The 103,643-nt window shown below is 33.6% G+C and overlaps 8 protein-coding genes, 2 long non-coding RNA genes and 1 pseudogene across 15 annotated transcripts; 8 read left to right on the forward strand and 3 right to left on the reverse strand.

Moving 5' to 3' along the window:
* Nucleotides 1-16,258: 16,258 nt before the first annotated feature.
* LOC110692694 (LMBR1 domain-containing protein 2 homolog A-like) lies at nt 16,259-28,879 on the reverse strand. The gene is made up of 14 exons (XM_021869731.1): nt 28,379-28,879; nt 26,326-26,402; nt 26,016-26,174; nt 25,684-25,897; nt 22,068-22,154; nt 21,840-21,979; nt 21,461-21,541; nt 20,345-20,409; nt 19,900-20,072; nt 19,176-19,306; nt 18,948-19,035; nt 17,848-18,061; nt 17,352-17,458; nt 16,259-17,183 (listed from the first exon to the last, which is right to left on the reverse strand). The coding sequence occupies exons 1-14, from the start codon at nt 28,544-28,546 to the stop codon at nt 16,671-16,673; spliced, it is 2,217 nt and encodes a 738-aa protein (XP_021725423.1). The 5' UTR covers nt 28,547-28,879; the 3' UTR covers nt 16,259-16,670.
* A 10,673-nt stretch (nt 28,880-39,552) lies between these two features.
* On the forward strand, nt 39,553-44,979 carry LOC110692695 (protein SCAI homolog). The gene is made up of 9 exons (XM_021869732.1): nt 39,553-40,383; nt 41,252-41,458; nt 41,598-41,840; nt 42,155-42,224; nt 42,309-42,482; nt 42,588-42,679; nt 43,043-43,225; nt 43,332-43,468; nt 44,201-44,979. The coding sequence occupies exons 1-9, from the start codon at nt 39,859-39,861 to the stop codon at nt 44,379-44,381; spliced, it is 1,812 nt and encodes a 603-aa protein (XP_021725424.1). The 5' UTR covers nt 39,553-39,858; the 3' UTR covers nt 44,382-44,979.
* A 1,248-nt stretch (nt 44,980-46,227) lies between these two features.
* On the reverse strand, nt 46,228-49,599 carry LOC110692842 (annotated as a pseudogene).
* A 1,337-nt stretch (nt 49,600-50,936) lies between these two features.
* Nucleotides 50,937-53,438, forward strand: LOC110692696. Its single transcript, XR_002505512.1, has 4 exons — nt 50,937-51,304; nt 51,451-51,592; nt 51,998-52,087; nt 53,237-53,438. It is a non-coding gene; the product is annotated as an uncharacterized LOC110692696 (long non-coding RNA).
* A 1,944-nt stretch (nt 53,439-55,382) lies between these two features.
* On the forward strand, nt 55,383-59,255 carry LOC110692697. 2 transcript variants are annotated; one of them, XM_021869735.1, is made up of 4 exons: nt 55,383-55,541; nt 55,646-55,929; nt 57,251-57,486; nt 58,395-59,255. In XM_021869735.1, the coding sequence occupies exons 2-4, from the start codon at nt 55,681-55,683 to the stop codon at nt 58,585-58,587; spliced, it is 678 nt and encodes a 225-aa protein (XP_021725427.1). In that variant the 5' UTR covers nt 55,383-55,541; nt 55,646-55,680; the 3' UTR covers nt 58,588-59,255. The 2 variants fall into 2 exon arrangements, with proteins under 2 accessions (XP_021725427.1, XP_021725426.1); XM_021869734.1 differs by having other exon boundaries at nt 55,384-55,541; nt 55,636-55,929.
* Nucleotides 59,256-60,512: 1,257 nt separating this feature from the next.
* LOC110692700 (DNA ligase 1-like) lies at nt 60,513-65,958 on the forward strand. Of its 2 annotated transcripts, none has more exons than XM_021869738.1 (10): nt 60,513-60,949; nt 61,716-61,774; nt 61,898-62,133; nt 62,248-62,365; nt 63,284-63,355; nt 63,444-63,567; nt 63,656-64,209; nt 64,330-64,529; nt 64,909-64,998; nt 65,372-65,958. In XM_021869738.1, the coding sequence occupies exons 2-10, from the start codon at nt 61,754-61,756 to the stop codon at nt 65,484-65,486; spliced, it is 1,530 nt and encodes a 509-aa protein (XP_021725430.1). In that variant the 5' UTR covers nt 60,513-60,949; nt 61,716-61,753; the 3' UTR covers nt 65,487-65,958. The 2 variants fall into 2 exon arrangements, with proteins under 2 accessions (XP_021725430.1, XP_021725431.1); XM_021869739.1 differs by having other exon boundaries at nt 60,516-60,949; nt 63,671-64,209.
* Nucleotides 65,959-67,176: 1,218 nt separating this feature from the next.
* On the forward strand, nt 67,177-73,525 carry LOC110692704. Of its 4 annotated transcripts, none has more exons than XR_002505514.1 (9): nt 67,177-67,364; nt 67,562-67,626; nt 67,722-67,853; nt 67,989-68,074; nt 68,247-68,310; nt 69,626-69,679; nt 69,967-70,047; nt 71,493-71,576; nt 72,278-73,525. It is a non-coding gene; the product is annotated as an uncharacterized LOC110692704 (long non-coding RNA). The 4 variants fall into 4 exon arrangements; XR_002505515.1 differs by having other exon boundaries at nt 67,179-67,364; nt 67,722-67,813; XR_002505516.1 differs by having other exon boundaries at nt 67,179-67,364; nt 67,585-67,626; nt 67,722-67,831.
* A 4,261-nt stretch (nt 73,526-77,786) lies between these two features.
* Nucleotides 77,787-79,484, forward strand: LOC110692703 (histone H3.3). Its single transcript, XM_021869742.1, has 3 exons — nt 77,787-77,900; nt 78,641-78,714; nt 78,834-79,484. Exons 2-3 carry the CDS (start codon nt 78,643-78,645, stop codon nt 79,170-79,172), a joined length of 411 nt encoding a protein of 136 aa, XP_021725434.1. The 5' UTR covers nt 77,787-77,900; nt 78,641-78,642; the 3' UTR covers nt 79,173-79,484.
* A 5,198-nt stretch (nt 79,485-84,682) lies between these two features.
* Nucleotides 84,683-89,444, forward strand: LOC110692699 (pentatricopeptide repeat-containing protein At4g02750-like). The gene is made up of 2 exons (XM_021869737.1): nt 84,683-86,029; nt 86,219-89,444. The coding sequence occupies exons 1-2, from the start codon at nt 85,231-85,233 to the stop codon at nt 87,181-87,183; spliced, it is 1,764 nt and encodes a 587-aa protein (XP_021725429.1). The 5' UTR covers nt 84,683-85,230; the 3' UTR covers nt 87,184-89,444.
* Nucleotides 89,445-89,540: 96 nt separating this feature from the next.
* LOC110692698 (putative WEB family protein At1g65010, chloroplastic) lies at nt 89,541-92,564 on the forward strand. Its single transcript, XM_021869736.1, has 2 exons — nt 89,541-89,723; nt 89,837-92,564. Exon 2 carries the CDS (start codon nt 89,861-89,863, stop codon nt 91,742-91,744), a length of 1,884 nt encoding a protein of 627 aa, XP_021725428.1. The 5' UTR covers nt 89,541-89,723; nt 89,837-89,860; the 3' UTR covers nt 91,745-92,564.
* Nucleotides 92,565-93,965: 1,401 nt separating this feature from the next.
* LOC110692701 (14-3-3-like protein) lies at nt 93,966-96,698 on the reverse strand. Its single transcript, XM_021869741.1, has 4 exons — nt 96,028-96,698; nt 94,931-95,053; nt 94,293-94,409; nt 93,966-94,200 (listed from the first exon to the last, which is right to left on the reverse strand). Exons 1-4 carry the CDS (start codon nt 96,511-96,513, stop codon nt 94,144-94,146), a joined length of 783 nt encoding a protein of 260 aa, XP_021725433.1. The 5' UTR covers nt 96,514-96,698; the 3' UTR covers nt 93,966-94,143.
* Between the last annotated feature and the right edge of the window lie 6,945 nt (nt 96,699-103,643).

A 103,643-nucleotide genomic window follows, 5' to 3' on the forward strand; every position in this document is an offset into this window, starting at 1 on the left:
TGTAGGTGTATGCATATTTCCTAATAACATATATCTGTATGTTTAAACCCCTGATTCATGCACTCACGTAGTAGACCTTAAGCTAGCCTAAGTAGCAAAATATTTTAACATAACAATAGCTAGTAACTACTTATTATTGATTAAGCTAAGTGGTACTCTGTATCAAATATCAATACTGATAGAGTTATGAGAAAGAAAATGTTGAAAAGCTTAAATTATATTGATGTGATTCCATTAGTATATATAGTACATGAGTAAACAATATAATACAACTAGATGTAATAGAGTACTTGTTTAGGTATATTAGCTAAGAATAAGACATATCTTTGACTATCAATCTAAATGTGTAAATCAAGGGATAATGATATTGCTAATATCATTATCCTTTACACACCCCTGCAAGACAGACATTCAGAACGAGAGACCGATCTTGGATATAATAACGGAAATCGATCTTGGTCAATGTACGAATTGAAGTGTAGTTGGTGAGAAGGGTTGCATTGCATTGTCATTCTCCGAGAGGGTTTGGAGAGAGTTTAGTTTTTTTTTTTTTTTTTTTTTCAAATGTATAGAGATCAAGGAGTTGCTTAATGGGTGTTTTTACGATTGTTGTGACACGCGAACCATTAACTGCAAAATTAAAATAAAGAATTTTTACTAGCATGTTCTTGCAACGTATGGGAGAAGAATAAAAATATAGAGAATAAGTATATAATGCCTGGTTATGATGTTGCTACTTTTTGGACGCCGGATAGTACATTAGCTATATTTTTAAGATAATTGAGGAACCATTTATTTCTTTTATAATAATACGTATATAGCTTATTGTTAAGACATAGGAGTAATTAATTTCCTACTCACAAAGTAACAGCCACTCAACAACCTCATAGAATATTGTTTTGTAGTTTTACTTTTATTTTATTAACTTATCTTATTGTACTATTGTAGATTTGTAGGCATTGATGTTGTCACTAGGTTAGTAGGTTTATTGTATATGAAGTATATTATTATATTTATGTATTAATATATACTAAGCATTCTAAGATATGCTCTAAAATAGCTTAGCTTTAATTAAAGCTAATCTTATCGTGCATTGGGATGTAATAAGTTTAGATGCATGACCTTCTAGATGTAATGAACACTCTTAAATTATTCTACGTGTCTTAAAAAATGATCACATAAATTATTAAATCATCACATAAATTATACGCACTCTTGTCAAAAGAGGGACTAAAGTGAAATACATATCTAGGGTGAATTTGAAATCCATATCATCTGATAGTAACGTTATACTTTTCTGTTTAAAATTCAAATATGAAAAAATATGTTTTAATTCAGTGAAAAATAGGTGACACGCACAATACATGAAAAATAAAACAAAATATTTTGATCAATATCTATCATTCACCCTTTAAACTTTTTATTTTTAATATTGTATGTGAGATTTTTTTTTTAAACAAGTGTAAAACAGGTAAACAAAACAATGTTTAAGTATATCGTCTACTTGAGTTTTGGAGATGTTAATATTCTTTACATTATTGTACATGAAAATTTTACATTAGTCGTTTGAAATATGATTACCATAATGTTTTAATGATTATATAGTTCATAATTGACATATTTTTTCAAAGTAATTAATTATATTACTTTATTAATGGTATTAAATATTATTATCAATATTTTTTGGAATTATCAAACTTTAAGTATCATTTATGTAATTTTTATTCTTATTTTATAGTTTCTCAAAAAAATATTTATTTTATGTAGGATTAAAATTTTCAAAATTATATTTACATTGTAGGCATTATAAGACTAATTTTGGCCATTTTATAACGTGAAAAATGAACCGATCATATTATATATCAGTAAAATAATGTGGTAGTCATTTTTCAAATGACCACTGTAAAATCATCCATTTGTACATGATTATTTTAATACTACTATACCCACCGTATCATGTAAGGTATCGTACTATTGTCCGTTTGTCCGTATTGATGCATATGGCAATATGGAATTAGGACCGTTATATTGTGGAATTATGGAAATGATTTTTATTAATTGCCTAAATCTTAGTGCTAATCTAATTAAGCAAAATTTTCGTAACGTAGAGCTAGCAACATGCATAGAATGCATTACTCAATCCTTCTGTCTGTTAAGGTTGGAGTTGCTACAATTGATCTATATTAAGTAAACTAGTCAAAGAAACAGTACAACATATAAAAGTTCAAACACTATACAAAAGGAAAGTGTTATTTCACGTCACTAACAACTTGTCACAATAATCAAGTCATAGACTCATAGAGATGAAAGTATGAAACTAGTGGGTGATAAATCATTATGTAATAGTATTAGCTCTCGGTTGATATTTTAAACTTCAATAATAGTTGTTCTTATTTCGTACTACGTATATGGGTAAAAAAAAGAAGAAAAAAAAAAGGAAAACAAAAAGATATTAGTCAGATATAATTTCTCCTAAATCCCTGTAATTTATCGAGGAACATCTAAGATAAACGCAAATTAAATTATGTCTACTAATCTAGAATTCACTTGATCAAGCTCTCTTTGATGATGTTTAACATATGGAGTACGAGTAATAGTTTGATTAATTATCCTATGTTTTTGTTTCACGAGTATAATACAACTTTCATGTAATTATTGTGTAATGCCAAATCTATTTTGACCATACAGAGTACTTCATATATCTTATTTCAGGTTAAGAGTCAGATTAAGAGAACAAAGCCTTACTTTATTTTAGGTTAAGAGAACAAAGCCTTACAAAAGTCGTCGTGATGACAAATCCACAGTAAATTTGGTTGCACTACGAGTCCAAAGGCCTTATGAGTTGTGGGCCAAAATATGAAACAAGGGAAGTGAACAAGAAATGTAGTGGATTGGACAATGTGGGGTTCCCATTGGTAGTTGAGTTGTCGCTAGCTTCCTTTTTTTCAACTTTCCATTTTTATCACTGTCATGTTTTATTCTTTTTGGGGGGTGTATCGTCAAGTATATTACTTCCTTGGGCCATCACGTCGTCAACGGCTCTCCTTGACGTCCACTGATTCTTTACTTCAATTTTTGTTTAATTTGTTTTCAATACTTGATTTAACCTTTTGGTGGATGCATGAATTATATAGTTGTACGTAAAAATATACTAAAACCGACATTTATTTCTAATAGTATATTACATGGGGCAATATAAGTGAAACGAAAAGAGTGATGAAATAAGATATATTGTCGATACAAAAAAGCTACAAAATGGATGTCGGGCTAGGATTTAGATCAATGACCTATTACACACTGATATACAAATTCTCTCTTTAAGTCTTGACTATAGGCCAAAATCTCATTAATATAAAGAGTCATACGTACTCGAAAATAAAAAAGTTGTTTTCAAGGAGAATTGGGGGGGAGGGCCAGTATGTGCGGCGTGTAAGGAGAAGCAAAATTGGGTTGGACACATTGACACTTGACAATGACTATTGAAGTCTACGGCACCAACTCGAATATAAAAGATGAATACGACGTCGCCGTTTAAGACAAACCTCACCTGAATGTTATACTTACCCTTTTCTTTTCCTTTCTACTTGCCCAAGGTTAGATAACACGGTTCAATCACATTAGTAATGTAAAAACTAAAAACTTTACTATTGATCTCAAATCTTATTCTCTTAAAGCAAAATTGTTTTTTTTTGTGTAGTGTTAGGACTACATCGTGATCAAACTTGATATATTTGTCAATATACTATTTTAATTTGACCATTTATACATTGGCTATATATACTACAAAGGGGATAAGTCTATTAATTTAACTGTATAAAAATTATACATAGAGATCAAAGATTGTCTTAAACGGTAATCCAGTCAATAGAAAAATCATTAATTTATTAAAAATATGCCGTGTTATTAATCTAATTAACTGTATAAAAATTGTACATAGAGATCAAAGATTGTCTCAAACGGTAACTAAGTCAACATAAAAATCATTAATTTATTAAAAATATACCGTGTTATTAATGAACAACAGAATTTTGGCTAGTGGAGTAATATTAATGAATTACAAAGAATTTATGTACGGAATTTATGATACAATTGTCTTTGCTACTTACAACGAGCTAAAATCTGAATTAACAAATTTTCCAGTGGTTCCATATTATGTCTTTATTGGTTCTTCAAATGGACCACATCAAACTGAGTGTGATCAATGATCATTATATAAGGTCGGTTGGAGAAGTATTTTTTTTTAAAATTGAATACAATAAATAAGGAGTTTAGGAAGGGAAGCTATATGCAATATTAGCAAAGTTTAGTTTTATATTTTGTTTAATGGAAAATAAGAGGAAAAATATAAGATACATACATGCTATTAAATTTCATGCATGCATTATTGCGTCTAGGTAAGTTATGCTACTAAATTTCATGCATGCATCGCGTGTATAGTTTTAATGACATAATGTAGGTAAGTTTCATGGATATAATTTCCTAGCAAAAGAATATACAAATTCATCTTCATTTTCGCAATATATGACCGGTAACTAATGTGCCGTAATTAGTATAGATTGTAATAGCTAAGGAGTCCTACAGACTTGTATATTCCACATTCCTTCTTTTTTTCTTTTTTTTTTTTTTTTTTCTTTCATGTGGGATTACTCGGGTATATATTTTCCTACTATAATTAAGAGTGTCGTACATTTGTACCCTAATGAGTAACGACAAGTTAAGGCTTGGAATTTTTTCATTACATACACTCACAAGGGATTAAGGGAATAAGGGAATGGGGGAAAGAGCTGACTTTTTAGGCAGAATAAAGCATAAATTTCAATAGTACAGTACACAATCAACCCGACAAAAGCCCAATCAATATATAACAGGACAAGACTAGGCCCAAAGATTTAATCTTCTGATCTGTAAAAGCCCAAAAAAAGTCAGATTAGAAAGCCCAAGCAATACATAATAATTTTTGAAGGAACCTTACTAATTAAGTGCTTATAGCTCCTAAGAACACATTTTTATGTGTAACTTTTGAGGCTAAAGTCCAGTTCACTTTTGTTACATGTTCTACTGTTCTTAGTATGGAATTGGCGTATCTTTGGAGATATTAGGGTCTTGGATCTAGGTGGTAAGATCCACTCGTAATGTGAATTGAGTCTCGAGGAGTCCGATGGGATCCTAAAATTGTGCCTTTGACGTCTAATTTAGTATGTAAGTGAAATGTAGAAAAGGGAGAGTATGGTAAATTGTGTCTAATTTAGTATGCGATATTACAATGTGTATGTTAGTTAAATGTAGAAAAGGGAGAGTATGGAAAATTGTCATTAGAAATTTAGAACCTAATCATGTTTTTGGCTTTAAATTCGGTCACTTCTATCATGACTTTCATGATTAGATAAAGTCTCTAAGCAAATGCTGTCTATATGTCTTCTTAAGGAACCTAGACACCCACACATGCAACAATAACAAAGTTTTCAATCACCAAAACTCTCCAAACATTAGAACCATGTGACAAATGTCGATTCTTGTTTACTACGGAGTACCACTTTTTTGCTTGAAAATTTTGCAACGGATTTTGGTCCCCCTTTCCTCACACTTCCTCAATTTCACTAAAATTATTACAATTTACTACTGTATGTACTATTTTATGTCAAAATTTGAATGAATATTCTTAATTGCATACTCATCAAAATATTATTAGGTGGGGGTCATGTTTGGTTCATTTCAAAGAATATTGTAAGAAAATCAATTTTCTAATAATTTTTACTATCAATATTATATAATTTAATATATTAATGCATGATAAAAGGTATGCTTTAAAAGCTATGAATGAAAATCCAAATGTAACAATTTAGTAAATGATTCAATAATTATCTTGAATTTACAACCCATTTCAAAGTAATGATTGACAATATTGGAGAAATATGTGAACCAATGAAATGACACTATGTTAATCTGTTATAGGATTAAAAAGAAAAAAAAAAAAAAAAAAAAAAAAACCTTGGCAACTCTTAGGCAAACTAATTAAAGAACAAATACTGCAAACGTTATTATATGAAGTATAAAGTATATTACAAAGTGCATTGTAGTTTATGTTTGGGAAGATATCTATATGCTCAAAACATTTAATTAAAATGAGTAAACATTAGCCCAAAAAAATACCTCCTTTGCCTTTTTTTTTAGTTACTCTAGCATTTTTGAATGATTTTCAATGCACATTTTTTTTTTTTGAAACAATTCAATGCACATATTGAATCATCAATATCTTTAAATATGTATTAAAAATAAACTTTGTATAAAACGACACTTATATTACAAATCTAACAAAATCAAATGAATATGTTTTTTCTTATACACAATTATATTATTATTCTTCATAGTTAAAGTTTTTCTCTCAATATGAAATATTCCAACTAATATGGACTTAATTGAGGCAAGAAAGGGTAATATTGCTCAAAAACAGTGCTACCATGCTCGAACATGGAAGCACACTTGAGAATTACATTACAGGTAATCCTCTATCTTATTTTGTTATTTGCTAAGAAAAGGTTTCCACAAAATAATATCATAAAATCTTAAAATAGCATGGATTTTATTTCAAATACTATACTAATAACAATAAGGTCATTGATTACAACTGGTCTGATTAGATTATTACATATGAAAGCTACGCTTTGAGGTAGAACCATCATAATTAAGATATCATATTCTAGCTAGATTATCTTAATAATTTATTATTTTTTTATTGAAAGACTTTTTTGTTCAACATTCAAAGAGCTAGTCTAACATAATTGATTAATTGTCCCTTAACTGAGGGAAAAAACTGATAATAGTAATTATTTGTTTGGGCTTTAGTTTCTTAAGACTTTAGTTGTTTAGATATTGTGGACTTTAGCCTTTAGGGCCTATGGGCTGAATGATATATGTCAAACCACTATAAAATGAGGATGGTATTATTGCAAATGTAGGTTTGAGAATAACACTCGGGTGTTCACGTTCAACACGAGTACATATTACAGATTTCAACTTTTGGGAATTGAAGTGTCAAAGTGTTTATATCACTGTTACATTGTCTAAAAACCGACATAATAATTGAAATGAAATAAAGAGTTTGAGTACCATAAATTTATAGTATAGAGTATTCACTTATAACCCTAATTTTATAAATCCAACAAATGGAAAACTATTTTCCACTTTACTTACTCTCTCTCTCTGATCCTTTTCGTTCTCACACTTTGATGCTCTGTCTTACAAAATTTTTTTTTATAAAAAAAACAGGATCGGAGGAAGTATTTTTCTTTGTAATGGGTTAAGGACAATGGGTTAATTCTTAATTTGACTTAAAAAGTTTAAAGTAGAAACGCAAAGTAATCTGAATGGCCCATATATCTTGTTGTAGGAATTACTTTATGCTAAGTCGATGTGGAAATTAGAAAGGGACAATTACCGAAATTGATTTATAGTGTTTTAATTTTTTTAAGCAGGTCAATTGAATTAATTTTCTTAATTTCCATTCAACATTGGATTATCTATTTTTTCAATCAATCTCATTAAAGTAGGGAATCACAGCTGCTGCCAGCTCAGTAAAGTTGAGATTGAGACTTATGTCACTGTCTATTTTGGAGGGCCTTAATTTATTTTTCTTCGGTACCAATAATATTTTCTTTTGTGCAAAATATTTATCCATTATTTATAAGCATATACATAATCATAAGGTTATTATTTTTTTTTTTATGATTCATCTGGGTAATATATACTATACCGATCATAATATGATTTTATCATAAATATTTATTTTAATATTTTATCGAGTCAAATAGCTTTTTTAGGTTACTGAACCAAGATACTCCAGATTTTTCTTTGTTTTCTACAATCTCTAGTCTATAATCTATATATAATTTCTGGTGCTTGACCTATATATTTTTTGGTGTTTGACCTTCATAGAGAGCCTAGAATTCTAGTCAATAAAAGGTGAGAATTGAAATGATTTTTAAATTAGTGCATTTGATCTTTTCTAAGGAAAAATTGAATAAATAGAAACAAATCCATATTATTTTGCAAACTTATCAGTCTTTAAGTCAAGACTGAAGACAATCTTTAGAATAAAATGAAAATATTGTGTAGGTCAAAAATCGTGACACCAGTATCAGCAATGCCAAGCATGTCAATTAAGTTGATCAATTACAAACTTTGTGATGTGCCATACACTTTATTATTATAAGTATCTTTTTATCTTTTTTTTTTTTTTTTTTTTTTTTTTTTTTTTTTTTTTTTAACAGCTATTATAAGTATCTTTAACTATAAGTGAATAAGTCCATATTGTTATGATTGGGAGAGGTCGAAACTTAATTCTAAATTATAATTCTTGCAAGTCGGCATCCAAATGATCCAAAGCAATGAAAATTTTAGAATTTAGACATTACAACATTTGCAGAAATAATTTGGGAATATTCCTTGTTTGATATTTAAGTGTGTGTTCATCCTGTAACAAAAGGTGATCATTTTGTAATTTTGAACAAGTTTTAGATAGATCATTTAACCAATTCGATATAAGTTATTGTATGATCCAAAGTACATCAATTTTAATAGATACACACATTCAGACTACCACAACTATTTAATATACCACCACAATTATTTAAATAACCCAACGCATAACAGATCTAATGTCACAAATTTTACAACCGTCTAATTGCCCCAAAACATATGTTATACCAACCTACCAGGTATCGAATTATTTGACAAACCCTAAGCTAGAATTGTGTAACATTCCTCATATATACCTACCATCAAAACCATTTTGTACTATTAAACAACAATGGCATTACATTCTTCATTTTTGTTTGCTCCGCCACATTCATCTTCTACCCAATGCCTGTCTAAACAACGAAACGTTATAATTCCAAACAAGAATTATGAGTTACAGTATATTATAGACATTGATTTTTTTTGTATTTTACAAAGGCACTTATTACATATATGTACTCATACATAAGTTACCTTATTACATGTAAGAGAATGCTATATATACCATATGAACATTTTTATCCGATGACACAAAAATTCTCATAGAATAAACAAAAATGTTTAATCTTTCTCTTATGTTTGCCAGTTTGATGAAGGAAAATCAAACTCAAGAAGTAGAAGTTGAACCATCAATTTCTTTTCCAAATATTTCGTTTGCAAAGTTGGGACCTTTTGGTCTTTGTACTATGTTTTTAGAGGTTATGATAACTATTTTATGCTGGAGATAGTGTCGAGCTAGGTCTTTAGCAAACCGGGCTATATGAATCACAATTTCAAGCATTGTAAAATTATAATAAACAAGATAGTAATTTTTGTAATTCTAGGCAAAAATAATAAGCAGTAGTACTCCACCAATTAAGTCATTTGTCTATTGTTGTAGTTTATTCACTGAGTTTACTTGGAACTAGGGTTGGGGTAATTTGAGTCTAGAGTGTAATTTTAGTGTACGCTTTATATCCGTTATTAAAATTATTTTGTAGCGTCGATATATTTCATTTAAAAGGATGATTTAGATAATTCACTTAAGTTTCTTTCCTCGTTATAATAGTTTTTGAAAGGATGATTTTGAGCAAGAGCTAGCACCATATCTTGTTTGTGGATAATTGTAATATCGTACTCTCCATTTTAATGCAATAATTATGTTTGTCTAATGGAAGTATACTCCATAATATGCAACCTAACACCAATCGATAAGTCTTTGACCGCCCACAAGTTAACAAGGAGCTATCATGGTTTTTAATTAATATTGAAACCATCCTCTCAAAAATCTAAATTAGGTTTTTTTTTTTTAAAAAAAAAATAAGTCTACTATTAGGGTGGTTCCAACTTCCATATTTAAATTCAAGCAATTGTCTTCCTCTAATTTTCCTTCTAAGCCAAATTAAGTTCTCAACAACTTCAATTACGACGTTGGCAAGTGACATAATTCAAGTTGTTACCTACTATTATATATTAAAGATAGGCATGTCAGTCATTCACAATTTTATACGTACACACTATTATTATTCAATTTTACACCATAAACATGCATTCATATCTAGTTATTATTTTACGTTAACTACTTCCCCGAGTGTTCAAAAGTGCACATCTACTTGCGTATTTATCTATATATAATCATCAAATAAAAGTCAATGACAGTACAAATTATCCTACCACGTACATGTTAGCATTATTTGACAAATGATGTAGTATCAATATTATTACCTTATTTTTGTCAAAAATATTAGTACTTTATTATAAATAAAGATTATATTACTCAAGTTCGAATTACAATTGAAATAAGTTTATATAAATGAAATTCGGATAATATAACATTCTCCAAATGCATACTACAATGTGTGGCATTATTCAGACCAATAACTATATTAGAGACTATGATAACAATGGATGATTTAAAAAGAAACCGACTAGTACATCAATAACATATCAAACAAATTTTTGCATCTGATCATAAGATTCATAACTAGCCAATTTGATATACAAAGTATATTCCCACCATTTTACCTTCTTTGTAATCCTCCATCAAGACATTCATACAACACTAATATGTACTCTATTGATGATTCAATTCACACCATTAAGGCCAACTAACTAACCGACCAACAACACTCTCTAATCTCTATCTTATATACTTGTAGATTTGATAGGCATGTTAAAAGAGGCAAATGCAAAAGTGTATTAATTCTTTTTCAGAATAATTTCCAACTGTCTTAAAATTTTTAACGAATGAAAGGTCCAAACAAAACCGCACATTGTTCGCTTTTTGATAATTAGTCACGATTGATTTATGAATTGACAGTCAACAGTGACAAAAAAATCTCGGTCGTTAGTTGGGCAGACATTCACAGGTGTGATAAGCTTCTGCGGTGCACCGAAATGTATAGAAGCTCACCTCTGTATAAACATTCATTTTGTTGACACTAGTTATGTATGATCCGTGAAAGGCACGATGATTGGTACTCCGTACTTGTAGATAATTAGCTAGCTGTCATCACTCCCAATTTCAAAAGATTATATTGTTACATACTTATTTTTTTTATTGGTAAGGAGAAGAATTCTATCAGCCGGACTCTCTCTCATAGATTCTCTCAGTTCAGATTTAGCAGGTTAGGCACTTTGGAAGAAAGGGGAAAGGTAAGGGAATCTCCACCCCAAACTGCCTCTAGTGGGGTTTGATCCCACAATATCAAGGTTGGGAGATGCAAATCTTACCACTTGAACAAGTTTTACATGGTATTACACGTACTTGCAACCCATCTTTTTAATACATTATTTTAGAAAAATATTAGTGATTGTAAAAGACAAGTTACTTAAAAAAAAAAATTTAAGCATAACTTAATGCTTTTTTCTTAATCGATGTTATAATATATTAACTATGTCTATTACTTAAACAAAACGTTGCTGACGTCATCACTATCCACATGTCACTCTCATAATAAAAATTTTCCCACATTGATGATGTCATCTTTATTTTTTTATTTTTTTTTTTTGGGAGCTATCATATTTAATAATTTTGAAATTTGAATATTGGAAGCTTCTACATTACAACTACAACCTATCAATTTATCCTTAAAAAATGAAATAATTTTAAGTAGCACACTAATAAATAGACTCCTACATTAAAGTATGTATTACATGACGTTAAACAGGTATTATATCATAATTTTGATGAAAATAAAATTTTAAAAGTACAATATTTTTGTACAAGGTTCATAATTCTTATTTATATTTATCCATTTTTTTAAAAAATGTACAAATTATATATAAAAAAAAGATTTTATATAAACCGTGCATCGCACAGGTTATAACCTAGTTAATTAAACTAATCTATCCGTTTACTTGATGACTTAACCTAATGGCTTTTTAAAACTGCGAATTTATCCATCATAAACCTATCCCAAATTCGACTCGGCACAACTTGAACTAAAATTAAATTATACCTGATTTTGACTTAATGAAACCAACATGAATTCAAGTATAAACGTTCCGACATAACACAGATCGATCTTGACTCAAATCCAAACCTAATTCGGTGTCTAAATTGACCCAACATGCACGAACTAAATATAATTTTAAGATCTGACATGATCTAAACTGAACACTTAGCTTAAATACCCAAATTAATAGCTCTACAATACATAAAAGGGCAAAATATCAATCAAAATCCTTCCAAAATTCTCTCAAAAATATCAATACAGTTGTCTAATTCAATAGGTTTACAAAAAAAATACTCATTTATAAATAACCTTTACATGAATTACATCTAATATCAAACAATTTTGCTGAAATAAAAAAACTCCTATGATCATAGAAGCTCACCTCTCAATTAACATTAAACAGTGAATTACGGAATTTTATGTTACATGCCCATTTTAATTGGAATTTTGAAGAATTTCAGGAACTTCTGTTGCTGCACGTGCGCCGACCCTCTCTTTTTAACCGTGTGAAGCTTCTTCCAAAATCTGTCCTTAGGTGCACGTGTGCATCAACATCAAATGTGGGGCCCACCTTCATGAGCCACAACATTAATTAGTTCCCGTCAACTAAGTTGGACCGTTCAATCTTATGTTATTAGCTTAACAACTCACACACTATATAATCGTACCAATAAATCAATAATGTTTATATTTATGCATCCACCTTTTTACTTTACTTTTAATTTGACCATATTTATCACGTTCCAAATGAAAGACGTAACTTTGCATTATTTCTCATGCAAAAAGCAAAATTAATCCAATTAAGTAAAAGTATTCCAATCTCTTATCTTTTTCTCCCTCCAATTGTGGCTAATTAGGTGTTAAGATAGGTAATGATGATTGAATTTAACTTTGTAGTTTGACTCAATGTATCATGATCACCTTGAATTTGTTGAATTAATTTCCCAATAATTATTGTTAGGCGAGCTCTCCCGATCTTCTAATGTATTGTGTGCCGTGAGAGTTTAACATTCATAATTAATTTTATTATCTTGGTAAAAATATTTATCTTGAACCTTACTACAATGATGTAGCATAAATTACAAATAATAACCAAATATAATTCAAAGTCACACCTTTAAATGTTGACTTATATATGTAATTTAAGGTGACTAAACCATATCAGTGGTACATACGTACCCAACAAATTCTCTGATACAAACATCATAATTCTATTTATATCGGTCAAAAACTATTTACAAGACATAATTTATGGCGTTCTCTCCGCCATCAAAAGATTTATCTTTTACATCTAACTAATTCAATAATCTTAATTAATTTGCATCAAAAAAATAATCTTAATTAATTTGGCTTATTCCAAGAATCAAACTTCCAAACAAAAACATTTTGATTGTTTTACTAGTTAAGAGTTCGTGGGGGTACTCAACTTGTAAGTCAGAGTCATAGACTCGTTAAAGAAACTTCGTGGAAACACGTTATTTCATCTAACCCTTAGTTTATATACTATATAAATCCAATCCATCAAAAATCCTTTCTTTGGTATATTCAAACACATACAATTTCCTCATCAAAATTCTCCAATTATTTTCAAACAGCATAAACCAAGAAAAACATAAAAAAATTTACATATTAATATTTGTTAAATCATGGGTTTTTCAGAATTAGATTCATCAAAGTGTAGAAGACATCCAAATCCAAAGCAAGTTCCAGGAGTTTGTGCATCATGTTTAAGAGAAAAACTATTAAAAGTTAGCTCATCCCCTTCATTCAACCGTAAAAGCACAACTTTTATCTCTTATACATCCTCAGCCACCTCGTCGCCGCCGTATTCAACCGCATCTTCTTCATCTGCCACCACTGCTACAAGAAAATCTCCGGGGAGCCGCCACCGGAGAAACGGGTCCAAAGCGTACGTATCGGTTGGGATGGTATTGAATAATGGGTTAAAGAAGAGCAGGTCAGTTAGTTGTGCTCCTCTATCAAAACACAAGATTGATTGTGTTAATAGTGAGAAAAATAATATTATTGGTGGGAAAAATAATAATAATTTTGTAGTAGATGGTATTTTAGAAGAAGGGAATTTGAAGAAGAAAAATGGGTTTTTGAAGAAATTGATTAATTCTACAAGTAAGAAGACAAAAGGGGTTTTGACACACTCAAAAACTATGAAAGAAAGGTCTCATAATTCTTCTATTGTTAATGCAATTACAAAGAATTATAAGAATTAGGTTTTTTTTAATTAATTGTTACAATCCACTTTTTTCTTTTCTTTCTTTTTATGTAATTTTGTTTATTTTTGATGTTTTTATGTATGTATATCCAAGAAGGGGTAATAATTTTAAGGATAACCCTTTTTTTTTTTTTTTTCTTGTTTGGTACATATAAAAATATATATTCTATATGCTTCAACCTTTAATTTAGGGGAAGATGAATATATGTATGGTGTTCTTGAAGTTTGTATAGATTTTTTCTACCATGTTGATGTACCATGACAAAGAATTTGGGCTTTTTCTCTTGGAAAGGAGTGTTCGACTTTTACTTTTCTTCCTATTGCGGTTTCTCTTACTTTCCCTGCCTAATTAAGTCTGCAAAATGTTAAAATATTGATTTTAGATAAGTTTTGTTTTGATTGTATTTTTATTCTAAAAAATATTACTCACTTCTGTTGAAAAATCAACTAATAGATGGAAGTAAAATTTCACGTAAATATGTTTTACCTATATACAATGTTATTTGAATTAGGGATATTCAAGTATTGCATAATCTCAGCTCAATTATTGATCATCAAAATTGAGTTTGACAAAAACTTGGAAAAAAGAGGCCAGGACTCAATAAGATAGAATGCCAAAGCAAACTTGAAGGATTATTCTTACCATCCCACATAAAAGAGTTATATATAGATCACAAAATCAACATTAGGGGGCATTGTGCGCAGTGTGCTATCATAGATTTTGGCATGTCTTTCTTTTCATGAAAATCATGGAAGACAAATAATACATTGAAACAAATTTAACAAAATCTCACATGATGATTTTATATAATGGGAAATAAATACTTTTATTGGTTGAACCTTAAATATGAGTATTGTTGCCCAAGGAGTAGAAAAACCCTTAATATTGAATAACAAAAGGCACAAGCTAAAAAAAAAGAAGGGAATTTAACTTTAACATGAATATTGACACGAGTGATTCTCCGATTAGTATTGACTCGAGTGAAAATATAATTATATAAGGCAAATTATGTTAAAGAATTCAAATGTGCGGCTAAAAGAAATAATAATAATAACAACAAATAAATATATTGTCATTGTATATATCGATATATAAGATCTCTTTTGCATTAAAAGTTCCTTTCAAATAAAGTCTTTAGATTCTGCACTTTGCCTCGTTAATTGAAAATATAAACAATACTTCATAATAGTTATTCTCCCATGGATCTTCCTAACTTTTGACGAGATCCTCCTCTTTTTTATACAATAATAGTTTAATGAGGATCTTGCTAACGAGCGCCCCGGGGCATTAGATAAGAAACAATTATATTTGTTAAAATAGTATTAAATTAGGAATGCATGACAAAATCACGCGTCGTTCGGTATAATTAATGTTAGTTTTACTCTAATATTTCCACTTTTAATTCTCTTATCTAACGCCCGGGGATGCCACTCATTAGCTTTTGCCTTTTAATATTTAATATGTGCATATTTATAGATGTGATCAGGCGGCTTTTAATTTAACTCTGGCAATAACCCATGTAAGGAGCAGAAAAGTTTGAGCAAGGCAAAATCAATTTAGCAAGGTCATACTTTCTTCGACTACCGTCTTTTTTCATACTTTCTATGGAACTTTTTTGCCTCGAAAAAACATATCATATAGATTTGTAAGAACAAAAAAATACGGAGGGAGTAACTCGTAAACTTGGTTGTCGACAACCGTCCAAGTGCTTTCCTTGATCAATGACCATCACATCAAGTTGTTTGCGCTAGTAATAGTCGGCAAATTTATTAGCTAAGTTTCCATACATTTAAAGTACACGCTCGACTTACTTGTGTACACTGTACCGCACATATATTGTTGCATCTTATTTCACAAATCAATACAGAGTACTTTAATATGGAATCATTAGAGAGCAGTGCTGCTAATCTACATCAAATTATGTCATTAATCCCAATATACAAGAGGTGATCATCGATCATGGCCTCGACAAAAAAGATAAATGCATATTAAGCAATGAAGTTGATGAGTCGATGAAGATACTAATAAGGTTTTAGAAGAGCTACCGTAATAATCTGATGTACATCACAACATCAATTAGGGATGTGGGGCGAAGAAGCCCCAGTTGAAAACAAATTTCACTAGTATATATCGATTTCCAGATACACATACAAAATTGGCTATTATAGGAAAAGTACCAAACCTAATATGCTTTCATATAAGTATACAAAAATATTTTCTCGTGTATTGGGTTTCTTCAGGGTATGAATCATCTTTCACAATGTATACATAATTCATTGTTACCCTATGAGTCAGTTCTAGTTAATCAGCTGCAATATGGCAACAGCAAATAATCCCACAACAGCAGAATCACAGGGTGCAGCAAAAATTTGTGAGCTCATGCGCGGGCATTTGACCTTTTCACTAAGACCTATACAATGATCTCAAGCACTCTGCCTGCGACACAGTTCCTATACATATAGGGAGTAGCTCTTAATTACACAGAATGTCATCTTTTTGAACCTGACTTCCTAATCTCAGTATCATTATCATCATCGTAATCATCATCGTAAACATATGTTGTGCTATCTACAGTAGGACGTTTCAATCTCTGGAATATTTCATCCAGAGACTCAGAAGAAGAATTATGGGAGAGAAGTTTTGGTTCCTGGGATTGTTTTAGAGGAAGAAATTTCTTTGCCTCAAGGTTTGTCTTGAAATTGTTAAAACCCATTTTCATTGACTGCCATGTGGAAGACATGCCAGAAGATGTGCGTCTTAGGTCATTTGCTGAACTGGAAGTCTCAGAATTCAACAACGAGACCTTTGCGGCAGCTATAGTATTCTCTGCAGGTTTTGAGCTGGATGTTTGCTTGTTCTGCTCTCTCATTACAGCATACTTGTGGCCAATCACCTCCCTGTTCCCAATAGATTGCCAAGCTTCAGATTTTGATGTTTTCCCCATACTGCCTTTAATATCATTCATGGATGAAGATCCTTTCATCTCAACAGCAGGATCGCCCTAAAATAAGTTTGCATTAAGTTAATAAGTTATTGGCAACATAATCACATTCCCAAATGCATAGAAAGACTTGATAACCAAAAGATTATTCATGGTATGATCCCATAAAAATCAATACATAACAGGTATTCCTTCAAAATTTCTTTAAAAAAAAAATAATAATAATACCTTCGACTTTATGCCAGTCTCAACATCCACGCTGAGACCATTAAAGTTTCTTGCCAATGGTATAACCTGCTCACCAACTTTGTGTCCTTGTTCAAGCCAAGAACGTTCTGCACATCAGCAAGAAAGTTATAGCATTGATGGATGAACGGAAGGGGAGGAATTAAGAAGGAAGAAAAAGAGAGGAGAGGAGAGGTGTGGTTTTCATTTTTCTTCCAAATCTTTTCAGTAGTGGGATCTAATTAATTAGTGGAAGGAAAATGGACCCCCCCCCCTCCCCCTTTCCGGTAGCATATTCAAAGAAGGGGAAATAAATCCCTCACAACCTACCCTTCCTTCCAAATTCCCTCATCCAAATACACTATTATTGTAAGATAATGAAAGTATCACTAATCTAGTTGGCTAATAGGCTTTGAACAATTAGCTCTTGAACCATTGGATATGAGTAGCCACTAGAGGACAAACAAGATCGAAGGCATGGAGTTGTGCTATATTTTACCTTTCTGCAAGATGATCATTCCTGATGGATCAAAACCATCCAAGTCTTCAGCTTCACTTTGAAACCTGAGTCTTTTCCAACTTCCAAAAAAATTCATCACCCGATCAAAAAAGTTACTAGCAACCAGAATTGTGTAGACAACCATAATGAGAGGGTAAATTTTGTTAAATCTCCTCCCAAAAAAGGGGACAGCATCATCAATGTTGCCCATTCGCTGTTATAAAAGTTTGAAAGGAGTAGAATGGTTAGTCAATTGGATACTGCCAAAAAGCAACACTGATGAGCAAAGCACACCATACAAGGGTTGTACATTGGCTAACAACTCAGGCTTGACAATCAACACACAACTAGCAGGTCAGAAAATGGCTTCATGTGCAAAAATATCCAGTATGATTAGTGATTAATAATCCATTGATCCATTCTAATATTTCATGAGGAAATAATACTGGCATAACTATGAATGCAAGATTGGAGATGAGAAGCACCATCTTTAAAAACCATCAGAAAATATAAGTAAAAATAAATAAAGATGCAGTAATACGACAATACCCCATAACGTACTTGTGTGGGGGTATGGCTGCCAATTGAAGTACCCGTGTTTCATACTTTTGTAACTATTATAACATCAATTTCATCACAGGTGTTTGGCAACTCTTTACACACCTAAACCTTTTTTAAACATCATATCATAACATCACAGGAAAAAGACAGAAACCCAATTTTCTTAGTCTGCCAACTTCAAAGGTGTGCCCAATGTACATGTGCATTCCCACATTTGATCAATTGTAGCTGGCCCAAAGGTTTCCAGAATCCTATTGCAATGCTCCGAAAGGTAAATGGGACTCCACCATCCCCCTACCTACCCAACAAGGCAATAACCCTATTAAGGTCGAAAAATGTGCACTCACACATTGGACCAATTGTAGCCGGCCCAAAATTTCCAGAATCCTATTGCAATAGTCCAAAAGGTAAATGGGACTCCACCCCCAATGTATGTCCAGTTGTCCACTATATCAACTTTTCCATGCAGCCACATTTAACTCACTGATAATAAATGTCAGAAGTCAGAACCTAATGCTTTTTTATTGATTGAGAGTTACCTTTTCAAAGATAGTTTTAGCATTCCCATCAAGGCGGATAAGATTCAGAAAATTGTAAGAGACTGGTGGGGCATAACGAGCAACCATCCTGTGAAAAGAAAATACAGAATTACTAGCTTTTACTTGATAGTGGATTTTTTAATTTTTATGTAGATAATTCAAACTATTGCAACCACATCTCAAATTTTGAAGCCTATTCTCATACTAGAGAAATATCAAATGACTTACGAGCAAATCATAAGCAGGTTGACAGAGCTTGTTTGTCTTGGCGTTAGTGAGTAAAACATCAGCATTCCAATTTTGAGCAATGAATAATATGTACATATGCACATGTACATCAGAGGAATAAATGCAAAGACCTGCCAGCAAGCAAAAGGGGTACAATCAAATGCACATAATAGATAATCTCACATTAAATCCCCCACCCCACTATAGCTCATCGATTGTTTATGATTTCATCATGTATCAACAGATGAATTATAAAGAACTTCTAAACAATCAAACAATAACAAAAATTTTAATAGAAACATCCTGTAACTTGTATGTCCACCCCTTTTCTCCACAAGTTAGCACATAATGAAGAAAATGCAAGTCAAAATAAGCACACGGCATTAGTTATACAGCAAGATAATCAAGAAACAAATATTGGTTGTATGGAATAGCATTCCTACTTCAGAATTATGAAAGCCCACCAGCCTAAATATGGCCCCAACAACAGAATTTCGACCATTAATTTTTTTGCCACAAAAAGGGTGCAACTATGTAGCTGAATGATCGATGCTAAAAGCATCTCAAAGAAAGTTTTCCTAAAACGACGAATCTCCTTTGCAATTACACTCGTCAATCAGAATTTTCTAGGCATGAAATGACACGTGACACAACAAAGATAATGATGAAGAAAGAAAGAATAACAAGTATTGAAATAATTCTGCAGTACAATCATTCTGAGTACCTGCACAAATAACTCCCGTCTTCCCACAGATTTGATGAGGATTGAGAAAAGAGACAGATCAACATTGGGAAGTAGCGTCGCTTCAGCCAAAAGAATTGCCACTGACATGCAACCAAGTACGATAGCCAAAAGTTTCTGTAATTGCTTCCTCAAGATACAGCGCCATAATAGCTCTGGAAAGAACAACCATCTCTGTTAGCCTGATATTGCTTTTACCACAACCCGCTAGGAGAAAAAAAAATATAATATCTCTGTTGCTCCACTACAAACCAACATCATAAACGAGATCTTAAGGAAATGCATTTTTTTTACAAAAAATATGCTTACATCTGAAGCAATAGAAAAACATTTGACTATCAACCAAGCTTCTCACAAGAAATTTCATTTCACATTTTGCAATATACAGCTATTCAAATGTGAAAAGCTTTGGAAGTTCTAGTATTACCAATAGTATCTAAGAAGGAGCCAATTCTGCCAGGACGACTGCCTCTCAGGCTTGAAATAAATTTCCTGCAAGTACAATTCAAGTTACAATGATAAGGAAGATTTGTGTGGATGACTATACGGAATAATCACTTTTGATCCATGTAGCCGACCCCACTTACGGGATTAAGGCCTTGATTGATTGATTGACAATTCAAGTTACAGTGACTATAAAAAAACTACCTTTACCAAAAATATAAAAACAAATGCATGTGAAAACTTTAACATATGAAATGAATTTCAAGAATATCAATAACAAATTGATGCATGACTATTTAGCGTGGCAAACCAATATAAGCAATTAACAAATACCACTTTGGAGAGGAGAGTAGCATTCTTTTAACTTCTGACCTTTACATTAGGTACAGTTCCAACATTCTGTCCCAGAAAATATATGGAAAAGAAAAGGAAAAGAGCCATGAAAAAATGAGATATATCCAACAGATATGAGCTAAACATTTGGCAGTAGGCATACATGCAACCCAGCCTAGTTTTAGAATAACTCACAAGAACAAATTGGTCTTTCACCTCCCCACTAGCTTTTTCCTCAACCACATCATCAGCTTATATATAAGCCACAACTCTCAACTTTGAGGTCCAACAAGTGGTATCTTTTCCATCACCTCCCAACAAAACTAACACAGTCATACAGATGATATTCTGGCAATGAGCACCCCTGGGAAAAGTTCCTCATATCCTTTCCTTAAAAAATTCACATCTTCATCTAAAGAATGCCTACACTGATTTCCTCTTTATGACTTCAAAATTAAGAGAAGTATCTCCAGATCCAAAGAAAAACTCCTCCATCCCACTTGGGAACTTTAAATATCAAGCAATTCCCAATGTGGTTCAGGAGGAAGCATCTTGGAGAATAACATGTCACCACCTCATAACAAATCAGTTATACAAAGAGAGTGTTTGGCAAAGTAAAGATAAGGGAAATAAAGAATAGATTCAACTTTTAATACCCCCTCCATTCCTAAAAATTCGACTCACTTTCCAATCAAATTATTAGCAGCAAAAGCATGTCAAAATATCAATTTAAATCCTATAAGTGGAAAGAGAAGTGATGACATACCATCCATTAGCATGACGTCGTTCATAGTTTTTGATGGTGTCTTCCAACTCAAGGGCCTCCAAGACATATGTCATATATTCACTAAAAAGAAAATAAATAATTAACCCAAGGAAAAAATAACCTTCCAAATGAAAGAATTTACAACCATCATTTACAGCTTTAATTGAGAATGCCAGCAATAGGACATGTAATCGTATCATAAATAAGTTCCTGAGTCGAGTAACATAACAAAGAAGTGACACGATGCAAATCACAGCATTTGTCAAAAAATATGTCACAAAGCAATAGCATCTAATTACACCAGTAAAATAAACAAATTAAATCTACATATTTTACATTTGGCATACATAGACTCCTTTTTATTCTCAGACCAATTTACCTTTTGTACCGATAATACTCCTCTTGTGCTACTCTAAGTTGACGCCTAAGCTGAGCCATTGATTTATCATCTGCATCATAATCCATGTCATTTTCACCCAATCTCCCTCCTTGAGGCTTGAAGGATGGATCTTCTTTGAACTGACATAAGTGATAATTAGAAATTAAGAGCTAAACTAAGAAATAATTCATTTTCTAGTGTACAATCAAGAAAGAAGAGTTGCTATACCATTTCAGTCAACATCTTATCAATTACATCCATGTAAGGCCGTAAAGGATCACGCTTCGACATTTGATTAGAGGTTGCTTGAGCAACCTAACAGAGAATAGAATAGTTAAGGTAACAGCAAAGATGTAAAGAAAACAATTAAAGAATTTATCAGCATTCATAAACTATGAGGAATCACAGTATATCCAAAGCAATAGATACACATTGTATCAATGAAAGTGAATAAAATATCCATTTCAAAAAAAAAAAAAAAAATTGCAAACCACCAAAAGGAAAACCAACTCCAAAAATTTGCACTTGAAGACTATGTATGACCCAAAATCCAAGATAAAATTACGGTAAAAGCCATAAAGCTGACACTACATTCCTCTTCTTCAATTAATTAAACTACTAATTTTTTTTTTTAAATGCCAACTTTGTAGGGGTCTTCCCAAATTGACCCATATGAGAACAACAGGAAACAGCCACATCAAAGCAACAGCCTTATCCACAACAATCATCCTCCATTTGCTTCTATCTAATGCAACATCACCTTGTAAGCCCATTTTCTTCATGTCCTTCCCTTCAGATGCCATCACCCCAACCTTCAACCTTCCTTATAGTGTGTTTGGATTGAAGGAAATGGAGGGAAAGGAAGGGAAGGGAAATGGAGGGAGGGAGTTTCTTTCATTTGGATAAAAAATTAGGGATGAAGGGAATTAGAGGGGAGAGAAATGGAGGGATTAAATTCTAAGAAAATGATCCCTCCAACAATGGAGAGATTTGGAGGGAAAACTCATCCTTCTTCCTTCCCCTTCCCTCCCCTTCACCTCCCTCCCTTTCTTTTCCTTCCCTTGACATTACCCAAACAAACTGTTAGGGTGCATCTTTTGGTCAATGTCTCTCATGTTCATCAAAACTGAGAATCTCTAATCTTTAATATGTGCAAGCCCAACTTTCATCCAAACATTTTCATTCCTGATTCTATCCCTTAACTTGTTCCCGCACGTCTATCTCATTATACACATCTTTAATTTACTTGTCTTTTTAAGGCGATTGTTTATGAAACAGGTAAACATATTGTTTTTACTCATTTCGAGGAACTTATATTTCCTCTCTCCTTTCTCTCTTCTCTCCATCACCACCCCCCTCTTGTCAGCTCATCATGACCAGTTGACCACCCCACAAGCTCTTTCCCACTAGATCCAAGAACCACCACAAGTCCCCTGCTGTCCTGATCCCACGTCCAAAGCAATCATCATATCACCATTACTCCCTCCACCACTAACAAAATTACTCCATCAAGATCCGAACCTTCACCCACCAAACCAGCAGACCTCTTTGATATTAAAGCACAAGAATCAGTTGCCTATTTCTCCCACAAACAATTATTCATCTCTCTCCTTGCTCAATCCTCAATCATCAACTTACTCAATTGAGATAAAGTTGGTCACAATTGATGCTTCCGTCATGAAATTATTCTTACTCCACCCTATAAAGTATATCAAGACTGTAAAGGTGATTGATTTATTACCTTTGTGATCATAATCTTAGGTGGTGGGTTATTTGTCAGATTCTTGGTTTTACTGAAAGGTGCATAAGAGATTATTTCCGAGAAACTGGTAATTTCTCAAAAAGTAAGTTCACTTATTTTTGTAATTTCTCTTCAAAGCATATAAACATAGCATCTGGAATTTCCCAATTCAATGTTGAGCTCCATAAAACTTTATTTAAATAGCCATCTAGGTAAAGTTCATTTTCCCCCATCAACAGAATTCATCTGATCATCTGGATAAGTAGGGAAAAGAGTGGAGGAATGATGGTGGCATTAGAGTTTGGTCTTGGACCTCTTGGTGGACTTTCGGCAGAGGGCTGGCCTTAACGAAATAAAGGAAGGGGTAGGTATTATGTGTTGTGGCTGGAGATGGTGACAGAAAAATAAGAGGGGTGGCTGGGCTGTAGTGGGTGGTGCAGGAGGGTTGAGTGGAGAAGAGGGTGGAATTCAACTGATTATAAAAATCAAAGAACCAATGTTAATATCCCAAGCCACTTTCACTTACTAAACAGTAAACATGTTACTTAAGCTGACAGCTGATTTATGAAGAAACAACCCATATTAAGAGTCATGGGACTACTCCCAATTAATCAATAGATGGGACTAAAAGGAAAAGGGGCACAGTTGGGACAGTAGGTGTCACTTTATTTCCTACTACTCCCTCCGTCACAAAATAAAGCCCTATTTCTCCCAAAATCCATGCCCCTTAATAAAACCCAATTTTGCTTATGGGTGGGTTCATCATCCACTAACTTATTTCTATATTCACTTTAAATCATCAAAACCCATCTAACTCCACTATATTTTCTCACTTTCCCTAAACACAATAAAGTGTTTCCAGTTTCCCACTAATACTTTTAAATTTTTAATTCAACTTTAATCAACAATTCCCCAATACAATGTCTCTCCAACAAATATCGTGCCCTGGCAAAATTAGGCTTTTATTTAAGGAACCCCAAAACCATCTTGTAACTCTTGCTGAGACCAAATCACCAAAAGGTCTCCCTTCACCTTACTCTGGGATTAGTTGCTCATAACATGGCATAAAACAAGTGTACTTAATTTCTTGCCCTTCCTAGGAGTTTTAAGATCCAATACATATAATATTTTATCAAACAGCAACGAAATTTCCTGCAGCATCAGATTCTAAGGTCATCTTGAGCAATGCCTACACAAAAACTCTAAAATCCACCAAACTTTCAAAGCAAGGATTGTAAATCACAATAAGGGAGCCTAGCCTTCCTTGAAGTCTTAAAGATCACACAGATCATATCCTAAGTCATCTATATCAAAGATTTGCAAGGAAAAGCCCAAGCCTACTTCATAACATTCTACTCCCTTCTCTCCCCATTTAAGTAATAGCTTTTCTTTCAATAGTATCCCTACGATGTCTAGATGGGGAGGATATGAAAACAAAAGACAATGCATTATGATTTCATCATTTGCAATATCAAGAAAAATCCAAAGTGAGAATAAGAGACTTCAATTTTGGAAAATAAATATATTGCAAGACTTTCACCTAGAGAAATTGCAAGTCCGGAGAAGAACTCTAGCATGCCAACTATCTAGGAAATCCACTGGAGCACAAACCAATATTCATTAACAAGGGGCCTAGAACATCCCTATGCCCAATCCTGCTTCCCCAATAATGCTAACATGGAAAATGTGCCAAAACCTACATTACAGGGCTTAAAGGGGTCTTGAGTCGCCAAACCAGAAATTATAGCTAGTTAACACTTGAATGTGTCTGTGTGTGTTATGGATGTGATCCAAGGAAGGCTCCACATTAAATACATAGGCGTAGATGGAAAACAGAAGGATTCAGCTTGAGTGAGTAACAGAAAATTTTGATGTCAAAGGATAAAAGGAACTAAGGAAGAGCAACTCTTTATTGTAATTTCATATAGTGTGACAAAACTGCTATATGAACTCTTCATACCTTAAAAGGCCGCAAAAATATTAACATTTTTCATTTGAATTATAAAATATATCAAAAAATTATTGGAAAAGGGTAAAGTCTGACACTTGAACACGTAAAACATATTTAAGGTGCCAGTTCTATATGACAAAGTAGAAGCTTACCACAATTGCATTTGAGAAGTTCTGATGAGCCTCATCCAGTTTCGAAGCCATTTTTGCAATCTTATGGGACAATAGTTTCTGCCGAAATGTCCAGTCTGCATTCTTCCAGAGGCTTCGGGGAATTTCACTTAAACCAAAACCGAGTAAAAAGGCTCCAGTAACAAGTCCGAACGTGTTTGAACAAGCCATTGCAAAACCAAGAACACCTCCTTTCCTGGTTCAACCCCACATAAAAAAGGGTGTCAGGCAGCAAAAGATACAATATTTCCATATAGGTCTTTGACAACCTTTTAAGAACGGAAAAAATATATAAGAAAAAGGTAGCAACTGACAGCTTTCTGCGCATAGTGAAAAGAAGTATCAGTCCAAGAAGACCAATAGATCCAACGATAAGATAAAAGACAAGGTTCACATGTACACTTGTTTTTAATCTTTCCGTCAATGTGAAGTCTCCAGCATCTTCATAACCCTGGATAAGGGGCACCACAGCCCTGCTTAGCAAAATCACATAATCCAAACATATAAGGCTATCTGAATCACTGAGTTCTTAAAATTTATAAACATATGCGTTGCATCATTTTCTGCATCAGCAATAAGAAAATCCCCAATAATGACAGTAACACATTTGGTCTAGAATCATACCAAGTTAACAAAAATGTGCTCCAATACGACCAGCTCCACAAGAATGAAATGACCCCATTGTAGTGACCATTAACTGTCTGCAGGAACAATATCAACAACTTAGAGTAAATCTTTATAAGAAGCTATTATCCTACTCCACTCTTAAAAAGCCTGTAGCATATTCAACACTTGAAACAAAGCCTGAAGGGAACAGAAATAGCATATTTTCAAAGAATCCTTGCAAAAAAAAAAAAAAAAAAAAAAGAAACCGAAAATAAAGCGTTGCATGATATCGAGGACGAGAACACAGATGTTCAAGAAAGCTGTTAAGAAACTAGAGCTTCATATCCTGTCATTCTATACAATCAATCAATCAAAGCCTTAATCCCATAATTGGGTCGGCTACATGAAACAAATTTGATTATTCCGTGTAGTCATCCACAAAAATCTTCCTCCTACATCCCTTACGATCCAATGCTTTATCCTCATGCAAATCCATATACTTCATATCCTTCCTAACTCTTTCCAACCAAGTCATTTTCAGTCTCCCTCTCCCTCTCCCTCGTTTAACCCCTCTATGGTCCCACTCTTCCACTCTTGGAACCAGTGCACCCTCGAGTCTCTGTCTTACATGCTCAAACCAACGCAGGCAATTTTCCCTTACGATCCATCCCTTAAGATCCAATGCTTCATCCTCATGCAAATCCATATACTTCATATTCTTCCTAACTCCTTCCAACCAAGTCATTTTCGGTCTCCCTCTCCCTCGTTTAACCCCTCCATGGTCCCACTCTTCCACTCTTGGAACCGGTGCACCCTCGAGTCTCCGTCCTACATGCCCAAACCAACGCAGGCAATTTTTCCTTAGTTTGTATGCAATGCCTACCACACCTACTTTCTTGCGGATAACCTCATTTCTGATTCTATCTCTTAGAGTGTTCCTGCACATTCACCTTAACATGCGCATTTCTGTAACCTCCATCTTTTTAATGTGCTCCTTTTTAGAAGCCCAACATTCTGTACCATAGAGCAACACTGGTCTTATGGCAGTCTTGTAGAATTTTCCCTTCAACTGTAAGGGAATGCTTTGATCACATGAAAAAAATCATCTGTACATCACATGAAAAAATCATGGACCTTTCTGCTTACCCTAAGTCCCTAACAAATCCAAATTGTCAAAAGATAACTCAAAGAATATATTATTTCAGCACACTTCTTAAGACTGTTAGGATACATGATCTGCATAGCAGTATAAACAACTCAGAGGCATATAATTAGCATTTACAACTGACTTTGTAGAAAGAGCATAGCAGCACCCTTCACCAATTTAAATTTAAACAAGCCAATAACTTATCCTTTGCTATTACACACACCAAAAAAATTACTCCGTAAATGCTAGCATTTGGATATCCTTATGGAATATGAAATTAACATTATTTATCTTCCTCTTTGACGTGCACATACATCCTTTAACCTACAAAATTGTCGTGTTCAGAAATGAACGGGAGTCTAGTGACTTCAATCAATAATGTGCACGTCACTGGACTAGCAGTCCAATAAACCTTCCAAGTGCACTTTAGTAATGGATGACACCTACTTATTTACTTCATCTCCGGCTTCCTAACCTAAAGTTCATTACAAAATTCCTATCAAAAGCATCTCTTTTCCATGACCACTTCCCAAGCACGAGCAGTCGAGCACAAACTTCTAACCAGCAAAATCGAAACCGATTCAAAACACACACAAAAAATTAACCTCATATCCCCACTTCCTAAGCTGGTATTCTCCTCCAAAAGATAAATCCAGTGCAATCTAAATCAAACATCACTAAAACACCAATATCCGAAACAAAAAAAGGCTCAAATATACCAACAAATGCAATCCATGCAAACCTAAATCAGATCCCAATTTATGATCACCCCACCAAAAAGAGCTTCGATCACAAAATTCAAAATTAAACCCTAATTAAACATCCAAGTAATCAAAATCCAGAAATTCAACCAAATTAAACAATCAATCAACCAAAATACAACCCAAAAAACAAAACAAAATCAAAAGAGGAGAGAGAAAATACCGTCCAAATGTCGGCAGGGACAAGAATGATAATAGAAAGAGAACAAAACCAAGCATAACCAACAGTAAGGAAGACATATCGAGGAACATGAGGTCCAGCAAAGTATTTTAGGGTTATTACAACCATCCCCAATGTCATCGGCAACGATATCAGGTAAAACACCCACATCTTCTTCTTCTTCTTCTACCTTCCGACTACCAAATTTTCCCTCTTTTTCTCGTAATTCGATAAATTAGGGTTTTGAAATGAGATTGTGAAGTTGAAGCTTGAAGAACACAAAAATGGCGGTTTTTTTGTTCAATTTGATCGACAAAATTTGCAGGAAAATGTTGAAAAAAATGTTTTCCTGCAACAAGACGACTTTGCGTCTTTTTTTTTTTAATTAATTTTGTTTTGCTTAAAGGAGGTGAATTTGTTGGGTCTAGTCAGCAGTTAAAAGTGGACCCACTGAAGTTACACGACGTAGTTTGGTGCGTTTCAAAGATGTGGGCTTGTTTAGTGGACCTAGTCTTCTTCTACCTATTACGAGTACCATATTTATATTCTAGATTAATGGAGCGTGATCTTCGGAGTAACTTGTAAATCTAACTTGATCTAACAAATTTAATTTTGGTTTTTTATTACTCGTTGAGAGTGACTTGTACAAAGTCTTAATACTCCGTTCTAGGTATGGACTACAATGTGTGGATTCTCATTCATCACCCCAGATACATACAATTGGTTGGAATCAAATTTACTAGCCATGACCTTACAAATTGTATCCGTAATCAATTTTTAAAATCAAGTTTAATTAAACAAAAATTGTTGTCAAAGCCGAATTCAATATTAAGATAATGTTGTTAAAGTCGAATTCAACATTGATATAAGTTCTACGATTGTAGGAAGTATGGAGTAAATAAGTTTAGTGAAAGAAGAAAAAAACATGTCCAATTGTCCAAAAACACAAAAGAAAAGAAGTTTAATTTTGTTTATGCCAAAAATCGTTTAAAGAGACGACTTTTGGTTGGGATGTCGATAACTAGACTAAAAGAGATTGCGACATGTAAACGATGGAAATAGAAAGAAGATAGACACTATATGGTGACGCAAAAAACCCCAATAAAGGTGGGTAAAAATCGCGGGTGGCTACTTGTCTACCAATTCACTATGATACGGGTGTTATAGCCATTATTGATACAAATACAATGATTATTCGGGCGCCTAAGGCCAAAGATAGTAAAGAAATACATAAGAACAAGAGATTAAGTATACATTAAAGCCGTTGAGAAGAAGTATAAACGTTGGGTCGATCATCAAGACTTGTAGAATAATCGGATGAGACATGTCGTTGCTTAGATCATCGAATGGAGCCTTGTGACGTATCTTTTGATTATGTATTTTGTAGTGTATTGAATGTGGGTGTTTATATTTGGAATATGGTGTGAATCCTCCGCCTTTATGGCTGGTCGTTGCCCCCCTTTTATAGGCCTTTTGGTGGTAGAAATCGGTTGAGGAAGATAAGGGTGACTTCTTTGATTCTAGGAAGTAGTTGGTTGACTTCAAGACTTGGTCCTTGATGAATGTAGGCTGATTTAGACTTCATATTCATAATAACAAGTTCCTTAACTGATTAAAGGCTGGTAGAAATGCTCTCCTTATTTATAAGAACCACTAGTAACAACCTTGACTTGTTTCACAACTTTTTGGCGTCGCACTACGAGACGCGTCTTGTTCGAACGTCGTGCGTCATCTTCTGATGTCATCTGACGGTGTCAGTCGGAGGTCACTGGAGATCAACGGAGGTCATTATAGTTGTCAGGCGTCAAGTATTGACGCCCGTCACTGAGGTGCGTCATCACTAAGATGCGTCGTTGACGTCAGTTGTTGCTTGGACATGGACATTAGTCTCCTTGGCATTCTCCACCTAATTCAACCTTGAACACCAAGACTCGTCTAACATGCGACCGTCTTGGTAATAGGACAACCCTCACTTTGAGTCGTGGGAATTACGCCCATAACAAGTTTCTCTTTTTTTTTTTTACAAGTTAGAGTCTTTAAACTTGAGTGTTATAAATTAAAAAAAAAAACAACTGAGTGTTACTTTCTCTATTCCACAAATATTGCAGCAAGGATGAAATTACGCATCTTAAAACACATTTTATATGTTTAATATCTATAATTATATAAGTATAAAAAGTTGATATTGTAAAAGTATTTTACGAAACGAATCTAACAAGACCCCATATGACTATATTTTACTTTACATATAAATCATAACATGTGGTCAAACAAGCGTAATAAATAGTGCAAAAGTCACCAGAACGGAGGGATATAAATTATGTATTCCTAAAAAAAAAAAAAGGATTACTAAAATGTGAATTAAGTCCTTAGTTTGTGGGCTGTGCTACATAGCCCATGATGTGATTTGTAAAGGGCTTAAAGTTTTGATTATTAGTAGCCCATATATGATATAACCAAAGGCCATAGCAAGTTAGCAACGACCCAAAAGCACGGAATAAGGGATATTAATGGTTAAATGCATTGATGCCTACAAACTACGGTATAAAGCATGTATTCCTCCATTTTAAATTGGTTGACATTTTATTTATTTTTTGACATATTTGTTGGTGCATAATTTTAAATATTAATCTTTTCAATATGATCATTTGATAATCTAAAAATTATGCATTGAAGCAAATCTAACAATGCAAGACCTTATGTAATTTTGTTTTTTTGTTTTTTTTCTTAAGTAAAAATTACAAAAGTAAGTCAAAGAACAAATGTGTATAGTGTCAAACTCAAAACATGTCAAGTAACCTTTGTTGTAAATAAAAAGAAACAGAGGTCGTAAGAAATGAGGAAGTAAATATAGTATGGCAAAATTTAAGGATGGCTAAGGTTGGAATCCCAAAGAGGGCCTCGAGTAGGGTCTAGGGGGTTAGGTTTCTCCGATTAAAAGTAAAATACTATATATTAGCTTCAACAAATTTTTTGTCATATATTACCGGCCTAAAAAAAACCATGCTGATAGAGCCAAATACAAGATATCTTAAAAAACTTCACAAACAGAATTACGTAATATCTTCCTTATAACAAGTCACATAAAACTTCAGCAACATTCACGTTACATCCCATTTGCATGAAGGTGTTAGTTAATACCTAAAACTCACAATATTTATAACCCATCATAAGCAAAGAACTTAGACCAATAAATCAACTTAATATAAACTAATTATTTTATGATCATGTATATTCATTTTCGTCCTCAAATTATTATCATCTTAGATTTCATGGAAATGTGTTTGGAAAACCTCATTAAAATAGCGTGTCATACGTGCTTTGGATTGCAATTATACTTGATTAAATTGGCTCGTAAACGTCTTCGGTTGCTAATCCTCGAGGCTGAATTGCAGAGCATTGATCCCAATTATATCCTCCCACATGACGTACATAGATTGTGAATCTTTATTTTTTTCCCTTACAAATGTCGTTTACGTCGTCGTATCATGATAGAAAATTATTTTTACTTCTTGGTGAGTACCGACTTACCGAGTACGTATCTTGTTGTAGTCTATGATTATGACATAAAAGTAAATTAATTTTTTGATGAGTTATCTTGTCTATATGATTATATATCTTTTATTTTAATACGAAGTATGAAGTATGTATTAGCTGATAATGTTTGATTATTGATAGTTAAGGTTTTTTATTTTTTTTAGTATTGTTGTATGGGCCCATTTATAGTATTAAAGCTTTGATTGATTGATTGTTTTATGGGTGTTTTATAGTAAGATAGGTATTTTCTTCTTAGCTGAAGTAATTTAAAATTGAGGAGAGAACTAGAGGAAAATAAAGAACCGAAAATAACCTTTTTTATTTTTCTATTAATCAAATTGCTTTCAATCAGATTAGTCTTCACTCTTCAATTAATATCCCTTTTGGCGATTTTTTTTTTTAAAAAAGGAGATGAGAGATATTTGTTCAAATTTGGAGTAGTTTATAGTGGCGGATCTAAAGTGGTAAATAAAGATTAGTTGTTGTGGTAAACAAGTGATCTTATGCGAGATAAATCATTTAGTACATCTTTATCTCAAAATTTCAAGCCATAAATTTAATTTAGTGATTTCGAACATGCGTAGTAAATAGTAATAAATCACTTTATTTTTCAAGCATGAATTTAACATTCAAACTTTATTATGCTACCCTTAATAATACAAACATATAAGAATTAAGAATTTCAAAATCTTGCTAACGAATGACCGGATAAGCATTTAAAATATTTCCTATAATGGTATTAATTTGGAAATGCATGTTAAAATTACGCGTCAATCGGTGTAATTAATGTTAATTTTAATTTTAGATTTCTACTTTTAGATTTCTTATAATGCTCAGGTGTTTGTTATCTTTTGACTTTTGTCTTCCAATAGATATATATAAGTGCATTGTATGATTGGAGCCGTGGGTTTGTATAATTCTACATAAACATAAAGCACATTATTGAGGTATCTATATATGTTATTCAATTCCTTTATCTGTTAAAATGACCTTTAATCAAATGTTTCCTATAGTTTCAAAGTACTCATTAGAAAATAGACTTGACGTGGAAATGAATGCTTGCTTGGAGGGGCTTCAATGGGATGTCAAACGGATGATACGTGCTGTTATTATTTATACCGATTCAGCTTCTTTGGTTTACTCACTCAGGGATTTAAAGGGTTAGGATATTACTCTTAGATGGACGGTGGATCGTATCCGTCATCTCAGTGGGGACTTTGATTGGTGCAGCACTGCAGCGTTCACAAAGTGCAGCGAGACGTGGTCCAGAACGCCCACAACCTTGCCACGACTACAAACTCTAGTCTTACTTCTTTTAAATAATTTATGTAGTGTGTTGTTTAAGCTTATGTCCAAAAAAAAAAAAAAAAAAAAAAAAAAAAAAAAAAAAAAAAAAGGAAAATAGACCAGTTATCAAATAAAATTGAATTAATATATACGTGTAGGTTTTCAGAATTTTTTTACATTAATCTAGTATGGAGTATCTAATCAAATACCAAATGTAACTAATTTTAAATTCTAAAAATCCAACAAGATTGCGATTGACTTTGCATGATAACATAAAATATATATTTTTTTTTTTAAAAAAAAAAAAAAAACTCATAATATTTCTTTAATGATACACCAATCTACTTTATCATTTTTAAGCGTTTACTTATGCAAAGCTAATAAGGGAAAGCTATGGAGCTTCTTTTCAACTTGAGTATGTATGTACTATAACCATCATTATATTTATCCAAATTTTCATGCTCCTTTATCTTTATGTTCTCTCTGTTCACCCCTTTTTCACCTTAGAAATAGGGGCCATGGAGTGCTTTTAGATTGTTTATTATGACAAAGAGAAAGCTTATCCAATGTTAAGTAGATTTTCAACTACTCCGTAACAGTTACTTTGTTATTAATAGCATACGTACATTATTAATAAGCTATCGTAATCACTTATTATTTGCTAACGTTGAGAGAATGTGTATGATGGATTACATATTCAATTTTACCGATCCCTATTTATAAGTTGTATTGTCCATGTAGCTCGTCGTTCAGACCAAATAACACATTAATAGCTCTCGGCAAAGCTTGTTTAATTTATTAATAGAGTTTATGTTTTATAGCTAGATTTGTCTTTCCCTCTTTAGCAAGTGGGTCCTGTTTATTTGCTATAGCAATATAGAAGAATTTTGTGTTGTGTTGTAAAATCATCAACCACCACATGAAAGATTAGTGCATCTCCTTTTCATGGCTTTATTCACGACATATTACAGGGTCTTCTAGCTAAGCTAGCTACTTTACACTTTTACAATATACTTAATAATTAACGCGTCCAATTTTGACATCCCATGCAAATCCAACTAAAAACGTCCAATGTCAATTTGCGTGTCTTTTGCTTATTTGTTTTCAATCTTAATTTATTTTCTTTTCAAAAGTTCTTCAAAGTTATACTACGTATTATTTATTATACGAGTAGCAATTGTAGCAGTTTGGAAAGGATCCTAGGGTTCTACAACTGTTAATGATGGATATGACGGAGGAGTTTACATCCCTCTTGCATGCATGTACTATTAACGAAATAATGACATCAATGCCAAGGCATCATGCAAAAGTATAATGAAGGTGCTTTCTAGCTCAAGCTCTAATCGCGATGCTACTCCATCGTTTGATTTCTTATCCGAACCAAATTGTTGGACCTGATCGCCGCTTTAATATGCTTCAAGCCTATGATGATCGTTCATCAGCCTTTATTTCTTCGATCTTTTGGCTAGTTTCCTTGAGATATTTTAATTTGTATTTTATTTTGTTATTATATCTTCATTATTATACGAATTAGAATTTTTGTAGCCTTTCATTAGTGGTCGCTCATTATCCTAAGTCTAATTCCTTTCTTCCTTCTAAACTTTGTAGCCTTGAAACCACCTTAAATCGAGCAATACAATAATGACTATCTTCTCTCCCTTGGTCCCATGTCAATTATTTTGATCAAGATGGTGCATTGGTGCTATAGTGCTTGCATTCTCGAATTTGGACAAAAGCCCTCAATAATACAAGAAAATAAGAAGCAAAGGCACCCCCACCTTATGAGTTATGACCCACAAAAAGGCAAGAAAAGGACTTCCAATTGAAAATTAGATCATTGTTGCCGGAATTAGCAGTATTCGATCACGTACAGTAGAGTATTTATTTGTGTGCTTAGTTATAGTCCTAGCTAACTCCTTACTCTACGTATTATTATAGGGCAGCTCGGCAGACCGCCCCGGTATATGCTGCCATGCTGGTGCTTATTCGCAATTGTAACGAATGCTGACAATTTCATGACATTCACGGATCCACCTAACTTTTTTGTTACTCCAAAGTCTAACTTTTATCAAAATCTCCCTCCGTTTTGTGAAACGCAACATTATGAAAGGGAATGACGAAGTGCACCCTTCGTGTAAAAATAATTGACATGATACATCATATAACTTTTTTCTCTATTCATATAATAACTTTGACTATATATATTTTTTTTACTAATAACATAATATAAATGAACGTTATCATGTAAAATATTATTGAATTAATAAGTCTTGTATAAGACGGACTTACGTTAATTGTATTGTAATACGGTCAATTTAAGGCCGGGTAACTTTAATAATTTTTATGGTAACTTTAATCACTTTAAGGGTAGCTTTTAATTACTTTGTAATGAATTTGATTATATTTTAATATGTAATTTCTAATATGTACATGTTATGAAGGGTGGTATGATTAATCTAATAAATTATAAGTGTTTTTAAAGAGTAAAATTTATGTTTGAAAAATGGTAACTTTAAATACTTTTAGGGTAACTTTAACCTGTCTTATTTACAATAACTTAATGAAAATCTACCTTAATTAAGAGTTTGTGTATTGAATATATATATTTAGATAAAGTTTTATTTTGTGTTTAGGGTCAAACTAGTGCATTAACAAGTGTGTCAAATTTGATAATGTCAATTGTTATGTAATCGAGGTAGAATTAGAGTTAAAAAAACACTAAACAAGTAACCAAGCTACTACTAAGTACTAACTGCTTTGTTACTTATTGAAGTATTTGGTTTGATTTTACATGTTTATCAACGTAATTATCAATAATAATATATTTTACTAAGGTTCTATTTTGTTCGCCTTGTTTTCACTTATTTTAGGTCTAATAAGTTCAGTTAAGTTACCCAAGTTAAAATTACAACTAAAATAAGTTTTAATAAGGTATAATAAGTTTAGATAAATTCAAGTAAGCGAAAATCAGGTGAATAGTACGCACCCTATAATACTATGACTATTAGTAAAGTTTATAAAAAAACGAAAAAAATGTTATTTAATATACACAATTATTAAGACATAATGAGTAATAAATAAGACTTCACATGACTATATATGATTATATTAGTAATTTTTTATATGCAAGTATTAGAAAAGCTTTATAAATTTCATCAAATTGAAAAAAATAGATTGCAAATTTTAATATTATGTTTTTTTTAATATATTGGTAAGAATCTATAATAAAAGTTTTGACTCTATATTTCAAGCTTTAAATATTGGAAGAAGGAGGTAATACACGAGGAGAATTAGCCTAGCTTAAAATGGGGGAAAGGTAATTCGCTCTCTAAAATGCTCCTAGAGAAATTTAATCCTACAATCTTAATGTTGTGAATATTAATCTCACCACTAGATCAAATACATGTACTTCTTGATTGTTCACATCGAAAAAATAGTGTCAACACAAAACTACATGACAAAGTTGAGTGGGATACGGTGTTGCATTCGGTAATTGTTGGGCCAGAAACACTTATCCTCTTCCCTAAATGAAAGTCAATTTTATCCACCATGATCATTCTAAACCCTTGTAATTTGTTGGACAGGACAGGAGTATGCCACGAGCAAAATGTACTGTACATTGTTGGCCAATAGCCATATTATATTAAATTTGATTTTTCATAGTTAATAGAATTAATTTGGATGGTTGGGTGATTATTAAGTTTTATAGCAAATGAATGGAACAAACTTAAAGTAGTCAATAGTCACGCCTTTGACCGTACTCATTTTTGGAGGCTAACTTGTACTAGATATCACAACGACAAGCAACATCTACTCATCGTACCATCTATTATAGCCCAAGTAATAATTAATGGGCTACACGTTTCTATATCGGCCCTAGTCTTAGGGATCTACGTGGCCAGCAGCTTGATCCCTAGACAAGGATCGGGCTAGGCTCATGCTTCTGTGATGTATTTGTCTTTTAAACCCTTGTAATCTGTAAATACTTCATCCTCTACAATTAAAAAAACATACTATATAAAATTATCTAATTGCAAAAGACACTTATTGTGTGCACCTATCTTTTCCTTCCGACTTGTACTCAGATGACTAACTTTATCATCATAATAGGGTTAACTCGAACCACTTTAAAGGTAGTTAATTTATATTGATAGTGCATACTTCATTCCAATCGGACTCATGTACTTACCAGCCATAAACAAAAGCTCCTCCAATTCATCCTCAAAACAACATCCAAGAAGGGATTGCTTGAAGTATTAATAGCATGTCTTAACATGTTTTGATTGCTACTCTCTAAAACAATACGGAGTACTTGAGTATTCATTTAAAATTATTCGTAATAATACTCCAAAATAGTAAGAAATTGGGACAATAACATATGCTACAGTGTATTATTTTCGGACGAACAGGCATTTAAATAAGTAAAATTAGCTAGACATACACTGATACTCGTACAAATATATATGGTGGTCCAAATATAATTTGTTACAGGCTTACAGCTTATACGGAGTAATAAATAAGTTGCATGCACGGTCTTCATTTCTCAAATAGTCCGATTTAGTTGGCTTCATATCACCTGCCATATCCTTCGTACTATGACAGATGACTAACCAGCCTCATTAATATTATATGGACCAACCAATTTAATTGCACGATATTTTTTATTTCATCTTTTTTTAAAAAGGCTATATTACTTTATAAAAGAAAGTACACTACAAATTAATTAAGAATTAACTTATAAATTAATTAAACCAACCTTAAGTAAAACAGCCATAAACATGCAGTTGATGCAGTGCCAATTCGTTACCTTTATTCCTAGAATTAGTAGTATATTCATTGTTCTCTACAGTATTATTTTACAGTATTTATTTGTTTTCTTCTTGTTTTTCGAGTTATTTTGTAATTTTTTATTATTCATTTGTTTTGTTGCATTTTTGCTGTATTTGCAGAGTGGTGGATATGATGATGAGTTATGACGACAGCTCAATCACGCTAGCCTAAATCAGGTCCATGTGATTTACAGCGCTTATTCTATGTTTAATTACTCTTAATTAATTACTAAGTCACTGTTACGTTGAATGGAATTAATTTTGATTCTTTAATTTTATTTTTTTAATTTTAATATTTTGCAATTAAGATATGAATAAATAAAGACAATAATGATATGAGACTTGAATTAGATGATGTTACAATAACTATCAATTTGAATAACAAAACATAAATTTAGCGTAGGGGTTTATCGAAATCTTGACACAATAAAACATACTTCATCCACAAGACATCGTATAATGTAGAAAGTTTTTATTGAGAGAACTTTATACATTTCACATGAACTTCAATTCCTTTATTTGAGTTTGTTAGGATTGTCTGAAATTGTTATAATGAATTACAAAATATTTTAAAAGTCAAAATATTACATGTATTAAGAAAATGATAAAGTATATATAATTCTGTAGTCGTCGTATTTTAAATAATAAGTAGTTGTAGTCCGGATAAAAACAAATAATTAGTGTGTAGAAGGGCCGAGCTGCTAATCCTGCTATACTTTAAGTAGGCAAATAAGGCAATAGAGTTGTCCCTAAAGTCGGCCATAATTTGGTAAATGCCACGAAAAGTGCTTGATTATGTTCATTATTTGCAGGATTCTAAGCTTCCCCACGAGGCCACGATCAAGCATCCAATGAAATCTCTAAAGTCTAAAACTCATGTCTGCTGACTTTCTCCCTTCTCCTACCTCCCATAGTCCCATGATTACTTGCTTTAGCCTTTACCTCAATACTTCTAATCAATTCATGCATGACTTTGTAAAGTGGACTTTATAAGAATGCATAGTAAAAACATGGTATTAAAAAAAATAAAATACTTATACAATTCTTGTTGGGTCCACTCAACAAAATGGATAACATACTCTAACTCTCTAAGTAAGTTTACAAAGGAATTTTTCAACATATACTTTGGTGTATACAAGGTTATATAGATATATTATCACAACAAAATTTGATATCAAGTCTTAAATAACATCAAAACCACCAAAACTTAATCAATATAAACAATTGGCGTCCACATATTGATTTGATGCACGAATCTCCTCATCGAGATCACCAACACGTCAAATGCGTGTCATATATGTATCTCGTGCACAATCGAGTTCATGCACACCCTTTATTAGTTGAGTTCACATGTTAAATGTACTATACTGTAACGACATCATTCACAATATAATCGAGTATTTCATACACGCAATACAATACATTAAACATTAAGTATTACAAATTAAAGTATATATACACAATAAAATTAGTTGAAATAGTACATAGTTAGAATGATTATCTAATTTTATACTTTTCATAATGATGAAGTACTTCAATTAATTATTTTTTTTATTTTATAACAAAATCTAGTTAAAATAGTCAGGCACAACAAATGAGTGCTCCTTTTCTTCGACTCCTTTTTCAACTCCCGGGAAACTTCACCTACATCATCAGCTCACCTCCTTTCTTCTCCAACTTCTCAACTGCAACAACCCAAAAACAACAAAACTCATACATCTTTACAAAAAAACAACCCAAAATTCCTCTTATTTTCTCTCTCCTCAACAAAAATGGCGGCAATCTCAGAACCCATCTCTCTCACCCCCTAATGCCACGCGCCAGACATCAATGGCGCTTCGAAACGGCGGACTCGAAACGGCCCGAACCCAAGAACCGGCCCAAGAGTTTCGGGCCTTAGTCGAGAAGGCTGACCGGAAGTTTTCGCGGGTTCGAGACCTTCCTGATTTTGGGCCTGGGCCCAACCCGGCTCGATACCTGAACAAGGTGTTCAAGGCGTATATGAAGGTGTGGAAGTTTCAGCGAGAGAACCGGGCCAAGTTGGTGGGTTCGGGCCTACAAAGGTGGGAAATCGGAGAGATCGCGTCTCGGATCGGGCAGTTGTATTTTGGGCAGTACATGAGAAGTAGTGAAGCTAGGTTTCTTCTAGAATCGTATGTTTTTTACGAGGCAATTTTTAATCGTGGGTATTTTCAAGGTGGTAAAGAATTTGGTGGGGTTAGTGTTAGGTTTAAGGAATTAAGGTTTTATGCTCGATTTTTGTTGGTTGCTTTGATTTTGAATCGTCGTGATGTTGTTGATTTGCTCGTTGACCGGTTTAAGGTTCTTGTTGATGATAGCCGAGCTACTTTTCGGGTATTTTTCTATCCAATTTCTTCTTTTTAATTCCAAGTTATGATTGTTAATTTGATGGGTTTAGTAATGATTACTGTATTTGATTATGAAATTTAATGATATGTGATTGAAATATTGAATATGGTAGGTTGATTGTGTTGCAATTAGCTTTTTTAGAGTATGGATTTTGTTTTTGCAATGTGTTTTTGGTGTTGTGGATTGCTCGTAATCGATTGGCGTTTTTCGGGCTGATTAGGGAGGTGATGTTATTAGGCTTGGTCTGGGGTTGCTTGTAATAGGCTATGAGAATTAGGAGTTCATAGCAGATATGAGCTTTAAGGTTTTCTAGTCTCTTGAGGATAGTACCGAGAACGCGAATTCAAGTTAATAGACTTCTACATCACTGCATCATCGTCCTTTGGGAAATTTACTAACAATTAACAATAAAATGGTGATATGGGGTTGAAATCATTTGTTGACATTCTTCGCCACACAGGATTAAGAGCGTGTTGACTTGTATGAATCGTATCACCCTTTGCATCAGAGAGAGAGAGAGAGAGAGAGAGACAGAGTGGGATGGGGAGGCAGGGAGGAGTGAATCCTTAGCTGTGTTACACCTGTCAATGCAAAGAGATTTAATTCTAGAAAATGGCTTTCCAATATGATTACTCATTAGAGATTAGGTTGGTTGTCAAATATCTACCATGGACCTTTAGCCTTTAGGCATCTATCGGGACAAGTAATGATCATTTCATCCAGGTTTTAATTTCCTTTGTGGGGTTTGTGGGGATGAATCATTGCCCGTCTGGCAGTTTCTGTCCTGTTGGTGCAAATTTAGCTCCGGTGAGGGTTTATTATATTCTTTATTCTTTTTACTTTGTGCTCTCAGGAAACTAACTTCAAAGAATGGAAGCAAGTGGTTCAAGAGATTGTCCGCTTTGTAAATGTTGACAAGCCATTGCCAAATGCTCGGCCATTGCGTTATTGTGCCATGTTTGACACTCATCCAGACTCGTTGCCGTATGTAGCTCGTTTTCATGCAAAGAAAGTTTTAAAATTGAAAGATGTAGTGTTAACCAGCTATCACCGGAATGAGGTGAATGTCATACTTCTGCGCATCACTAAGATATATTATTCTCCTATATATTCCTAATATTATCTCTAATGGAGTCTGCTGAACTCTATGCGGAGCTCTAAATTCAGCAGTATCTAACTTGGGGCTGTATATGTTTCAGGTTAAGTTTGCTGAAGTGACATTGGACACATACAGAATGCTGCAATGTTTGGAATGGGAGCCAAGTGGATCATTTTACCAAAAGCATCAAACTGAACCCATTGAAAATGGTGTCCACAAGGACTTTTCTGGTACTTCTGGGTTAATTGACATAAATTTGGCAGCTGATCTGACTGATCCAACCTTGCCCCCAAATCCAAGGAAAGCAGTTTTGTATCGCCCAACAGTGACACAATTTATTTCTGTAAGTAGCCAAGATTTTCCTGTCTTAGATTTTGCATTTCTGAGGTCCTGGGTGTTTGTTGCTTGGACAAGTCATGTTAAAAAATCCAGAGCTTAGAACCACAGGAGGCATGAGAACCTTGCCTTTGACATGGCCTTGCTTGATACTGCTGGAATATCCTGTTTACCTTCTCCTGATATCTGTACTATACAAGTATATTGATTTGGGAATAAGCAATGCCATTTTTTTCCCCTAATAATGATGATAAACCTTTTTATTTTTGACATATAAAATCTTTTGTTAAGAATTCTGTTGATGGTATGCTTCTCTGGCAGGTCATAGCAACAATGTGTGAGGAGCTCCCACCCGACAGTATTATACTAATATATGTGTCATCATCTTTGGGTAAATTGGCCTCTTTTGAACATAATTTTTTATGCATTTGCTGTGTCAGCTTCTTAATGTTGTGGTTGCCCTATATTTTTGCAGGAGCAGCTAGTTCCGTTAGTGCTGAAAGCTCTGGCGGCTCTAGAAGATTTTCAAAGAGTAAAGTTTTGCTTTCAGCTGCCCATGATCAAACCCTGTCTCCTGGAGATAATAAAAAAGGATACTTGAGTAATTATTATGATAATTCCCTGTGTTTAAGTCCACGTGGAATTGGAGGTGTGCACAATGCAGAAAGCTGTCATTTCTTTATTTTTATGATGTTTGGCTAATTTTATGTGTTAAATTCAACAATAACTTATGAGAATACTCTTGCCTTTTCAGGTTCTAATAACCTCTATCCCGGAGATTTATTACCCTTCACTAGGAGGCCTCTCTTCTTAGTTATTGATAGTGATAACAGCCATGCATTCAAGGCAGGTTTGTCAAAACTTGTCCTGGCCAGATAAACTATCTTCACTTATTAAAATATCTCTATTGCATGTGATTGTTTTTCTTCTTGAACATACTGGTTGCATAATGGACAGAACAAACTGGCAATATGGAGTAAAGAATCAACAAATTAAGGATGCACAATCTTAAATCTTGAAAAATTCTATGCATATCTCGTGCATACTGATGCTTTTTCTCATATATTGTTGCTCTTCAGATGATCCTTTATTCTGAGACGCAAAAGAATTTTATTTTGCTGTTCTTTTCTTCCCCAACTATCTACCATACATTGATAAACATGTGTTGTTTCTTTTGAGGTGCTCATGCTTTGTTTATATGATCTGCAGGTCATTCATGGTTCAGAAAGAGGGGAGCCATCAGCGTTGTTGCTTTCCCCCTCAAGGCCATCATTCAAGAACCCTCCTAGTGTTGATGCAATTGAAAATGGGAGCCAGTTTACTCTGTTTTTGACAACTCCTCTACTAGCATTTTGCCAATTGGTTGGCCTTTCTGCACCTGATAGAGATACAGTGAGCTCTCAACATATACTTTGAAGTTTGAACTTTCATTTTTTAAATGATGAACTCAAATCTAGCATATTTTTTTATTTCATAGTAATAACGAGTATTTCTGCAGGACATTTATGGTGAGGCTGAAAACATAATTGCAAATGCCTTTGCTAAATGGGAAGTGATGTTATGCTCATCAACAAAAATTGATCTCGTTTGGGCTCAAGTACTTCCAGACCCTTTCCTTCGTCGCATTATTCTTAGGTATATTATTTTCCTCCTTTATTATCTGAAATTTATGCAGCCTATATTGCCAAGTAGACTTGTCAATTAGATCAAGAGAAGAAAAAAAAAAATGGGTGGGCTCAAGAGTTGAGCCTTGACATGTTAAAGGTGTAGTGGCTGAGCTAGTTTCAACTTAACTACCTATTTAGTCTGCTGAAAATGTACATTGAACCGATAACTCTGGTCCTGCAGAGAGAGAAAAAAAAAACTCTATTTTGATTTCCTTGTAAGTTCCATTCTATTTTAGTTGATGTCACTCCGCACCTTACTAAGAAAAACAAAAAAAAATGTCCCGTCTTGGACTTCCAGGTACAAGTAAAATTGGATAACGAAATAAACTACGTTTTTTCCTGAGTAATCAATATGTAATTTTTTGGCATGGAGATGAAGAAAACTATATAGGGTTACTAATTTAACTAAAAGTGGAGAGTCTGAGAAAAGTCAGGGAACGTGCCCAAAAACTATACAGGAAAAGGGTGTTTCTTTCCATTTTAAGTTACATGGATATCTTTTTGGGACTTACCAAAACACGTAATAGAAAGGTTATTGGGAAGGGGAGTGACTAAACTAAGTACTATCTTCTTGCAAAACACCCTTCCCATTGAGTTAAGTATGCTGTAGCACTAGATTGCTTGACCACAACTATTTTATTTCCACAGAGGGGAACTTATGGAACTTACACTGATTTTGTCCATTTTAAATGCTATCCAGATTTATATTCTGCCGTGCTGTGCTATATCTACTCCACCCCCTTAACACAAGGGATTCATACATGCCTGATTGCCTGCCTCATCTTCCTGGTTTTTTATCACCTGATGCAGAAGCCGTTGAATCATATATTCATCGGCTTGCTGACCACCTCAAAGTTTCTGACTGTTTCTATAATACGTAACTGGAAGAAGGTACTTGTCAGCTAATTCAAGGCCAAGTTCAAGTTTTGTTGATTTTTTAGTGCTACAGTGATACAACCCCTGAAGATTCTGGTTAACACTTCCTGGACATGGCGAATAGAACTCCTGGGGAAGACTATGCATTGCCGAGAATTCTTTGGTAAGCTGAGGAGGCTATTGGGAGTGGGGCATGTCGATCGACTGCAACAAATTGGAGGTTAATATTTCGATGTCATTGCGCGAATCTTTGTTGTGGATATAATGTGAGAATAGTGTTTGATAGATGGCATTTCTTCAACAATAGGAAGTTCTATATTTAGGTGTCATTGGGCGGACCTTTGTTGTGTGGTATACTATGTGAAAATAGTGTGTAGATGGGTTAGGTGTTTTTTTTTTTTTAAAAAAAAAATTTATTTTATTTATATTATTTCTTTTTTCTTTGTTTCTTGGGTATGGATTTAGCTTAATGCCCTAGCAAATTGCTATTATGTTACTTCGTATATTTCAATACATCCACAGGAAATGCTAGATTTCTTCACGTTTATGTACAAGAATAACTTTTTACTTCAATATTTCAAGTGGGAAATTACCCAAGATACATATTGTTCTTTGTGAGTTCTAACAAAATTCAAATGTTAATTCATTTCTTAATTTCTAACTTTCTATGAAACTAGGGTGGCTAACGTGCGCGATGTGCATTATAATTAGTAATGTTCGGGGAGTTTTTTCACTTGTTGGTTATATTAATAAAGGAAAACATGTAAACAAATATTTTAGGGGTATAAATGTCCGCACACTATTTTAATAGTTCAAAATGGTAATTAACATTAATGAAGACAAAAAAAAAAAACAATTAAAATTATTGAAAGCAAAATAAAAACTTGTACATAGTACATATTAATGAGGATAAACATGTAAATGCACATTTTAAATGATATAATTGGCAGCACACTATTCATAAGACTAGAGTAATCTTATACTTTTTTAGAAGATAAAATAAGAAGAAGACTATGGTGGCTAACGCGCATGACGTGCGCACATAGCTATTCATGTCAAGGAATCTCTTTCAGTTTAGTTTTATGTTCCAACTTTAGTTGTTGGTAATATTAATGAGGGAAAATATGTAAACAAAAAATTTTGAGAGTATAAATGTTCGCACACTATTTTTAAAAGTTCAATAGAAAGTCAACTAACATTAACAAGGGAAAATAAATAGATAAACATTTTAAAGGGAATAATTGTCCAAACACTATTTATAAGAGTCATTTCAAACTTTTTAATATATATATAGGAAAAAAAAGAGAAAAAAAAAGGCCAAAAAGCTACGCTGGTAAAGACAAAAGGTAAAAAAAAAAAAAAATGTCACTCATGTTATTCGCATGCATAAATGGGGAAATGTAAATAGACATTTTTAGGGATATAGTTGGCATAACCCTATTTATAAGTGTTTGATTAAACTTTTAATAAGGAAGAGAAGAAGATATGGATATATTTAGGTTTTGGCTAATTTTTTGTGATCTAAAATGACAAAGATATCCAAATCAATTTTTAATCTATTGCAAGTATTTCCAAAATATACCATTACTTACTGAATTTTTTAGGTAAACATGCCCTAAATTTGTCTAAAAATATGGGCGTGTTCAGCACTATCTTTTAAGTAGTTTTTAGTGGTTTGACCAAATCAAATTTTTACTTGATTAATAACATAAAAATAAGTAATACAAAGTAATAAGGTAAGTTGAATAAAAGTCTTAGCTCGCTATTTATTAAGGGTACACAAGAAACACAAATGGGTTATACATCCAAATTTGAAAATCACTTCCTTAATTTTACTAGCTAACAACATAGTTAATTGACTTTGAGTTGAGCAACGATATCCGCTATTGAAGATCTAAGGTGGCAAATTGCCTCTAAAGGCTTTTCCTTAGGACCAATATTAGTACCATTTTTCAGAGTCAAGTCTACTAATCCATCCTTAGGTGCTCCCCAATCAAAACATTGGATAAGAGTAGCCAAAGTGATGTTCCTAGTAGCAAAGGCGTTCGCAGGGCAAGACCTTCTCCCAATTCCAAAGGGTAAAAACTTGTAGTTGTACCCTTCGATCTCATAGGCAAATCTCTCCGTCTTAAACACATTTGACTCGTCCCATAGGCTAGGGTCCCTTTGTATTGCCCAAGCATTGATATAAAGCATAATGCCTTTTTTTTACCTGGAACCCTCCAATTGTGCAGTCTTTGGATGAGCAATGTGGGAATAAAAGTGGTGCAGGTGGTGTAAGTCTTAGAGTCTCATACATTATCCAACGTATGTAGCTCAATTTTGGTATGTCGGATTCGTCAATGAGTCTTCTGTTGCCTACGATTAGATCAATTTCCGTCCTTGCTTTTGCAGTGTTTTGTGGGTTGTTTATGAGATTTGACATTGCCCACTTCAAGGTTTTAATTGTAGTTTCCGATCCTGATACCAGTTGCATCTGATATATAGATAAACATATGTCTTATATGAGTAACACTCCCTCCATTTATTATAATAAAAGGAAATTCTAGTAATTCTTACTCCCTCTGTCCCTTATTTTTTGCCCCATTTGACTTTTTACGGTCTCCAAGACACGTCTTCAAACGCATATATCTCCATTTCTATACGCGTAAAAATTATAGAAATTTGATAATAATAAATTATACAATGAGACAATTCTAACAAGATCCCACGTGAATATATTATCACTTATAAATCAACAAGAATTCATGGTCAAAGTTTTAAAAGTTTGACCCATATTTTTGCAATGGGGCAAAATATAAGGGACGGAGGGAGTACTTCGTATTAATTCCTAGCAAGACATCATCACATAAATTAATGTTAATGTTAGAAGTATGAGATACACACTTGTTAGTAGAAGAGAGTTCACTTTGTCGGTCAAGGTTTCATCACAAAACCATTTGACAACAAATTAAGTACCTTCTAAGTCTTATAAAAATTTTAACTCTCTCATTTATTTAAAAAGTCAATGTGGAATACTTACATTTGTTGATTAATAAGTCTATATATAATCCAACAAAAATTACACTTTCCCTCACATTGTTGACACTACATTAATGCATGTCTATTTCTTGTGATGAGCCATTATTGTCTCTACTGTACTTGTGATGATGATGATTGATGAACCATAATTAAGCAATAATAATAAGGGGATACTAAAAACAACCAACATAGTCAGATCTCTTCTATACTAATGAATATTGCATTTATTAATTACATTATATTTTCCATAAAAATTAAGGCATATTAGGATAAAAACTTTTCTCACTTTTTTTAAATCCTAAAATAATTCTATACTAGTATGTTCAAGAGTTTTTAGTTTTCTAAAGAATAATTTTATCATTTTATTTATTTTTATTTTCTTACTTGCCACTATATTATTCTTATTCGCCACATCACAATGCCACGTAAAATTTATGATAATTTTTGTTAATATTAATCACACATCGCGACCTTTAGCATTTTTGTTAAATCTAAATTATGAATGTTTTATAATGATTTTCCGTTTTATTTATTAGTTATTAATTATGAACTTAACCTTTGATTATATGTTATGATTTACTTATATTTAAAAATAAATAAATGTAGATGATATTTTGTTAGATAAGATCTTATATGATCAAATCAGATAGGAGATTTGAATAATCCTTGAAATAAATAGTATCAACTTAAATAATTTGAATAGAAAATAGCCTTATTGTATATTTTCCAGCATAATATTTTTAATTTTTCATTTAAATTAACACATAATTAATGAAATTACTCATTTGGGTAATTAAATTTATGCATTGACATATATCAGAGATAAATTGTCACAATTAATTAAAAATTTGAGGAATTAACAAACTATAATTCTAGAGGCAAAGGGAGTAATCTTAGCAAAATGAAACTTTTGATAAAGTCATCGGTGTAGCAATCAGGTTCAGCTTCCTGCAAGTCTAGCAATTGTTCAATTAAATTTTTTGTCACGTCTTCCTCATCACAGGATGATCCTCTTTTAATACTTTCTCTACATTCATCAATTAAATTTTGTAAATACTCATCTCTCTTCTTCCAAAGCTTTTTCAAATTTTTCTCAATCCCTCCAAAACCTACCCACCTCAAGATGGGAAAGAAATCACACATTGTCATGTAACTAGGGGATGGCAAATCCATGTTATCCCATGGCTTCCCATTTACTACCCACATCACAAAGTTGTGCGCCACCTTATTAAAAATATTGGTTAAGTTCACTTTTCGGGTCCCACCCTCAGACTCGGTCAGAAGCTCTAAGATTATGTTATGGATCTCAGCTTTTCGAGTGGGGCTTGCTTCATTAAGCTTACGAAAGGAAAGCATAGTTAAGACACCAACACGTCGGAGATTCCTCCGATGGTCCCCATACGGAGACCAAAGGAGGATCGAAAAGTTGTATCCTAAAACCTTACCAACAATAAACTTAGGTTTGTCAGAAAATACGATGTCGTTTTTATTGAGGCATTCCTCGACGACCGATGGAGAAGAGACAACCAAAGGTGCTGGCAGCCCAAATGCAAGGAGAAAATTGGACCATAAAAGGTGGAAGTTGAGGATTAATCTTCCCTATATAAACCACGAACTTATTCACTGAAAAATACACCTCTTGAGCTTCAATATTCCAGTAAACAAAATAACGTGAAGAGAGTTCTTATTTTTCTCTTATATTCTTGAGCGTACTTAGTTCTTGTATTGCAATTTGTAATCAAGATATTTGGGGATTGGGATTGTGAGATTTGTAATCAGTGAGGTTAAGGAAATTTCAGAGTCGAAATTTCTGTGAGAGTTGGGAACAAGTTCCAATCTTGTGGAACTTGTTACGGGTTTTATTCTTCACTTGTAAAAGAGTTTATTTACATAGTGGAAAATTATAAAAGCCTATATCATCTCTCTTTACTGTTCTACTTAGTTTTAATTCTGCAAAAAGTTCTAAATTTCACTACTTCTACAATTCACCCCCCCCCCCTTATAATAGCCTATTAAACTTTCAATTGGTAGAAATGTCTTATGGAAGGGGGGCTTGAGTAGGTGTAGGTGGCCCCATATAGGAATTGATGGTGGAATTGGTGGGAGGTTCTTGTTCTTTGCTTTAGAGGGTAAAAGGATTTTGTAAAGGAAGATTATGATTGCCAAAAGCGATAGGAACAAGTACGTTTTCTCCATTTCCATGGGTTTTTTGTTGTATGGATATGGGTGTTTGTGATAAAGATATCGTTACATTTGAAAGTGGGAGAGAGTATATATAATTAATTGAAAGGGCCAAAACCATATTAGACAATACAAAAATTCCTTGGTCTAATGTGCTGGTCAAAGATGATGACTGTACAATGCATGTGAGACATGTGGGTTTGTGTTGGGTAAGGAAATAAAAATAAAACAATATTTATTTGGAAATTAAAGATGCCTAACATAGAAGGAAGATATTTACACTTACAAAAAATGGTAAAATTAAGATTATATCCTAATTTGATTTTTTTTTTTAAATGTATAAAATATTTATTGAGTAAACACAAAATTGACTATCTTAAATCTCTTTAATTGATAAATATTTAATTTTCTAAATGAAAGTATTTTCTATTATTTAAAAAAAAAACTAATAATTACTCTATTTTATTTTAACAATGCGTTTTCTGTGTGGATGGCTAACACACACTAAAACATCGATCGGATAACCCATGACTGATCGATTAACCCATGACCGATCAAGTAACCCCTGACCAACCGAGTAACCCCTGACCGAGTAACCCTTGAATAATTAGGTGTCGCTAGTCTACGTATGAAACTTTGTGATATATTAAATGCAATACACCTCTATGGCACACTTTGTGAAAGAACTTAAGCAAGGTAAATGAACAAAGTATTCAAAAGAATTTATATACGTAGCGCCTAACCTTTCTGTAATCTTCGTGTTCAAATTAATTTGATAAAGTCGGCCATTTATCTACTCTAATAGACTCCTAAAAAAGTGTGTCGAGGTTGTGTGTTGCATATAAAAGAAAATAGAGGAAGCACTAAGTGGGGTGGTATGAGAGAGAAATAATAAATAATAGTGGGTACTTAACAAATAAGAAAGTATTGCATTTATTATGAACCCATGTAAAAGAAAAGCGTTGCAATTATTATGAACCCACGTAAAAGAAAAGTGTTGTGATTATTACGAAACTGAAAATATTAGAGGAGTGTACTCACTCTGTCCCAGAATACATGACACACACTAGTGGAAAAATTGCTATTAGCTGCCCCCCATTAGCAACTGGCGTTAAATACGTAAGCTACTAAAACCTTAATTGCAACTGGCTAAACTAATGTCAATTACAAATACTATGTCATTAGCAACTGGCCCAATAATGTACTTTGCTAATACTTGGAGTTTAAAAATTAAAATTTATATTAGCAATTGGCCTCTACAACGCCAGTTGCAAATAATACAACATTCGCAGCTGGCGCTTCAATGAAGGCTGCTAATAATAATTAATTAAATAAAAGAATAATCAATCGCAACTGACCTATGAAATGCCCGCTAAAAATACTAGGTCAACCAAAAATTTGACCAATTTAATTGTAGCTAAAATTGTAATGCAAGCTGCTAAAAAAAAGTTCCTTCCAATTTTATTAACCCGCCTTCTCTCTCCTAAAATCTTCGTATTCTCCATTTTCTGCTGAACATTTTCGCTGAATATCTTCTCCATTTTCGCTCAGCCCTACAAAGAACCCAGTTTTGCGTTTTGTTCTAATTCTGCGTTTTCCTCACAAAGAACCCCGATTCTCCTCCATTTCCGAGTTTTTGTTCAATTTTTGGGTTTCCTCACAAAGAACCCGATTTGTGACGACATTGGAATTTCCGACAGATTTGGGGATTGTTCAATTCGTTCAGGTAATTTTATAATTTTTAGAAGTATTTCTAATTACGGTTCTAAATAGGGGTTTTCATGAAATTTTGCATAAAACTAGATAGGTTTTCATGAATTTAGTATTCATCAGTTTGATTTATTGCCGTGATTCCATTTCTACTGCTCGCAGCGGCCACCTCTGTGATGCATGCAAATGGCGACGTCTCTTTCTCTTCTCCTCTCCATTGAAGTCTTATTCTGAATCCTCCATTGAATCCTCTCCTCTTCTTCTGTCATTTCTGAATTCACCGAGTATCAATTTCACAACCTAGGTAATTCTGCTTTTTTTTTTCTTCTTTAAAATCATCGACTGTCAATTTCACAATCTAGGGATTGCTTTTGATTGAATTTTCATTATTTCCATTTTTGGGTTAGTAATCATGACTGTCAATTTCGTGAGTTTGCTGCAATAAAAAAAACGAGTCATCAAAGCAAAAAAAAAAGTCATTTTTGGGTTAATTTTTTCGTGAATTTGCTGCTTCTTGCTTGTTCTAGGTTTTAATTATTTTAATTGAAACTAAATTTGTTTATTTTGTTTGGAGTTAATATCAATTTGCTTGGCTTCTGATTTTTTTTTATCAATTTACTGTAGCTTCGTATGGTGAATATTTCGGCTTGAGTCGTGAAAATTCTCTCTGATTCATTCCATGTTGAATCTATTTTCATTATCATTGCAGGTTTTGCAAGATAAAAAATTGAAGGGACAGCTTGCTGTTAAAGAAGAGTTGTATAAACGCTCTGCAAAAACAAGAACGAATGTTGAAAAGGTCACCTTTCGAATCCTTTTATGTACTGAAACTCTTCCCCACTTATATTATTATTAGGATTTTAGTTATGTTTTATAAATGTTCTTTCTTTTTTATGGTTTCTAAAACACATTATGCAGAACTAAATCCCACTTTAAAGATTGCTATAGCCTTGTAGACCTTGACAAATAATGATAAGAACATGTAATATATAAGTAGGGGCATTTGGGTATTGATATGTATTATAAGTATACAATCCTGAGCACATCCCTGAAACTATCTACAATTTGAGATTACAGACTACAGAGTGCAGTAGTTGTTTATGGAGCCATTGATTGAATTCCTTTTAGATTGAATTACTTAGCGTATTCTGTCTTCGCTAGGGAGTAATGTAATATAGTGCATATGAAGGTACAGTAATGTATAAATTTAGTGAGAATTTATCTGGCATACCAACTGCCTATGTTGCAACTTTTTTGTATATCCTGCCATCATGACAAGTAAAGTTGATTTCTTTTCCTTCTAATTTTGAAATGAGATTGTTTTTTTCTCCGTAATTATTTAGTTGGCTTTCTTACTGGCTGATCTCTATATTGTGGAGTAAAGTGAAGCCAAGATCAGATATAGGAAGGCTCATCTTCAATAATATTTATATATTGATCAGTGACCTGTTTTTTCTGGGACCTTTTCTGGGCAATCTAGGGGTATGGACAGCTTAATATGCACTTACAAAGCTAGAGTTTAGAGATATATTTGTCTCCATCTCTATTTTCCTCCCTAATATGTTTCTCAATTCGTATAAGTTCGGATTTTGTTTCAAGTTGTGCTTTTGGACCTTGGTAGAGCAAGTAGGAAATAATGCCAATGACCTAATTTGAGAACCATCAGAAGCAATATATTTGGGCACTTTAGCAAGACCCAAAAACTAGCAAAATATTGTTTTAGGCTAAGGTTTAACAAGACCTAAACCTTTATTTGTTTGTTTGTGTGCTTGAATGTATAAATTTAGTGAGAATTACCCCCCAAGATCCCAGCTCAAGGGGAACAATCAGATTATATTTGCATTTTTGATATCAATTTTAATTGAAACTAAATTTGTTTATTTTACTTTTGGGTCTATTTTTGCCTTTAAATACAATTTTTCGTGTGTTTTGTTGCCTTTACTTTCAGGCTGGTTTGATTAACAAGAAGCTCGGGGTTCATCTGTTTGATTTCTTGTCGTGAATCCATTCCTGCTGCTCGTAACAGCTGATATGTTCATTTTATATAGTGATTTACCCCTATCCCTTGGTCATTTTAGGAGTATTTTTGGCTCTTTGGAGTCACTTTTATTACTAATATGCGTTTTCTAGTGTTTTTGTAGTTTTGGTATTATTTTATAGGAAATTGCGGATTTGGAGCATTTTCCCAGATTTATTTGAGCCACTACGAGCATTGGAGTAGGATCGCATTCATATGACCACATTCCGAAGCCCAAGGCCGCGTTGGAGCAATCAAACTGTTGATTAAGGGCTCGGTGAAGAAAAAGAGTTCGAGGCATTGAACTGAGTATTAAAGACCCAAAGAGGAAATCCGGATTTGGGCCAAGAAAATAGCCTAAATCGAAAGTCCATGTTGCTCGATTACTCGCCTGACCGGGGAGTGCCCTTGCCCTTAGGCGCGCCCGGCCGGGCGAAGCAGATAGGATGTATTAGCACTTCGCCCTGAAAGAGGAAGATGTCGGAGGCGGGCCGGGCGAGCATCCGCCCGACCGGGCGCGTGTTTTTGAGGGGTGTTTTGCGACTTTTAATCTTCGTTTAAGTTTAGGATTTCTAGCTTAAGTATAAATACGCTTTTCTAAGCAAGTGACGATTACGTCTTTCTGGAGTTAATTTCTTAGATTTAGCTTTAAGCTTTGGATTATTACTATTGTTCTCTCTACACACTTTTAATTTATGCAATTCATTATTTCCGTTTATTTTGGTCACGATTTCTTCCCCTTTTATTTTTAGTAATTAATTGTTTTGATTAATTATGTCTTGTTTATTTGCTTTGCTTAGTTTAGATTTAAATATGTGTGAGTAGTTTTATTTCTAGGGTTATGGGAATCCATAAATAATATGAAGGGGTAATTAAATATTGGTGACTGTCAATGCTTTGGTTGATTTTCTATTGATTGATTTAATGCTATGCAATTATATTAGGCTTGATTTAATTGTATGAGTTATGCAATATTGATTCGAGAGACGAGAATTGGTGTTTAGGCTTAGTTTCAATACGCAGGTTAATTTATAAATGGTTAAGTCAAGATTCGAGAGATGCGATTTAATACCGGTAGATTAATTATATGATTGTAATACGTAGTGAAAGCCCTTTATGATCTGATTAATTGATGCATTGATAAGTGATTGTTGTGTTTTACCCTGGAATATTATTTATTGGTGAACCTATACCTTAAGCTTTGATTTATTGATTTCCTCCCTTATTCAATTTGTTTTAGTTTAATCATTCTCCTTAGTTCAATTCCTATAAAAATAATTTGCTACTTAATAGTTTAGATTATATTAATTATTTAGGAATATAAAGACTTGTTTCCCTATGGATTCGACCCTACTTCCCTATCTACTTTAGTTAGAGGATTTAGGTAATTCTTTTAATTAGGTGATACGACTTTAGCCTGTCAACAGCCACCTGTCAATTAGTTGAATGTCAGCTGCAAATAATCATTATTAACAACGGGCCAAAGACTAGGCCAATTGCAAATAAAACCTTTTTACATTGAAAAAACAGTATTCACAACTGGCCTAGCTTAATGTCAGTTGCAAATAATAATTATTAGTAACGGGCTAAAACAATGCCAGTTGCGAATAATTCATTTTTACTGCTAAAATGAGGAGTAATTGCAACAGGTCATTTCACATGCCAGATGTGAATAATGATTATTAGCAATGAACAAGCGCCAGTTGCAAATAATATTCTCATTAGTAGCCCCCGCAATAGCAGCCGCACGCGCCAATTGCTAAAAGCCACTTTTCGCCAGTTGCTAATAGCGTTTTTTCCACTAGTGACAGTCAACATTGAACACATGTCAATGCACTAGTTTGACTTTATTTTTATATAATTAAATATTAATGAAAATTATTTTAAAAATTATATTATGAAACTTTATATTAATAACTATCTAACATATTTTATGATAATTTATGTTTTTATTATGTTAGTAAAAAATTATGGTCATACCTAATACATGAATAGTGAAAACAGTCCAACGTCTCATGTATTCTATAACGGAGGGAGTATTTTGTTAAATTTATTTATTTTTTTTCTCCGTCGAATACCCATAACAAGGATAACGAGTAAATGATAAGAAAACCAGGATAAGATGTGATGTCCAGTTGAAGAGAGATTACACTACACTTACACAAACTCAACCAAAAACACATAAACTTGTTTTAGTCAAACTACAACTCAAAACCCCAATCAATTATCTTCAAAGGTATGTATTCTTCCTTCTACCAACCAAATTCCCAATTGTTTTTTCTCAATTCAATTTTCATGTAATCGATTAAAATTTTTGATTAAATTTGTAGGAATTTTCAGGTTTTGGTTTATGCAAGTGACTTAGATCAGCAAATATGGTAGTTCTGGCAAGCAACTGTGTAACAATGAATTCAGCAGCAATAATGGGTGGTACCCTTGTTCATACCCAGCAATCTTACAATAAACCCTTGTTCCTTTTGCCAAGCAGTAGAAACAATTCTTCACAATCTGTTTCTCTCTCCTCTTTATCCATTGGTGCTGGCATTGCTCCTTCCTCCTCCCTCAGAACTCCTGCTGTTGCCGTCGCCGCAGATACCAGCCAGCCTAGCTCTTCTTCTGAGCAGGTATAATTTCGCCTCCCTCCAATTTTGGGATATTGAGTTTATTAAGTTATAAGAGTAAATTTCATTGCTTATTTTTAAAAAAATTAAAGATTATTAAGATTGCTGAGTACTTTGTTTAAAGTCCTGATTAGAATCCTGCTTATAATAATAAGTGGTTGTATCATGCAAGAAGCTCAATTCCAAAACAAATGTGGTTGTAGTCTTGTAATATGAAGCTCAATTTTACTTCCCCATTTATTTGAAGAATGCTTGTTATTTGTTAGCTTAAATGAATATTGAAATCTAATGAATATATATTTGGGGAAACTCCAAGTTGATAACCTTGATATGCACATGTGGGCGTGTATCAAGAAGCAGTTTCGTAGTGGATTCAAAATAATACTTCGTAAAATGGTTGAATTTGCATTCTACTACTGTAATTTGCATTTCTCCTTTCTGAAAATATAAAGTTTATAGTTAGTTTTGAAAATCATACAATTTGTACTATATACTAATATATGTCTATATGTCTATATATGGCCCTAGTTGGCAGATATCTATTGCAAATCTTGATATGTTTGGAGTGTATGTTAAGATGATTGACTTGGCATCCGAATTAACAAACAATAGTTTTGATCAATAACTTATGTAGTAGCTGATTTTTGGAAAGGGTCTTCTCATGTACAATAGGAGGGATGTTTTGTTAGGTGTATGTATGAGAACTGTTATGATTAGCTAACTAATTATTACAATTCTCATAGTATGAGACTATGAGAGGGTGATTCGTCCCAATTATTTTGGCAAGTGTTCATGGGAAATTGGAGATTTAGCAGTTCTTTAGCTAACAAACACATAGTAGATAATTTTGCTTGGAGGGTACTAGAAAATCAAACATGTAAAAAATCCCCCTTCAATGAATTAAACGAAACAGTCAAACTTTTAAGTGCCAAGTTATAGTTTGTGTTTTAGTATTCTGCTGTCATGGGTCATTGTTCCCTTTATGCACTTTTAGTTTTGGCTTATGTTTCTCAAAGCCGGTTATGATTATGAGCTGAGATTTGTGCACATTGAGAAGAGAGTGAAAAGTGTTACTTTGCATTTTGAGCTGCTTCCTTCCTCTATAATGTTCAAAATGATCGTTTAAAGCATCATTTTTCCCATGATAGGTAGTAATAATTGTCACATGTTGCTGCAGTTGTATGTATTCTGTACCTTAGTCCTTTTTGTGCTGAGTTGGAGATTTGGGTTCTTTGCAACTTGAGACATGTTTTCAAGCACTTTTTAGTGATGATTAACTGCATTAGCTTGCCTGATCCAATCACAATTATCTCTTACGATGCAGGATCAAACGACTAAGAAGTATTATTTTGTGGTTGCAAATGCAAAATTCATGCTTGACGAAGAGGAACATTTCAGAGAGCTTATGTATGAAAGGCTTCGCATGTTCGGAGAACGCAACATAGAGCAGGATTTTTGGCTTGTTATTGAACCAAAGTTCCTGGAGAAATTCCCTAATATCACCAAGAGATTGAAGAGACCTGCTGTGGCTTTGGTTTCAACAAATGGCCCATGGATCACGTAAGGGGCACTTCACTGATGTTTATTTTTTCTTTACACTCCTTATTAGTCAAAATCATAATCTTTTACTTGTTCTTAGTGGTTTAATTTTTCAAGTTTGGGTATTGCCTTGTGCCTTGGTATGCGTGATTTAATGTGATGTTTAATACATAGGTAGTGCAATGAACTTCGTATTTGACAGCAGTAGCATTAACCTTTTGAAAAGAATAGTGTCTAGAGCTCATGTAGTTCTTTTGGATGCTTGGAAAAATAGCATGACATGTATGTGAGACATACCATTGGATTAATTCTTACTGTGATAAGGATCGATTTAGATTTGTGTATGTATGATTTTTCTTGTGTGTGGGAATACTTTTTATTTTAGGAAGATACTCGTATATGTACAAGCAATTCTTGTAAGCTTAGCCTACAGGAAGAAGAAGGTTGTGGACAATGAGAGAAATTAAGATGCATGTGGCTGAGGAAGTGAATTACAAATAGTAATCTAATACACAGTATTGTTGATTGAAGCCTTTTAAAAATTACTGTGTAATTTCTTTTCCTCTCGGAATGCCAAAATCCACAAGCTCCTTCAAGATAGCTTTTCGGATTTATTGCATTGATGAGGTTATGTTAAAAGAATTGCAATCTTTATACCCCATGTTGATGTCTGAAAAGAATTACGAGTACTTTTGAACATTCTGCTGTACGATGGTTCAGAGTACCATTTACTTTCCCATTTGCAGTTAAGAGTCATAAATCGGAACTTCCTTGGCTATTGAACCCAACCATTATCTGCCAGTCCAAGTCTTTTGACAGTAATGCTTGAAATGCTACCAATTCCAAATTATACTTGCATATGCTTTTCTTCTTTGTATTATCTTTTCAGAACTCAGTCTCATTTGAGTAACCACAATATGTCTTGGCAGGTACATGAAACTGAGATTGGATCGCGTTTTAGCAGAAAGCTATGAAGCTGACAGCATAGAAGAAGCGCTGGCCTCAAATCCGACAAAATTGGAGTTTGAGAAGCCAGAGAAGTGGGTGGCCCCATATACAAAGTATGAATATGGCTGGTGGGAAACCTTCTTGCCTCCTGGATCCCAAAAGTCCCAGGCTTGAAGTTGTGATGCGAAATAATTACCGAGAGTATTGCTTAGAAGAATCATATAAGTGATTTGTCACATAAATGGTTGAGATTTGTTTGGTACCTAGCCCTTCGTGGGTAGAACTAAAGACCTGTTTCTCATTCTACTGAAAAATGGGGACAGATTTTGAAGAAGCTCGTGCATTGCAGTGACAGGTTTGGTAATATAATAGAGAAGAATGTGATATTTGTGTTTGTGTTGGTATGCGGCTAGTCATTTAAGTATTGTGTGCTGTTGTTAATTGATACATAGTAGATTTTAGGCAGCGAAATCTTTAGCAATGTACCAGTTGTTTTGTTCCCTTCATTTCTTGTATGCAGAAGATGAAGATTTTCGAATATTAGGTAAATAGTACGGAGTAATTCGTAGTATGGAGTACAAGTTATTAGCATATATCAGTGACTCCATTCTCCCTCCTTCCACTTTCAAGTTCTCCTGTCACTTTCATGAGAGTGTGAGCAGATAGCTAGCTGGTGATATACAACCATGGTTACCAAATTTTGATTCATTAATGGTGGTGTAATATTGGGCCATGCAAAAAATTTACTGATCTTGGATCAGCTCACTGATTTTATATATTTGCTCCATTTGTCAAAACTAGTGGTAGCGAATAGCTTTTAGCAATTGATGTGCTAAAATCCATGTACACTTGTTTCTAACTCTCTACACTACATAAGGTATGCAGACTATGGAGTATGTGGAAAATATATTACGGAGTATTTTTTTTACATTTTTTTTTCCTTATATTCGTAATAGAGGAAGGTTTTTAAACTCATACATTAGCTATTTTTGGGACTTGTATGCTTTTGTATTTGTATTAAAAGTGGAAAGATATTCTCCAATTAACATGTTCTTTTGCCTTTATCAGAGTAGATTAATATACTAGTAGATTCTTAGGTCATCATGTCTTCCCCTATATCACTCAAATTAGTCATGATAATGATGGTGAATCCGGTTATGGAAGCAACTTTCCTTGTTCTCCGTATTATGCTTGATTGATGCAATCAAAGGTAAAATTTACTTCGTCTAATTTTGATCATAAATGTGGCAAAAGTATCATGACCTCATTTAGCTCTTACCCATCATATATTCGGTGATTAATATATATATATATATGTTTATTTTTTTTTTGTGACATGGGATTCTATTTATCTATGTATTAACCTATATTGAAAGCAAATTCTTTTATGACACTTGTCAATACCTTAATAATATATGATATGAGAAATCTAGTCTTAAAAATGATTAAATCATGATAACTCACTTAAGTCTTCTCATATCATATATTATTATATTTATTTTTTACACTTAATAACAATAAAAAATAAAGTACGGTCCACAATCAAGTCTTAAATTGAGTCTTGAATTTTCAAGACTCAACTTGAGACTTAGCTTAGATTTCTCAAGAAAAATGGGATCAAACAAAGAGTCTTGTCTTAAGATGCAAGATGATGATATCATGTGGAGTCTTAAGAAAAGGAAGAGAAAAGTACTCTTAAAAGTTACACATTAGGAGTTCCGATACAAGCATAAATTTAAAAAATGCATAGAATTGTCGGTGCATCTACAATAACATACTAAAATTCATCTCATACATCTCAATTCATTCTCACCCTCAATCAATTATACCTAAAACAAAAGCCCAAAATTTTCCAAATTAATCTAAACAATCTCAAAATAACCAAAATACTCCGGAACTCTCGAGAACATACTAAACAAATTCCTATAATCTCTCCTCTTCCGTCTCCAAAAATAGAACCTTCGAGAAAATTGCGTAAAATACCAAGTCAACCACTCAACAAATAATATCCTTCCACATGTACTAAATAAAGACACCTTCAATATCAACCACACAAAAAAAAATTAATAAAAATGAAAATAAAAATTCTGAAACCACGATATTAATTGTGGTGAAATCTCTCGTATAATCTGTAATACCACAATGAAAAAAATTATAAGCGTAACCGTAATTCATACCAGAAGAAGATTCACAATTCACGAACAACGAACAATAACAATGGGAAATACTAGAATTTGGAATATTAAAAAGGCTAACTCAATAATTTTAATTAAATTAGTTAATTTAATTTTATTATTATTATTAAGGAAAATAAAAATAAAAGAAAAGTGGAAAATAACGGAGGTGATAAATTATAACCCAAGATCAGCCGTTCGATCCCTACCTCATTACAACCGACTACCTCTCTTTGTATAAACCCTTTTTCAGGCTTCTCGTTATTATTCCAAGCTTCCTTTCTTTCAATCGAAGACAGAGGATTTAGGTCGATTTTCTTTCGATTTGGCGATTTTTTGTTATTCTCTGCGTTTTCTTTAAGGTATGGTTTTCGATCTGTGATTGTTTGATTTTTTTGATTGGGATTGATTTATTTTTTGTGATTGTGGAGGTGATTTTGTGGGTTTTTAACCAAAACTTGTATTCATTAAAAATTTTGGGTTTTTTTATTTTTTATTTTTTTTTATTTTTTTTATTTTTTTTAAGTTTTGATTTTGATGAAATTGATTATTATTGAGTAAATTTGTTGATGAAATCTTTTTTTCAATCAGTGTTATTTTTAATCTTGATTTATTGATTGAATCAAGAAAAATTTGTAATTTGATTGAAATCGACTGGGTAGGTGATTTCGTTTAGTTAGGGTTCGATTTCTTCAATGTGGTTATTTTGTTTTTTGTTTTGATTTTTTTTGCGATTTTTTTGGTGTATTATTGTTTGTTTTTTTATTGGGATTCATTGTGTATTTTGTGATTTGAGAGGTGAATTTGTGATTTAAAATTAAAAAAATTAATTGATACTTGTGTGTGTGTGTGTGTTTTTTTTAAAGATTTTGGTTTTGATGAAATTGATTGTTATCGATTAAATTCGTCCAGAAAATCAGTTTTGGTTTTTAATATTAATATTTCAGTTAAATCAAGTTGATATCTCTAAAAAAAAAAAAAAAAAAACTATTGAAATCAACAGAGTAGGTGATTTTGTTTAAAAATTAGGGTTCTGATTTATTCAGTCTAATTAGATATTTGAAGCAAAGATTGATTCTGGAGCTGATTGTGATCTTGCTAATGTTACAATGGATTTGATTTTTTCAGGATTATTTGCCGTCATAAAAAGTAGTTAGAGGTTGACGATGATGCAGCAGCGTTATCGAGTGAGTCTCTATTAAATTCTGATTAAACAAAGTATACTGTAATTGATTGTATGGACTCGTATGCTGAATGTTTAAGTGCTAATTAATTGTTGATTGTAATTGTTTTTTTAAAATGTGAAATAGATGGGCGAGGATTTGGATGAATATGAGGATGATTTTGTAGAACAAGATGATTATGAAGTTGCTGAAGAGGATGGATACGAGGATGAGGAAGAAGAAGAGGAGGAGGAAAAACCTTTGTCAGCAGAGGCAATTAAATACCTGGAACTTAGAGAAAAATTGAAAGCAAAACACAGATCCAATTTGAGGAGGGAGAATGGCAAGAATGGTGTCAGTGTTAACAGCTCGAAGTTGATGAAGTATGCATTGCTGTGAAACTTTTATTTTGCTTTGTGCATTGTATTGGTTGTGATGTAAATTGTTTGAATTCGCCGATCTCCTAATTAGATTTTGTTCTTTTGTTTTAATTGCAGTTTTGGATCCTTTTTTGGTCCTTCTAAGCCAGTGATTGCTGATAGAGTTATCCAAGAAAGAAAATCCTTGTTGGAGACTCGGCATTTGACACCTAAAGTATCTACTTCTCAAAATGATGTATGTGTATTTTGTCAACGTAAGTTGCTGCTATATTATGTTTTTGTGTAGTGTGTGCTTGAGCGTCAGGATGATCAACTTGTATCCTGAAGCTGAACCTTTCGATGTTAAACTGTGGTCTGGTTATGAACTGATTCATTCTACGGTGGCTTTGTATGTCCAGCAAGCACTTGTATATGGCACAAGACATGACTGGGACACCTCCTGGACACAGTATGATAATATTATGCTGTTTTTAGTATCAACTTTTTATCAATTATGGTAAAATTAAGGAATTGATAAGGTAGAGGAATTAATCAAAATATAATACTATTAAATGGCTAGTCTAATGGTTTCATACTTCCAATCCTCTTTGAACCCTCTTCTGCCATTAAATCTTAATACTCTATATTACACAACCACCTAAAATTCTCCAATTATATTAAATTTAAAAATTCTCCCTGTACATTTTGTGATGTTTCTAGTTGATTGTCCTAATAATTCATTCTCTCTGAATTCAATGCATTACTCTGCTGTAACTTTTCTTCTTGATTCTCTTTTACTCTAAAATATGTGGGAATAATCAGCTAGGATAAGGGCTCTGGAATGTTTTTTCACCTGTTGCCAGGTGTGTCCTTTACTTAGGAATGTACCCCATATGTCCATCTTAACCTTGAATGTGGTTGCTTGTTGCCTGTTCCCAGCTAATATAGTTTCTGGTTTTCAACCTTTGAGGTTTCATAAGTGCATTAGTGTTGCACAATATCATTATTAATGTGACAATATATTTAATTGAATTCAGAGTAATAGGTGTCGTTCTTATATCAGAACTTTCTTGCGCTTGAGGAATGCTGTTGTTTTGACTAAGTGAATATAATTGCATTTGTCAATGCCCTTCCCAGAATTCTTTATTAATCGATGTTTCTTACTCAAATGCAGGCTAGAAAGGTTAGCACATCATCCACCACAACTTCAAAAAATGGACTAAGCAATACTCCTCTTCCAAGACAGGTTGAGACTCCTTGCTGAATGCATGTTTTAAATTGCTTATAGCAGGTTCAATAATAAATTTGTTGCTGACTCGATTTAAATTGCCCAGGTTAAATCAAAAGCACAGATAATCAAACAAACTAGAGACTATTCTTTTCTATTGTCAGATGATGCAGAGATCCCTAAGCCAGCTAATAATTCTGGTCCACAAAAGAGTTTAGCTCCAAAGAATGGTTTGTTCTTTTTTATTTGATAGATTACGCTTTCTTGTTTGCATAACTTAGTCTAATATTTAATGCTATATCATGCTATAATCAACAGTTGTGGGTTTTGCAGGCCTTAAAGATTCCAGATCAGCTGAAGTTTGGGCACAGAGAAACGAATCTTGTTCATATTCTGGGAAAAAAGGAAATGATGGGTATGAACAACGGAAGCCTTCTTCTGGGACCTCCCAAATCCATGATTCCCGTAGAGCACCGCCTCAGAGGTCAACCTCTGGTAATAGGGCAAGTCTTCCCTGTGATTCCCGTAGGCAGTTGGATTTGAGAAAGCAGACCCAACCAAATCAGCAGGCAGGCAGCAGTAGTGGAAGTGGGTCTAGACCTGCTGTTCAGAAAGTCTTGGCCCCAAGGAAGCCTTTGTCTTCTAGTGACAGGAAGTTGCCAATTAGCTCCATGGAGAGAAGGCCATCTGCTGCTCCATTAGCGAATAAGGCTTCTGTTGTTGCAAAGACTAGTACTCTTGATCGGCAAAGGCAGCCAATGGGAAAACCACAGTCTTCTGGTGTAAATAATCGTTTGAATCATAATAGGGATGTTCAGCGAAGTACTGAGAACAGAATGTTGAAGAAAGATTCTGTTGAAGCTTCAAGACAGGTGTGTGCTTGCCTATTCCATGCTATAATTGTTTGAGTTCATCATGTTGCAAGAACATGAATTTGTAAAATTTCCTTGCAGAATCTTTTATGTTTGATTAGCTCTGCTATAAATTTTCAGATGGTGAAGCCGCAGATGAGGCATGGGTCTCTTCAGTGTAATGGGGTAAAAGGACACCACATTAACAAGCAAAATCCAGCTGGACAGTTACAAAATTCTTCTGCTGGTCTAAATAAAGACCACAGGATTAAAAAACGTAAGGCTCCAGACTCAGATGATGAGGAGATGGACTATAGATCTGTAATTAGGAAGATGTTTAGGTAAAGTTTATCTCCATTCTACGGTTCTACTTTTCTTTTTAACTGTTTTAGCTCTTGTTAAAGTCGTGGCTTTGTTATAAAGATTGAATTTTGACTGATATATGCTCCTCTATTATATTTCTTGTGATGCTATTTTGAGAATGTTTTCTTAACTACTGTCATTGAACAGGCAATATATGTTGTATGGATGTGTTTGTTTGTTGCCACTTGTTTGTTTGTTGTATGGGTTGGGGGTCTGCATACAGAGTGGTGAGGCACAGAAGTCCGGATGCTGTTTAGAATGCTATTTACTTTTTCCGAATAATAAATGTATTATAATCACTCATTTATTGGCTGTGTATTTGTGAGTATGTTGTCTTATCCTGTGATTCTTGTTCAGGCAACCCACACAATATTATGACGATGACGATGCTGGCAGTGATATGGAAGTCACTGACTTTGACACTATAATGGCCGAGGAAAGAAAGAGGTCAGTTAAGACTATTCTGTACATCATTTTTAATTATATTTTTATATATTTGTAGGAAATATATCCAAAAGACTAGTTTTTTTAATTTTAGTGACTAAAAAAAATTCAGTTTAAGTGCCAAGAAGTTTAATTCTGTTGAATAAAATGCACCCTTAATTTGCTTTAGAATCTGATGGGAATAAGTCCTAGTTAAATTCTGATGGGAATAAGTCTTGTTAAGTGCCAAGAAGTTAAATTCTGATGGTAATAAGTCTAGTTATGCCAGTAGATATAATTTAGCCATTTAGTTTATGTATCCTCTTTAGTCTAAACTAATCATTTTGTCAAATTTTGGTACTAACCATTCTTGTTATCTTATTCATATGAATTGCAGTGCCAGGATAGCTAAACAAGAAGATGATGAAGAACTTATAAAGATTCAGGAAGAAGAAAGACAGGAAATGTTGAGAAAAAAAGCCAGGATGCGCAAAATGCAACAACGCCGATGACCAGGAAATTATGCTTTATTTATTCAGTTATCTGGTCATTGGCAGCTGGGTTTACATGTGACATGCCGTTTATTAATTGTACTTGGAAGAATGGCAGTTATTCAAAATCTGAGTTGCTGTGTACGATAGATTGTGATGATGAAATTCCTCCGTTTTCCCATTGGACTGTGACAATAGGTAGTTTTTTTGTTTTCCTTTCAGATTTAGGTGCATTGGTTGGGGGTGATTTTGGAGGAGAGGTGATTGATCACATGTATATTCAATAAATAGATCCGTTTAGTTTCTTGGTCCTTTGCTTGGATAGGAAAAAACTTCCCTCTCTGCTTAGGGATTTCTCTGTTTTTTTTTTTCTTTTTTTTTTTACTGCATATAGCTTTAAAATGTCTACAGATTGTTAACTTTTTCGAATCTTACTGGTAAACTCAAATTTTTATCAAAGAGATATTAAAAGACAATGTAATGGTTTTTTTGCTTTTTTTGTTTTTAGATTTTGCACGTTTAGCGTTAAGTTTTCTGATATGCATTTTACAACAACCAAAAAACCTGGGTGTTAGGTACAATTCATTGTTGTGCATACAACTTCTGTTGAATTGTATGGTGATTGCAACTTTTTAAGCTGACCTCAACAGCCTGCTGTATTATAAACTGTTGAAATTGTACATTGAGATGTATCATATGGATTAGGTTTGAATTTAAGTAAAAAACTAGTTTACCAGTATGCTCATGTACATGTTTCAAAGGGTTGATAACAAGATAAAAGGCCAAAGATCTATACTTTTTCTAGTTTTCAATATGCATCTTAAATTGAAAAAATTCTACCTTCATATGCATAAAAAATTATAAAAGTTTATACGGAATATGAATTATAATGGTCAAAGATTTTAATATTTAACCCGAAATTTGCAATGGGCCAATTGCTCAAGGACTGGGGGAATTTTTGTAAAAAAAAAAAAAAAAAAATAGAGAGTAAGAGTACGTATCATTACTATTCTATATACTTTTAAATAATAAATTTGTTGAACAATATTGACTTGCGCTGAGTATCAGAAAAGGGTTATGGGAAATATAGGTCTTATTTGGTAATTAGTTGGTAGCCAATTGACATAGCTGGTTGTATTAATTGATTTGACGAGTCAGTTCTAAATAGCTTATTGTATAAAAGTGTTTGGTAAATTATTTTATTTTATTTTTTTGGAAGAAGTAAATAGTTGTTTTTTTTTTAATAGAAGTAAATAATTGTTAATTGTTAGTTGTTTTAGTGTATTTAATAGCCAAAAAACTAATTGTTCAATAAGCACATTTCAAAAAGATTTTATAATGAGTTTTTTTAGCTCTTTTAATAAACTATTTATCAAACACCCAAATTAGTTTTTTAAATAGTCAAACATATAATAAGGTATAATAAGCTAAAAGTTTTTCAAAAATCTATTTACCAAACAAGGCCGTAACTATATAGGGTTGAAAGTTATTTGGAATATATCCAAAGTTTAATTCCATCAAAGCCGAATTAGTCATTTGGATTGAATTTTTTTTTAAAACTAGGTTAATGCGATGCTTTTTAGCTTTACGCGTATTTCGAATTGTACACCGTATTAGAGATTCTCCAAAGGCCAAACCTAAATCTAAAACTAAATCTATAACCTTTAAAAATGCAATTCAATTACTGTAGCTTAGCTACAGTAATTTCCTTATGAATAGTAAATATGGCGCTATTACTTTGTTGCCCCTAATTTTAATGGTTTGCCATATATACCCTTTGCATGTGAAAATCTGTCCAGGCTTTTCTTCTCCTTTTCGTCCTTTCTTTTTCCTCGCTCTCCATTGAAGGCTTGCTGCGTGCTCTGAGCTTAATCTCATCCATTAAAGCAGCTTCTTCAGGTAAGATGTTTATCCTTTTTATAATCATCTAGCATCAATTTCACAATCTAGGGTATGTATAGCTTTAATTTTCATAGAAATCCTCTTTTTCTTTTTTATGCTATGTGTTTTTGGTTAATCTTCTTAATTAATTTTCTCAAATTCAATTCTCTCCATTTTCTCTCTCCACCCTCCATTTTACATTTCTCTGGGCATAGTTTACATCGTTAAAATGGAGCAGGCGAGCAGCAGCAGTGAAACCTCAGGCGGTCGTAATGCGGAAGTAAGGGTTTTATTTTGCATTGTTATTGTTAATTTCGTTTTGGAATTTTGTTAATTTTGTGTTCTTATGTTGAATTAATTTGTACAAATGGCCAGGGAATTTGATGTTTCTTCACTTCCGAGCTCTCTCTGATCCTCCATTGAAGCAACTTCTGAGCTTTCCTCTCCATTGAACAGTGGAATTAATGGTTTGCTTAATGAATTTTGTGGGTATTTGAAAATTTTGAGGTTTATAATTGAATTTTCCTGGGTTTTGTGCGTGTTTTCCTTAAAATCTGTATATCCCGTGTTTATGAAATATTTCTAGAGTCTAGACTATGTATGGTTTTTCTTAACATGGTATGTTTTTATGTATATTTGCAGGAGGAATTTGAGTTAGCTTTATTCAAAAACAAGAAGAAAGAGAATCATTAAATGGTAGTTTCCAGTGCCAGAACTTTCTTCTTTAGGTAAAATTAAAAAATCACTTTATTTGATCTATATTCTTCATCTCTTTTATACTGTACTGTATTGATCAAATTAACGCAATAAACTGTTTAATGAATATTTTTGAGTAAAAAGCTTCCATTTTGCTGGGCCAAAATTCCCAATTCATGTTTTGTTCTGTCTCTTGTTTTGCAGAATTCCTTGACCTTCAACATTTACAAATTTGTATGCGTTTCTTTATATACCAGAGCGGTTTCAGGTAATTTGCTCTTATTTTATCATTATATATATTGATATTTTTTTTTTGGTTACTTTTGTGATCATTCCTATAATCTAGTGAATAAAAAATTATTTTAGATTTTAGGGGTTGTGGTTGAATTTGATACCCGTTTTTGGAATGGTGTTGTTTGTGTAAGATTTTGATAAATGACTTTGTCTCCCTTACGGGAATTTATAGTACTGATGTTAAGTATGAGGAAAGCACCTTGTGTTGTGCAGTCACTTAGTGCAGTTTCATCGAATTATGGTGTGTTTTTGTTGAGTTTGAGGGTCTAAATTGCATTGAAATTTCACCATAATATGCTTATAGTGTGTTATTTGTTGTTAAATAGGGTGTCTATCCTAGAATGGGTGTAATTTTACACACTCTCACATTAGCCTCCCAATGTGGTCAGCTCATGAGTAAATTGGGAGGGGAATTTGAAAGCGTGCAAAAGTGTAAAACTACACTCGGGTGTAGGATGAAATTTGCAACTGTTACATTGGTGGTAGTTGTGATAACAGAATGGGTTTTCCAACTCAAAAGTACTGTATTTACTTACAAGAAAAAAGAACTATTGATTTACTTGGTATACGATATACTTAAGGTAGTTCCATGTCAAGTGTGTTTTAGTAAGTTTACTATGTTATGGATTGCACATTTTGCGGATTTCTGCTATATAATAGGGATAATCCAAGGTGGATCTTTGTTGATCGTTCACTGAACGAAATGCAATCAATCCATAGAGCATTGGGTTTGCTTGGCCTACCTGAACTCAAGCAGTACTTTGTCAAATTCAACCTCATGAGCTGAGATATTGTCCGCTACTTGACTCTCTTCTAGCTTAAATGTTACCTCATTCTTAATATCTGCATTTATAATTATGAAAAGTAGGATTCTTTTTAGTTTTAACCAGTGATATCATTGTTGATGTTTTCAATATAATGAAGTCATTTCTACTTTATAATCCATGATTTTGTCCTAATAAGCTTTATTCGTTTTCTTAATCTTATATTATATTTTGTGTTTTTGTTGAATGGATAGGCTAGATATCCATTTCATAATCTTATGATTTCTAGGTATTTCATTTAAAAAATATATATAACTGTTGCTTATGGTGTTTTAATCTGAATTTAATGGTGTTTAAACTCGGTATAATTCATCAATCAGTAATTCATTTAGTATAATTTTGGGATTGTTATTTTGTTTTTGTGGTGTTAGTTGAAGAATTTCTCCTGTATTTCGATTCATATCATTTCCCTTTTATTTTAATGCTAACTGATTTATTTTTTGTTTATTTCTGGGTTTTTCGCAGGTTTTCGATTGAATTTGATTTCAAATGGATCTTACTTAGCAACTTGCTCGTAAGGTATCTCGTCATTCCCATAGTTTTCTTTTTTGAGTTCGTCTTTCAACTGGGAATTTTTCAATTCAATTTTTTTTTTACAGCTCTCCCTTTCTCTCCGTTTGCACCTTTATATCTAAATCTGCTGGTCTTTGTGTGTGTGTATTGTGTGACAGAGAGAAAGATCTGTTTATAACTGTAGATCTATGTCTTCATGCTTCTCTTGTTTGCAAGTTTGAATTTTGTCTAACATGTTACTGTTCCTTGTGATTGAGAGATAAACTTTAACTTCTAATTTTATAATTTTTCAGTGGTTCACCATGAAACGCCAGCATGCCCTAATTGTCATGGCTAACAGCCTATACTACAGAAAATTCAAGCTATATTGCAGGGTAAATTTTACAATTCTTTGTTTTTGTATTGATTATATGTAATATTCCTGCATTCTTTTTACGGGGACATTGTCTTGCAATGATGTTATTTATTCTTTAGAGTATTTTTTTTGAAGTGCTATTGCATCCGTTCATATGCATTTGGCTTGAAGGTTACATAATTTTCTTCTGATGCACATATTCTTATCCTGCCTGCACTTCATTGTGAAATTGCTGCCAACTGTTGCATTTTGGGATAAGGGTAAACAAAAACCAACACTTTGAAAAGGTTGGGCCTTTGTTTCTAGGATTTTTCATATCACCTCAAGTACTTTGAAAAGGGGGTGCGGTTCATTATGGTGGTGAAATGAAGTAACTCCTTACCCCCTTGAACCCTTGGTTTGAGTACGTGAATAAAAGAAGGCTTTATACAAAGCTAGCTATTAAGGAAAATTCCAGGCTTCAACTGGTTGCATTGTTGATATATATGTGACACTGGCAGATTTGTTTGATCGAGTAAAGCTAGGGTTTCGGCTTGTGTTTATATTTTGTATTTGCCAAAGGCTTATTTTTGTGATGTTTTAGAAATGTCTGCCATATGACGCTTGAATAAACACTATAAATTTATTCTCAAATTCATGCTCAGGAAGATTGAAGTTACAGGTATGACCAAATTTCAGTTTGAATCATAAGTACTAAAGTAATCTATAACCTGATTTTAATCATTTTCTCAGCTGATGAGAATAGAGGATAAGACTCCTATCCTTGTAATAGATAGAAATTTGTTGCTGAGTAATACCAAACTAAAGATGTGTGTTCCTTGGATCTTAAGATTATTGTTAAATTATGCTTGAAAATGACTAGACATGCAAACCGTCTGTGTTGCCTAAGTTGTGCGTTGACCTGTCAAAGGAAGTTTACTCGTAGGTGACATGGCCATGCTAGCTAACTCTAAGTTGTTTGAGTACAAAATTCTTTACTATGTGAGGTTCCAGTATTTCAATTCCAAACCTTTCGCATACTGGTGGATTAAGCAAAATTTGGAAAGTGAACCTGAATTGGATTGAACTTTCGCATACTATGTGAGGTTCAGATCGTTTAGAATTTAAGGGGTTTTGTCAATTCAATTCAATTCAGTTCGTTTTAAAATTGGATTTTTTTTTCTGATTTAATTCAATTAGTTCATAATTTTGGGGTGGTGTTGATTCAATTTGGTATATAAAACAGGTTTCAGATTAATGTTACAAATCTCATTGATTTTAGAAACAATATAAATTCTATTTCAATTAATGTTCATGGCACAAACCGTGTCTTTATTGTGGCAGAGGGTCTGATGCTCAATGATGAGAATTATTAGATAATAGTTGCCTAAGATACAATTGTTCTTGAGTGATTTTGATATTGTCTCTCAGTAATTTGTCATGAATTTACAACCTTCTGAAGCTGAAGCAAGTATTGACATTCAGGTTCCACCTACAACTGATCAGAAATCACTTGAAAGGAATATTGCCGAGGATTGGGCTCCTTCTTCTTGCAACATGACATTTGAGGTAACGGTTGCTTGATTAACAAGATTTTTTTCTTGCTGAATCAAAAAATGAAATAATAGCCATTGTTGCCTTGCATTGGGAAAGCATGTATCAACAAATACAATTTCATTGTAACCTGCTATCACCTTATCTCTTTGCATGCTTATGCTATTGTTTGATACGATGGTATATGTTGTGCTACTGTAGTTGTTTCAATTGTGATGGTTCTCTATAGCTCTTTACTTATTTAGAACTTGCCTCGGAAAGGGAATCAAGTATAGACTGCATCAGGATTTAGGAATGTGAAAAGCTTAATCTCAAAAACAAGAAATGTCAGCAAGAGCACTAATCTTCTCACTTAGCATCTGAACCTGTTATGTAAATTCCTGTTCATATGAATATATGATCACATGTTGAATGTTTCTTCTCTGATTGAGGCCTTTTAGGTCATTTACATGTGCTATAAAGCTTAAAAATTTGTAAGAATGTGTTTTATATTGGGGGCTTCAATCAAATTGTTTTTATTATAATTCAACTTTTTTTTTTTTTAATTTATAATTTTCATTTTTGTAATATAATCAATTAATCACCGAGGCATTCTGATGTGCCATCAATTGCTGCTGTAAAGTTCTACACTCCCCCTTCCTCGTCATTTCCGAATAATTGACAAGGAAAATTTGCTATCAGCATTAGTTGATGTTGTTTGTTCTTATGCTCTTTAGGTTGTTAACTCCAGGGAATGGTCGTTGATTTCACGATACAGGGCATCTAAGGACTCAGTCTCCTAAGGTCAAAATGATTGACAATTTTGTGTCTAAGATGAAGGTATCATGAGATACGTTTGCGGAAGATGTTACTTGTGTAAATGTTGTCTTAAGCCTAAGCAGTTCTAAAATGGGTCATTATAGGCCCTGCTTGATTTCTATGTCAGTTATGGGAAAAGAAAGCCTGGAACGTATTATCATATTTAGGTACGTGTTTTTGCCTAAGGTTTGCCCATGACTATCATCCTTCGATAATTTTCAACTTTCATAACCAAACATAATTTTCAAGAAATTTGGGGTTTATATTTTGAAAGGTATGATCTATGAATTTGTGTCCATAACTTTGAAATGCTGATGTTTTGACCAAATGGTTTTGCTTTTAAGCTCATTATAAATCTTGGGTTTATTTCCTATTTGTAATTTATTTTTTGTTCAAATTTTTTAGTAATGGATAAATGTTATAAATGTTGTATCTCATAGATTTGTGCATTCACAAATGTGAGATTTAAGCTATAATTTTCTGTCGTTGGTGAGCATACTTTCGCTATCGTGAGTATCTTTTGGGATTGAAGAACATGAATTTCAATGAAAAAGTATGTTATCAAACTATTTTTGTGATTTTAAAAGTGGGTTGTTTTTTTAACCCAAGAAAATGATTAGTTTAAAGATTAATGCTTATTCATACTCAGTTAATAAGAATTAGGGATTATTTAATTTGGAGAGATTTCTATTTATCTCGAGGCCACTTGTGTTGTCAATTTTTTTTTATTTCCTTTGTTTGAGAGTGTCTATTATTCCTTGAATTAGATAATTTATTTTTATTTTTTCTCAATTTTCAAATTTTATTTTATATTATATAGTAATCTCAATAAGAACTTGTATTATATACGAAATACTTATCCTTAAATTAGGAGTATTATAGGCATACATAGTAGTATTATTAAAAAAAAAAAAAAAAAAAAAAAAAAAAAAAAAAAAAAGTATTGTTTTGATTCCACTATTGTTTTGCCTTCCATTGCTTTGAGATGAGACTCCAGAAGATGATTATAGGCATACATAGGAATCCAGACCATTCGCAAAGTACTTTCAATGCACTTATATATTCTTATTTTCACATTTTCCCTTTTACATACATATTTTCCATGCAATTATCCTTATTTATCAAAATATTTATCTTTTTCCAACACAACTATTCCTATTTTATCTTTTTCCAACTCAACTATTCCTATTTTATCTTTTTCCAACACAACTATTTCGATTTTAAAAAATATTTACCTACTTTTAATACAAATATTCTTATTTTCAAAGTTAATTTAATGTCTTGGTACTTGACATATGTGACTTCTAATTATTTCTTTTCACTATCTTATTTTCCTTATTAACTATGTTAAACTACCAAATGTAATTTTCTTTCGGAAACCAAATGAGTATTTAATGAAAATTTAATTTCAAACTTTACAAGAAATCTGAAACTACTAATTTCTAACTACTTGGGACCTATTAGTTGTTAAAGTAATCTAACCATGACTAGAAGGGTTCTAGAATAATTTCAATTTTTAACAAAAATGGATGTTTTTTTAACTAATTGAAAAAAAATTAGGGTTATAACCTTTGGATAATTTAATGTGATGGTGTGTTGTATGTATCTCGCCATTATTAATTATTCCTCGATTTATTTGTTCGAAAATCATTTTGATTACATGCTGAATAATTTTCTCGGTAAAGAATTTAGGAGTCATTCTATCTCTTTAAGAATTTAATTTTTAGTTAAAGTTGGCAAAAAAAAAAATTAACAAAAATCTTCCGTTTGCATGCTTAAAAACACCTCATGCACCAATTTATTCAACCCATAAAACAAGAGTTAGAGGAAAGGAGAAAGTGGGAACAAGATAAAGGTGATAAGGATAAACTCAAATTTGATTTTATAAAAGTAGCAAAAAAAATAATATTAATAATAAATTGAGACCCAATAACAAAAAACACTCTTAAGACAATATCTTAAGTAAAGTTGAGGAGGAGATGTTGAGCATTTAATAAAAATAAAAGTATTAATGTAAGGTTTGTTTTATGAGGAAAAAAAAGTTTTTTAAAATAGACTATCAAAAGAGGTTTAAACTGTACAAAGCATCTTTGAAGCTTTTGTTAAAGAACAATGATATATAAACATATCTAATCACTAATGTTTCAATATACCGATTAAATCCTAACTTTAAATTATACTATCGTTTGTTTATAGTCTATCACCATGACATTCAAAATGGATTGGTAAGTTTTTTTTTTTTTTAATATTTCGAGTAAGGATTATTTTAGGTGCAATAATAGCTTGGGATGAAATATCTTGTAAGTGTTTTTGAATATTTTCAATTCAATTTTGAGAAAAAGAGTACCAAAAGGAGCCAAAAAAAAAATTTAAAAACACCAATAAGAATCATGCTAGATTCATCAGTATGTGGAGGGGGGAGGGAGAAAGAAAGGAGTTGGGAGATCGAGAGAGAGAGAGAGGGAAGGAGCCGGGAAAAAGAAAAGTCGAGAGAGAAGGCGGCCCGAAAAGAGACAAAGCGAAAGGGAGGATGCGAGAGAGTATGAAAGAATAGGGGCTAGGAGAGAGGCGATAGGAGAATAGAGAAAGAGGAGCTGGGAGAGAGAGGGGGGGCCAGGAAAGGGACAAAGGGGTCAAAAGAGGAAGTGATAAGAGATAAAGGGGCCTAGAGAGAACGATAAAGAGAGATAAAAAGATAAAAATAGATAGAGAGAGGTGCTAGGAATGAAAAAGAGATGGACGGGAAGAAAAAAAGAGAGGAGGCCGAAAGAAAGAGAGAGCCAGAGAAAGTTGGGAGATATAAAGAGGTCGGGGGGGAGAAAGAGATGGAGGGGCTGAGGGGAAAAAGAGCATGTGCAAAATATAATTTAAAGCCTTCTCAAAGATGCAACAAGGACAAGAAGGATTAGGAAAGAGAGAATAAGAGTGAAAGAAAGAGTTTCAGCTAATAAAAGAAGGAATGAGTAAGAGGGCAGCAATTAAAAAATAAAAATTTAAAAAAAAAGAGGGAGTGGGGAGACAAGGCCAAAGGAAAAGAGAGAGAGGAGAGAGAAAGAGAGGGGGGGTAGAAGCAATTCATGAGACTATTTTTAGTGTTTAATTGTGGAAAAGACTTAGATGATGGAGGAGAAAAATGGAGAGAAATTAGAAATGTGAAAAGAAGAAAGAAAACTAGTGAGAAAGAGATAAAAGACTGTTTAAAGGACCATCTCTAGTATGTAATCAGATCAAGGAGTAGATAGACAATAATTATACAGTAGAAAAGAATCTAAAATTTGTAAAATCATAAGTCAAGAGATAAAGCGTAAAGTAAAATAGAAAATGGTGAAGAGGGCAACTAGGAAGGGGGGTGGCCAATAAAGATTAACTATGTAAATTTTGCAGTATTTTCAAGATTGGTGAATGTGGTTAGTATTATCTACTATATCCTAGAAATTTATTTTCTAATACTCGAAATCATGTTTAAATCTTAAGGTAGAATCGTGTTAGATACATATGCAAATACTTTTTTTGTGTTTGCATGACCATACGAGATAGAGAGATAGAGAGAAAGAGAGAGAGAGAGAGAGAGAGCGCTATAAGTTATGAATCCATTAAAAAGAAGCAAGGAAAGAGAGTCCAAGAAAGAGAAAGAGAGAGTTTTGGGAAATAAGGAAGGAGAGAGAATACTTTTTAGAGTGTAATTGGGTAAGGAGATGACAATACTTTTTAAAAACTTTCTAAAATGCTCAAAATTATAAAAGACGAGTAAAAGAAAGAATACACTAAAGGGAAGGGAAAAGGGGGGGGGGGAGAAGGGGGCTAGGATATAGAGATGCGTTGAAAGAGAGGGAGTCGTGTAAGAGAAAGGTCGTGAAAAAGAAAGGGGGCTAAGAGAGAAAAAAGAGCTAAGGAAAAGAAAGGGGCCAAGGGAGAAAGTGGGGTTGGGACTCGGGAGAGTGATAAAGGGCAAACTCAAAAAGAGAGAGGGTGGGTTAGGAGTAGAGAAGGCTGCATGCCAAGAGAGGAGAGGGGTAGAAGAGAGAAAGAGAAGGAGGAACCTATTTAAACTATCAAACACCCTTCAACTTCATTTTACTCCTTTTTCCAACCTCTCATGTACTACCTGTTTAAAATTCACATGTACACTTCATTTTACTTATACTAGATGCTGAAAAAAAAAAAATCATAAAGCACAATATAATCACCATGTTAAAAAGCACTCAGTTACGGCTCCAACCCTTACATATATCAAAACACGAAATTTAAAATTATGCACTAATCGTTTACTTCGATCCATTAAAACAAAACATCATATAATATTTTATAGATTCCCTTCAATTTTCATTACAAATTAAAACACCTATTTCATATACCACATGTTTAAACTTTACATATGCACTTCATTTTCCCTATACGACTCCCAATAATATATACAATGTAAGAAAACACAAATTAAGCACAAAACAATGATCATAGTTAAAAGTAACAAATTATTCACCCAACTAAATCATCGTACCGTCGAGGGGGCTCACGCGCTCCAACGACTAGTCCAAAATAAAAATCAAAATCTTTTAATTTAGGTCATTGTTGGTACAAAGCGGTTTATTGGATCGGGTATATTTTCGACAACTCTACTATCCTACATATAGGAATTGCTCTATATGGCCATGCCCAACCCTAGAAGGCTAGAAGCCCTCCAATCCTCCATAGCCCATACAAGTAAATACAGATAATATGGAGAATTTTTTTTGGACTATAGATAATCTAAGGTGTTGTTTGGTTGACATGGGAAATGAGTTCCCATAGAAAATTATATTTCATGGGAAATAATTTCCCTTATCTATTTCCTAGAAATTAACTTAAGTTTGTTTGGTTGATAACATAGGAACTTTGATTTCCTATGGTTTATTAGTTAACTTGATAATTTTTTATTTAAGTTAACAAATTTGGTGAGAGAAATAAAGAGATTAAATTATTGATGATAATTATGTAAGTGACCCCCACAATAATCATGGAAATTATGACTTACCAAGTAAGGGCTTGATAAGTGAATTCCCATAGTTCATAGGAATTGAAACTTCCCTTATTCATTTCCCCCACTTAGATATTTTTTACCTCCAACCAAACAACACCTAATTAATTGATCTTCATTATGCAAGGGTATATGCGTCACTTTACATCACAATCAATATCCTTTTTTTAAAAAAAAAAAACAAAACCCTACAAAACGTGTTAGTTAGAAAATGTCAACCAATAGGAAACCTACATGCAAACCCTCAATCCAAAGCAAACCCGTACCTCAAATCATAACCGTCCACTTCATTAGAGAAAACACAACCTTCGCTATTACCCACCGTTAGATCATACAACTGTAAAATCACACGGATCACCAATATCAGCCGTCCGATTCTTTTATCATTTGCTCACCCCCTTCATCTTATATAAACCCCTTTACCACCTAACTTTTCAAATTTCTGCTATTGCTCACATTGTAGAGAGAGAGAGAGAGGAGAGAGAGAGGAAATCGTCAAAGTTCTTTAGCTAAGGAGTTTCATTGAGGTAAACTTCTGTTTCTGATCTTCTTCAATTTGTATTGAGTCAATTTTTTCGATGTTTTTTGATTGATTTGTTTGTTTGTTATCTTGTGATTTGAAATTTAGAGGTTTTGTCTCCATGATTTAGTTTGCGCATGGAATTAATTTGCTGTAGAAATCATAATTAGGGTTTTGTTATCTATTTTGTTTCAATTCATGATGATTTTAGTTTGTGTATTGAATTAATTTGCTGTAGAAATCATAATCAGGGTTTTGATATCTAGTTTGTTATTATTCATGATAATTTTAGTTTGCGTATTGAATTAATTTGCTGTAGAAATCATAATTAAGGTTCCGACATCTTGGTTTTTACAATTTCGATCAATTTATGTAGTTTTCTGTTTATTTTTTGAGCTGTTCATGTGTTTTGTTCTAGATTTTCTTTTTATGTACTGCAAATCAATCATCAATTGTTTTAAAGATATCAATTCTTTGAAGCTATATCTGCATCTGAAATACTATCATATGTCGTTTCAATTGGATCTTCAAATTTTGTGTTCGTTTTCAAAAATTTGAAATTAGGTTTTTGTTTTTGTCTGACAAGGTTTTGAGTTTTGTTGAAATATTTGAAATTCTCTTTAAGGATCGAATGAAATTAGGGTTTATTGATCATCGAAGCTGTTTTCGCCTTTTGCATTCTTTAATTTCGTTTTAAGATGTTGATTTGATTTATTTACAATTGCTGATTATATGTAATTATTCTAGATATGGCCCGTACCAAGCAAACTGCTCGTAAGAGTACTGGAGGAAAGGCTCCCAGGAAGCAACTTGCTACCAAGGTATTTGATTGATCCATCTCATTGTATCTCTTATTTGAGTTTAAGTTTTGATAAATTGTACACAATTTTGTAATTCAATTGTTAAATATGTTTGTTATATTGTGGATTTTTTTTAATAGGCTGCTCGTAAGTCTGCTCCAACTACCGGAGGAGTGAAGAAGCCTCACCGTTACCGTCCTGGAACTGTGGCTCTTCGTGAGATCAGGAAGTACCAGAAGAGTACTGAGCTTTTGATCAGGAAGTTGCCGTTCCAGAGGTTGGTTCGTGAGATTGCCCAGGACTTCAAGACTGATCTCCGTTTCCAGAGTCACGCTGTATTGGCTCTTCAGGAAGCTGCTGAGGCTTACCTTGTTGGTCTTTTTGAGGACACCAACCTGTGTGCCATCCACGCCAAGCGTGTTACCATTATGCCTAAGGACATTCAGCTTGCCCGCAGGATCAGGGGTGAACGTGCTTAAGTAATTGAGCTTGCCTTATCGTTTGTTAATGCTTTTACTACTATAATAGTATTAGTTTGATGGTTCTTGGTTAGGCTTAATGCAGGACTTAAATAGGGGTTGTTTTTTGTTTGGAGAGGAAGGGGTTTACTGGTGAATGATGTAGTTAAAAGTGATGATGGGTGGTGTGTTTTAAGAGCAAGGAACACTCAAACTTGGTATATTTGGTATTTAATTTCTGTTTTGTTGGTGTCACACTGATTTTGTGTGGAAACATTCATCTAATGTAGTTGATATATATTCAGACCTTTATGTTTATTGTTCTCTTATGTTGATTATTTGTTGTGTTATTTTTATGCTATTGATATAAAATTTGCTAACCAGATTCTCAGAGGATAAAGATGTTAAACTTTAGTGTCCTTATACTTTGTTAAGATTGAAGGTGTATTTTTTCTATCCTTGATCTTCAAGTTTTGTATTCGATTCTTGTCCCCATTTTCGGATACATAAAGCAATGGATAATGAATTTTTCCAAGGGTTCTGTTTGTTGAGATAATTACGCCTCAAGGAGAGGTGTGAAAGATAAGCGTGGGTGCTGTTCCCCTTTTGTACTGTTCTAAGTTATTAATCCTGCAATCGCTTTGACCCATGCCCCTTGGTACCCATTTATGTCTTCTTATCATATGCACTTTATATTCACAGCATTGTCAATTGAATTATCTGTTTTAGTATCTGCATCTGTATCCGTGATACTATTAGGACCTCTCTATGCTTTTCTCCCTCCGTATGATTGGCATATCTCTCTACCCAACTGTTAATTGTTGGGTGGACTTGAGATAGATTATTAGGACATTTTCAACAAGGGTTTTGGGTTGGTTTTCCTTTCCCCAACCATGGTGGCAGCGTTTATTGTAGCTGCCCCATTGCCTGCTCCATGGCGGAGGCTGTTACTGTAGACCTTGAGTTGTGTCTGCCGTGAGTGGGTATGGTGGTGGGGGAAGTGAGGATAGATTGGAGAAAGAATTAAGTTGTGGTGGTGGCTGGTCGTGGATAGTTATGAAAGATATGGTGCTTGGCTGATACTCATGGGTGGCCCAACGTAGTGTTTGGGTGAAAATGATGGGAGTTGGGAGAGTGAGCCGCAAAGGTCATCATGTGGGGGGGGGGGGTGTTGGGGTGTTAGGAAATGTGGCTGGTTTAAGTTTATCCGTTTTGTGTATTAAAGTTTAGTATTGCAATCAAAACTTATGCTGCTGCTACCAGCCTTACTAAGACCATGTTTAATTCACCTTATTTGACTATCTTTTAGAGTATTACTTGTGAATATGCCATACTCATTACCACCCCTCGCCTATGAAGAAATTAGGGAGAGAAGGGAGAGTAGAGGGGAAAAAGGGTCGTCGTATATTTTCGGCATTTAATACTCTAACACGTATAAGTAGGATATCAACACTAACCCGAATCATTTAATAATTGACACATTTAATTAATCGTATCGAAAATCCCTAACACTAATCAGTTTTTTTCGTGTTCGGTTCGTGTTGTGTTATAAGTGAAATGTTAGTCCTATTATAAATATTTCTCACCAAATCCATACATGATCGATTATTTTTCTTAAGCGGGTTGACTCGTGTTAGTTTTGTGTTGGAATTCTCAACCCTAACCCAACCTGTTAAATTAAATGTGTCATGTCATGTTGACCCATTTAATTAAGTGTGTCGTAAATCCATGTCACTAACCCAGTAACCCAATTTTTCCGTCTCTGGGTCGTGTCGTGTTGTCGTGTCATGTCAACTTTTGCCAACTCTAGGTCATTGTATACATTGGCGTGAGAATTTTATTGTGGCATTTAGTATTCTAACACGTACGAGTAACACCCTTTAAAATGCATATATACACGTATGGTATATAATTACTGAATAAAAACTTAGGGATGTCAATGGGGCGGAGCGGGGCGGGACGGATGTCGACTTTTCTATCCCCACCTAGCATTCTCATCCCCATCCCTGCCCCACCCCCTCTTTGATATTCACCCTATAACATCTCAATAATTCTCCTTTTCCCAAATCACTTACTTAAAATAAAATAGAGGAGAACTATTAACATGTTACCGCCACGTGTTAAAAATATAGATGTAAGAATGGGCGCGACTCCATTCTCACAAAGTTAATCTAGGATCCCATCTAACTTTCATTATAAAATAAAAAAGTAAATACCAAAAGAAAAGAGGACATGTTGATCAAACAAGGCTCGAAAAGCCACGGGCTACCACCGTGTACCCCAACCCATAATTGTCAATAATTTAGAAGTGCACCATTTCCAGGATTTTATTGCTTATCCATGTTTCACTTTACGTGATTACAAATTTAATTAATAGCTGACTCATTCAAGTAAACCATATATAATAATCATACATATAATTCACTTTCAATCTTATTTAGGACAACGATAATCACATCACAAATTGACCTTTAATTCCATTAAACTTCCAAGATATCCAAAATTGTTAAACATAGTCAACCCACCTAGCCATTTCGGCTTATTCCACTTTTACTCAACATACTAACAAGTCATACTTGAGTAATAAATAAAATAATAATAATCTTAGGAATAATTAATAAATTCATTCCATTTAAACCATTCAATTCCAATCTTTAAATATTCCAAATGTGATTAACAAGCCAATCCAATAAAAATATGCTCGTATCAACATTCCATACAAACAATTAATCCAATATAATTCAACATACTTGCATCCATAATTCCATACACATAATCAATTCACCAAAACATGTCTCATAAACATAAGTACATGAATTAATTCAATGTTTAACCAAACAATTTCCATCCAAGAATTCTCTAAACATGAAACTGTTCTTTCCTTTTGGTACCTAAACATGATACTACTTACAAAGAAATAGACATGTACATACCTCGTGTAAATAATCCTTTGTGCCACTTTTAATCACTTAAAAGTCTCCTAGAAAATAAGCACCACCTAGGAAATAATCAACAATCATAAATTAGTTGCCAAACTAATTTCCAACAATATAATTAGATTTAAAACTCTATAAAATTCCTTTAAAACATATTTTTATGCTTAATTAATCATTAGAAATACATTAGGAGCAAAAACCTCAATTTAATTGTTCATAAGAACCCTAAAATCCCAATTTAAGTAAATTAAAACCCTAGGTTTTATAATTACACAATCTGAAAATTTATAACACAATTATAATCTGAAATTATAATATTAAATCATCAAAATATAGTTTTTCTTACTAATTAAATTAATTTCAAACAATAAAAACAAACTCAAAATAATTTAATAAACATTAAGTAAAATAACAAAAACAAGAAGGAGAAAGAAGGGGAAAAGGCCATCGGGGGCCGGCGGTCAGGGGCGGCGGCGGCAGCAGGGTGGTGGCGGTAGGTCTGGGCAGTAGTGAGCTTTGCTCACGTAGGAAGGAGGAAAGGGAAAGAAAGAAAGAAAGAAAAGGAAAAAGAAAAGAAAAAAAAAAAAGAAAAAGAAAAAGGAAGGAAAGAAAAATAAAAGGGAAAAGAAAATAATACTAACCTTTTTGTGTTGGGAAAATTTGGGGATTCATGGGGTATTTATAAGAGAGAGAGTTATAGGGTAAGTAGAGTAAAATGGGGCCTCATGAAGATAATGGGCCAATTAAATAAGTAAATGGTTTGGACTTTGTTTGTATGGACATCAATTGTAGAATGGATACATAAAAATTCTTTTTGTAATACAGTCGTTTATCAACCCAAAAATAATAATTTGGAACCTTTTAAAATAAATACCTGAAAATACAAATAGATATTATAAATAAATTAAAATTTCATTTATAAAATATTTAAAAATACGGGGGATTACACACCCCTACCTAATACCCGCCCAAGACCTGCTTAATCCCTGCCTCTCAAATACGACAACACTACATATATAGATTACAATAAAAAAAATAAAAAACAATCCATTGTTGATATTACACTTGTTAATTTTTTTATTTATTTTATTTTTTTCAAATATAGGAAATTAGAAAATAACACCACAAAATTCTAAAAAAATAGGTTATAACACCACAAAATTTAAAATTTTTATTATAACACCACAAAAAAAAAAAAAAAATTCAAAAATTGGATTTCACCACCATGTAACGAATTTTTGGATGGAAACCATTAGTAGGACCCATTCTGGACATGTGTCAATACGACATTGGTTTTAAATTAAAAAGACAAATAAAAATAAAAAGAAAAATTTAAAAAAAAAGAAAAAAAAAAACCAAAACCCTAACCCAGCTCCACAACCGCTACTGCAGCCGTACACTCCACCGCCGACAACCCTAATGCCGCCTTACAACCCCTTCTTCACCGTCGAAATCACTGGCCGTCACCCACACCCACCACAACCCCTCGCAAATCCCAACGATCAGCCTAGCTCCACCAAAAAGATCTACCTACCCTCTCCCTTCCCCCACCACAAAACCGTCGGCCGGCCTAACCCCTTCGACCCCTCATCCTTTACCCTCACCCCAAAATGGTCGAAATCGACCATGGAAGCCCTAGAATAGTCGATTTCGGTGATGTTTCGGTTGTGTGTGATAGATACTGGTGGTTTGTGCGGTTGCCGCTGTGAGAATGTAGGAGTTGGTGATGATGAGGGGTTGCGTTGTTTTCGTGATGGTTCAAAGTGGCTGGGGTGGATTTCTGGGCGACGAAATTCGAATTCTGGGAGGCTAATTTCTAGGCGATGGATTTCAATTTCTGGGCGGTTGAAAGGAGGTTTCGAGGAGGGGAAATGGGGGAAGAGGTTCAGTCGCCGGTTTTGCAGGTGGTGTGGTTGGTTTCGCCAGTTTTGATGGGAGATTGGCTGCCGGCGGTAGGGGTAAGGGTGGCCGGTGGTGGGCTAGTGGTTGACTTAGGGTTTAGTTTTTTTTTTATTCTACTTTTTATTTATCTTTTTTTTTTTTACCAATATCTTATTGACACATGTCCATAGTGGGTCCCACTAACGGATTTCATCCAAAAATTCGTTAGGGGTGGTGAAATCCATTTTTGATTTTTTTTGTGGTGTTATAATAAAAGTTTGAGATTTTGTGGTGTTAATCCATGTTTTGTGAAATTGCTGGTGTTATTTTCTAAATTTTCCTAAAATATAAGTATATATATGTACAACTTTATTTTGCATTAATTTTTAGATAAAATAGTATAAAAGTATACAATTTTATGTTTGAAAAATTTATAGATGTTATGGGGTGGGGATGAGGCGGGTACAAAGTGGGGTGGGTGGAGCGGAGTGGGAATGGGGCGGGTACAACCTAAAATCCACCCCCGCCCCATCACCCAATGGCAGGTATGGTTATTATTCCCCATCCCCACCCCACCACCCGCCAAATCGGGACCCAATTTCGCCCCAATTGGGGCGTGGATGGGACATGTATTTTACTTGACTCGTCCCACTGACATCTCTAGTAACACTAATACAGTAAACATCTTATAAAATGAATATATGGTCGGGACTAGGTAATAAGAGGGTGTTTGTTTAGGGGGATAAAAGGGGTGGGACAAGGATAAAAAAATAGAGATAGAAGAAATATAGTGTTTGTTTAGAGGGATAAGGATTAGAAGGGGGTAACGGATAGAGATAGAAACACCCACTTATCCCTCCATTTTTATAATTAGGGGGGTGGTATAAGGGGAGAGGATCAGAAATGGGTTTTTCAAGACCAAATTACCCTTAATGAAATTGAAAGGGTAAGAAAAAAGGGTAAAAGTTAGTAAGAATATTTTTATAAATTTATTAGTTATCCCTAATTTGATTCTCATACTTATCAAACAATTTTTTATCCTTGTCCCATCTAATCACCTATGTTTATCCTCCCATTGTTATCCTTCTTATTACTATCCCTCCAACTGCCCTGTGAATTTATGATCCATCAACCATCAAAGCCTGCGAAATGTAGCAATTGACAATTGACTCAGGTAGCTTCTTTACGAACAAAGGTGTATAAACTGCGCTCTTTCCTCTACTTTATCAACCCATCTTTGTTTATACCATATATTATGAAAAATGTTTGTTTGCTGCCATTTTCGAACAATCTGCCATACTCGCAGTGCACTGCTTAATTCACCTAATTTCCACTATCTTCGCCATTTTCGGCACCAATTTAACCTCTACTCAACTCAACATGTCTTTAATTGCAATGCCAAGATCTCGGCTCTTTCACGAGCAGGCAACATTGAGGCTGCCCGCCAACTGTTTGATAAAATGCCTACGAGAGATGTTGTCACCTGGAATGCTCTCCTTACTGGGTATTGGCAAAATGGATTTTTCCATGAATCCAAAACACTTTTTGAGTCAATGCCAGAAAGAAATGTGGTGTCTTGGAATTCTATGATAGCAGGTTGTATTGAGAATGACTTGATTGATGAGGGGTTTAAGTATTTTGATATGATGCCTAAGAGAAATGTGGCTTCATGGAATGCAATGTTATCAGGTTTTGTTAAGTATGGTAGGGTTGAGAAGGCGGTTCAGCTTTTTAGGGAGATGCCATACAAGAATGTTGTTTCTTGCACTGCTATGATTGATGGGTATCTTCAAAAAGGAATGATAAATGATGCAAGGGCTTTGTTTGATCAGATTCCTCAGAAGAATGGTGTAACTTGGACTGTGATGATTAGTGGGTATGTAGAAAATGCAATGTTCGCGGAAGCTAGGGTGTTGTTTGATCAGATGCCAAATAAGACTGTTGTTGCAACTACTGCGATGATAACTGGTTACTGTAAAGAGGGGAAGGTGGAGGATGCCAGGAATTTGTTTGATCAGCTTAGGCAGAAGGATAATGTTGCTTGGAATGCTCTGATCACAGGTACATAATCTTGGTAGTTTGTTAGTATCTTAATTTAAATGCTCGGTTTGTCCTGTTTATAGACAGCCTTGACTTTCTACAACCTGCTGGTACTAAATATCTTATTGTTTTAGGCATCTTAATATCAGGCAAGTGAATCTTATGGCGTATCGAGTTACTGTCCATAGAAACTGATTATTTGCTCTGCAGGTTATACTCAAAATGAATTTGGAGAGGATGCTCTGAAATTATTTTCAGAGATGCTTAGACTGGGTTTTCAACCAGACAAGGGAACTTTTGTTTCTGTTCTGACTGCCTGCTCCTCTCTGACATCCTTACAAGACGGCAGGCAAACTCACTCACTTGTTGTAAAGTATGGATGTGGGTCAAACCTATCTGTTTGCAATACCTTATTGTCAATGTACAGTAAGTGTGGTGGTGTTGCAGATTCAGAGTTGGCTTTTACAGAAATTCACAGCCCGGATGTTGTTTCATGGAACACCATTCTTGCTGGTTTTGCACAACATGGTCTCTATGAGAAAGCTTGTAGACTCTTCAATGAGATGTGTGCAAAGGGTTTTACTCCTAATGGAATAACTTTTCTTAGTATGTTGTCTGCTTGTGGTCACACTGGTAAGGTGAAGGATAGTATGGCTTGGTTTGATTCAATGGTGAAGGACTATAACATGTCTCCCAGCTCTGAGCATTATGCTTGTTTAGTTGATATATTATGTAGAAGGGGCCAATTAGAAAAGGCCTACAAAATTATTCAAGAAATGCCATTTGAAGGTAATTCTGGTGTCTGGGGCGCTCTTCTTGCAGCTTGTCATGTTTACTCGAATGTAGAACTCGGGGAGTTAGCTGCAACGAAAATAATGAATTTGGATCCTAATAATTCTGGGGCTTATGTGATGTTATCAAATATCTATGCTAGACATGGTATGTGGAAAGAGGTTAGCAAGGTAAGGCGTTCAATGAAAGAGCAGAGTATTAAGAAATTGATTGCATATAGCTGGACAGAACTTGGTAATAAAGTGCACATTTTTGTGGGTGGGGCTGTTAGTCACCCAGAGATTGATAAAATATGTAAAGCACTAAAGCACATCAACTTACATGTTAAAACTGTTGAAGATGTTACAGACTTGGTTTCTGAAGTGACCTGTTTTGGCTCATAAGTAATAAGGTTGTTCATTGATGGTTTGGTTTATGGTGGCGCTTTCGTGGAACTTCTGGAATATATTGATAAGAAATTCTAGATGCACATTGCAAAATAGAGTGAGGGATCTCCAGAGCTTCCGATATCAGCAGCTGGATCGTGCAATTGCTGCAAGCCTGCAACTACGGGACTAGTTTTGAGGATTTTTAATGTTTGATGTAGAGAAATCATTGTTGCGTCCAAGGGGAAATTACTTTGATGTTAGCTGATACTCTATTGTTGGGATCCCTAACTAAACTTTGTGGGTCAAATGTTAAATAGGTTGTGCTGGAATTTCTGACGCTCGGACCCTTCATATATGCTGGACTTGTTAGAAATATCAGACTTGGATGTGCTATCATTCCCAAGTATCTGTATCAATTTGAGGTTTCAGATACGTGTTAGGCATGTATATGGCAAGGTTAATGGATATTAGGAGTACCAAGCATGGAATCTTCTTTGAACCACCTTTCTTGTCACCAGCTGATAACAAATTGGAACATGGGAATTTAATGGTTTGAAGTGATTGCTCCAGAGGTCCAGGTTCTTCTGTGACCATTAGGAAATAAACATACAACAACGTTTCTATCAGGTCTTCCTTGCTCTACTCTCCATGGTTTTGATTATGAGATTAAAAAAAAAAAACAGCAAATGTAGGGAAAGGGGTATATTTCTCTCCTTTTCCGGGGTTTGTTGGTCATAAAATTTTGAATCCCTAAATGGTTTCAATATGTCGGTAGTTCGGGCAAAATGGTTGATCTGCAATTCTGCAGGAAGACTACATTTAGAGATTAAAAAGAAAATGTGTTATGGGAGGAATGTCAATATTTATATTTCTCTGAGCTTCTGTGCTTCCTGAAGACTTCCATTTTCAAACAGTGAGGGCCAAATTATATTTCTCACATAAATCGCCACATTTGGCTCCATATTTAATTAGTGCAGTAGCGGAGCTCTATAGAGTATGAAGTTGATGTTCATGATTTCTGAGTTGTTATCAGGTAAGCAATATTACAGTATGTTTGGATAAAGAAAGGGGAGGGACGAGAAGAGGAGGGGAAGGAAAGGGAGGGGAAGGAAAGGGAGGGGAGGGAAGAATGGTGAATTTTTCTTCCAAATCTCTCCATCGTTGGAGAGATCAATTTCCTATAATTTAATCCCTCCATTTCTCTCCCCTCCAATTCCCTTCCTTCTTCATTTGTTTTCCAAATGAAAGATGCCCCATCTCTCCATTTCCCTTCCCTTCCTTTCCCTCCATTTCCTTCAATCCAAACACACCGTTAGAGATTTTCTTGTCATGATTCTTCCTGGTCAAAGCTGAAGTGTTTTTGAAATTTTTAATGCATGTATGGGTGATGTTCTTTGACAGTTTCATGAAGGTCCTGTAATAAACATTTAGAAGTTTGGCTGCTGCTCATAGTCATGCTTTTAAATCAAGGATAAATAAAGAGCTTGATTTTTTTGAAACAACCCCCCCCCCCTTTTTTTTCCCCCTTTTTGATTGTGAATGGCTGAATGCCAATACAAGTAAAAAGGGGCAAGCAGCTCATGACATCACCAACGGCAAACAAACTGATTTGCTCATTGGTCATATGAGCTGATTTGAACCTTTCAAACAGTGAAATTTCTTTATTTGATCAAAATTTTCAAATTTGTGTTTTACATTGGTTTCTAATCTAATGTCTGTTAAAATAATACAATCTGATTTATATGTATTTTCAATCTGTATGTATGGCTATGGCCCTATGTGAATCACCAAGGTCATGATAATCCCATCTCGACAATTGACACTTGACACGAGTCCCTTTTACCTCATGTTATCAGTCTTTATCTCATGTTATCTCTGCTGATTTCGCTCATTATTTCAAAGTTATTGCATCCATTTGAGAGCAATGATTATGGTCATTATTCCTTTGTATTGGTATCGCGCTAAATTGGAAATAATCTTGAGGCAGTGGTTTCTTAGGAAAGGAAAGCCTCCAAGTTTGGAAAATATATTGAATGGTCACAAGTGGGAGATCTCATTCTTGGTTTAGCAGTGTTTTATATTCAAAGTATTCCTAGGCTTCTTCTCTGCCCTCACACTTGTTTTCTAAATATAGAAGATTCACATTACCATAGACTTTGCCTAAATTTAAGATAATGACCCTGTTAAATATATGTCCCATTTTTCTCTGTCCTCCTCTTTTGACTGATCTGATTCTCCTCTCAATGAGAAAAAAAAAACCAAAAAAAAAAAAAAAATAATAAAAAAAAAAATAAAAAAAAAATCTGGGTAGGGCTGGAATTTGTTCATTTCTCAGGCTTTACGCATTCTAATCAAATCTTTTGGGGTTATTGGTTTACTTTTCATTACTGGTATTACATTTCCCCTATTGTTTTTAGCAGGTCAAGATACTTGATATCGACTTTTTCGAATAAATTTATAATAAAGAAGGGGAAATAAATAAAATTCAGAACCCTTTTATTGTTGGAATTTTATCCAAAACTTGTCAGGAACTCAAAGGTGGTCAATCTTCTCAGGTATTGTATTCAACTGCATGGCATATGAGTTTATTTTATTTATTCTTTTTGAGTTTGAATTATATTATCTTGAGTTTTAGGAGGATGCTGATTATCATGCAATCCTTTCAAAGAAAATATTTGTCAGCGGTTCAGAGATGCAGGAGCAAATGATAAGCTATGATGACATCCAAGAAGAGCTCAACAAGGTGAAGGCTCGATTAAGCTTAACGGAGAGGGAGAGAGACCACCCTTTTAACGAGATGAGAGAAATCAAGATGCAGATGGACAATGCAGATATAAACAATGTGAAGGAAGCTCTTAGAGAAGCAAACAGGGAATTACAGATAAAGGATAAAACCATCAAGTCCCTGAGATCTGAGGTTGATAAGCTGAAGCAATTGGAATTTAAGTTGATTGAGACGGAAGCTTCACTACAGACGGTGAAAGAAGAGACAATCAGTTTTAAATCCTCTCTCGCTCAGGCAGAGGCCTCATTATCTGATAGCAGAAAGAAGGTGGACGAGTTAGAGGTTGAAGTGGGCAGAAGGAAAGATTCAGAAGAAAAGCTGTCTGAGTCGGTTGCTGCACAGACAAGCCAGATTGAGCAGTCCAATGTCTTGCTAGAAGAATCAAAGCTTCAAGTTACTTCACTACAAGAGAAAATTCAGGAGTTGGAAGAGGAAAGACAAAGGAAAGATAAAGAGGCAGGGGAAGAGATAGAGAGGCTTAAAAATGAGGTTTCGGTGCACAAAGAAAATGCCTTTCGTGGCTATGGGAGGTATGAAACTGCATCTGTGGAGACGAAAACTTTGTTGGATGAGATTGATATTCTAAAGAATGAGCTGAAGCTGGCCATGGAAGCAGAAGACAATAGTAAGAAGGCCATGGATGACCTTGCAGTGGCTTTAAAAGAAGTAGCCATCGAATCCAACCAGGCCAAGGAAAAACTCACATCTACGGAGCAGCAGCTTGAAGCAATGAATGAGGAAGCAGTCAATTTAAAAAAAATGGTGAAGAGCACTGAAGAGACTTATGAAGCGCTTTTGAAAGCCTCGAAGAAAGAGAATGATATGCTGAAAAATACAGTTGACAGGTTAAGATTAGAGGCAGAGGAGTCTCTTTTGGCCTGGAATGACAGAGAAATCCAATTTGTAAACTGTATAAAGACGACTGATGATGAGAAAAACACTGCGCAAGAGGAATGCAATAAACTGACTAAGTTGCTTAGTGAGGCTGAAGGGATGAATGAAAAATCAAAGGAAGAGAATAAGAATTTGAGAGATATACTTAAGCAAGCTCTGAGTGAAGCTAATGTGGCTAAAGAGGTTTCTAGTCTTGCTAGAGCTGAGAACTCTTACCTCAAGGATGCCCTTGTTGAGAAGGATAAAGCCCTTATTACCCTTGCTCAGGAAACTGAGCGCCTTCGAATCAATGAGGCCGAGTCAAATGACACTATTAAAGAATTGAAACGGATAATTACTTCAGGATCTAAAAAAGAAGTTGCAAAACTCGAGAAGGAGAACAAAGAGCAGAAGAAGGAGAAAGAGAACAAAGATCAGAAAAAGGAAAAGGAGAACAAAGAGCAGAAAAAAGTGGCAAAGAAAGAAACTGCAGCAGAGAACACAGAGAAGGATGCAAAAGAATGCAGAAGATTGAGTAGCACATTCAGTTTTGATCTCAACCAGTTCTGGCCTTCGATTCCTGGTATGGCATGCAAGTCAAGCAAGGACATTGATGAGGACCCAGATGAGGATGATGCCCTTGGGGGTTCTATATTCGACCTGGTAGGATCCCCAGTGAAGGACTACCACCGGCAAACAACATCATCTTGCAGTAGTGAAGAAAATTTGGTTTTTGATAACTTTGACGAGGATGCCCAATTTGATGATATGGAGATGGATAGGGCGTCACAAGGGAAGAGGAAAGCACTGCTAAGGAGGTTTGGTGACCTCTTGCGGAGGAAAAATTCTCATCCTCCAAAGGACTTACCTCACCCACCTAAAGATGTAGCACACTCGCCAAAGGAGATAGCAGCTTAGCTAGTTAGCTGAATCCTTATTTCTGTTTCAAACATCCATATTTTTGCCAGTAGTCTTAGTGTCTGTTTTTGTGTTAGATCTCTCATTTTCAGGACCCCCCAGTATTGGGGGTGATTGGAGGAAAAAATAGCACATACTGTAGATTTTAGAAGAATATACCATTCAATAACCTGTAATACTCCATGCAAATACTTGCAGGATAAGGAGTTAATTTAACTTATGGTCAGTGTAAGTTTCTATCAACTTATAACAACTGTTAGGATTCTGCACCCATTCAAGCTGCAACTTGATACCAAGCCGTCCCAAAAGGCAGCACTATTTTAAATTTATAGACTACTTTTGATAATTCGCAAATGAACTTATATCAAGTTTTTGCACATTTGTGATTGGTAGAGCTCATTAGAAATTCCTACGCGCTGTGGACGTGCTCACTCAGGTTGCTTCCAGTTTGTTAGACACCCACGATATTGCAAGCCTTACCAGTACAGCAGTGTAAAAACCATCATCCTACAAAGTGGCATCCTCATGCATCGGGTGGGAAATGGGTTGTCTGTATCGGATGATGAATCTTTCGAATTGAATTGGGTCATTTCTAGTCTTTTTCTTTTTTTTTTTTAGATTTGAAATATCAATAAATAGAGTATGTAAACAGAGAAATAAGCTTTGTACTTTATACTTTTTCCACCCTAATAGCAAAGGAGCCATTTTATTAAATTTAATAGTTGATGTCCAGTTCATATTAGAGTCTGAAAGTTAAGATAACCAAAGAGCTGCAGCAGACCTCTATCATACACATTGACTTAAGAAATTCGAGCACCTGACTTAAAAGAAACACCGTCCGTCTGGTAACCAAAACGAAAGAGTACCTTACTACGTACCAGTAATTTCAGTCAGAAACTCTAAGATATGCCTGCGCTAAGAAAACAACCATTAAAGCGGACACGATTCTAAGCATTCACTTCTGTGTTTAGCACTAAAAATTTAAGTAAATATACATAATCAGATAACTGACATGAATACATGATGTAGTGAACCTTTCAGCTTTATTAACTACTACGAATCTCGTAAATATGACAGGAAAAAAGAATTTTAAGTCAATATAAAAAGAGTTCAAAAAGTATTTCAAAAGATAGCTAAAGAATAAGGACATTTTGTCATTGAGGAGAATCTGCATTTTTTGAACTCTTATCCATCTCGTCAACCAATATTAGTTTATGGAAAATGATATACATAGCTCTAATGGCTAATTATGACTTCTCATAATGTTGATACTGGCTGATGGAAAATGAATACAGACTTAAGAGTTAAGTACGATCATCAAAAGTTGGAATAAGTAAAAAAAAAAAAAAAAAAAAAAAAAGGCACAAATTTGAGAAATTTTTATTTTTTATACTTGGGTTGTGTAACAGGTTTATGTATGTTAATTATATTTATGCATCTAGAATTAGGGAGAGTTCTATATATTCTTAGTAATCGATACCTCAAACCCATCTTTCAAGTCCTCATCCCTCTTTACCTTCAATCCAAACATGGCCTGAAAATACTAAAACTATGTGTCTCTGTCATTTAAAGGTTGGCTATGAAACTGACACTTTTTACTTTCAGGCTTCAGCTGCTTTGTACTTCTCATTTTTTATTCTTCTGGAATTTAGTACTTCAAAGAATTAGAACATTTTATCAAGTAAGATATGCATATGTAAATTTTATACTCCGTATCATAATCTAGTCAATCAACATTAATCTTATGACTAATGGGTGCATTATATTCACATAATTTTCATTATCAGAACTTAAGTAGCTCATATTATAACTTATTACTTGGACAACTCTTTTTCCTAATCATAACGTAATTTTCTTGAATAAGTAGAAATAATGGGAACAGTACAGGACTTAATTTGGGCATTAAGTACTCCTAAATTCCTAATTTCCTATGACTAGTATGAGTTATTATTAGCAAAAGAAGATCACAACTTCACAAAGCAAAAATGATCCCGTAAAGTAAACATGTAACACCAAAAAACAACTAAACAGAATTGACGTTGGCATAAGACAGCTAATCAGAATCAACCCACAGAAACAAATTGATCTGTAGCCATTAAATTTCATGCAACTTGGCTTGTACTTTCATGCTTTGTTCAAAGTTTCAATCAGAACCCATCTATGCACTAATGCACACCCCAAGAGGCGAATTCCCAGTCGCATCACGAATTCAAAAAAGAGATAGAGGAAGGCAGGCCGCCAATTGAGATAGAGATTAAAAATACGATATTGTTTGATATAATTTAGAAATAAGAATCAAGATAACAGCTAGGAACTGTCAAATATTCAGCAGCACCCTCAATTCAAAAATTAAACCATCGCAAATCAAAAGGCAAATCCTAATTCTAAACAATGAGCTTTCACTTCTCTTCATCCTGCTTGTTGGATGCCTCTTTGATCTCGTCAGCTCCATCCTCCTGCAATAGAAAATACAGACCCCATTAAGGAACGATGTGGCAACATAGACATAGTATAATGCAGATTCGAATAATGAGTTAATTATCCCTACCTGCATGTCGGAGGTCCACAAAGTCAGGTTATCCCGGAGAAGCTGCATAATCAGAGTGCTGTCTTTGTAGGAATCTTCCCCAAGGGTGTCCAACTCAGCAATTGCTTCATCAAAGGCCTTGAGAAAGAAATGACATTGTTAAATGAAAAATAGAGCTCATAGTATGTAGCATGTCAGCATAGATCTTGCAGAATTATTTTTGAATAAAGCCACAAATATACTGCTGATAATTGGTTAACAGCATGTACAAAGTCAAAAACAGTATACTATTCTATCATACAAAAACATCTGTAGTGAAAAATACTACCCCCAGTTGATTAATGCATAATGTAGCTAACTAATGTACTTGAGGATAGTCCAACATTTCAAGACAAAGCATTGTAAGTAAATAGTTAATCAGTTCCATGGTAAATGGTTAATCAGGGTAAATGATTTTCAGAGATGATCATCTAACACGAGAAATGAACGTTAGGCTTGCTAGTTGGATACAGGAAGGTCCCTTTATGTAATACAAACCTTGTGACATGCTGAATTGAAAAGAAGATGAAAAACAAAACTGCAAATCAAGTGAGAAAAGAGAATCTCTTTCTGGTCTTGATATGAAAAAGGGGTATCTCTTCCCTAGTTATAATTCTTACCTGTTTAGCTAGGTTGCAGGCACGATCAGGAGAGTTGAGAATCTCATAGTAGAAAACTGAGAAGTTAAGTGCAAGACCAAGACGGATAGGATGTGTTGGAGGCAAGTCAGCATTCGCAATATCCTGCTAAATGAAAAAGACAGGCATTAGTCATAAGTTGGCTAACAACGCCACATACACTCGATCCATAACAATCAACGATCAAACTCATAACAATTGACCAAACAGAACATTCAACAAAAGAATTCGTTCAAAGTACAAAAGACAACATCTTCAAAATAGCAACCACAACCAATAACAGAAACACGTCAAACAAAGAACAAAATATAGCGATCACTGAGCCTGGGAAAATGATCCATTATCCCATCAAATTGAAAATCATCTTATATTATCACTAGTTGATAACACATTATAATATCGCTTTCATCACATTTTCCCTCTAAAGAAATTCAGATATTCTTCTCATTTGCCATGGAATGCCAACCCTAAGATCAATACTAGTAATACATTTTTTACATTATTCAGTACTAATTGCTTCTCTAATGACAAACATTTCTTTTCGAATTCCTATTTCCCTTTGGTTACACCTTTATGCAGCAACAAATTCGATTATGAAAGAAAAATAAGATCAACATCAATATGTAAAGTTTAACGCAATTAGCATCTTAAGATAGAACAAATTGACAAAATTCCAACACAAATATCAATGTCACTATCACCAAAAGTCCCCATATAACAACATAAAACAAAGATTTCCAATCACTTTCACATCAATAATTTTGATGATCTCCTTCAACGTTTCGTCATACCAATCAACAGTGTCATATCAAACAAGTTTTCAGACAAACAATCAAAATATGAATCAATTAATCACACATTATGCAAAATTAATTCAAATTAACAATTAGATCGCCCAACATTAACGATATAAACCACGATTAACACAATGCCGATGAAATTACCAAAAATCTAAACAAAAAACATTAATCCGATGCTAATTTCAACCAATTCCACCAAAACATGAATCCAAATCAAAATCCAAATCAATCAAATCACAAAATCAAAAAAAAAAAAAAAAAAATCAAAAAACAAAGTACCTGAGCAGCTTTGTAAGCAGAGAGAGTATTCTCAGCAGCCTCTTTCCTTTCAGATCCAGTCTTAAACTCAGCCAAATAACGATAATAATCACCTTTCATCTTGAGATAAAACACCTTAGAATCGGCATTAGTAGCAACAGGGATAAGCTTGGATTCCAGAAGCTTCAAAATACCATCACAAATGTTAGAAAGTTCAGATTCAATCATAGATCTGTAACCTCTAATGGTGGAAACATGATCTTCATTTCCACGACTTTCTTCCTTTTGTTCGATCGATGAAACGATCCGCCATGAAGCACGACGAGCACCAATGACGTTTTTGTAGGCGACGGAGAGAAGGTTACGCTCTTCGACGGTGAGTTCTTCGCCTTCGCAAGCGGCTGAGACGACTTTCTCCATGAATTCTACCATTTCTTCGTAACGTTCGGCTTGTTCGGCGAGTTTCGCCATGTATACGTTCTCATCTCTTGCTGTTGATGCCGCCATTGTTGGAGTTTGAAGCTTTTTTTTTTTTTTTTTTCCTGAGATTTGCGTTTTGATTTTGGGTGTAATTTTTAGGGATTTTGAAATTTGAAAAAATTGGAGTCTTTGGATTCGGAGAAATTGGAGGAAGAAAGTGAACAGGGTGCCAGCTATATAACCGCATCACGCGGTCTTGAGGTTTCTCTTTTAGTCCAATTTTATATATTTATATTTTCTTCAATAACTATAAAAAAAAAAAAAAAAAAAAAAAAAAAGATTAACCCCGTATGATGCACGGTTTTAATAAAAAAAATTATAGTGTAGAATTCGAATATACAATGAATCTTTTCAATTTTGTCATAAATACATTGAAACGAGATTTCTTAAAAGAAATAAAGTTTGAATATTTCAGGAAATTTCTAGACGTTTGAATATTAGTGTTAATGAACTGAAGAGAGTGAATGATAGATCTTTAAATCAAAAGAAAGGAATACAAATGCTATTCAATTTACTGTACTTCGGTTTTCTAGATTAAAGTTGTTGAAAGAACTTAATTAGCTTGTTTACGAAGTATCACACACAACAACAACAAAAAAAAAAAACCTATCACAAAAAAATGACATTATCAATGGTTTTAGGCGGGAAAAAGTTTCATAAGAAAGCGACACGTATACAGTTTTGAGGAGAGATGATGTCAGCAATGTTTTGTTTTAGTAATAGTTAATAGATGTGTTTTTTTATGTGGCTGACTGATACACCAAAACATTGATCAAGTAACGCTTGAGTTAATAACCTCTGACCAATCGAGTGACCCTTGATCTAGTAATCCCTAATCAAGTAACCTCTGAACGACTGAATAACCCCTAATCAAATAAATCCGGCCACACGGTCTGGCCAGCAACATATGAAACTCTGTGTTTCTTCCATTACCTTTGGCCTTTGGGGGAGTACTATATGCAAGTTGAATTTTGTTAGGAGTAAAAAAATATATATTTACAAAATTGTTCTTGAATCAACTAATGTTATCCGATTAACAGCCCCGAAAACTTGATTCAAAATTCAAACTATGCTCGAAATCACTGGACCTGATTAGGATCAATTTGAACCAATCTAACTCATTAATAAATGATTATTGTATTAAAATAAACATATTGGCAATTGAACTAAAATGTTATGACCTAATCCAAGCACAAATCATCTCGAATAAGTATTACCCAGAGATGAACCAGCTTGAATCAACCCAATCCGAACAACCCAATCATCCCTTTTGCGTTCTTCCTATTCATTGACTATTTTATCAGTTCATATGCAATGTTAATTTATTAAAAAGCTTTTAATAATTGTCTATATATGGTACCTCATATAAATTTAGAAATGCAAGTGTTGTATGTATCATTTTTCTATATGCAATGTCTTGCATACCAACATTTTTCACCCTTTTTGAGTTAATATAATGTTTTAACTAGGTATGAGTATTTATTTGTAACATAGGGATTCTTAAATAACACTATTTCATCACTATAAGAACACCTTATACCAATTGGTTGTTGATGTAGTGGTGATTGAAACTACACTTGATAGGGAGGAGCGTTTGTACGATCCCCCGCAACAACAACTGGGAAGGAACTAAAGAGTGAACCGGGAAGAACAACAAAAAAAAAAAAAAAAAAAAAAAAAAAAAAAAAAAAAAAAAAAACCTATAAGAACACCTTATAAAAGTGGTTTGGGCCAAGGAAAGAGAGAAATTGAGATTGATTGAGTCACATGTTTTGTTGTTTTACAATGGCTCGTAAAAGTAGCCTTATGATAATAAAACAGTTTTCCACAAATGTTGCAACATTATTGAGTGTGTTGGTCAAAATTTGTTATAATTTCAAATTTTTATTGCATGGAGTATTTCAAGTTTCAACTGTGTTGGCCAAGCTCCATTATTTGTTTAGTGAATCAATGGATGAAACAAAGATCAATTGTCACGGTATATTGGGGATGAGCCAGGCCCAAGTCAATTGACTAATTAGTTAGGCCTGACACAATGGGTATGTTTTGGCATCATATGGTTAAATCCTCAAGTTAAACCTTTTTCTGCATGTTTACACACGTTTGGTAATTGCTTATAAGTTCCTCATCTATACTAATCTATTAAAAGGTGTTTCTAAATAATTATACGTGTCACGTGAAACCAAGTCAAGCACAAGAAATAACAAGGTTTGAACTTAGGATCAAGTAGAATTAAATAAGAACTTCTTACCATCTTAACTACTTAATAGTTGTGATTTCTTATACCATTGAAATATATATTCAACTTGGATTGAATGAGTGTTAATTTATACAATTTTTAAAAATTTGATTTTGTATTGACTAATAATTTCCACTATAGGTAGTGATCGGCTGATTGCAAGAAAATGTTAACTTTTGATTAATTCAAAAAATTATGTCTATTTTTTCATGTCATAAAATACCAGGTTTTATGTTCAATAGTTAATAATTACTATACAACTAATGTAAATAAAAAGGATACAAAGTAAAAGCATTTGAGATAATCATCAAACAACCAAAAAAAAAATAGGTTGGACTCTTTTATGTGTAAAATTATTATTACAATATGATTTTTAACGTAGCAATACGGGACATTGTCTGGACCACATACTAGTTGTTATATGAAATTTTGCATGAAAATTATGGGATCATTACCTTATCAATGAAATTCAACCTCCATACATATGTTATTGTTCCTTATTTCCCATTACTACACAATACAACCTCTAAAATGGTAATGGATTGTTATGAAAATGTATGAAAAAATGAGTTATTTGAAAGGGGCTAGCATTAGTGCATTACCACATGTATTGGCTTGACTAGCATGAATGTTTCATCATAAGCTTACTAATAAAATCATTATTATTGCCACTTAAATTAGCAGCCAATCAAATTATTTTAATCATCAGACGGGTCAATATTAGTGGATCTACGAGTATTAGGGTGCAATGGTGCATGTATATGTAAAGCACAATTAAGTCTATTTATAAATTAGGCTTTGTGTACTTTTGTGACACACTTGCACTGTATACAAGTATATTGCGCCAAACTCCCTATTCAAGATGAGTAGTAGTAGTAAATTGTAAGGCCCCATTCACTTTACCTTATTTTTGCTGAATTGAAATTATTTTTACCGAACTGAAATTAATTTTACTGAACTGAAATTATTTTTGCTGAACTGAAATTATTTTTACTAATTTTACTAATTTTACTTTATTTTTTCTTTAAAGTTACTGTTTTTTATTGAACTGAACTTATTTTTGCTAAACTGAAATTATTTTTATTGAATTGAAATTATTTTTACTGAATATTATTTTTTTAAGGTGAAGTGAATAGGGCCTAAATCCTTGTATTTAGTACCAACAAATGCTTGAGTTCTTAACAATATGAGCGAGATAAAGAAATTAATTTAATCACCACAAATGTCAATCTTAAGACCTCAAAATAGTCATACTTACTATTCAAGTAGAGTTACAAACTTACAATTAGGAACAATAATAATATGATCCATAGCTGCAACAATAAGCTAAGAAACTGCAACTGTACGATCAACAAACGACGATATATAACTAGGAAAGGGTAGTACTCTTATAGACTCTCAATCAAGGCGCTCGTATATTTTGATGTTTAGGGGTAGAAATGGAGAAGATGACCTGAACATCTTTGTAGGCGAACATCTATTAAACAAGAAACAGAATGGTTCATAATGCTTCGGATGCAGCATGCAGGTAATTAATTAAGTGGGTGATGACATTTTCATTCCTATATTATACTCCGTATGAAAATAAAAGAAGGTATTGGGTGCGGACTGTCACACGCAAATTTGGTGCAGCAGGCTTGGCTGATATACTTTAGTTGTTGGCTGATATGTTTCATTTGTTGGCTGATTGATTTTTGTGTTGGCTAATATATTCCTTTTGTTGGCTTATATGTTCCTTTTGTTGACTGCTATCAGACATCAGTTGGCTGATACGGTTTGTTGACTGCTATCAGACATCAGTTGGCTGATATCTTTATTTTTTTGGCTGATATGTATATTTTAATTATTGGCTTATATGCATGTTTTATTTTGTTGGCTTACATGTTGCTTTTGTTTGTTGATTTCATCCTTTTGTTGGCTGATATGTTCCTTCAGTTGGCTGATATGTATCTTTTGTTAGATGATATGTTCTTTTTGTTGGCTGATATGTTTCTTGTGTTGACTGATACGTTTTTATTAATGTCTAATATATGACCCTAATATTGACTGATATCATACATCAATTGGCTGATATGTTCATTTTAATGGCTAAAATGTGTCATTTGTTGGCTAATATGATTAACAGCATACAATATTTTTATTTCCTTCTCTCTCCTCTTTCCCCCTCTTCCTCTCTTTCTTTCTTTCTCTTTCAAATGTATCAACCAACAACCCAAAATGCTCAAAATCAAACTCCAAACCCGAAATGCTCTGCTCACTCCCTCACTCTTCACCGCCCCCACTCGCCGCCCTCTCCTCCGCTGCATTTTCCTCTCCACCACCACCTCCAGGACCCGCGCCACAGCAGCCGCTTCAACACAAGTAACAACGAAAATCGCAAATTCACATCACCCCCAAATTCGCACCACCCCCAAACAACAATAGCAGCCACCAACCACCTCCAAATTCACACCACACCCAAACAACAATAGCAGCCACCAAATCGAATGACTCACGACCCTCAACATCAGCGACCAAATCGCAAATTCGTAGATTCAACATCAGTGGCGTCGAAGGGGTGGAGTTCTTTGCAATTGCATATCGCAATTTTTACAATCAAATCGCAATAGCAGCCAACAAATCGCAAATTCGTAGATTCAATCGGAAATCGCACCACCAAATTGCAAATCGTTGCTTCACATCTGAAATTGAAACCCTAGAATTGGAGGTTTGAAAGAGGAGAGAGAAAGGGCACCCAACTTTTTTGATTTTCAAAGAAGAAAATGGAGAAAGGAGGAATGAGTATGCATGTCGCACGAAACATTGGGTGTGAACTACCGTACCCAATAGTTTGTGTGAAAATAAATACGAGTATAAATATACAGGTGCACAGCTAATAAAAGCCTAAAATAGTTTGACCCAATTTAGTAGAATCAATTGGCATAATATTTGAATGGAACATGATTACAAGACACCAATCAGCGAATGATTAATCTCAAACTAATACTACCTCAAATTTGGCTGTGTCATGCCACAAATTAAGCACAAATCAAAGCATAATTATTGCAAGTTAGAATTAAGAAAATCAATCAATATTCAGTCAAATGATTGATATTTTGACACAAATTAAGAGGAAAAAAAGGGCAAAATGACATAAAGTGTGACCTAATTACAATCATCGATATAAATTTATAATAAAATTAACATTAAAAGACAACTGGTAACATAAGAAATATACTAAAGACACTCAATGACATAAATTTTGTCATTCAAGATCATTTTGGCGATGTATATTTATTAAGTTCATGTTAGTAAATGTCTTTAGTGTCCAAGTTCATATTGAGTCAATTTACCTATATAGATAAGTATGTGTTAATTGTTAAGTTCATGTTAATGGTTGTAGTTGAGTATATATATTTCAACTAGTGTAATTGACAAATAAATTGAGTGGAGATAACTCTATATTAAATCAAGCATAGTTAAAACATACTAAGTAATTGCCAATTTAGAAGAAAGTTAAATAAATTCAATCATTTCCCTAGCTAATTGTTGCAATTATCATAACTTATAAGCAAATCAAAATTGGGATTAACATTAATTACCTATAATAATTCTTGTCCTACATATGTATCTCTAATGTAAGAATGTGTTAGGCCTTTTTTAGTTCAACTTATTTTTACTTATTTTAAAAAAAATAAGTTCAGATTAGATCAGATAAAAAAAAATAAGTTCAGATCAGATCATCGTTTATGTGCAATTTTTTATTGCTAAATATCTTTAATTTTGTAATGAAGAAAATTATGAAAATTACATATTAATAAAATACACATTATTACGAATCTAACAAGATCCCACTTGTTATATTTTTTTCCTTACAGATTACCGTACACTTGAGATCAAAGTTTGGTCAGATCAAATAATAAGATCAGACCAGGTCATACCAGATCAAATCAGTTCATATAAGCAAAAATAAGGTGAACTAAGAGCATCTTTAAGGGTGAACATTTTAATAGTTCACAATGAGTGAACAAATAAGGTGGTGGCTTAATGGCAAACTCTTTAATTGTTCATGTTGAGTGGTCATGGGTTCGATTGCAGGAGCAAGCACTTGCATGAATTAATTCGCTGTGGGCCCCACCAATATTTTGGACTGATATTCATGCAAAACGACGTCATTTTGCTGTTTCATGTTGCAAAACAACGTCGTTTTGCTGTTAAAGGTCAGAAAAAAAAATAGAAATCAGCGGCTGGGAGCGCGCCACTTGGCCCAGCTGCTGCTTGACACGTGTGTACTGTTTTAAATATATCCGTTGTAATTTTACAACGGATATATTTTACAAAATACAAATCAAAAAAAAAAAAATTACCAACGACTCTATTTTTTTCCCCTCTATAAATAGACACCCATATTGATATACTTTTTTCAACTTTGAAAATTCATTTTTTTCTACTATATTTTTCTCTTCAAAAATCCCCTCTATAATTACCAATATTATTATTATTTATACCAATATTAATATTATTATTGTTATTATTATTTTTAATTATTATCATTAATATTATTATTATCGTTACTATTATTTTTATTATTATCGTTATTATTATTATTATTATTATTATTATTATTTTTATTATTATCGTTATTATTATTATTATTATCGTTATTATTATTATTATTATTATTATTATTATTATTATTATTATTATTATTATTATTATTATTATTATTATTATCGTTATTATTATTATTATTATTATTATTATCGTTATTATTATTTTTATTATTGTTGTTATTATTATTATTATTATTAAATTTTTATTTTTTCCAAATATAAATTATAATTATGGACGCTAATACCAACCCCAAAACAAATAGAAAGAAGAAAAAAAATTTGGGTCAAAATATGATCCCGAATCAAGCCAATTTTCCTCCAATTCA

The sequence above is a fragment of the Chenopodium quinoa genome, unplaced genomic scaffold, assembly GCF_001683475.1.
Source record: "Chenopodium quinoa cultivar QQ74 unplaced genomic scaffold, ASM168347v1, whole genome shotgun sequence".
Lineage (NCBI taxonomy): Eukaryota > Viridiplantae > Streptophyta > Magnoliopsida > Caryophyllales > Amaranthaceae > Chenopodium > Chenopodium quinoa.

Bases quoted from the DNA above. Each gene is read 5' to 3' on its own strand.
- LOC110692694 (XM_021869731.1), bottom strand. From the start codon at position 28,546: ATGTGGGTGTTTTACCTGATATCGTTGCCGATGACATTGGGGATGGTT. The intron at 19,036-19,175 runs GTAAGTCATTTG...TTCTTTTCACAG, and splicing joins AACCTGCTTATGATTTGCTC to GATGGTTGCTCGTTATGCCC. The intron at 18,062-18,947 runs GTAACTCTCAAT...CTTTTATAACAG, and splicing joins CTAAAACTATCTTTGAAAAG to CGAATGGGCAACATTGATGA.
- LOC110692695 (XM_021869732.1), top strand. From the start codon at position 39,859: ATGGCGCTTCGAAACGGCGGACTCGAAACGGCCCGAACCCAAGAACCG. The intron at 42,680-43,042 runs GCAGGTTTGTCA...TATGATCTGCAG, and splicing joins ATAACAGCCATGCATTCAAG to GTCATTCATGGTTCAGAAAG. The intron at 43,226-43,331 runs GTGAGCTCTCAA...GTATTTCTGCAG, and splicing joins CTGCACCTGATAGAGATACA to GACATTTATGGTGAGGCTGA.
- LOC110692697 (XM_021869735.1), top strand. From the start codon at position 55,681: ATGGTAGTTCTGGCAAGCAACTGTGTAACAATGAATTCAGCAGCAATA. The intron at 55,930-57,250 runs GTATAATTTCGC...CTTACGATGCAG, and splicing joins CTAGCTCTTCTTCTGAGCAG to GATCAAACGACTAAGAAGTA. The intron at 57,487-58,394 runs GTAAGGGGCACT...ATGTCTTGGCAG, and splicing joins ACAAATGGCCCATGGATCAC to GTACATGAAACTGAGATTGG.
- LOC110692700 (XM_021869738.1), top strand. From the start codon at position 61,754: ATGATGCAGCAGCGTTATCGA. The intron at 62,134-62,247 runs GTATGCATTGCT...TTTTAATTGCAG, and splicing joins AACAGCTCGAAGTTGATGAA to TTTTGGATCCTTTTTTGGTC. The intron at 63,568-63,655 runs GTTTGTTCTTTT...TATAATCAACAG, and splicing joins GAGTTTAGCTCCAAAGAATG to TTGTGGGTTTTGCAGGCCTT.
- LOC110692703 (XM_021869742.1), top strand. From the start codon at position 78,643: ATGGCCCGTACCAAGCAAACTGCTCGTAAGAGTACTGGAGGAAAGGCT. The intron at 78,715-78,833 runs GTATTTGATTGA...TTTTTTTAATAG, and splicing joins GGAAGCAACTTGCTACCAAG to GCTGCTCGTAAGTCTGCTCC.
- LOC110692699 (XM_021869737.1), top strand. From the start codon at position 85,231: ATGTTTGTTTGCTGCCATTTTCGAACAATCTGCCATACTCGCAGTGCA. The intron at 86,030-86,218 runs GTACATAATCTT...TTTGCTCTGCAG, and splicing joins TTGGAATGCTCTGATCACAG to GTTATACTCAAAATGAATTT.
- LOC110692698 (XM_021869736.1), top strand. From the start codon at position 89,861: ATGCAGGAGCAAATGATAAGCTATGATGACATCCAAGAAGAGCTCAAC.
- LOC110692701 (XM_021869741.1), bottom strand. From the start codon at position 96,513: ATGGCGGCATCAACAGCAAGAGATGAGAACGTATACATGGCGAAACTC. The intron at 95,054-96,027 runs GTACTTTGTTTT...TTCATTTAGCAG, and splicing joins CTGCTTACAAAGCTGCTCAG to GATATTGCGAATGCTGACTT. The intron at 94,201-94,292 runs GTAGGGATAATT...TTTCTATTGCAG, and splicing joins TGTGGACCTCCGACATGCAG to GAGGATGGAGCTGACGAGAT.